Source organism: Bos taurus, chromosome 28 (assembly GCF_002263795.3).
Source record: "Bos taurus isolate L1 Dominette 01449 registration number 42190680 breed Hereford chromosome 28, ARS-UCD2.0, whole genome shotgun sequence".
NCBI classification, from domain to species: domain Eukaryota; kingdom Metazoa; phylum Chordata; class Mammalia; order Artiodactyla; family Bovidae; genus Bos; species Bos taurus.
The window spans coordinates 27,090,672-27,220,590 of record NC_037355.1 but is presented as its reverse complement, the minus strand read 5'-3'; the positions used below and the strand labels follow the sequence as shown (position 1 = coordinate 27,220,590).

Genomic DNA, 129,919 nt, shown 5'->3' with positions numbered 1-129,919 from the left:
AGGTCTGGCTGGAGCAGGGAAATGTTAGGAGCTTTGGGACCACAGGACCTGGGCTGGTTGGAGCCTGCCCCTGCCCCATGGATTCTTCAAGTTGGGCAATCCTGGTATGATGTTAGCAGCACATGGAGCAGTGGAAAGCAGATGGGTTTAGGAGATCCTTGGGGGTAGAGCTGGCCTGGGACACCCAGGCTGCCCCTGGATATTACCCATCTCCCTGGTCTGGCGGTCTGAAAGCCTGGGCTAGCCATGACCTTACCGGATGACCCAGGCTAATCTCTTCTTCCTCTGGGCCTGCATCAAGTTGGGGGTTGGGGGATGGCGCAAACGATCACACTGCTTCTCAGTCTTGCTCTGATGCCAGTCCTGAGCCTGCGGGCCAGCCTGGCACAGCAGCCATCCCCAGTAAATGGAGGTGGAGAGTGTGAGGGAGCAGCAGATCCTGGTTTATCCCAGAGGGTCCCCTCCCAGCCAATACTAAAGCCAACTTCCTCCCTGAAGTGGGAGTTGAGGGGTGGGGTGTTGTGGGAGCTCTCACATGCTCAACACCCTTGCTCCCAGGCTCCCAGCAGTGAAAGGGCTGTCAGGATGCATCAGCACCAGCCCCAGGACTGTCACTATCAGACACATCAGCCCAACATAGGAAGATGCCCTGCCTTCATTCCCTGTGCTGCATCACGTGCTCTTGTGAACATAAGCAACCTGCCTGTGGTGGCAGGGAGAGCCTCTCCTTGCTCTGCCTACCCTCCCCAGGACCCGCACTGCCCCTCTGTGTGAGGCATCCAGGACAGTTCTGCTGTCCTCACGGTGAGGCCACATGCTTGACCCACCCAGCTGCTGGGAGGAAAGGAGTCCGCCAGGCTGAGATGAGATGGGAGGCCAAGGGCCAGCGGCAGTGTTTCCCTGGCTGGCCACGCAGGTGGCCTGGGCCAAGAAAGTGATGCTTATCATATTTGCCATTAACCAGGCCCTATTGTGTGCTGACACGATACCAGAGGACCTGGGTCACCTCACTTAATCCTCACAAGCACCCCTAAAGAACCTTATCTGGCCCATCTTCTATGAGGCAATGGAGACTCTGAGACTCTGAGAGGTCAACTTGTCCAAGTTGGTAAGGGAGGGGGCCAGGATCTGTCCAGTGGGATACCCTGTCTGTCTGGTCCTAGGGCTTGTGTTCTTAAATACTAGATTGGCTGCCTCTTTCACACTCTCATTCAACATACATTCATTCATACAGGTTGGCTCTTGGGATTGTCCTAACCTGGGTGGGGCACAGTTTGTGTGCTTCCTCCTCCCCTATCAGATGGAGCCTCAGTTCCTCTGACTCCAGAGGGTCCACTGAGTGTTCTTACTGGCCCTGTGAGAATGCAGAGTGAAACTGAGTCCAGGGCTGCCATGGATTTCCCAGAGGAAGACATGTCCGGCAGAGAGGTCAGCCAGAAGGAAGACCAGGGATGATACAAACCCAGTGCTTGGTGGTACCAATATCTCCCTGGATTTGAGTGCTAGGATTATTTTGTTGCAGTCATTGACCAGGGCTGGTACCCCTAATTCACTGTTGTGAATAAGCCCAGAGACCACCCTAGAAGGTGGGCCAAGTCAGCTTGTGGACAGTTGCTTGGAGAGCCTGCAGCAGAACTGCCCATGCCTGCCCCAGAGGTCCTGGCAGTCAGGTCCCACAGTGCTGTTTGCAGGGTTCTGCCTCACCCGTGCCCAGAGCAGACACCTCAAGAGTGGCCCTGGGATAAACATACAGGCTCCCTCCCTCTCCTGTGAGAAAACTCCAGGACCATTCCACACCATCCCTCAGAGGGACCCTGTGGGGCAGCTCCTTCACCCACTTTTTCATGGTACTCTCCCACTCCTTCCTGTCTCCCCTTTATCCTTTCAGATGGTGCTTCCTGGGGTCGTATCCTAAACAAACAATTTGCATTCAAACCTTTATCCCGGAGTCTATGCTGGGGAGACCTTGCAGTTGGACAGGGTCTGACCTTCACGCCTGTGCAGAGCCACTGAGGTGCCCCCCTGCACCCCTGCCTGCCAAGATGCCTTGTGCCTATTGCCTCTGCCCCCGCTTTTGCTTTCCTTCCTGTTCCTTGAAATTGCTCAGTGTAGGGTGCTTCAGGAGTCCCTGGAAATAAGAACAAGAATTTGGGGCCAGGGGAAGAGGGGAGGCTTGGAGAAGCTTGTCATTGGCTGAGCCTGGGAGCTGGGCTGGGTAGAATCGCAGAGTCGCTGTGGCAGTTAATGCTGGCTGATTGCAGAGGCCTGAGTAGGGCCGGAGGAGGAGTAGCAATTAGCTGCTGTGATAACAGCCAGACAGGGCTGCTAAATGGGCCCATTAGAGGGCATTAGTGAAACGCTGGGATGGTGGCCTGAGCAGTGACATGACACCCTCCCTCAATGGCTCACAGGGGCCTGGGGCAGGGGGGTGGTTTACCTGAGACACATCCAGGAAGCATGCCCCAAGGTGAGAGCCACTTTAAAAGGAGAGGGTGGCCTTCTCCACACAGCTCCTGGAGGTGAGGTGCCTGTCTGTGGTCCACTTTGGAGTCCACTTGCCCAGTGACACCCAGCCAGCAGATAATGGCTTTAATGGGGCCAGGGACGTAGAGCACTTAACACGCTTCCCAGAGCCGTCCCAGGTCCCAGCCATTAGCTCATTAGCTGCAGGCTCTGAGGCCCATTTCACAGATAAGGGAGGGGAGAGACAGACGAAATGACATGTTACAGGTTAACTGCATGGTTCTTCTATATCTAAAACCCTGCCTGTCTGACCTCACCCCTGGGACTCCTATGCCCCTTGAGGCTTGGGACTGGGTTTTATTCGTCAGTGTATCTTCAAGACCTGGTGTTGGGCCTGGCACAGAGCAGGAACTTATAAGTGATTATTGAGGGAAAAGATGAGCACCCAGCAGCAGCTGCGGCCCCTAACCCAGGCTCTCCAATGCCCCAGCCACATGAGGTGGGGGTAATGAAGTCCAGAAGACATGAGCTGAAATCCCGATTGCATCACTTACTCTGTAGCCTCCACCAAATTATGTAACCTCCCAAAGCCTCGATTTGTTCATCTATAGAATGGGATTAATAATGGGATCTGCTCACAGAGCATCGTGAGGGATAAACAAGACATCCTATGCAAAGAACATAGAAGGTACTTGGCTAAAGGTATGCTGGAAATCATGCAATGGTCCCCTTCGCTTTCATCATTACCTATTTATTTGGTGAGTGACATCAGGACCCTGGTCTAAACAACAGCAGCTGTGGCTGCCAGAAGATGACCGAGGGGTGATTTCAGTAGCAGCAGGAAAAAGACGGGGAAAAAAAATCCCAGTGGAAAACCCAGACCAGCCCTATAACAAATTTCCTGGGCCTAGGGTCCTCCAGATATGCCAGGGGTGGGGCTCAATAACCTCTGAGGCTCTTGGGGCTCTCAGAGCCTCGTGGCTGTTCAGGGAAGGTCTATCATGTGATACGGATGGGGCTGACGCTGCTGGGGAGTGAGCCTAGGAGGGGGACAGTCCAGAGTAACAAGTCTGCTCAAGGCGGGGCCTAAGCCTGGACTGATAGAAGTTTCTGGCTTTACAAACATCCCCCGCTGACACCCTGTGCCCTGCCCATCCATCAGCAGGTGGAGCAGTGGGGGTTTGGGGATGGGGCACTGGTTCAGAGAGAGGGCACTGCCTTGTCCTCAGCTGTACTCACTGGAAGGCTGCTGCTTGGCTGGGGAGGTGGGGAGGGTGTGGAGGGTGTGCATTCTTGCTGCATTTGGGCTGGGGTTACAGCCAGAGCATCCCTCTCTCTGGGAGCCCAGCCTCAGCACTGCCACCTTGCCCAACTCCAGGGGAGCCACTCATGCTCTGAACACAGAGGGCACCCTCCATCCCCTTATAATCTCTAATTGTCTTCTTCCTCTGCACCCATCATTGAATGCTGCCTACATCTGGGGAAATAGAGACGGGAACTCTCTCCAGTGCCCAGAAGGGGAAACCGAGGCTGAGGAGGGCTGAGCAACCTGCATTCAGCTGATAGTCACTGTGGTGCTGCGAGCTGGGGTGGGAAGGCACACAGATGAACAAGCTGTGTCCTGAAGAACGGAGTTGAGCGCACCTCGCCCCACGCTTACACTCACAGTCTGCCTTTCTGCGTCTCTTCTCATCTGACCCTTTCAGTGGTCCTGGGGAGAAGGCAGGCCAGGAGAATTAATAGGCCCGTTTTATAGATGAGGAAATTGAGGTCTACGGAGGCGCCACACTGCACTGAATGCTCTCATTGGACAATGTTTATTTCTAATGAAAATCAAGAACAGAAAACCACGAAGATAATATCTCAAATGCCCTGGGGCTCAAGGAGGGAGTTGTTTTTTTATTGATATTTGACTGCCTTCCAAGCTTGTGGAGTTTCCAGAATTTGTCAGCACAGGGTCAGGCCCTGGGTGGGGCTTTGGTGGCTCGTCTGCTATGACTCTGGCAGCCACAGGCCTGTTTAGGAGCCGACAGTGGGATGAGGGGGCTGGGGCAGCCTGCTGGGTTGGCCCCTCGTGACTCCAACCCGCCTTCCTGCTGTTGGACCCCTAACACCAAGGGGCAGGTACTGAAGCTCCCCAGTCATTGTGGGGTGCTACCCCCTTCCTCTGCCAAAGCCGGTTCACCTTGCCTGCTGTGGGGCAGTTCCACCTCATCCCCCAAAGCCCCTCCCCACCTCCCTCTGGGCAGGTTGTGATCGCACCTTGCACTTGTCCAGGGCAGGCCACTGTTCCCACTGCTTTGATGCCATTTGAGTAAAGGAGTTCACTGTGCTTGAGGCAACCCTGCCCCCCTCCACTCTCAGATTACTCATCTGCCTCCTAGTCCCAAGGTCTGGCTGTCTCCTATTCCTGGGCACCTCATCCCCCATCCCCTCTAAGGGAAAGGTGGGATGCAATCGCCCTTACTCCTAGGGTTGCTCTGAGATTTGGAAGAAGAAAGGCAGATAAAGTTCTATGCAGGTGCTATTCTAGGGGGCGCTCTGAGGGAAGGGTGGCCATGTGTACTGTTCCTTGTCATTAGCATTATCACACTGGGCCAGGGCACCAGAAAGCCCCCTCACCCCAGCCCCCAGCCGCCCTTTCCAGCCTGCAGACTGAAGCATCTGCCTGCTCCTCTAGGTGCTGAGGCCCATAACCCAGGGGCAAGGCATGGCTTTTGGAGTGTCCCCAGCCCATAGCCCAGAACAGGAGCTGAAGAAGTGCGTGTGGAATGAATGAACACTGAGCTTCCTCCAGCACCCACTTGCACTGCTCTGCATATGTCAGGCTCAGTGCTACATGTTTTTAGTCATTATCTCATTTATTCCTCATGGTAGCTCTGCTTTTTACTGGTGAAGAAACAAGCTCAAAGAAGCCAAGCCACTTGCTATAGCAGTCAGGCTCTAATGAGGAAAAGAGAAGGGCCCTCAAGTGTTTACAGCAGGAGATTAAGTGCAGGGAATCCATTTCATAGGTGATAGAGGAGCCGAGAGTCCAAACGGGATGTTCAGCAATGCAGCAATTAGCGATGCCATGAGGCTGCTGCCATCCTAGGCTGCAGGGACACAGGAGGAGGCTGGAGGCCCACAGGCGTGTCCCACAGGAGTTGGAGTCACAGAGAGGGAAGGAGCAATACCCAGGGTTTTCCTTCCTCCTACCGTCAGCTTCCACCAGCACCACCCATCTGCCCCTCGGGACTGAAGTCTGCTGAGCCAGGGTCTTGAAGACACAGCCCACAGGGTTCAGATCCCCTGAGACACAGAGCAAAGCCAGGAGAGGCTAGGGATGGTCCTCAGGACAAATAAGCCCAGTGCATTTCGCATCAGTTGCACGGTAAGAAGTGGGGCTGGGGCTCCCTCTTCTCCAGGCCAGTCCCCCTCCCGTGGGGGCTCTGGACCACCTGCTGTCCCCCACCTAGACTGCCTTTCCTGAGTGCCCCCACTTTCCCAAACCCCCTGTCCCTAGAGGAGTAGTCCTGTGCCCACCACTAGCCCTGTGGCTTTTGGATCCAGAGTCCCAGTGAGCCCACTCTCAGTCCCCCTGTAAGCCCCTCCAGCCCTGGGTCGGCCACTCCACAGTCAGTGCAGCCCCAAAAGGATGCTACTCTCCACCCCTCATGGCCACAGTGCTTCACAGCTGGCTCCCTGACTTCCCCAATTCCCCTGGTCCTCCCAGCACCCTGTCCTCCCCGGAAATTGAGGCCTCAGGCACCTCTCATGATGGGATCATTGGCTCTATTCTCATTCTCCTGCCTGGCCCGCTGCCCGCTCCCTCCAGCTATTGGAATGGCAGAGTGGGTCACACATTTGTCTCCAGCCTCTGACTCCACTGCCCCCTTCCATTCTCCCCTCTCCATCTCCACTGACCCCCTTTCCATTCTCTCCTCTCCGTCTCCACTGCCCCCGTCCATTCTCCCCTCTCCATCTCCACAGACCCCCTTCCATTCTCCCCTCTCCATCTCCACTGACCCCTTCCATTCTCTCCTCTCCATTTCCACTGACCCTCTTTCCATTCTCCCCTCTCCATCTCCACTGACCCCCTTTCCATTCTCCCCTCTCCATCTCCACTGACCCTCTTTCCATTCTCTCCTCTCCATCTCCACTGCCCCCTTCCATTCTCCCCTCTCCATCTCCACTGACCCCCTTCCATTCTCTCCTCTCCATCTCCACTGACCCCCTTTCCATTCTCTCCTCTCCATCTCCACTGCCCCCTTCCATTCTCCCCTCTCCATCTCCACTGACCCCTTCCATTCTCCCCTCTCCATCTCCACTGACCCCATTCCATTCTCCCCTCTCCATCTCCACTGACCCCTTCCATTCTCTCCTCTCCATCTCCACTGACCCTCTTTCCATTCTCCCCTCTCCATCTCCACTGACCCCTTCCATTCTCTCCTCTCCATCTCCACTGACCCTCTTTCCATTCTCCCCTCTCCATCTCCACTGACCCCTCCCATTCTCTCCTCTCCATCTCCACTGACCCTCTTTCCATTCTCCCCTCTCCATCTCCACTGACCCCTTCCATTCTCTCCTCTCCATCTCCACTGACCATCTTTCCATTCTCTCCTCTCCGTCTCCACTGACCCCTTCCATTCTCCTCTCTCTGCTGGCACGGAACATTGGCTCTTGTCAAGATCCTCAATGACTCTGAGTGACCCAACCAGCCTCCCTGTGTTGTCCTCATCCTCCTCTACATTTGGCAGCATCTGGCCCAGTTGGGACAGTCTCTCCTTTTGGAGAATCTCTTCCCTTGGCCCCTCCTACTTCACTGCCTTCTCCATCCCTTTCAAGGACTCCACAACTGCCCAACCTCTGATTTTCAGTCAAGGAACCCCTGGCTTCAGTCTGAGACCCTCTTCTCTTTTCTATCCACGCTCTCTTTCCAGATCTCCTAACCCAGGTCAGTGATTTTAGAGACCAACCCCTCGCTGATGGCATCCACATTTCTACCAGCAGCCCAACCATTCCACTTAGCTCCACACTTGTCCCATAATACCTGCCTGGTATATTCACGTGGATACAGAACCATGCAGGCATCTCAATTCATCATGGTTAAAACAGAACTCTCAATGTACCCATTACTACCCAAAATCTTATCAGCAATTCTTCCCCACTGCATCCAATCTGTAGCTCAACTCTTGAATTTATCCCTAAATCATCTTCTTATCTCCATTGTCATTGCCTTCATCCCAGGCCAGGCCATTGTTATCTCCCCTCTCGATTGTTGGAATAGCTTACTTATGGGCCCTCCACTTCTATCTGTTCACGTGGTGGCCAGAATGATCTTTGTAAGACTCAAGTCAGGGTATGTCACTCCATCCTTACCCGTCCTCCGCTGGTTTCTCACACCATTTAGAACAAAATCTGAACCCCTCACCAGGACCTGCCAGGCTCCCCTGGATCTGGGCACTGCCCGCCTCTGCTAACTGGTCCCCTCACCCCCTTGCTTATGGGCTCCAGACACAGAGGCCTTCTTGTGTCCCCTGAGCATGTCCTGCTCATTTCTACTCAGGGCTTTCCCCTGCCAGGAATGCTCTGCCCAGGTCCTCAGGCCTGCCCTGGCCCCTGTCTAAAGGAGTTTCTCATCCCCGAGGAAGTAACTCTACTTCCCACGTGACAAATGTGCATCCCATGAGGATGGATTTGCCTGTCTTGTTTCCAGTTGTATCTCCAGCTCACAGTAGGTATTCAATCCCTACTTGTTGAGTGAATGAAAAGTACCGTTGTGAGAAAACTGAGTCTCCCAGGAAGGCTGCTGTTTGGTGATGGTTACAGAGCTGAGGGCGGCTGACCCACCCAGGACCCACCCGCATGGCCTGCCCTGTCTCCATCTAGTCCAAAGGGGCTAGGGACGATGGCTCACTAGGTGAGCTTAGAGGAAGGGCTGGGGGGCAAGAGACACGAGAGGCCCACTGATGTACCCATAGACCCTCCCTCCTCTTGCCTTTTGCCTGTGATGGATACTCAGCTCTGAGATTCTTTTCCCTTTATTCCTCCTCTCTCTCTCTTTCTCCCCACTGGGTCTTTTTAGGCGGTAATTACAGCCGAAGTGGACAATCTGTCTTTTTATTTTTAGGCTTTGACGCTCAGACACCAGGCCCTGGATGGCAAGTGCTGCCCAGAAATAGGTATCTGAGGCCCAAGCAGGGCTCTGCTGGGGCTGCTGTGAGCAGAGGTGGGGGTGCGGTGGGGGGGGGGGCGGGATGTTGGTGTGCACACCCCTACCACAGGCTTGGGCATGGGAAGAGCCTTACTCAGGGAACTGCGAAGCCTAGGGTCTAGCTGCTCTGTGACCCTGGGTAAGTCCCTGGCCGTCTCTGGGCCTCACCTTCCGGCCTTGCACAATGAAGGGAGGACCTGGTGAGTTCCACTGGCCCTGAGGTTTCCAGGGTGGAGGGCCCCGGGCTGGCCGGGAGGGTCTTTCCTGGCGTCACTGTGCTGAGAGAGAACAGGAAGGATGAGCCAGCCCCGGAGAGAGACACCTGGACGGGGACTGTCCTGTCAATGAGTGATGGTCCTGTGTACCGCTGAGCTTTCCTCTCCTCTCTGTTTCTTCCTGCAGCCCTCCTTTCTCATTGTCCCTTGGTTACATCTGTCTCATCCTTCCTCCTCAGGCTGCCCTCCCTCTGCTTCCCTTTTCATTTAGGGCTCAGGGGACCAGACCGTTGCCTGCATGGGCCGACAAACAGGAGGCGCCAGCCTCAGGGCCTCTGGCTCCAACAGGCCCAGCTGTTTCCTCTGGGTGCCCCGGCCTCAGCCCAGTTGGCCTGACCTCCTCTTCCCCTGGGAGTGACCATCTGCATTGGTGACCATCCCCTCAGGGATTCACCCAGATCTCTGCTCACTCAGTCACTTACTTACTCATCTAAAAAATGTTCAGTGGAGGCCAGGTACTGGAGATGTGCCATGAAAAGACAAGGAGCTTTCTACCTAGTTGAAAGAAACAGACCACAGACTTCTAACCAAAGAGAATACCATGTCTTCATGAATACCATGAAGACAAGATAAGAAAGCAAATGGCATGAAAGATGGACAGGGAGTGGCTGCTCCTGACCATGTGGTCAGAGAATGGGATATTTGAGCTGAGACCACTGGACAGAAGGATGATGTCTTTGTAACTTGGTAACTCTGTCTGGCTTCTGGAGAGTAGCTTGGGCCCCTGGGGGCTGGGTTCTGGTGAAAGGGACAAGCCACCCACTCTGGCCATCAGGAACTCGGCCTCCATCATTCTTCCCTAGCGGGCATGAGGAAGCTCTGGGGGCTTTAGAAGAAATCCGAGCTCAAGTCCAAGACCTCACACAGCTGAGTCTTCCCAGAACTAGTTGGCTTTTCTGGACAAAGAGATACCAGCCTGTGATGATGTTTTTTCCCTCTTTGCTCTTTAGGGGCCATGTTTGGAATCCTGGAGGGCTGAGCTAGGAAGCTGCCTATGAACATGAGTCCAGACTGTGTGGACAGGACTGGATATGGCTCAGGTCACACAGCCCATCAGTAACAGAGCAGGAACCTGCAGGTCTCCAGCCCCACAGGCTCTCTGCCTTCTGCAGACATAGGCTTGGGAATGTGGACAGGGAGGGGTTGTGAGGGATAAAATTTCAGGCTACCTTTGCCTCCATGAGGAATCAGTGGCCTATTTTCCCAGCTTGGCCCAAGGACAGTGGTGATATTAGAGCTCTTTGAGGCCAGAATGGTGGAAAAGAGGCTGGGAGATAGGATGGGGGCACAATCCAACAGCCCCAGGCCTGGTGCGTCCTGGGGAGCTGCAGCCTTTCCGAAATCCCAGCTGCAGAGCCGAGTCAGAAATCTCTCAGGCAGGTCCTCTGGCCTCAGGCAGGGATTGGGGCAGCTGCTTCTTAACAAGAGGAAAGAGTCCATCCTGGGGGCTCAGCTAGGGGGATCCTTGGGGGAGGGGGTGGCTCCCGAATCTCCAGTCTGGAGTGTGTTGGGAGGCCCAGCTCGGCAGCCAATAAGCTGGTACTGCCCAGAAATCTGGGAAGGTCAGGGAAGGAAGCTGTTTTGCTCGTGGCAAGCACACCTCTCTGGGCACCACAACCACAGGGACCATACATTCAGTGCCTTCATTCTGCCAGACAAACAATAATAGAGCGAAGAGTTATGGGGCCCTCACCCAGTGCCAAGCACTACTCTAAGCAATTTACATGTGATAACCCTATTAATCTGAAAAACCTATGATGCTCCCAGTTTATAGATGAGTAAACTGAGGCACAGAGCTGTAAAATTGCACAGCTGTAAGGAGCAGAGCCAGGATTTGAGCCAAGGTAGCAGGTCACTCATCCTTGCCCCTGTTTCCCCACTTCCTCAAGACTCAGTTTTGCAACCACATACCTGAGGGTAAGAGAAGGTGCCTGTGTGGCATCACAGCGCAAAACACAAAGTGAAGCAGCTTTTGCCAGCACACTCATTCCTGGGGCCCCGGAGCATGCCCTGGAGGAGGGTGGGAGTGGGTCACATGGCCCTGCCTGCTGGGCCAGGAGAGGGATTGGCTGGACCCTCTGGCCTCCTTTGCTGCTGCAGGTTCTGGCTTTGGCTCACAGCACCCAGCTTTTGGTCGGCTCCCTTCCAAGTTCTTTTATTAATTCCCTCACTCTCCAGCAAGAGAACTTTAATTAGCCAGGCCGATTTATCTATATAAATACAAACGGATGGCACTCACGGTGGGGCGGGGAAGTAAAAGGGGAGCTGGGCCAGCGGGTTGCCTAGGGCAGAGGAAGTGACAACTGCGCCTTCCCAGCAACCAAAAATATGACTTTAATATCGTGTGCATGTGCATGTGTGTGTGTGCGTGTTCCTGGCAGACGGGTGGCCCACAGAGCCCTGGCTGGGCACGCTCTGTATGCCCAGGACAGGTCTACAGAGCTGGGCTGCTTCTACTTTCCCAGGGAAAGTCTACATCACCCTTATCTAGGTGCCCACTCCTCAGCACTGCCCTGCCTGCCATGCTGCCCCAGGAAGACAGGGAATGCATGACAAAATCACCTTGTTCAAGAGACTCACTTTAAACTTCAAGGACTTCTACCAGGGACGGGAGCAGGGGGATGAGCCAATGGCAGCTGAACTCCTGGTGCAGCCCTGGGAGTCTCAGTATTGGAGCACAAGTCCCTAGGATGCACCTCTCTGTCTTACTTACATGTGGGCCCCCCAAAGGTCAAACCTTTCTCACTAAGTCTTGTGGTGGCAGAGAGACAGGCAGTAGGGAGAATGGACTCTGGTGACAGCAGGTTGAGGCTTAAATTCTGGCTCTGCTACTTAGAGCTGTGTAACCCTGGGTGAACAGTTTTATGGCACAGTGCCTCAGTTTACTCCTCTGTAAAACGGAAGCATTATAGGCTGCCAGGATGAATGGGTTATCACACTTAAAATGCTTAGGAAAGTACCTAGCACTATGGGGTGAGGGCCCCATAACCCTTCAATCTATTTCCGCTTGCCTGGCAGGATGAGGGTGTAGGATGTAAGATCCACATGTGGTCGATTCATTTATGTCATAGACGGTGATGGTGAGGGAGAGTGTGATGATGATGATAAGAAGAATGATAATATTTCTTGTTATGATGACTGACATTTACTGATCATGGGCCGGGCAGTCTTCTAAGCACCTTCTGTCAGCTTGTTCAGATCTGCGGTGTGTCTAGCTGGGGAGACAAGACCCATATGATGAGAGGCCTGATGATAAGCAGATGTTGTGAATGGAGGAGACGCACAGAGGAGGGGACAGCTCAGTGGGCTGGGGTGATCTGGGACAGGTTCCCAGGAGAGGGAGGGGACTGCTCTGTTCTTTACAGAAAGTTTATATTGTCTTGGGGCCTCCTGAGTGAAGGGAGGAGGAGAAAGCATAGGGATGTTGCTTTTAATAGGCAGCGCTTCTCGCAAGGTGACAGGCTGCCTTTGGAGGAAGGCATTTCTTGCCATGGGAAGCAGGTGAGCAAAGCCTAAGAGAACATAGGTGAGAGATGCTGTGGAGGGGGTTTCTGAACTGCGTGTGGCAGAGTGAAAGGGATAGGATGTGAGATAAGTCTCTTCTCATTCTTGGAGTTCACCTGTCCAACTGTGCTTAGACAGACACACACACACACGCACACATATACAGGCTAGGGCTGCCCTAGTGTACAGGAAGCTCAGGGAAGGTGGCTTCTCTGGCTCATGGCAAGGCCCTCTCTCTGCACATCACAACCACACAGGGATTTCACGTCCTGCAAGGCAAGCAGTAATAAAGATTTATGGGGCCTTCACCATGTTCTAAGCATTTTAAAGATGATAATAATTTAATGCTTATAAACTGTGATGTTCCCATTTTACAGATGAGTATGTGCTGTGCTGTGCTTAGTAACTCAGTCATGTCCGACTCTCTGTGACCCCATGGACTGTAGCCAGTCAGGTGCCTCTGTCCATGGGGATTCTCTAGGAAATAAAACTGGAATGGGTTGACAGATGAGTATACTGAATGGTTAAAATAAATTGCCCAAGGTCAGACAGCTGTAAGTAGTGGAGCCAGAATTCAAACCCAGGCAGCCTCTCACTAGAATCTGTGCTTGTAACTGCCTCTAACACACATCACCGCCACCACCACCATCATCAGCATCTTACATGACGTTTCTTTGCTCTGGGTGTCCGTCAAATGTACCCTTCATCATGGGAGGCAAAGGCTGGGCCTAGGATGGGAAAGTTAGTAAGAAGTCAGCAACTGGGTAGGTGAAGGAGGGTCAAGAGACCTGTGTCATCCTGGGGATGTTGCACCCAGGACAGGAACAGGTCATGGGGTCAAATCCTCGCATTTAGCAGCCATGGGACCTTAGGCAGGCCACTTTCCTTGTCTGTCTCAGTTGCCCAGCTGTGAAATGATGAAGATCTGATGCATGGGGTATCAGACAGGCCAACAGAGTGTGAGTCACCGGCTTTTCTGGGGAAGTGAGTTCCCCTTGGCTCATCTTCTTGCACAGATAGGGGCCAGCAGAGTACTAGCCCTCAGCCACCCAGCCTGGTGGTGCCCAGGAAGAGGCCCCCAGGTTTTGAGCCTAGAGTATAGTAGCCCCACAGACACATAAAACTCTTATGTTGTGGCAGATTTTCCGAGCAGAGCCCAAGAGTGGCAAACTCTATTCTTAGCCATCGTCCCATCATGTGGAGAGAAACATGTCATTAGTGGGGAGGGAGGGAGGAGCTGCCAGATTTAACCCTGGAAGAACCAGAGTGCCACAAATACTGGAGGAGAGACCCCTTGTAGCCGGGGAGGGAAGCAGACCGGAGATCTGAGTTGGACTCAAGGAAGCATCCTGTAAGGGGCATCCTGGGTGGACACTCACTGGACAGATGCTGTAAGCTTGGACCCAAGGAGAACTCTCAGGGGAGGTGGGTGACCCTAAAAGGAAAGGGCAGAGAATTGCATCCGCTGTTATGGCTTCCCAAAGCAGACAGTGTAATAGATTGTGTGAAGAGCCCTGCAGGAGTCAGGAGACCAAATCTATTCCCATCTCTACCACGGATGTGTGTGGCTGGGGACATGTCACAGTCCTTCTCTGGCCCTTAGCCTACATCCAAAACTTGATGATCCCTGTGCTCTAGCATTTTGTGGCACGGACCCAAGTGGGGTCAGAGCTGAGAATGTCACCCAAGTCTCTGGGCAAACCTCTCACAGGGCCTGCAGCCAGCCATGTCTTTTTTTTTTCTTCAGAACCCAGTGGTTCTAACAGGGCATTTATCGCAGGCTCTTAGCTCTTCCCAACGTGCCATATGTACACTATTCTCTTAATATAATTTGTCAGCAGATCTAGCCCCAAGGGACTGGGACACGGGTTAGACTAACTTGAAGGTGTCGAATGGAGCAAAGCCAGATGTGAAAGGAAGAGAATGTCTCAGAGGAGGGGCAGGTGGCCTAAGACCTGGGTGGGGAGCAAGGGGACATCCTGGAAGGGGGACTCATGCTTTGGGGGGAGACAGGCATCCAAAATCTCTGGCTCCCTGTGCCCCCACCTCTTTTTTCCAACCTCCCTCCTCTGTACCCTGGCTCAGTCTCCCCTCCCCAGCCAAGATGTAAGCTCCAGGACACCAGGCAGCCTGCCCTCTCCCCTTCCACCTGGGGGCCATCACGGCCACAGCTAGTGCTTGCTCAGGTCTGGGCTCCTTGTCCTTCTGAGTCTGCCCTGAGCCCACCCTCCACCTGCTAGGCCCCTCTGCCTTCACCACCCACTGTGGTCTGTGCAGACCACTCATTTCCTTTCTAATTAATCACTGCTGGTCTCCAGCCATGTCCTTCCCTCTCCAGCTCATTTGCCTAAAGAAATGAGTTACTTTGTTGAGCAGAGGCAAATGCCTCCCCCCTCTATTTCCTCTCTCCCCTTCCCAGGCTGCAGAGACATGGGGGTTGGAGGCCTTTCTGGGGCTCTCCAGGGCCAAGAGGAGGGGACACTCCTGTAAGGAGAGCAGCCTCAGTTTCCCCACGCAGATCAGAATACACAGTTCCTGTGGGCCCTGCAGGAAGAGACGGCTTCAAGACCCTGGTTGGGGTGGGAGGGAAAAGGCGGTGAAGACCAGGCCTTCACCAGGCCTACCCCCGCCCCACCGGACTGAAGCTAGGATGAGGCCGTTCTGTTTTGTAAAGCTAATGAAAGAATAGAACTTGTCAGCTGGCCTCTCATGGGGAGCAGATACGGAAACCCCACGGTGCAGGACATGACTCATCATGTCATGAGGGGAGAAGTGGGAAGGAGACAGTACTAGAGGGCTCTCAGAGGGACAGGCTACAGGGAGGCGGGCTCCACCACGGAGGGGCTCCTGGGCCTTTGACAGTGCCCAGAGAACTTTAGTGGGAGTTAGGCTTCTGGTTCTCACTCTCCCTTCTATCCAGACCCACTGGACCCCCTCCAAGTACAGCACTTGCCCATGAGGACCAGGTCAGGGGTGGTTCCTAGGAGGGGCCTGACTGTGCTCAGCCACTGATGGGGCCTGAGGTCAGACAGGCATGCTTTCAAGCCTGTATCAGCTGCACAAGCACAGGATAGGCCAATGCCTCTGAGCCTCAGTTTTCCCACCTGAAGAATGGGGGTAACAGTAGCCCCTACCTCTCAGCGTTGTTAGAGAAATAGCAAAGGTCCTGTGGGCAGAGCACACAGCATAGTGCCTGGCATATAGCAAGTGCCCTTCTAAGTATTAGCTGTGATTTATTTTCATTATTATCAGAATCGCCTGCTTTAGTGTTGTGTGTGTTTTAGTTGCTCAGTTGTGTCTGACTGTGACACATGGACTGTAACCCACCAGGCTCCTCTGTCTGTGGAATTCTCCAGACAAGAGTACTGGAATAGGTGGCCATTCCCTTCTCCAGGGGATCTTCCTCACCCAGGAATTGAACCTGGGACTCCAGATTTACAGGCAGATTTGTTACCACCATACAATCTCACTTTAGTATTGGGATGTAAGCACTTTAGTATTAGAACGTAGGTAATTGAGAGAGGCAGAATTACTGGCAAGCCTTGAATTGACTCACTTATTTTTCAAAAGTAAATTATGTACAAACTGCTATTTCTGTTATTGCTGGGGAGTATGCAGTAAAACCCCGCCTGGCTGATAAAGACCCACTGTGGAGCTCAGCACCAGGGCTGAGGACCCGGCCAGCTGTCTCAGGCCACCAGAGATACAGGGGTCATGAGCTGTGGAGAGGAAACTCCATCTGTCAGTCCTGGAATTCAGTCTTGTGAAAACCAAGGCCTCACCAGGGGCCTGTGTCATATTGGCCATCCCAGCTGGGCCTGTGATAGAGCAAGCTGTGCTGAAAGACCCTAGTCTTGAGCTGGGGTGGGACTAGCCACATTTCTTGTTCTAACCCCAAGGCATTCCTTCTGTGCTCCCCCGCCCCATTTATTGCCCAAGTTTGAATCTCAGGGAGCAGTCTGGGGCCCCAGTGGCTCACGGCTGAGCTAAGTAAGGTAAGCAGAGAATCTCAGAGGCTCTGGACTTGGACCAGAAGACTTTCAAGCAGACTGATACCTGCTGAGGAAAGTCACATCTCCCTGGCCACTGCCTGTGAGGAGGTTCTGAAGCTGCAGAAAGAGCAGTGCTTGGGGCCAGGGCCCTGTGGCAGAACTGGCATGCTCCCTCCTCTGCTCTTCTCTTCATTATCTTCACCCTGAAGAGAAGGATTGGACTGGAGCTCCCCTGCGATTTAAGAATCCTTCCAGCTGAAACAGCTGGGGAGCTATAGCAGCAAGAGCTGGGAGAGGAAGGGCATCAGGTTTGAGGTGGAGACAGCTGGCCTGACAAGACTCAGCCTTCCTGTCTGTAAAATGGAAATGTTCTCTTCCTTTCCCCAGTGTGCTCAAGGTAGGGGATGACGTGGGGACTTCAGAAACTCTGCCAGCCCTGCTTCTATGTATTAGTCGACCCTGGGGTGCTGAGTGGTGAGGCCCTGGCTGGGCTGCGACCTCTGGGGAGAAACCTGGGGTGCAGTAGGTACAGGACTGTGAAGGAGAATGTAGGTGACCAGTTCCACGAAGCAACCTTACGAAAAGCCAAAATTAAGATTTACTTAGCACTTGAGAGTTCACAAAACACGGTAACATCTAGTGTTTCATTAAATCAATCTAACTACTTCACAGGCTCTTGTCACATCTTGTTTACAGGTGAGAAAACTGACACTCAGAGGTTAAACTCGTTCCCCAGAATAGGGAGGACCTTCTTGGGTTTTCCATTTTGCCAGAGGTCTAGCTGAGAGAGACCTCAGGACCACCCTAGGCACTTAGACTCATAGCAGGGCTGCCGCACACAGCTGGACAGGTTGTTTACTGCACAAGGGTGCCCAGCTGAAGGGGTGATTGTGGGGTGGGATCCAGCCTCACTCTGCTCACCAAACCACACTCTCCGACATGGAGTTGTATCTGCCCGGAGCACAAAGACACCACGTGGGCCAGTGGCACAACGCGCGGGCTGCTCCCAGCCTCAGTTTCCTAAATCGAAACCCAAGGATAATCCTCCGTCTTAAAAGCTCCCCATCTCTTAAGGGAAGTGGAGTCCGTGAGTGGTTGAGAAAATCCATGCACTACAAGTGCTTGAGCGCCTTGGAGATAAGCTTCCTGACAAAGAGGGAGCTGATTAAAGGCAGGAGCACTTTCTCTGTGGCACTGATAGGGATCTCTGCAGAGTGAGTCAGGGTGTCGGGGATGGGTGTGACGGACGCAGGCCTGTGGACACCAGCTTCCGCAGCCGTGCCTCCTGCTGGCCTGGGGGCCGTGTCCTGTGTCTCCCTGGTTTCTGAGCTCATGGTGTCTCTCCCAGTGACTTACACATTGTGGGAGATCAATACACATTTGTTCTCACTGAACTGAATTGTCTGTATGTTCCTATTGTCATTTCTCTACTCTGCTTCCTCGACAAAAGCGCAGTAACGCACTAAACACACCCAACATTGGGCTGGGAGTCTGAAAATCTGGGTTCAAAGCGTCCTCTGCCACCAGTACACTGCTACCTGACCTCTGCCCCTGCCGGGATCTCAGTTTCCCACGAGCAAAGCAAGGCATTGGATATGGTGGCCCGTGGGGCCCCTCCCTCACAACGCAGTCTGGAGCTGTGACTGCACACGCATCTACACAGAGCACCCCCCACCCCACCGCCCTTTTGTCTCTAAAGGCAGCCAAGATAAAACAGAGCCTAATCCACACCAGAGAGACGGGTCCTCTGCCCGAGGGGCCGCGGGCACAAATTGGGCCGTCGTGTTCCATTACTTCCGCCAAGCTGGGCCTCACCATCTCACCTCCAGCCGCTTCTGAACAGCGACAGCGACAGGCAGACAGTGCGGTGGGGGCAGGGGGCCCATGCTGCCACCAGACCCCCTGACTCCAACCTTCAAAGGCGACAGGCAAGGGAGGGGGCCCAGCCAGCGAGGATTTTTAATGACCCCAAATCCTGGCAACTCATTATGTCTCTGATAAGGCAATGGGAGCTGTCACTCTGAGATGCAGCCAAGGAGGCTCCCTAGAGAAATTTTGCCGCCTTCTCGCTAATCTTCTTATAAACATTGTTATTTATTTTTTCTTATTTTATCCGACATGTGTCAAGCAGCCCCTGCTAAGCCTGTGACATCTCCAGGGAGGCTGGAGGAGGCTTGAGGATGGTGGGTCGCTCCCCCTCCTCCCCTGGCTTTCTCCCCACCCCAACCCTCAGCAGCACGGCCCCTGTAGGCCTAGTTCTCTGGCCAGCCAAGGTTCTGCCCCAGGCGGGCGGCTTTGCGACGCCCTCAGGAGCTGGTTCTCGGGCTAGGAGACCCTGGACGTTTGGGAGCCAGCCACTGGAATTAGGAGATTGCAGGCTATGCCAACTGGGGCCGCTTCCAAGGAGAGGGCTGCACGCCACCGTGGGCATCTGGGGCACCACACAGGTGCACTAGGAAGCCCCCAGGCTCCCTCTGAGTGTATCTGGTTTACACCCAAGTAGCAACCTCTGCATCTGCTGCCAATTGCGGCTCTGTACCAGACACCGTGCTCAGCGTCCTTCTCACATTGACGCTAACGCTCTCCTTCACTCCTCACAGTGACTACATGAGGTTGGTACTAACAACAGTCCCATTTTTAAGGGAGGAAACTGAGGCCCAGGGAAGCTAAGCCACTTGCCCAAGGTTGCTCAGGCAGGAGGGGACAGGCTAGATATTTGAACCCTGGTGCTCAGATGCAGGGCTAGTATAGCACTCACCCAGCACTTTCCATGGGCGGCTTCTTTTGGATGCTCCTGAGATCCTGGGAAAGGAACAAAGCCAGGCATTTCCCCCACATTTAATTGATAAAGAAACAGGCTCAGAGAGGGTGCATAACTTGCCTACGGCCCCAGGACAAGGACGAGAACCCCGGTCTCTTGGCTTCTAGTTCAGAGTTCTTTCTGTAAGATCTTGGGAGAGCTTCTCCTGGCTTTCGTCCTGTGTTCTAGGGTTCTGATATCCAGGGGGGCTGGAGCAACGCTAGGAGTGTGGCAAGAAGATCTTAGAACTTCAGCAGGGCATGAGGAAGAGTCAAGAAGGTCTGGGATGCCTGTCTCAACTGTAGTTCCTGGCACACATTTGTGATAAGCCTTTTGGATCACTCAGATGGATTACTATGAAGCAGGCTATAAACAATGCATACAGCATGGTCTCGTTTTATGACTATATAGTTATACCTATTCACATGTATGCAGTGTATCTACAACAGGTTGAATTTTCTGCTTTTAAAACAGCCTAATTTAAGGCCAGTGTTTTAACTTTCCATGTTTGAGTTATCCTGAATCTAGAACAAGGTACTTGTTTTTTTTTTATTTTAATTATTTTTAAATAATTTAGGTAGCACAGAGTAGCTCCCACAACACTCCGCCCACCTCTGTCTTATGCTAACAATGTCAGCATCTTGCTTAACTTCGAATGTCACCTGGTTTTCTCGGGGTAAATGCTGGGACTTCATCACATTACATCAGGATACACACCATGTGCCATTCACAGGACTTCTCATTGGTGATGTTAACCTTGACCCGTTCAGGTGGTATCTGCCAGTTTTCTCCACTGCTGTGTTATTTTTCCCTCTCCATATTCTATTCTTAGAAGCAAGTCTCTAAGTGCAGCCCTCACTCGAGAGGAATTAACACCCACCCCCTCAATATCAATGAATTTGTGGACATATGTTAAAACCACCATAGTACTTAATAAATTGGAGTGAGGGGAACTACTTTGAGGCCACGCACATGTCCTATTTCTCCTTAAAGTTCCCACTAATTTTAACAGCTGTGACTGGATCCGGCCTGCAGAAATTCCTACCTTGATGTTCTAATGGTGATTTTCTACTTCCCTCATTTCTTCTACTTATTAGTTGGAATTCAATATTTTTGCTGTTATTTCCCATGTTGCTCAAATTGTTCCAGATTTAGCCACTGGAAACTCTTGCAGTTTGACTTTTCTCTTCTCTTGACATGGCCCTTTGGGTTTTTGTTTTGTTCTATGGTGGACTCATTAAAAAAAGATAAGCCTATTGTGACATTTTGGTTTGGGCGGGTCTTGCTGTTGTTTTTAACACTATCTTAATTTCTGGCATTACAAAATGATCCAGGATGATCTTAATTTCCTTGGCCCAGCCCTAGAATCAGCCATTTCTTCAAAATCTCAGTCCCTTTTATTGGCAATTATTAGAGGTAACTAAGAACTCATTTCTAGGAAAGCACACATGTTTGAAGTCAAGTTTTACATGAATAAAGCATCTGGACCTTGATAGCTGGAAATGAATTGACATCCAGTATAACTCAGGGGTGTAACATGTATGTAACATGCCTGGATGTCCATGTCTCACTCGAGCCTCACATATAGAATAACCTTGAAATGACCCTGTGAGGATGAGGGATGTTACTCTGGGTTCAAATCCATACCATTGGTATGGATAGTCCATAGCCCAATCTCCAGCCAGCATCTCTACAGACACTCACTTTTCATCCACACAGTCAGGATATACAAGCCAAAGAGTTTGACATGTCTCCAAAATGTCAATGAACCATCTGGGAAATATTAAACCATGATTTAATGATTCTTTTCAGGTTTTACTCAATTATGAATTTAATATTCTTGACATTTTCCTTCATTCCTTTGGAGCCTCTGAGACTCCAGAGACAGGGGAGAGAGCCCCAGAAACAACAATGTGATTGCAAGGGAGCTGAGGCAGGCAAAGTGCATCACCCCTCTGACTAGCTTCCCGCCATCAAGCAGGAATAACGACAACAAATCAGAGTGATGAGAAAATGCAATAGGAAGAGTTCTGAATCATTACTGTACTGTTTGTATGACAGGAAGGGTTCATGCTCAGGATCCAGACGGACCTGGGTTCAAAACCTGGCTCCATCTCCATCACTTGTGTGATGGGCAAGAGGGTTCACTTTTCTGGGCCTCAGTTGGTTTGTCCATAAAAATTGGTTACCAGTCTCTACCTCAGGGAGTTGTCATGGGGTCAAACGGGATCATCACAGTTCAGTGCTTAGCACGGTGCCTGGTTTGGTTTAGTTGCTGAGTCACGTCAAACTCTTGCGACCCCATGGGCTGTATCTCTGCAGGCTCCTCTGTCCGAGTGATTTCCCAGGCAAGAAAACTGGAGTGGGTTGCCATTTCCTTTTCCAGGGGTTCTTACCGACACAGGGATCAAACCCTGGTCTCCTGCACTGCAGGTGAATTCTTTACTGACTGAGCTACCAGGGAAGCCCCCCAGTGACCTTTAGTAATAATAGTAATAAGCAACTTAACAGTAAGAACAGAATCCAAATGACCAGTCAGTGGAAATATGATCAGGGTCATGTTACATGAATTTAAGATCGAAACAGGTGTCAAATTTAAGTATTTTTCATATTTTTTTAAAATGACTTTATTTTTAGAGCACTTTTTCAGTTCACAGCAAAACTGAGTAGTGACTTTTCACATACCCCTGCCCACTCCCCAGCCTCCCCTCTTATCAAAATCCTTCACCAGAGTGGCACATTTGTTAGAACTGATGAACATATATTGACACATCACCACCCAAAGTTCATAATTTACATTAGGGTTCACTCTTGGTGATGTGAATACTAGTTTTGACAAATGTATAATGACATGTATCCACTGTTGCAGGGTCATACAGAATCTTTTCATTGCCCTAAAAATCTGTGCTCTGCCTATTCATCTCCCCCGCTCCACCCTCCCTGAATCCCTGGCAGCCACTGATCATTTTACTATCTCCATAGTTTTGCTTTTTCTAGAATGTCACGTAGTTGGAATCATTCAGTCTATAGCCTTTTCAGACTGGCTTCTTTCACTTTGAAATATGCATTTAAGTTTGCTCCATGTCTTTTTATGGCTTGATAGATTTCTTTTTGTATTCCAAATTGAATGTACCAGGGTTTATTTATCCACATAATTACTGAAGACAGCTTGGTTGCTTCCAAGTTTTGGTAATTATGAATAAAGCTGCTGTAAACATCTGTGTGCAGATTTTCACGTGGACCTATGTATTCAGCCCCTTTGGGTAAATACCGAGGAGTGCGATTGCTGGGTGGTATGTGGTAAAATTGTTCATTTTTGTAAGAAACTACCACACAGTCTTCCAAAATGACTGTACCATTTTGCATTCCACCAGCAATGAATGAGAGTTGCTGTTGCTCTTCATCATCACCAGCATTTGCTGTCATCAGTGTTCTGGATTTTGGTCATTGTAATAGGTTTATAGTGATATCTGCCTTTTGTTTTAATTTGCGGTTTCCTTATGACATATGATGTGGAGCATCTTTTCATATGGTTATTTGCCATCAGTATATCTTCTTTGGTGAATGGTCTGTTCTGGTCTTTGGCCCCCCTTTTAAAATCAGGTGGTTTGTTTTCTGATTGTTGAGTTTTAAGAGTTATTTGTATATTTTGGGAAAATCAGATGTATCTTTTGCAAATATTTTCTCTCACTCTGTGGCTTTTCTTCTCATTCTCTTGACAGTGTCTTGCATAGAGCCGAAGCTTTTAATTTTAATGAAATCCAGCTTATCAATTATTTCTTTCATAGTATGTAAAAAGTCATCGCCATGCCCAAGGTCATCCAGATTTTCTCCTGTTATCTTCTAAGTTTTATAGTTTTGCATTTTATATTTAGATCTATGATTCATGATGTGTTAATTTTTGTGAATGGTGTAAGGTCTGTGTCTAGATTCATTTTTTTGCATGTGGATGTCGTGGTGTTGCAGCTCCATTTGTTGAAAAGCCAACTTTGCTCCATTCCCATGTATTTTTGCCTTGAGTTTTTCAAAGGACATCCCTGCAGGGAGTCCCCCACATGCCCTTAACACTCCCCTTTATCCACGGCACTGTTCTAGTAGGGAAGGCCCCTTTGGGAAGAGACTTTGGACCTGATCGCCAGACTCTGATGGGGGAGTACCCTTCAGCCAGGCATCCACTCAAGGTCAGGGATAGGCGCTTTGCGCTGGGCCAGGAGACTGTGTTGGGGTAGGTGGTTATCAGTGCAGGGTTCCTGAGGGGTGACTAGTCTCCAGGTTGGAAGGAGGAAGTCTGACCATGGGGGGCCTCATGGTAGGGGAGAGAGCAGCCTCGGACCTCTGTGGAGATTAGGAACAGAGCCCAGGGGTGGGTGACTCCACAATCAAGCCTACAAAGGCATTGGTACATGCTCACCTTCCAGTAACCTGGATAGCTGCTTATCAGCTATACCAGACCCAATCAATTAAACTCTCCCACTGCCACCTCCCTTCCCGGGTTTAACTTGGGGCATCCAACTCATCAGCAGGCTGGAAGTGAGGATTTCTGCTCTGTGCAGGTCTCAAGAGTTTGGTGAGGAAGCAGGTTCTGTGGACACGGGGCTGCATCCTCCCACCCTGGGCCAGCACTGCGGGCTGATGCCTGCCATGGGGCTTTGTTCCTGAGGCCCAGGTGCCTGCTTCCCCATCAGAGGGCTCGGTGTCTTGGTCCTTCGAGAATGAAGTGGGGACCCCAGCACGCTCCCTGCCCCCACTCAAATGCTGGGGGCTAGAAGCAATAGCTCCTGGAGACCCAGGCCTCCCTCCTCTCTCCCAGGGCCTGTCTTCTGTATGGAGGAGCTGGGTCCAGTCACAGCGTGTTCACCATCATGAGCTGGGCACACTGCTGGTCCCTTCCCACTCATGGTGCCTCATTTCATCCCAAAACAAGCCCACAGAGCTGGCATCACCAGTCTCATTCTATAGATGTGAAGCCCTCAGCAGGGTGGACAGGGCCACTTGCCAGCTCAGAACATGTCAACAGGGCTTTCTGAGACTCAGTTTCCTCACCTGTAAAATGGAACCATTCACATCTCCCTCACTGGGCTGCTGCGAGATATACATTAATCAATAGAGATGAAGAACACAGTTGTAGCTTGGATTAAATGGTGGCTTGAATTACTGTCACCATAAGAGGCCACCTTGGGATCTGATCCAGGAATGTCTGGCTCTGATGCTCAGGTTCTTTCTTCTGTACATGCTCCTGGCCCCCCATCAATGGCTAGAGCAGGTCCTAGAGATGGGCTCCCAGGCACCCTCCAGGAGATGTGTGAGTGTTGTGTGCCTTTCAGGAAAGAGCAGAAAGCTGAGAGAGGAGCGGAGCTCCTATGGAACTGTGCTCCTGTCAGGCATGTTTCTCTGTGCCATTCTCTCACGGGTAAGGGCCACGCCCAGAGATGGCCAGGGACCATGCCTCAACCACACAGCAGTCTTCTAGGGCCCAGCTGGGCCCTTCCAGGGGTGCCACCTTCCAGACGAGCAGAAGTCTCATGTCTGCTGCTCCATAACCACTGGCCACGCCATGTGCTTGTCCATCTGGGTTGGACACAAAGTCCGCAGGGCATGAAATTCATTTTCTTTATGTCTGATGGAGTATTGACTGCTTGGATGAAATCCAACAAATCATAGTGATTGCAGAAACAAGCACAGCCGCAGCCCTGGTGTCTGTGTGACACACACTTACACACAGTCACACACAGCCTCGCACACTCACATACATACACTGACATATACACATACCGATGCAGTCTTACCTGCTCATGCATACTCACACTAGCTCGTACTCACACACAGTCTCATTCATTCACCTTCATTTATAGTCTCTCACACTCACATGCATATGCACTCACTATCTTGCACACTTGCACTTACTCTTGCTCACACATTCACAGTTTCATACTTGTGTACACATCTTTGTTCCCTTATGTTATTGTTGTTTTACTCGCTAAGTTGTGTCTGAATGTGACCCCATGGACAGTAGCCCACCAGTCTCCTCTGTCCATGGGATTCTCAAGGCAAGAATACGGGAGTGGGTTGCCATTTCCTTCTCCAGGGGATCTTCCCACCCCAGGGATCAAACCCATGTCTCCTGCTTGACAGGCAGATTTTCTACCACTGAACTATCAGGGAAGCCTTTATACCCTTACACACTGAAATAAATCATACATTTCCATACTCTCACACCTCACATGGCTCTTGGATGCCCAGTTCTGAAACATCAGTGATGCTCTCCTAAACATAGGGAAGAAGCAGACGCAACTTCCCAGTCCCCTGCCCAGATCTCATCATTGCTTGAATCCTTCCAGGCCAGCTGAGACTTGCCTTCCCCAGGAAAGCTCCTGACTTTACCCCTTCCCACCAGCCTTCTGGGTTCTATTCTTCCTGGACCCACCATAAAGCTATCGTGGGTTACTGTAAAGCTAACAGCAGCTTATTTCTCTGCTTTTGTCTGCAGCCAGTGTTCACTGAGCACCTGTTATGTGCCAGCCCCGGTGGGTCCCATGGCCTCCACTGAAAGGAGAGAGCCCCTTGAGGGCAGGGAGTGTGTCAAAACATCTGTGCCTCAGCACTTAGGACGGCCTGGGCACATGGGACCTACTCCATGTGTAGAGTAGATGAAGGCATGCCTCCCAGGGGCCTGTTGGTCAATATGTTTCCAGTAACAAAGTCTTTCCCAAAGCTAGCCCTTCCCCTACACACCCATCTCTCCTGCACATCTGTGCAGATCTGGCCCAAGTGCCATTTCCCCTGGGAGGACTTTGGTCAGTCGACTCTCAGAGACAGTTCTTCTAAGCTGGCTCATGCCTTCTACCCAGGGGAACGCTGGCCCCTCAAGAGCAGGACTAGGTGTCCACAGAGCCCGACACTGAACAGCTTCAATTAGCTTTTCAGTTATGTTCTCCAAGATGTGCTTTCTCAGTGGAAAAGGCTTTCTCTCCAATGATGAGAGCCAATGACAGCCTCAGTCTTCTCTCTTTACTGAAACCTAGGTCCCCCAAAATGCTGTAGTTTGCAGAGACTGAACAATCTCTTGCTCATGGCTTGAGGCTCCGCCTCAATAAATAAAAAAAATTTATTTATTTTTAATTGCAGGATAATTGCTTTACAGTATTGCATTGGTTTCTACCAAATTCAACATGAATCAGCCATAGGTTGACCCATGTGCCATCCCACCCCTCTAGGTGGTTACCAAGCCCCAGTCTGTGTTCCCTGAGTCATACAGCAAATTCCCACTGTCTATTTATTTTACATATGGTAATGCATGTTTCCATGTTACTCTCTCCATACCTCCCGCCCTCTCCTTCCTCCCTGCCCAGCCGTGTCCGTAAGTCTTTTCTCAACGTCTGTTTCTCCACTGCTGCTCTGCAAATAGGTTCCTCAGTACCATCTTTCTAGCTCTCATATATATGCATTAGTATGTGACACTTTCTTTTATCTTTCTGTCTTACTTCACTCTGTATAATAGGGTCTGGGTTCACCCACCTCATTAGAACTGACTCAAATGTGTTCTTTTTTATGGCTGAGTAATATTCCATTATATATACATACCACAGCTTCTTTATCCATTCATCTGTCAATGGACATCTAGGTTGCTTCCATGGCCAGCTATTGTAAATAGAGCTGCAATGAACCCTCTTGCACTGTGGTGGGAATGCAAATTGATACAGGAGAACACTATGGAGATTCCTTAAACACTAGAAATAAAACCACCATATGACCCAGAAATCCCACTACTAGGAGTATATCCCGAGAAAACCAAAACTGAAAAAGACACACGTACCTTCTTATCTCTTTAAATGCCACTTTCCCCAGGAGACCGTGTCTGTTACCCAGAATCCTTTAGGTGCTCTGGTCTGGGTCCCACCCCCTCTCTTGGCACTGTCCTGCTCTATCATAATTTTCCGTTTCCCCAGGAGACCGTCTCTGTTACGCAGAATCCTTTAGGTGCTCTGGTCTGGGCCCCACCCCCTCTCTTGGCACTGTCCTGCTCTATTATAATTTTCCCTTTGCCTCTGTCATCCTAGCCTGTGTGCACCCCAGAGACAGATGTTTCTTCTGTCCTCATTGCATCTCCAGGGCCCCAGCATGTGCTCAGTACACAGTAGGCATTCAGTACATGCTGCAGGAAAGGACAGAGGAGCAAAACATCCTTTGCTTTGTCCTCCCCTCCATGGTCTTACAGAGAATGAAGCTGGAGGCAATCTGATTTTCCCTTTCTACGATGTAAGCCTTCCTGGGTAAGGGTCCACCTTGAGCCCATGTGTCTCGTCCCTTCTCTGGAACCTTCATTCCCTCCTCAGAGAGCCCCTGCCTCCAGCACTTTCTGTGATGCCTGAGTGTCCCCAACTTGGTTATCTGTGCTGTAGGTTACATTTCCCAGAGGCTATGCCCAGGGGTAGGGAGGACAGACCAAGCCCAGGCCTGGGAGACCCCTGAGCTTGGAAAGCAGGCTCCAGCTAATTCTGTGATTCCCAGGTCGCTGCCGCCCAGTGACAGTGCTGCAGTTGCTTCCTTTGATAACCTGGACTCTTGGCAGAGACAGTTGGAGCCTCTTTAAGAACCGTCCAGGGAAAGGAAGGCAGAGTCTCTGGGTACTGGGGGCTGGGAGGCCGGAGAAGACAGCTCACACCCCCTCCTGGATCTGCAGACCTGCCAAAGGGGATGATGAGAACTGGGGAGGTAAGAGGCCACTGTGTTCTGATGGCACACTGGGGCAACTTTGGCCCACGGTCAGAGTCGTGGCTTAGAATCTCCCTCAAGGTGTGACCATGACTGAGTCAGATAACTGTGCATCTCTTTGGTGGGTAGTTTAAGGGCCTCAACCCTCTGGCCAGAAATCGTCTTTCCACAACTATTATTACTTTCTTTGGCAATCTCAGACAACCAAACTCCCCAATGTGCTCTGCAGCTAATTACTTGCCTTTGGGACTTCGCCCATTGCAGTGTCCTCTGTTGAAATATCTCCCCTGCCTTCCCAATTCAAAAGGTGAAAATTCTCTCTGTTGTTTGATCCTGAGAGCAAACACCACTTCCTTCAGGGAGCCATCTCTGATTGTCCTGATTGCTGTAATTGCCTCCTCCACTGAGCTCTCAGAAGCTCCTCTCTGAGGCTTATGTAGGGCTCTGCCCATACTCTGGTCTTACAAAGAGGCATGGGTGGCGGGAAGATTGTAGCTGGACTCTAGGTGGTCCCTTTCACTTTGCAGCTTATGTAGGTGGCATCCCAGGAGCTGTGCAGTGTCTAATCTGTGACTGTACATGGCAGGCCTCCTGGGTCCAGCCTCTGAGAACTGTGCCAAGAATCCCATGGGGTTCTGAGCCCAGGCTCAGAAGGACAGATGAAGGCACTCCTTGTCTTCTGCCCAACCTGTTCTCCTTCTCCATACTCACTCACCCAGGCGCCCAATCAGGCCCATGTCTTAAAATACCGTTTCTAAGCTGGCTGTCAAATTGATGTCTGTAGCCCTTACCTCGGCCCCAGGCTCCAGATTCATAGCTTCAAGTGCCTGTGGGATCTACACTTAGACGTGTCACAGGCATTGCGAATTTAATCCAGCGGAGCTGACCTCTTAATTCCTGCCACATACCTGTCCTCTCATTCTCCTCGTTCTCAGTAAACCATCAATCCGCAAGCTGAAATTCCAAGAGTCATCCTTGATTCCTCCCTTTCTTTCACCCTCTACAGATAATCCATCAGTTTGTTCTGTCACCCAGCTTACAAAATATGTCCTGGATCTGTCTCCAGGTCTCTATCACCTCTGCCATCACCAACTCCAAGCCACCATCCTCTCTCCCCTGTCTTACATGGGGTTCCCTCGAGAACAGAGTGCAAGAGAAGGATTTGGGTACAAGCAGGCCATACATTTAGGAGCTGAGACAGGAAAGAGGAAAAGCCAATCCAGGGTGTCTTGCTACTGCTGCTGCAAACCCCTGTGGCCAACCCTACCCTCGGAAAAGTCTCTCCTAAGGACAGCAGCCTGAAATATTTGATTATTGACTTTCGTCCCCATTGATAGACAGTTGCCTCCTGAGTCCTGAATTGCCTGCTCCCTCCTCTCAGGCTGTCTTGTGCAGGTCGAGTGAGCTCTTCACAGGAGAAAATCAGAGAGGAGCTGCAAGCATTTGGAGGTTTTGAACTCAGTTCATTAGCTGCAGCTGGAATCACCAGTGGGCAGCGGGGGTGGTGAGGGGCAACAGAATCATCTGTTACAGCTTTCATAGCCACCCCCACACTTGTCCATCTGTATAGGACCACCAGAGCAATCTTGTAAAAGTACAAATGGATTCTACCTCTTCACTGCCTAAGACTTTTCAAAGGTCTCCATTGTCTTGAGAATAAAACCTTGGCTGTGACTGATCAGGTCACCCTCAGCCTCCCTGCTTCCCTGCCCTCATCCCCAATCTCTCACTAAACTCCAGGCATTCTGGTCTTTTAGGGCCTTAAGCCCTCGCCCCAAGCTTATTCCAGCCTTAGGGCCTATGCACTCACCTGCCCTCTCCGTGGACCCCCTTTCCCCACAGTATGCACACAGCTGGCTCCAGGTCCTTCAAGTCCACACTCACAGGTCACCTCCTTAGAGAGAGCTCTTCCCCAGCTCCATAGTACCCCACCCCCAAGATCTCTAGAACTTCACTCCTTTCCTTTCCTCAGATCACTCACATCTAACTCAGTTACTTATTTATCTACCTGTTTCTTCTCTCTCCCACTAGAAGCTGATTAATCAGTCATGGTCACGTATTTATCTCCAGGTCCCAGCCTAGTGCCCGGCATGTAGGAGATGTTCAATGAATGAATGAATGAACTGAATGGGTCAGGTTCTCCCAGAAGCAAGCAGAGCCTGAGTTGGGGATTCTTGTGTATCTGCTAGAATAGAGAATGTTCTCTAGTGAGCCGTGTCACAGAGTTAGGGAAGCAGATTTGGGCAGGAAGAAAATCTAGGCAAGGGTGTGGGTGCAGTTGGAGTCTAGCCTCAGACTTCCCCCGCCAGGGCTCTGGCACCACCTTTAGACAGACAAGGATGACTCTTTTGTACCCTGTGTCAGTCTTGGCTGAGCGCTGCCCCAGGAGGAAATGTGGGGTCAGGAGGACGCTATTAGCAGCTGACACTTGCAGCACCTGAGGGAGGGGTGCACGGACCTGATGAGGGGTCAGGGAGGGGCACCAACAACACTCATGTTCTGGAAGGGACTGCTCTCCTGCTGCTCACAGATCCCATGGCTAAAGGGGCCGCTTATCTTATCTTATCAGGCTAGGGTTTGATAGCAGGGGAATGGACCAGATGACCTCTGTAAGCCTCTTTTAGCACAAGAAGACTATGATTCCTACAGTGTCAGGAGAATAGATGCCCACTGGTCTAAGTGGAGGCACCTCAGCCAGGACATCTCAGAGAGAAGAAATCCCCCATGAGTACCAAATCAGGCTCCTATTGGCCCATCCCATCTCCAGTTGCCTCCTTGTAACTGACCTATATCCCGCTTGCTGCCTCCTGAGCCCATTTTCTCTTTGTGCTTTCTCACTGGCTGTGAGAACAGGGGAACTTCCCAGGTGGCTTCCTGAACCCTCCTGCCAATGCAGGAGACATAAGAGACATGGGATCAATCCCTATGTTGGGAAGATCCCCTGGAGGAGGGCATGGCAACCTATTCCAGTATTCTTGCCTGGAGAATCTCATGGACAGAGGAGCCTGATGGGCTACTCGTGGGGTTGTAAAGAGTCGGACACAACAGAAGTGACTTAGCACACACGCATGCATGAGAGCAGTGGGTCGGCATTTTCCCTGAAACAACCCCCAGAGTTCACCCCACATGTAGGCCTCTGAAGCTGTTTGCTCATAACAGTGGATGGCCATCCCATTGACCCATCGCCAACTATAGTTAGTTTCTCACTGCAGCGCCAGTTCAATCCTGCTTATTTCCTGAAAAATTAAGGCCCAGGAGATGGTGTTCCCACAGCCAAAAAGTCTTAAGGATGCTTAGGGAAGATGCTCTGCTCCTGATCCCTCTCCTGGGTGTGTCTAGGTGATGCAGAGAGCAGGTCAGGAGGGCACAACTTGGCATTGACAAATGTCCCAGCCTCCCCCCAGCCCTGCAATTTCCCTTGGTCCAATAGCTATTGACAGCTGGGGCACTTGAGTTTTTCTCTTTTCTCTGTCGGCTCTTTTAATTGAAAAATATAAAGAAAACGCCTATTGATTCCATGTAACTGATAAGCTGTTCACTCTCTGGCCTTTTTAATCAGGAGCCAAACCTGGCTTAGAGCCCAGGGGAAGAGAAGGGCTGGGAAAGGAGGAGCATGATTCACACTCTGGGGGCTCTCCACCCCTCCCAAAATCTCATGCAGAGCCCCCTGGACTGGGGATAAAGGAACAATTTAGGAATGTTTTCCTTCCTAAGGATGTTTGCTGCTCCTAATTTTTGAAGCATATAATTATCCCTAACATTTACACAGCACTTTGCATTTACAAAGCAATTTCCATTTGTAAAGCCCTTCCACATCTATTGTCTTCTTTGATCAGTCTGTGGACTGCAGGGGACACCTGGTCCAGGAGTACCCCCTCCACTTACCAAGCTGTGCATCCGGGCCATGGAAGCCCCGCTCCCCACAGTCCTGGGAAGCAGTCTGAGCAAAGGTTCCTGCTCCATTTTACAGATGAGGTCATTGCAGTTCAGAGACATTGTAATTTCCAAGGTTGCACAGCAAGTAAGCAGTCAGAAATTGGTCAGGGTGAGAACACTGAGCTCCTCCAGGTGCTCTGCTCCTTAGAAATGAGCAGTTACCTGGTCAAGATATGGGAATCATCTGTCAGACTCTTGCTGACTGTGGATCTCAGTTAGACTTGAAGAACTTCCTTAAAAAAAGAGTAGTTAATCATTATAATATGCTAAGCAGAAGACTTCTCCTTCCTCAGAGAATGCTCATCTCAGGTTAGGGCCCAGCAACAGAGGAATGGACCAGATGACCTCAGTAAGCCCCTTTTTAGCACAAGGAGGCTACGACTCCCAGAGTGCCAGGAGGATGGATGCCCATCAGCCTAAATGGAGGCACCTTAGCCTCCTTGTCTTCTTTTTGGCACACATCAAGACATGAGTCATAGAAGGTGCAGGGAAAATTTATTGCATTATCAATATTTAATATCTCTGGGGAGGTGACATCAGCAGAATTGCCTGGCCTGGCAGAGCCATGTAGGTGGACAGTGGGACAGGCCCTTCATCTCCTGGACACCCCATCCTTCCCACATGGGGAACAGGTGAAATTTATGGGCTCCTGGAAGAGGCATGTACACGGCCAAGGCTGACACATTCCTCTAGCACCTGTGTGCTGACCTGGGGGACCTCCCTCCCTGTGATTCTTCACTTGGCCCAGGGTCTGGCAGAGCTGGGAGCCAGTGATTATTCCCTGGGCCTGGGCCTCAGGATCATCAGCTGTCCTTAAATGTCAGATTGAGTGTGGTCTGATTGACAGTGCTGTGTGACAGGCTAGGGTCCCAGACCTACATGGCAGTCTGTCACTTGCCAGACAGATAATCTCAAGACTCAGGTGCCACCAAAGTTAGTCTGAGCCCAGGAGAAACTTGACAGGCAGTGGGAAGACATAAACTAGTCAGGGGATTGATGTTCTGTGTCCACCCTGCCTGGCCACACTGCTTCTCGTTATTAGCCATGTGAGCGAGCTTCTCTGAGCCTCAGTTTCCTTCCCTGTAAAATGACAGCTGCGGTCTCTACCTCACAGATTTGTTGTAAAGATTGCACAGGAATTCCATTTGATGTGTGCCTGGCCCCCACCTGACCCGGGAGGGGCCCAGTCCACCTTGGGTTCCAGCCTCTCCCCTCTGCCCTGGGTGGAGGGGACCCAAGACATGCTGGGAGCAGGTGGGAGCACAGGGCTGCTGTACAAGAAAGGGATGTGGGTTGACCTGGAGGTTTCTGGTTCTCTGGGTGCCTCATTTAATCCCCATCATAGATAGTTGGTTTCACATGTCTTGGCAGTAATGGCTGGGACTGAGGACCGGATCTTTGCTGAGCCTGCGGGGCCCACTTTTAGCAGGTAGATTGCCTGTCTGTGTAGCTTTTGATGAGTGTAGCAGAATCTGAGCAATGGGCCACGTGTGCCAGAGAAGTATGAAATTCTATATGCAGAGCAGGGTGGTGAGAGGCAAAAACAGCATCCAGGAGCTCTTGTTCTAATCCTGCCCTCATCTGCTTCCCTGTATGACCCTGGGGAAGTGGCTTTCCCTCTCGGAGACCGATGAGACCCAAGGGCTGGGCCTGGGTGACCTCTGCAGGTTCTTACAAGTGAGGAAATTTGTATTCTAAATCTGATGCTCCCCAGGATAAAGGAGTCAACCCCAGGGATGCTGGGGAAGCCCCTGAGGCCAACCCTAGGAGATGGGTTCCGCTCACTTTGGAAAAAGCTGGCCACTTAGCCCCTGACATGGGTAGAAATTCCTCCTCCCCCCACCCCACTGCATGGCACACAGCCAAGGTCACTGTTTCATATTTAGAGAGAAATCAGGGTGTCCGCTGTGGCTGAGTGATGCAGATGTGAGGGGAGGGGTGGGCATGAAAGGCAGCCACAGGGATGTAAATTGCGCTTCTCCTAGCAACCTGGGTCTGCAGCTCCTGGGCTGGGGCATCCCCAGTCAGCACAACTTTATACCTGACTTGGCCTGCATACACTGAAGGCAGAGCAAGGAGCCACAGGACAGTTCAGGCACTCTGCGACACCCAACATTCGTGTCCACCCAGGAGGCTACCCAGTCTCCACCTTGAGGCATGCCCTACTGTGCTGCTGGCCACCACTGGGGTCTGTGGGTAGCCAGCAGGGCAGGGCCAATTGGTCAGACTCCCAAAGCCAGAAGCCCCTTGATTCTAGCAGTATCAATATGTAGACACACGTGCATGCGTGCACACACACGCATGCCTGGGTACAGGGTCACATGCAACATCACATGTTTACAACATACAGATACGCCCCCATCTACCCACATTCTCAGGTGTCTACACTAATATGTGGATATGCACCCAGTCCCAGGCCCATTCCCAGATCAGTGCAGGCACAGCTGAATATGACCCCGAGTACGTGCCCAGGAGATGAGGCTCTCACCGCTCTACATTCTGCTAGGACGTGGAGCTTGGCTGTGATCCCTCTGTGTTCAGGAAAGGTATGCAGATTGTTCCTGGGCCCTTCCCTGCTTCTCACCCTGCACCAGGCACGCCACTTGGACCCAACATGCCCCCATTGCCACTGTGGTACTCAAACAAGCAACCCTGAGTTAAGAATTTGAGGACAGGTTGTTTATTTGGAAAGTGATCCCAGGAAAACTGGTGAGGAAGTGAGGGGTGAGGCAGGGAGGAAAGGATATGAAGGACATGTTCATGATGGGTTTGTGATGAGAGCTCGATCCCACCCAGATTCTTCTGGAAGACCGAATAGCACACACTAGGTAACTGCTCCCCTCCTCAAGGAGCAAGGGTGCCCAGGTATTTATCCATTAGTTCCCTTCCCTCTTTGCCTGAGGATGGTCAACTCCACGACTATCTGTCCTGCTTCCCTCAAGGGCCAAGCATGCTCCTCAACCAAAGAGCCTCTCCTAGAAGAGATACTGTGCATGAGCAACCCTGCAGGGCGGGAGTGACCACCAGGGAGGACTGAGGGGCATCCAGCAGCCACCTGCTCCATCCCACCCTGGCATATGCGATTATCCCTGTGTAAGCTATGCCCACACACACACACACACACACACTCTCCCACACACTCATATGCACACACCCTAGCCAGTCACCCTCCTCTCCCCACCATGGTCCTCTCTGCTCCAGGCTACTTGGAGAAGTAGGGAACCCATCACCCAGGCTGCCCCCATCCTCCTGACTCTGGGAACCCCCATCCCCAAAGCCCCTCTCCACTGCTGTTCCTCCACCAGGCTCTCGGGTTTCAGCACCTGGCATCAGCCCAATCTATCTGCTGCAATCTGGGCTTTGAAGTGGGAGACTCCCCAGACAGACAAAGGGGTGACTGCAAGGGGTGGGGGGACCTGGGGTGCCATCCCAGGTGTGTGGCGATTATCTTGGGGGCCCAATCAAGGTGCCTTGTCACCAGCTCAGCTGGTGAATGACGGCTGCCTGAGCCCCTCCCACCACTCCCCGCTCTGGCTGCCAGGACAGCGGCAGACACCTGCTAGGCCCCAGACCCCTCCCCTCCCTGGCCCAGCTTCCTTTTGAATCAGCACAAAGTGGGACAAAGCCAGGCCCCACCTGGAGAGGGGGAGACCCCAGGGCTCCCACTTCTCAGCTGTGGCCATCTCTGCCTGTGAATGCCAGAATTTTGCATTGAGCAGGGGGGTGTCCACAGAGAGACTGACAGACAGATGGCAGCCCAGGATGAGTAGCAGGCCAGGAGAAGAGCCATCCTGGACAGCTGCCCGGATGAGGTTCCCCCAGGGGTGCAGGTGTACAAGACAAAGATGCAGAGCTGGGTACAGTTCCACTCTCCCCAGGGACCCTGTTAAGCTCTCCTTTGTCCCCAGAGCCCATTTGGGGAGCAGAACCAGCTCCATTTTTTACAGGAGTTGAAGAGAAAGAAAGCTCAGAGAAGTTGAGGGAGTATTCACACCACATTAGCCCAGTGCCTGGCTGGGAAACTACCCTCCCAACCCCCACCCCCACCCCCGTCCTTGGACACCTGTCTTGGAGTCTAAGGCAGGCTGCCCTCTGCAGGGCATGTACATGGATGTGATGGGGAGGGGGCAAGTTTAGCAGGAACCAGAGCAGACTGGCCCAAGCTGACCTCAAACTGCCTCCTGTCTCCTGGCCAGTCTCCTTCCCTCAAGGGTCAGGGCAGTCAGTCCATCACCTCGCTTCCCTTTCTTCTTCCCTCTTCCTAACTGTTTCTGAACCTGCTACATGGCAGGACTGTGCCTCCCACATATAATGTGTGCAGTGGGGTTGTGAACATGCTGGCCCTCAGTTTCTCCTTGGAGGCTGAAGTGTAGAGCAGGTGCAGAGAGAGGCAGAGGTCGCTGTGGCCCCAGAGCCCTTCTGGAAAAGAGTTAGAGGAACATGAGTAGGACTGAAACAGAGAGAAACCCAAGGAGAAAGTGACAAATCCTGGAGAGAGACTAGCCTGCTAGGCTTCTCAGCATCCAGGCCATTAAGATGAGCCATAGGCTTCCCTGGGACCATCCTTCAGAGTTGGGGGCTGGGGGGCTATGATGGGAGGGAATACATTATTCACAGCTAAAGAAAGACTCATTACTTTGCACCAACCTTTGGCTGATATTGAATATACCATCGCTCCCCTCTTAACAAATGGCTTCTTGAGGGTTTAATTAACTTAGTACCCTCAGGCACGCAGCCTGGCCACCACCATTGGGTGAAGCCTGAGTCGGCCACTTTGAGAGCCACTGAAGCCTTCAGGAGAGGCAGCTCCTGCCAAAGTGGAGGGGACAGAGGGAGGGGCAGTTCCTGCTTGACCCACAAGCCTGCCCATGTTCCAGATGGGAAGACTGAGACCTTAAGGGGGGAAGGCAACTGCTCAAGTTTACACAGTAAAATGTAGGCATAACCAGGCCTAGCATTCACTCCCTGAGCAAACAGGAGGATACTTACCTCTAGAAACTTAACCATGCCTCCTCCCCACAGGGTGATTAGCTTCAGTGAATATACAGCACAGGGGCTTCCCAGGGGGCTCGGTGGTAAAGAATCTGCCTGCCAAAGCAGGAGACATGGGTTCTTTCCCTGGGTCAGTATGATCTCCTGGAGAAGGAAATGGCATTCTTGTATTCTTGCCTGGGAAATCCCATGGACAGAGGAGCCTGGGGGCTATAGTCCGTGGGGTTGCAAAAGAGTCAGACACAACTTAGAGACCGAAGAACAACATACTTAGCACAGAGTGATTCTGTAATTACTGGTTTAACTTGATCAAACCTCAAGACAAGTTGGTCTGAGACTAAGTCCTTTTAACTTATCACTCTCAACTTTGTAAACAATGATCAAGCCCTTGTGATGTGTCAGATACTGTACTAAGCCTTTTCATGTATTATCTGATTTAATTTTTACAACAATTCCTAAGGAATTTGCAACAATTCCTAAGAAATGAGGAAACTGAGGCTCAGAAAGGTAACACCGAAAGATCACCTTGTCTGAACCTCTAGGCTATATCGCCTCTCTAGAGAAGAACCCAGGTCACTGGATGCAATCTTTCTATTGAAGAGGAAGCTGAGGACCTGCCCAAGGTCACTCAGGTCAGAAGTGAACTCATGTCTTCTGATCCTGAGCCCAGCGAAGTTGTCTGCAAGCATGTCGTGGAGCCCATTATTTCTGCTTCACTCCACGCTTCCCCTGGACTTAGCCTCCTTTCCCTCTGGAGGGCCTGGGCCCCCAGCTTCATGAGCCACACTGAGAAGCCCCAGTGAGCAAAGGGTGAACCTGGCTTGGGAGCCAGACCCAAGGCTGAAATCCTGCTCTGCATGGCTGTGCTGTGGTCCTTGAGCACGTCTCTCCCTCTTAGCAGAGCCTCAGTTTCTTCACCTGGCAAATTAAATTGTACGTCGTAAGAATTAAATATGTGCTTAAAGCAGTTACACCAGTGTCTGACACATCATAGAATGCACTCACAGAAGAATTATTGGGATAAGAGAATCCCTACCTCCCTCTGGCACTCAGAAACTGCACCCTCACCCCCAGAGCTGTCACTAGCCGCCCCCCTCCATTAGAATTGGGGCAGAGAAGCCCTGGAGGACACTAGATGCCAGAACAGCCCTCCCTGCCCAGGGGGAGCAGGAAGACCGCCTTGGCTATGGGCTAATTAATTGTACTGGGCTGACAGCAGAGAGGGGCTGAGCATTTTGCCGAGGAGTCCAGAGCAATGATGGAATAATGGGCTCTAATGCACTGGTCTTCTCCAGGGACCTGTCTTTCATCCCCAACAAAACTAATTAATGACAGCAATAAATAAACCAATCCAGCCGGCACTGCCCGGAGCAGCCAGGGCTCTTCGAGAAAAGCCTGTTGCTGGCCAGCCCAGGAAGTGCTGAGGCCCGGATTCCTCTGTGTAGGTGGGGTGAGCGCCTTATGATGTCGTGTGGGGTAGAGCAAGAGGGATCAGGACCAGGAGATCCATTCCATCCCAGGCTCAAAATCAGGCGGTTGTGAGTTCTAATCTCAGACTAGCTGCCTTGTCACTGTGTGACCTTGTCAGGCTGTTCTACTTCTCTGAGCTTGGGGCAGTAACCCCTTTTGGATAAAATGTGTGTACCTATAAGCCAGGGAGGGTCACATTTCCTTTTATTTAGAAAGTGAGATAAGGCCACATGTCACAGAAAGAATGTCCCACCCATAGGCCTCAAATCAGTTAATGTTGTAATACAAAAAGCACTAATGTCGGTGATTTTAAACTTGCATTGGAATAATCCCCTGCAAGAACAGAGATAACAGACTGGACACAGTGGGGGAAGGAGAGGGTGGGATGAATGGAGAGAGCAGCACTGAAACATATATTACCATGTGTAAAACAGACAGCCAGCGGGAATTTGCTGTATGATGCAGAGAGCTCACGCCAGTGCTCTGTGAGCTCACCCCAAGCTCACCCCATCCCACAACCTAGAGGGGATGTTCAAGAGTGAGGGGACATATGTATACCTGCGGCTGATTCATGTTGATGTATGGCACAACACTGTAAAGCAATTATCCTCCAATTAAAAATAAATAAACTAAATGCTAAATCCCCTGCAACGCTTGACAAAACCCAGACTATGGCTCACCCCCAGAGTTTTGGAGTCAGTGAGGCCTAAGAATTTGTCTTTTCAACAAGGGGATGCTGAGGGTGCTGATCAAGGGACCCCCACAGTGTGAACCCATACTCCAGACTGAATGCCAAAGGCTTGGCTTCTCACCCTGTCTCTACTTCTGTCCAGCTTGGGGTCCTTCACTTCCCCTCTCAGGGCCTCAGTTTCTCCATCTGTGCACGTGAGTGTATGTGTGTAGGGAGACAGACTCCTCACGACCCTGGGGTCTCTGCTCTGCCTTTGGAGACAGCTCAGGACCTCCCACGTGGCCTGTGACATCAGAGCCACCCTCTGTGCATGTCTCAGTCCTCTTGGGCTGAACTGACTCAAAGGAGAGAAAGATCACGAAAGAACCTGCATCATTTCAGAACCCCCCCCCATTTATAGTGAACCACATGCCCCAGGAGATGGCAGCCCCCCAGTCAGTGTGGGGTCCTTGCTTCTCCGCACAGACTCACCTAGTGGTCCCTACCTCTTCTTGCATACCTCCACTAACAGGGAGCTCACTCCCTCCCACGGCAGGGCACTCCATCCTAAGGTCATAAGAAAGTCTTTTTTGTTTGTTTCTAGTACAAGTTCAAATCTGCTTCCCCATGATAGATTCTCTTGACCACCCCCTCCTGGGTCTCAGTTTCCCCAAAGGTCCCTTTCATCTTTTATATTATAATACCTACATTGGAAGTCTCTACTACTCGTTGTTGGGGGACCTTATGTAAGCTCTGAGCCAGTGTTTCCCCCTCTGTAGAATGAGCAAAAATGAGATAAAGAGGTGAGAATCCAGAGTTCAGTGTAATGTAAAATGCTCTAATTACCATTGTTGGCCATGTGGCTCTGCCTGGAGTTTGGCTGGGAATCCCATTTCTGAGTGAGTTGACTTTTGCTGAGGCCTTTCTGTCTGCAGGAGAGAATGACCAGCCCCCTTCCTGATTATAGGGCATTTTAAATCATAAGCACCCTCCTCTCTGTGGGGACTTGCACCTGACTCCCTTGGAGTCTGTGGCCAGTGCTTTGGAGGAGCCCTCCATCAGGTCTTCCTCCAGAAGTGTTGGAGGCAAAGGCCTGGGGTGTCCACTGATGGGAGGTTGCACACAGTGGCATGCGTGGTAGCTCCACTTCCCTGAGAAGCAGGTTAGTACCTTGGGCCTGGCCCAGGATCTCACCAGTGTCTCAGCCCGGCAGCAGGTCCAACAGAAACTCCACTTTCCTCTATGTACTGTCAGGATCCTACCTACAAGCAGCAGAGATACACACTGACTGAGCAGAAATAGGATCTACTGAATGGACACTGGGCATCACAGAATCTCTGGGAAGAACTAGAAAACAGACTGTAGGCCAAGCCACCATGCCACCAAACCAGTCTGGGGAGCACATTGCCACAGAGCACAAGAGGCCACCCAGCGCTCTGCCCCCAGGCCCATAGGACTGAGCGTCCTTGCCTACTGCCCACGCCACCCTAGACGTTCATGTAACTGCCCTGTGGCTCCTGCCCACCACCAGAATGGCGTTCCTGGAGTCTTGCTAATGTGCCTCGTGGCCCACCTCAAAGGCAGACCTCAGCTAATGGGTCTGTGCTTGAGCTGCAAGGGAGGATAGGAAAGTGACAAGCTGGGATTTTTAGCTTCTATAATAGTGGATAGGCTCTGCCTTCTACCAAGAGTGGGAAGTCTTCCAAATACAGAAAGAGGGTTCAGATCTGGGTCAGGAAAAACATGTTAGTGGCCACTCCCATTGAGTGCAACCCACCTTTGGCAAGCATTAACGTGCAGCAAGGTCACAGGCAGGATGCAGATAAAAATAACAGCTCATCCTGAGCACGTGCTATCTGCCAGTTGTTCTTCGGAGGGCTTGTCGTGGATCATCTCATCAAGGCCTCTCAGTATCCTAAAAGAAAAATATTATTATTATAACCTTTCCCCCATATCACCAACAGAACAGAACCAGAAAGGTTGCCCAGCTAGTGAAAAGCAGATTCCAAGCATGAGCTCCGATGCTTGGCTCCTGGGCTTGTGTTGCAGGTGCTCAATGCTCTTCCCCTCCGTCTCACACATGGGAGACTCAGCCACCATCCTCAGGGCACAGGAAAGGCACATTGCTGAATACAAGGCAATGGACAGGAACCGTTGAACAGCCAGGGACTTAAGGAGAGAGAATGTTGGGTTACTGTGCAGATTTAATAACGTGGGGGATGTACAATGACTAGTGCAGGTCACGGCACACAGAAAGTCTTTCTGCAAGTGCCAACTGCTATCATCACCATCGTCATCAGCGTCATCTTCCTCATCACTGCCACCATCATAACCCTCATCACCACCACTGATGCCTTTGTTTATTCTGGCCCTTCCTCCTGGACGGCTCTTTGCTTCTTTCTCATTTACAAAGCGGTGTAAGTGAGCATGAGTCCTGCTTGCCCTCCACGGCCCGGCTCAGATGCAGCCTCCTCTGCATAGTCTCCCTGGCGCCCATGGTCAAGGACTGCAGGAAGCCTACCGGTGCCCCTACCTGCCGTGTGTATGTCCTCTTCTCTCTTGCACCAAACTACAAAACTCTCCGTTTCACCAGCCCCTGCTTCCCTCTCACACTGTCTTTACTCCCCTTCATCTACCCCCAACTCCTCTGAGCCACTTTCTGGGTAACCTGGCCTATAGCACAAATGATCAAACAGGAAACACTCGGGCCCCTGAAAAAGTGCTGGGGTTACCCTCTCCTGTCTCCCTGGCCCCCTTCAGCTGCCTCATAACCTGCGTCCCTTCCCAAAGTCACCATCTACCGAGTTTAATGCACACAGCCATTCCTCTCCTATCCTAGATGAAGGCACAGACCAGAGGCCTCACATCTGATCTCGAGTCCAGGGTTCTGTCACTTTTGGGGCACGTGGTTCCTGAATGAGTCACTGTCTCTGTGGGAGCCTGAGTTGTCCCTCCATCCACAGGTTGTGTAGACGCAGGGATGGAAGGGTTCCCTGTCCTCCTCTGAGTCTCAGTGTAGGTAGGAGAGGGGTCTGGGCCTTGCTCACACAGAAGGCTCCTCCCTTCTAAACTATAGGTGTTGTGTGGTGGGAAGAGGGTCCTTTAAGGCGGCTTTGCACAGACCAGGCCTTCTTCTTGCCCACAACACTAGCAACAGTCTCTCCTCTGTTTGGCAGTGGCTAGTGGGGCTGGGGGCTGAGGCAGACCCCATGCAAGGGGCACTTGGCCCTCTCTTACCTGAAAGGCTCAGAGCGAGGGGCTCCCAGCTCTGTTGCCTTCAGCTGAGAGCCTCAGAACTCTTGGCCCAAGACCCAAGGGGAGGGATATTTACGGTTTAATAACTGGCCTATTGATTCTCATTTATTTGCCGCCAACGGGGCTTTACTGAGGAAGTGAAGGCGAAAGGGCTGTGTTTGTAAATAAGTCTCCAGTTGGCCCCATCACTCAGCCTGCCGGGCTTGCTTCTGGTCATAAAGGTGAGCTGGGTTAATATGGCACAGTGCTCTCTGCTTAGCCAAGCCCTGACATGTAGCCTCAGGGACACCAGCCCATCCAGGCCAGCCCGTGGGGCCCTCCGAGCCCACGTCCCTTCCCTGTACTCTTCACAGTTAGCAGTGTACTTCCACATCTGTCACCTTTTTTAACTGTCTCCTTTGAAGGAGGAAGAGAAGGCTTAGTAACCCATTTTACAGATGAGAACACTGAGACTGACAGAGATTACAGACTGTATTTGAGGACCCTGCTAGGAAAGGGCGGGTGAGGCAGGATTGCAGCTTGAGCAGTGTTGGCTGACTGACTTTCCTGGTTAGCTGTTTCTGTGTAACAAAATAGCCCGATGTTTAGTAGCTTAAAATAAGAACTGTTATTTCTCATGAGTCCCTGGGTCTCAGGAGTCTCTGAGTTTGGCTGATCTAAACTAGGCTTGACCGACGTGGCTGGGCTCAGACTGTGGTGAGTAGGAGGATGCTCTTGGACCACTTCTGTAGGACGACCTCAGCCCGGTCACCTGGGCTCCACGTGTCTCTCACGTCCCTCCTGAAGGCTGGCCTGGGATTGTTCTCACATGGGTGGCAGGAGTCCAGGAGAGAGGAGGCAGGGCCAAATGAACATTTTAACCAACCGTGGCTTGTATCAAGTTTGCTACTACCCCACTGACCAGAACAGATCACTGTTGGAGAGAACTACTCAAAGCCGTGGAGATAGCACGGTATGACAATCTCAGGCCACTGACACCATCAGTCTGCCACACTGGCCCAAGAAGGTGCACTCTTCACAATTTTCCAGCATTTTGCCCTTTCCCTTGCAAAGAACTGAAGCCCTGAACAAGGAGGGAATCTTGTCTTTTTCCAAGTCTGGGTAACAGGGTCAACTCTCTTGAGAAGCATGAGCTTGGTCTGGGTGACACCAGAGTGCAGAACTGAGACCTAAAGATTTGGGCTTAAAACACAGGGCAGGGGGGCGGTTGCCAAGAACTGAGGCTGTCCCACAATAGAAAAGGCGCCTTAGAGTGGTACTCCCCATCACCCAGAGTATGTAAGCACAGATCAGACGCTGACTGTGTGGTTGCAGGAGGGATTCTGCCTCTAATTAGACTGGATGCAGGCCAGGAAAGCTCCAAGCTTCCATCTTCACAAATCCAAAAGTTTATAAAAGAATGGGCCAATCGCTGCTGACCCAGAGCTGCGGAATGCTGCTCTCCAACCTCTACTGTCTCTGCCAGTCTGGCCCCAGGCACTGCTGCTGCTGCTGCTAAGTCGCTTCAGTCATGTCCGACTCTGTGCCACCCCACAGACGGCAGCCCACCAGGCTCCGCCGTCCCTGGGATTCTCCAGGCAAGAACACTGGACTGGGTTGCCATTTCCTTCTCCAATGGCCCCAAGCACGGGGGATCCCAAATGCAAGTCCAGGACAGAGCTTCCCACAGAGAGTGAAAAAATCACAAGAAACTGAGAAATCTCCCCTCCAGCTCCATGGAAAAGACGGGAGAGGGGAGCCTGGAACAGAAAGTCCCCAGCAAGCCCCAAGGAGTTGGTCTGGCAAAGGAAGAATGTGGATTCTGGCATCAGACACACCTGGTCAGAATCGACCTCAGGTCAATCTTATTTCTTCCAGCCTCATGCCCGCATCTATAAAGGGATAATGCTGCCGTGCGGGATGGTTGAGAGGGTTACATGAGACAATGCACATGACACTTCCATGAAAGTGAAACGAGATTCAGAGACGATATTTTTTCTTTTCTTTTTGGGCCACAGCAGATAACAGCAAAAGCTGACATGAAGTCTGTGGTCCCTCAGGCCTACTGTGACCCTTGCCCCTGCACCTCCCTGCTCATCCAGAGGGGCAGCTCCGACTTCTGGGTCTGGGTGGGAGGATGTGGAATCCTCAGGGGAAGGGCAGGGCCAGGTCAAGGGAAGAGGTCCGCTGGTTAGGACACCCCCCTCACACTTTCCACCCCTCATCGGGTGATCATAACAGGAATGACTGAGCAGCAGGCCCAGAGCTGACTGGAACAGCTCACCAACCGCCTGCCCCCTCCTCCAATTCCGGCCTCCGGGAAGCGCCCCTTCTCTGTGGCAGGAACCTCATTAATGGAGAGAGAGGAGGGGAGGGGAAGGAGAGGGTAGGCAATTGACGGCCTTTTCCACTTTCCGGAGCCTTGGGAGGTTTCTCGGATAATAATAGTAACAAAAACTCGCCTTTGGGCAGAGCCTCCGAGTTCTTCCCAAGCCTGCATGGCTTTTCATGCAGCTGGCTTGAGGCAGAGAGGGGCAGCTGTCCTGCTGTGGCCTTGCTGGCCTGCCGCCTGTCCACAGTGACCCCACCCGCCCACCAACACGGGCAGTGATGGGCAGACACAGTGAGTGTCCGGCTGGCAGACTCGAGGGTTAGCTGATAGTGAATGAAGGACACACATCCCGACTGACTGATGGAAGCCTGTCTCAGGGACTCACTGACTGGGTGGCTGAGCAGTTAATTGACTGACTGATACGACCTCTAACTGATACACTCATGGGTTGCCTGACTGACTCTCTGCACTGACAAACTGACCACCTGACTCATCTGCCTGACAGACTCGGGGATTCCCTGACTAAACACTGTCTCCCCAGCTAACTGGCTGACAAAGAATGCCTATCTGACAGACTGTTTGCCGGGCTGATCATCTTATCACTGACTAACTCTCACTCATTGATATTATGATTGACCAACTAAACCGATTTAACAATCGACTTGCTGGTGCCTGGCCACTCCATGCCCCTACGGGCCTTTCACACTAACCTTCACAGCAACAGGCAGCAGACAACGGACTGATGGACAGTCAGGCTGACCAAGTCATGACTGACTGACTGCCTGACGGGATGACAATGACTAACGCTCGATTCGCTGGCTGACTTTAAAGCAGGCAGACTCACTCAGTGACAGCCAGCCTGACTCGCTGCCCTGATGGCCTGACCCCCAGCTTGACAACTGTGCTGCTGCCTGGTAGAGCCCAGCTCTGACAGCAAGCTGGCTGGTTGATCATCAACACGGTCCTGGCCCTCTGTGCTAACTGACAGCTGACAGGCTTCCTGGCTATTGGGGTAGGGCATTTTTAGGAATCCTTCTGGGTTCCTTGCTCTTTCTCCTCTCTGGCCCCTTATCTCCCAGCTCAGCTTTTTCACCTCACATTCTTTTTAAATTTTATTTTGTAGGCTATTTTTTTATGCTATTTTATTCCATACAGAGGAATGAAAAGAAAATGAATATCTGTGTGTCACAGGGTTGGAATAGTGGCCCTCCACCTGCTGCAAAACACAGCTACTGGGGAGCTTTTGACAAATGTCCATGCCTGGGCTGCTCCCCCAGAGACGCTCAGCTAACTGGCCTAGCATCCCTGCTTTTTTTCCCCTCAGCTTTACTGAGGTATAATTGACAAATAAGAATTGTAACTATTTAAGGTGTATATTTTAAGCTACCCATTAGAGATGTGGATCACCCCTACTTTTCTCCTGCACAGAACTTACCAATAACAAAGCCTTGATGGTGTACACTGTTCAGACTTACGGTTGAAATGCATTCCTCGTAGGTTCCTAACTGGCAGGTTTTGTGTAGAAGCTAACGCGGGAGACCTGGGTTTGATTCCTGGGTGGGGAAGATCCCCCTGGAGAAGGAAATGGCAACCCACTCCAGTGTTCTTGCCTGGAGAATCCCGGGGACGGGGGAGCCTGGTGGGCTGCCGTCCATGGGGTCGCACAGAGTGGGACACGACTGAGCGACTAAGCAGCAGCACAGGGTGTACATGATGCACATATACATCGTGAAATAATTATCGTAATCAGTCCAGTTAACATCTCTACCTCTTTACACAGCTGCCACTTGTGTGTGTGGTGAGCACGCGTGAGATTCACTCTCTAAGCAGATTTCAAGTGTACAGTACAGTAATACTAACCATAATCACCATGCAATATATACTTCCGAACTTGTCCATCCTGCACGACTGAACTTTGTAGCCCTGACAAATGTCTCCCTGTTCCCCGCTCCTCCTAGCCTTTGGTAACCATCCTTCTACTCTGCTTTTCTGAGTTGAACTTTTTTAGATTCCACACATAAACAAGATCATACATTATTCTGTCTTTCTGTGTTTGGCTTATTTTACTTAGTATGACGTTCTTCAAGTTCATCCTTGTTGTCTCAAATGGCAAGATTTCCTTTTTTAAAAAAGCTGAATAATGTTCCACCATATAGGTATACTATAGATTGCACTTGCTTTATCCATTTACCTGTCAATAGACACTTCACCTGTTTGCATGCCTGGGCTATTGTGGACAATGCTGCAATGAACATGGGGGTGCAGTTATCTCTTGGAGACCCTGATAGTATTTTCTCTGGATACATAATCAGAAGCAGGATTGCTGGATCATATGGTAGCTCTATCTTTACTGTTTTGAGGTAACTCCATGCCATTTTCTATAATGGCTATGCCAACTTACATCAGTGCTTTGGAGAAGCACCCCCGTCCCCAGAGTGAGTCTGGTACTGTGGCAGGGTCATGTATGCCTGGGTTAGACCATCATGGTTACTTGGCTTAGCTTCCCTACCTGCAGTGTTAGCGTCCCCTGGGAGCTTGTAGGAAATGCAGACCCTCAGCCCCCACCAGAAGCCCTCTGAATGAGAATCCGCTTGTTAGTAAGACTTCTGGGTGACCCTGTGTGCACATCAACATGTGAGAATCCCTGCCTTAGATGGTTCCTGCCTCCTCTTCCCCAACTGTTCTCCCCTCCCCCCACCAGAGGTAACCTTGTCTCCAGTCTGCTTCATGACCCACTGAACTTGTTGCGGTTTCACCTGAACCATCATGTTTAATTTGCCTGCTTCGGTGCTTCGTATCAGTGAGATCACTCTGTGTATATCCTTCTGCAATGCCTTTTTTGCCTCACATTCTGTTTTAGATTTGTCCACATTGTGTGTCGCTCCGGGCACCTTCATTGTGCACAGCTCTCTGCTGCTCCAGTGTGTGCACATACCACAGTACACTGTACACATACTGAGAACGGACACTCAGATCGTTTCCTGTTGCTGTTATTTGGAGTTGTTGTTGGATGGCTTGTGGCTTGCTCCTACACTCATGCTTAGCCATTTTTTCCAGTGCACTTGTGCCAGATTTTCTCTGTGGGATTGGTAGCCAGTGGGAATGCTGGATATCCAGTAGGATATGCAGCTGCCTGGCTTCTTCAGTAATGTCAGATGCCCTGCTTACCCTCTCCCTCTGCCCACAGCCTTCTCCTCCTCTAGGCCTGCCTCCTTCCTCCCCAGGGAGCAGAACAGCAGAACCTCTTTGGTAGCTGCTGCTTCCTACACTGGGGCCACCCTGTTCCCCTGAGGTCAGGCATCTGGGATGTCTTTTACCCCCTGCCTCTTCTCTTCCCTTCTGTTCTGTCTTGGCAGCCCAGGTAGCTCGGGGCAAGGCAAGTCTGGATTTTCCTGACTCCAGCCTGGCCTCAGGCAGAGGAACTGCCAGAAGTTTGAGGGACTTGGGAGCTGAAAAGAGGAAAAAATCAGGCTTTCCTGATGGCTCAGTGTTAAAGAATCCACCTACAATGCAGGAGCTGAAGGAGACATGGGTTGATCCCCGGGTCGGGAAGATCCCCTGGAGGAGGAAATGGCAACACATTCCAGTATTCTTGCCTGGGGAATCCCATGGAAAGAAGAGCCTGGCGGGCTACAGTCCAAAGGGTCACCAGGAGTCAGACATGACTGAGCAACTGAGCATGCGCGCAAGAGAGAAAGTCAGGTCAGTGTTCTCCAGAGAAACTGAACCTATAGGACATATAGATACAGTTACAAAAAGAGAGGAAGTGGCTCATGTGGTTATGGAGACCGAGAAGCTCCACAATCTGCTGCCTGAAAATTAGGAAACCAGGAGAGCTGGTGGTGTGATCCTGAGGTCTGAGAAGGGGGAATGCTAGTGTAAGTCCCAAAGTCTGAAGGCCTGGGAACCAGGAACTCTTGATATCCAAGGGCAGGAAAGATGGACACCCCAGCTTAAGGAAAGAGAGACAAAATTCGTAATTTCTCCACGGTTTTTTTTGTTCTATGTGTGCCCTCAACAGTTTGGATGATGTCTGCTCATATTAGAGGGTGATCTTCTTTACACAGTCTCCTGATTCAAATGCTGATCTCCTCTGTAAACACACTGAGGGATGCCCCAGAAACACTGTTTCACCAGCTATTCTGAGCATCTCTTAGCCAGTCAGGTTGACATAAAATTAAGTATCACAAGTGCATAACCACGAAAGGCAGTAACACAAGTTTATTGAAGGTACTTGAACAGGGCTGCTAGAGAAGGGAAGCCCTTCACAGCCTGAGACCATCGAAAGTTTGTGGCAAGGGGAGCGGGAGAGAACAAGGGAACTCCAGGGGAGAAAGGGAGACAAGAGAGGGGCTTATGTGTCTGGGTGTGTCACTCTGTAGCATAAGAGAGTCTCTGGGTCAGAGAGCTCTGTTCTACCAAGGATCAACAGCTGTGGGGTGAGGTTTTGTGAGGACAAAGCTAGTTAGATAGAGCCTAAATAGTTAAATATCTGATCATTTGGGCTATTCTTTAAACTATTGGATGTGTAACAATTTGAGATCAGGGCTGGAAGGCTTTTGAGTTAACAGGTCTCAGCCTGCAGTGAAGAGATAGATAACCTAGGGGCCAATCCACAGAGGTCATCTTTGGCTCATTTATATATATATATAACAAGGACACCAGGAGACAGCCAAATGAAGGCCTCTTTTAGTCTAGAACCACAGGCCCGACCAAGTTCAGGGTGAGTCGGAGATGAGTCACACAGCCTGACAAGCCTCTATTTGCATTGCTATAAAAATAGTTTATAAGAAGCAGCATGTACAGTATTCCCTCCTTTTGCTGCAAACGCCTCCTAGGCACCCGGCCCTGTGCTGGTTCCCGTGTCTGCCTCCTGAGGCCCTGGGACCACTGGGCACTATCCAGGGTTGCAGCCAGAGCCTGAAAGGGCTTGACCAGCCTCAGCCCATCCACAGCCCCTCAAAACCTCTACTGGCCTCCTCTCACTTACAAACCGCAATCTTCCCAAGTGTTGTCCATGCAAATGCCCTTTCCAGAGAGGCATCCAGGCAGAAAGGGAAGGAAATTTGGGGTCAGTTGTGCAATGTTAGCAACAGCAAACACGAATGGAGCATTTCCCACATAACAGACACCCCATCAAGCATTTCCTCCACACATTGTCTCCCTTTGTCTCCGCAACAGACTTCAGTTGAATTAGGTCCTATGCTATGCATGTACCGGAGAAGGTGATGGCACCCCACTCCAGTACTCTTGCCTGGAAAATCCCATAGATGGAGGAGCCTGTAGGCTGCAGTCCATGGGGTCGAGAAGAGTCCGGACACGACTGAGAGACTTCACTTTCACTTTTCACTTTCATGCATTGGAGATGGAAATGGCAACCCACTCCAGTGTTCTTGCCTGGAGAATCCCAGGGACGGAGGAGCCTGGTGGACTGCTGTCTATGGGGTCACACAGAGTCAGACACGACTGAAGCAACTTAGCAGCAGCAGCAGCAGCAGCTGTGCATGTACAGGGACACGTGTGTGTTCATATACAGAAGGTAGCATGCTGTGTGTGCAATTGTGCACTTTGATTTTTTTTCTCAACAATATACCATGTAGATTATTCCATTTCATTACATATAGAGCATTCCAGTGTATGGCTGTACCATAATTTCGCAAACAAACCTCTCTTGATGGAGATTTAGACTTCTTCCAATATTCATTTTACTCAGTTCATTTTTTTTTTTTTTTTTTTGCAAAAATCTCTAGAAGTTGAACCTCAGCATCACTTTACGTATCTCAAGGAATGGAAGCCACTGGGGTAGGATCCAGGTGGGAGGGAAATTCAGATTGTGATTCTTGGAGGAGGAGGGATGAGAAAGAGAGGGGGCTGGGAGGGCAGAGAGGAGGGAGAGCTGGTGAAGCAGTCCCATTTCTGGAGGCACCAGGGAGGAGCCAGGGCTGGGCAGAGCTGTGGGCTGCATCCGCAGGGATGTTCTTGGGCTGTGCAGGTAGCGGCATCGAGGAAGCAGTGGTGGAAGGCATTTGTCCTGCGTGTGTTTCCATCTCCCCAATGTCTGCTCCAAATTGCCCTGCTTTGCCTCTCACTGTACCGTCTCCCCCTGCCCCTGCTGCCCTCAGCCTGGGAAAATCCAGTCAGAATTAATAAAAGCAGCAGATTGCTTAGAGACAAAGGGCGAGGGATGGAGAAGGTTTGGGGGCCTGATATTTCCCTCGTGTGCAATAATCTGGTGGCGAGATCTTTTCTTCTTTTCTGGAGCCTTTATTAGTATTAGCTCCTAATGCATAATTACCTGACAAGCCTAGGGGTCTAATACTCAGGCCTCCGCCCCCTCTCCTCTCCCCTGGGCCAGACTACCTGCTCCCCAGGGTCCTAGGAGGGCAGAGACGCAGGTGGAGGAGGCAGAGCTGGCTCTACTCACACAAGTGGGGCCATTCTGGTTGACTTTGTTCCTAAGCTTCTAGCCTCCCACTGACCTTGAGCATTTCACTACTGCCCACAACCCCAGAGGGCTGGAGTCTGCTGGGATCCATGGGGTCCAGGCTCGGCTGGGGTGCTGCGGGAGAAGTCAGCGTCAGACTCAGCTGGGCTGCCCATCCCTTTCAGTCCTCTTGGCTGCTGAAGTGGTCATCATGTGGTCATGGGGTTGTGACCAGCCCAGCTTGGGGGTGGCTATGAGCTCTGACTGGCCCACCTCCCTGCAGGGAAACTGCTACCACATCCTCCTGACTCTGACCACTAGAAGCCTCTCAGACCTAGGAAAGGGCTGGGGAACAGGTGGGTACTGTCCTCTCCTCTGGTGATAGAAAGCTTGTCCCTCTAGACCAGAGCTTCAGCTCTGCTGAGGAGTTGTTCTGAGGTGATGGGCTTGGTTGATTTTGGCAACTGACTTGCCAACTCTGGCCTCAGTTTCCCCAGGGGGACAATAAGGATGCCACCTGGAGCTCCTCACCTGCTGCTTTATATTCTGAGTCTGGTGCAGGTATCAGGAGTGCCAGAGTTGGGGGAAACATGAAAGACCATGGACAGGAGGGTTTTGAGAACCCCACTCCCCTGGATCCCAACATTAATTGCCAGGAGCTACACTGGCTGATGGAGAAGGCAATGGCACCCCACTCCAGTACTCTTGCCTGGAAAATCCCATGGACGGAGGAGCCTGGTGGGCTGCAGTCCATGGGGTCGCTGAGGGTCGGACACGACTAAGCGACTTCACTTTCACTTTTCACTTTCATGCATTGGAGAAGGAAATGGCAACCCACTCCAGTGTTCTTGCCTGGAGAATTCCAGGGACGGGGGAGCCTGGTGGGCTGCCGTCTATGGGGTCGCACAGAGTCAGACACGACTGAAGCGACTTAGCAGCAGCACACTAGCTGAGTTCTGGCTTGAAGCAGGGTAAATCAAAAGTTTGCACCTCATTATTTCCTCCCTCCCAACAAGTTCCCTCCTGCCACAGGGCTTTTGCACATGCTGCTCTCCCCACTAGGACTGATCTTCTCTTCACCCTTTTTTCCCACTCCTCCTTTAGAACTCAGCCCAGAAATCGTTTCCTCCAGGAAGCCTTCCCTGACTTCCCCATTGAAGTCAGATTAATGGTGGCCCATATGTCTCTTTTCACAGTGATTCTGAGTCAATAAAATCAAGGGCACAAAAAGATGACTGTATTTTTCTGTAGCTAAACCTAATTCCCACTACAAATGCCCATCCTACCAGGAGTCTGAAATGTAGCATGGAAGTTCAGGGTGATTTGTTTGCCCTTCTGTTCTGTCAAAATCCAGCAAGGGCTTGGGATGGGGGAATGGAGGGTGGGTCCCCCAATGCTCCAAGGTCAGAGAAGGACTGTCATCTGTCCACCTGTCACATCCTCGTTCCGGTGCCATCTCAGCCTCTGCCACCCCAACCATGGTTATTACATCACAGCAGCCAGACCCCATGACCCTTGCAAGGCCCCTGCCACTCCCCACACTGCCCTGTCCCATGCAATGCCAGGCAGAGGAAGATTCAGGGGTCCCACCAGGAGGCTGGGGGTGGGGAGGGCAGGTACAGGTCCTCTCTGCCCTGTGAGTTCCCACATGGGGTGGGGGTAGGAGAGACAGGAAAGCAGAAGCAGGACCTGTCTCAGGGACCCACCAATTCCTGTCCTGCCCTTTCACTCTCCTCCCCTCCTCCTTACCAGGCGTGGAGACCCTTGGTGGAATCCAGGGAGAGGGTGGGGCGCCGTCTAGCAAAGGTCTCCAGCTACACCTATAATTTTCTGCTTCTGCCCCAAGTTTTTCAGGAATTGACTTTGTTCTGCTGCATCATCTTGGTGGTCAAAGGTGGGGAGGGAAGGGGAAACCAGAAACACGAGAGAGAGATCAGCCATATTAAGCACATGAGAGGCAGAACAAACAGCTTAGTGATTACAGTAAGTGGGGGTTCTGGAGTCAGATGGCCTGGGTGCAAATCCCGCTCAGCTGCCTGCCAGCTGTGCAACCTCAGGCAAGTTACTTCACCTCTCTGGTCTTCTGTTTCCTCTTCCATAGACAGAGACATGGACAGTGATTGCCATGCTATGCTATGCTATGCTAAGTCACTTCAGTCGTGTCCAACTCTGTGTGACCCCAGAGATGGCAGCACACCAGGCTCCCCGGTCCCTGGGATTCTCCAGGCAAGAACACTGGAGTGGGTTGCCATTTCCTTCTCCAATGCATGAAAGTGAAAAGAGAAAGTGAAGTCGCTCAGTCGTGTCCGACTCCTAGCGACCCCATGGACTGCAGCCCACCAGGCTCCTCCGTCCGTGGGATTTTCCAGGCAAGTGTGCTGGAGTGGGGTGCCATTGCCATAGGCATGATTAAACAAGGCTTGGCACAGTGTCTGGCATGTAGGAAACCCTCAGAAATCATTGTTATTCCCTCAAAAACTGTCCCCAGACCCCGTAGATAAAACTCCAGTGTTTGATGAGTATTTGATTAATGTCTGTCTCTCCTGTATCTTGTCACACTGCAGGCTCCAACAGGGCAGGGACAGTGTTGCTTGTTGGATTGCTTGCTGGTCCAGGGGTCATAGCTGTGCAGCTTCAGTGCCAACAGTCTGTGGATCCTGCTGTTCCTATTTGCATCCCTGCCAGCTCTGCACATGCCTGACCATGACCTTGCCCATCCGTCCTGCTCATGCCTCTTACAGGAAGCTTTCCCTGATGCTCTCATTTAGATAACTCTTCCCTGACTAACACCCACCCCAGGTCCCCATAGCCCCCATTGAGAGCATGGCTCCACCTTCCACACCCAGAAAGAGTCCCTTGAGATCAGGAACCCTGTCCAGATCACCACTGTCTCCCAGACTGAGCCCAGCTGAGGGGCTCCAGGTAAAGCTGACCTCATGTCTCTTTAGTTTATTTGAGCCCCACAGCAGCTCAGAGAAGACGACAAAGCGGGTCCTATCCCCATGTTGTTGTTGGAACTAATGTCAGGGAGATTAAGTGACTTTCTCAATATCACACAGGTGGGGCAGGGGTGGTGATGGGGATTGGGTCTGGGGGTTGGGCTGAATTCCTGCGGGCCTACCTTGTGCACCAGAGAAGGCAATGGCACCCCACTCCAGTACTCTTGCCTGGAAAATCCCATGGACGGAGGAGCCTGGTAGGCTGCAGTCCCTGGGGTTGCTAAGAATCAGACACGACTGAGTGACTTCACTTTCTCTTTTCACTTTTATGCGTTGGAGAAGGAAATGGCAACCCACTCTGGTGTTCTTGGCTGGAGAATCCCAGGGATGGCAGAGCCTGGCGGGCTGCCATCTATGGGGTCGCAGAGTCGGACACGACTGAAGCGACTTAGCAGCTTAGCAGCAGCAGCACCTCATGCACATCTCCCTCACCCCTCGCCTTCCTCAGCCTTCACCATGATGGCAATCAGACGCTGAAGGCCCAGGGAGGAGAAGGGATTCATCAAGGCCACACAGCAAGCCCTGGGCCAAGCCCTGGGCTTGGGGCCACCAGGAGTCAGGAGTCCCAAAGGCTCTTGTCTCTGAGACCATGATCTCAGGGTCCTGTGTGGACCTTCCCTCTTTGGGCAACCAGGAGCCAGGATGCAAAGTTTCAAGCCAGAACCTCAGTCCCACGAGGGTCCAGGCCGCCTGCTGCTTGCCGCTGGACTGAAAGATAGCTCATGCTGCCCCTGGCTGGGCTGACCTAGATCAGCAGACCATAACTCACCCCAATAAAAATTACCTAAACTCACCAGCCGCTGCCTGCCCAGTCCCCTAAGCACAGCCACTGAGCCCCACTCGGGCCCAGGCCCTCAACTCAGCAGGAGCTGGGGACACAAAGAGAACCAAGCGCCTTGGGCGGGGACCATGGCCTGAAACGGGAGGCACACCTTTCCTGTCCGTCCTGGAGCCAGGAAGCTGTCATCTGTCTCATTTCATCCTCCCAGTAACCAGAAGGTGTACATTATTGGTCTTATTTTTCTGAGAACAAACTTAATGCTCAGAGAGGTAAAGTGATTCACCTCAGCTCACATAGCAAGCAAAGGGCAAGAACGATGCTTGTGTGTCTGACCCCACAGTGGGTGCTGCTTTCATGGTCTGCACTGTGCCTCTGAATGTTCTGGAAGTCCTGCTTAGACCCCCTTCCCCCAGGTCTGATAAGGGAGCTCCCACGTGTGCTGGCTATTTGTCGAGTAAGGAATGCACAAACGAACGAGCAGATGGTGGGAACTCTGGGCCCAGTGGTGGGTGGTGTGATTCTAGGAAATAGACTGTAGTCAGCTGGGCTGCTTCCCAGTGAAGGTCACCCAGTAAACTCTCTGGACAAACCATCTACAGATGTCAAGGCAGAGGCTGTGCCCAACACTCCCAGCAGATGGCTGGCAATTACTTACTTGCATACCTCCCGTGATGGGGAATTCCTTCCCAACTCCCTCACAAGCAGCCCATTTTATCCTGGACACACAGACAGTATGGGAGGTCTTATTTAGCTCAAGCTGAAACTAGCCTCCTTGTCAATTCCATCCCATGCCCTCAGCTTTGCCCTTGGAGCCACCCTGAACATAGCTGTCCCTTCTCCCACACATCGTCCTTCAGTTAGGTGAAGAGCTTGTGATCTGGGCCCGAGTGCGTGAGTATGATTTCTGTATCGAATACTTCCTAGAAGAGTGGCCTTAAGTCAGTTATCTTTCCTCGATAAGCCTCAGTTTCATCTCCCACAAAATGCATATTTTTACAAAAGGATCTTCAAAGAATGTTCCAGGCCCAGGAGCTCCTCAATACCAGATTTCTAGACTTCCCTAGTGGCACAGCAGATGGGAAACCACCTGCCAGGGCAGGGGACACGAGTTTTATCCCTAGACCAGGAAGACTCCACATGCTGCAGAATAATAACTCCTGAAGCCTGTGCACCCAGCGCCTATGCTCTGCCGCAGGAGAAGCCACCACAGTGAAAAGCCCATGCACTGCAGTGAAGAGCAGCCGCCACTCGTGGCAACTAGAGAAAGCCCACACAAAGCAATGAAGACCCAGCACAGCCAAAAGTAAAAAGTGTAACTCAAAAAAAAATACCAGATTTCCTTCGCTATATGTAAGAGGGCATGGCAGAAGCTGGCCCCAACCCATCAGTATCCTGCTACCCTTTTTTAGAGGGCAGTGGGGAGCCACGGAAGGCTTTAGAGCAGGGGCACGGGCTGACTTGATCTCCATCTGTTAGACTCTCACTCAGGGATAGAGGAGCTCAGATGGGGCAAAAGCTCTGTGATCAGGAGCCAGAAGAGACTTCCCTGAAAGTCTGAGGAGACCCAGAGCTCACTGACGTTGGCATGGCTCCTGAATGGTTGCCCTGGCAATGCCTCATGCTCCAAGGCAGCTCTGTCTTTAGTATCAGATTCTGTCTGCATTTGCTTTCTGGTGAAAGACCGAGTCATACTAGCCACACCAGTATGTCCAGAATGTGTCTAGCCAGCAGCCCATGAGCCACCTCCTCCCAAGAGCCTGGAGCGGACAGGCCAAGAGCCCAGCAGTAGGCAGGGCAAGGCAGGGCAGAAACCCCTTTCTAGACGCCCAGAGAGATGCAAGACTCAGCTCCCAAGGGGATCTATCCCAGACAATCAGAGAGAGACCCCTTTTGTTCACAGGGGATCAGAAGGAAAGAGAGAGGGACAGAGGTATACATCTCCTGGCTGAAGCCAGAGTCCGGATAGCTTGGTCTCAGTCCTAGCTTTCAGTAGCTTTCAGCAGGTTGCTTAATTTCTGTGCGCTTCAGTTCCTGTATCTATGTTATTTCATCTATCATCTATATTTATCTATCTACCTATCTGATTAAAAGCCCTTATTGATCTCAAGGGATTGTCATTATCATCAAATAGGAGAATAGATTGAAACTGTCAAGTCCTTTACCTGAAAATGGTGTTGTAATCACTGTGCATTTGTATTTGGAGAGAGTCCCAGATAGCGTTTCAGTGAGATGTGGGGTCTTGGGGAATGCCCTCCCCTGTCTGAGCCTCAATTTCCCTGCCTCCACAGATGCTCTCTGAGGCTCCTCCAGCTCCGAAACACCAGGCAGTGGGCTCTTCTGTGGGAAAATGAACGTGCTGACAGGCCCTCTGAGTCTGCAACATGATCTCCTGTCTCGGGGGATGCAGGCTCCCTGCCGGCGCAGCCGGTGATTAACACACCCTGAGTGGGGCTCCTGACCCGCTGTCACGGACATCAGGGTAAGTGCCCGTCCACAGGCTGAGGGCCCCGCTGATGAATAAATAATAACAGCAGTGAAGTAATGGGATCCGGGGGGGCCTCTTAGGATAATGGAGCAACAGACAACGTGGCGTCGAGCCCCTGGGACCAGAGCTGCCGGATGAGCTGGCAGGACGGGTGGCAGGAACACGGCTGTATGCACGTCCTAGCAATTGTCTGCTGACCATGAGAGTGACAACCCCCTGGCCAGTCCCAGGTGACTCTGTGGCACTGTGGTTCACGTCACAGCCGTGAGTGCAGGCTTTGGGAGCACGCAGACCTGGTGTCCCTCTGCCTAGCTGAGCCTTGGCTGTTTCCACATTTGCACAATGGGATAAGGAGGGGTGGGACTGAGAAGGATTGTGAGGAGTTCACACGCACCAGTGCATCGTGAGCTCCCACTAGCGCTGGAGCCACTGTCCTGGGAATGATCACGCTCCATTCGGCTCACTGAATCCTTAACTCAAAACTACCCTGCGGACCAGGCAGGGCAGGGAAGGGGTGCGTCCTGCTTTCGGCTCAGCTGCCTGCTGGGCTCTTCGGTGACACTGGGGAGTCAGTTTGTGTCCTGGAGGATCTCACAATCAAGAGGGAGGTGAGGCAAAGAGTGGGCCTAAGTGATAAACACAATGAGACATCACTATTCACTACAACGTGGGCTTCCCAGACGGTGCTAGTGGTAAAGAACCCGCCTGCCAACGCAAGAGACGTAGAGATGCGGGTTCAATCCCTGGGTTGGGAAGATCCCCTGGAAGGAGGGCATGGCTACCCACTCCAGTACTCTTGCCTGGAGGATCCCATGGACAGAGGAGCCTGGCGGGCTACAGTCCATGGGGTCACAAAGAGTTGAAGACAACTGAAGATATGTAGCATGTGCGCATACGCTACAACAACCCAATGGAAAAGGCTGAAAAACCTTTTGTGTTGGTAAGGATATGGGTCACCTGGAAATCACACACTGCTAGTGAAAATATAAGATGGTACAATCACTGCAGAAAAGGTGTGACAATTTCTCCTAAGTACAAACATATAAACTGTCCTTGACCCAGCAGTTCCACCCCTAAGCGTTAGCCAAGAAAAAAGCAGGCACATGTCTACACAGAGACTTGTACACAAACATTTATCATAACTTTCCTTAAAATGGCCAAAGCCTAAAAACACTGCAAATGCCTATTGACAGGTGAAGGGATCAATGCATTGAAGTGTATCTATGCACTGGGATACTACAAAGCTACCGATACATGAAACAACACCGATTAACCTCAGAGATGTTATGCCAAGCGAAAGGATTCAGATACAAAAGAATATATATGCATGATGTTACTTCCATGGAATCCTAAAAAAGCGAAATCTAGTCACTAGTGACAGAAAGTAGATCAGAGGTTGCTTTCTGGGGCCGGGTTAGGGTGAGAAGGCTGCAAAGGGCAAGAGAGGACTCTCTGGGGAAATAGAAATATTCTCTATCTGGACTGTAGTATGGTTACATGAGTACATACATTTGTCAAAATTCATAGAACTCCACCATTTTCTGGGTGTATTTTATTATAGATAAATTTCACTTCCCAAAAATACTGATCAGAAGCCAAATCAAAACACAACACAAGCACCAAAACACAAAATCACCAACCAGAGTAATTCAAACAGCTGCTGCTGCTGCCGCCAAGTCGCTTCAGTCGTGTCCAACGCTGTGCGACCCCATAGACGGCAGCCCACCAGGCTCCCCCGTCCCTGGGATTCTCCAGGCAAGAACACTGGAGTGGGTTAAAGTTTCCTTCTCCAATGCATGAAAGTGAAAAGTCAAAGTGAAGTCACTCAGTCGTGTCCGACTCTTGGTGACCCCATGGACTGCAGCCTACCAGGCCCCTCCGTCCATGGGATTTTCCAGGCAAGAGTATCGGAGGGGGTGCCATTGCCTTCTCCGAATTCAAACAGCTGGCATTCCCCAAAGAAAATATGACCAAAGAGTGGCCAACTAGAAACCCCCATACAAGCAAACCATTGGGCGTAAGGTTGGAGGCTGGCTTAGAGGCAGGGAGGGGCTGTGCCCTCTCTGAGCTGGCTAAGCCATGGTGGTGGAGAGAAAGCCCTCCTCATGGGTCAGTCTTCTGTCCCCTCCTCTCCAGGAGTGCTCATCCAGACACAGACCAGTGAGCTTGGGGCTGACAATAGTCCACACAACTTGTTTATGAAAATTCAAAAAGGCTCCTCAGCCGAGGTCTGAGCTTGGCAAGATGATGGTGCCTTTGTGCAAAGAAAAAGATTCCCCTTCCTCCAAGTAGACACAGTTCCTTCCCACTTAGTGCTCAGAGTGTGGACTGGATTTCAGCCCTCATTTGCCCCTTGGTCCAGGCCTTTGTATGCAACTCTTCCTGGAGACTTTGGACTGAGCTGCCATCCTGGAAACTACTCTGTTCTGTCTGCCCTTGAGCAAGCCACTGCCTCTCTTTGGCCTCAGCTTCCGCATTTGGCAAATGGGACTAAACAGTTGTGAAGACTTAATGAAATGAGAGAAAGGAAGTCGCTTTGAAAAGTATGGTATGCGTGATGAATGCCAGTGCCTCTCTAGTTCACTGGATGGATGGATGGATGGACTGAACAGATGGATGGATTGCTGAATAGGTGGGTGGATGGATAGATGGATAGACAGATGGCAGTTCAGTTCAGTTCAGTCACTCAGTTGTGTCCGACTCTTTGTGACCCCATGGATGGCAGCACGCCAGGCTTCCCTGTCCTCCACCAACTCCCAGAGTTTGCTCAAACTGACCCATTGGAAAAGACCCTGATGCTGGGAAAGATTGAAGGCAGGAGGAGAAGGGGACAACAGAGGATGAGATGGTTGGGTGGCATCACCGACTCGATGGACATAGGTTTGGACATGGACATGAGACAGATGACAAGATAATCTTTAAATTCTATTTCCAGGTCTCTATACTATCTGGGGCAATGAAAGGCAGAGAGAGAGATTTGGGGCCCACACACCAGTGTCTTCTGACTTCTCTTTTGGCACTTCCACCCCACCTCACTGCAACCATTCCCAAATATGTCAATCCCTGGCTTATGGCCATTTGGACTGCCATGGGCAGTCCTCCTATTCAGGCAGGTGGAGTTTGGCATGTGAATTGTAGGAATTGAAGAAATAAGCCTGCTCCTCCCCTGGCTGGGGCCCCTCTTCCATGGGTAGAGGGTCCTGGCTAAGGAGTTTCCTTTTCTAGGCCCTGATCTATAATGAGATACTGATTATTCTTGCCTCTTAGTCTCTTTCTTGGATGGACAGAGATGAGACAATTAAAAGTCATGTTCCCAGCCGCCCTGGAGAGATTCAATGAATAATAACAGACTTCCAGCTGCAGTCTGGCTCAAACCTTGGGAACAGCCAGCTCCGAAAAGGCTTACAAGGACCCAGTGGAATGACTTAATTTTCTGGAGAACAATGGCCAGGAAGGAGCAGAGGGCTGGCCCTCCCCTTAACAGGCAGGGTGCTGAGTGCCTCCTAAGGCGGCGGTGGCTACTGTTCTCCAGCTCTCCCAGCCTGCTGTCTGGTGCCGGGCTGGACGAGCAGGAGCAGGGGATGCAGGCAGCAGGGACTCTATAGGCAGAGCAGGGCCACATCCCAGCTCTGGCGCTGCCTGAGCTGTGCAGCCTCAGGATGAGTCTGAGCCTCTCTGACCTGCTTTTCTGCATGTGTGAGTTGGGGTGAAGATGAAGTGACCCTCCCAGGCCCACTCCACCTAGGCATAGGTGAGATGCCCTGATCTATCTGGAAGAAGCCCGTTTCATGCTTCTCAGTGTCACAGGAGTGAAATCAGAGGGGAGAAGTAGCTCACCCAAGGTCCCTGGGCCCTGGAACTTAGGTCTCAGGACTCCCCTAGCTGGAATCTCAGCCTGGTAGAGCTCCGTTGCCCTTGTAGGCTCCACCCATGTGCCTGTCCTTGGGGAGCTTTCCTGAGACCCTAGACTAGATGAAGTGCCTCTGCCCCATCCTCCACGGATGCTGGGACACATCTCACATGAACTAAATCTTCCCTTGAACATCTGTGCTCCAGGAAATGGGGCATCCCCCAAGGGCATTTTGCAGGTACCCCAGTGCCTGTGCCTACTAAATACTAACTGAACTAAACTGAACTGCTCTTTATAATACCCCCACCCCCAGCCTTTCAGCTCCCAAGGTGGGGCAGGAGCTCCTGCCCTAGAGAGTAGGGCAGAGGAGTGGTCAGAAGTGCCTGCAGGCAGGCTATGGAAGGATCACCTTCCAGGTGGAGGCGATCACAGCCCAGCCCTAACTCTAGCTCTGCCCAGGCTGCACTGGTCCCCACTGACCAGCCAGCTGGTGTGCTTACTGGGAAGTACAAAAATAACTGCGTGCTAGAGCCCATGGCAGCAAGGTGAAGATGGATGGAGAGCTGGGAGAGTGATGAGCTAATTAGGGGAGGTGAGTAATGAGCTGACTCCAGGTGTTTACTTAGTGAGCTGGAGTCTGGGGGCTGAGGACAGGCCTGTGCATCAGTCTCAGCGTGGCACGTGGCTGAGGCACCAGACTCCCCTGCCCCTGTCTCTGCCCTGAGCTAGGGGACCACCTTCCCGAGGCCCCTCTGGCTCGGGAAACATGTCAGGGAACCGCGCCACCTCCTGTGGAGGCCAAGTGTCCGGGCCTCATCTCCCATCAACTCCTATCTCCTCCTTCCTTACCCCATTCCTCATTCCCCTGGACCTGGGCCTCCAGGGTAGGGGAGAATTTTCTGAACATCCAGAGTCCTTGATTTCAGGCCCTCTGTCAGAATTCAGCCAGCAGAGCACTTGAAGGCTTGCCAAGACATACAAGCAAAACCACATCAGACCCCAGACACCCCTCATGTCAGGCAGATCAGAGACGGTGATATCCACTCCAGAGACAGGAGAAGTTGAAGCCCAGACAGCACGTGAAGAGACTGGGATACAAACCTGGATCTCCTGACTCCCAGGCCCAAGATTTTTCCTCCTCTGAGCTCTGCTGCCACATTACCTGCCCATGTAGGGGCAGCAGTCTCCCCATTTGCACAATAGAGGGTCTCCTCACCCTTCCTGTCACCCACTCCTCAATGATGTGGCCTAGGAGAGGACTGTCAAGAAGGACAGGGTCACACTCATTACATAGGTCCATCCAGAGCCTTTTCCCCAGACGTCCTGGTACCCAGTCATCCAATCTTGCACCTTCCACGACCTTGATCAACCAGCTGAGCTATTTGCCACTGCCCAAGAATCCATGTTTATGTGTATCACAGCCTGTCTCCCTCCCACAAGTAGATGGGCACCTGCACCACACACAGATTTGCCCACACAACACTGTCCCTCAGGCCCGTTGAGTGGGGCTGTAGTGCAGGGCCAGCACTGACTTATGGCATTGATCCGGATTTCTTCTCATCGATCAACTGGTCTTAGAAATCGCCATTTGCAAACAAGTCTGAGTTGAGCGAAGCACATTTTTAGTGCAGTGGAAGTGTGGGCCACCTTGTTGTGCAATTTCTTGGGCATCTTAGTACGTGTGATGCTCCTGCAAGCCAGAGGATTCACCACCCCACTGACTAGCCACGAGCTCCTGTGGCTGGCTGACTGACGAGTGTTTAGCTTTGTTTAGCTTTCTAAGGCCAGTCTGGCATTTTGGGTTCTCCTGGAAACAGAACCCAGGGAAAGTCTTTCTTAGAGGTGGTTTGGGGGAAGGTGGTCCCAGGGAGCAGGTGGAAGGAACAGAATGAGCAAATCAGGAAAGGATGGAGCTGATAAATTGTATGTGATCAAATTGGCAACTGCTACACATAACTGGGGCTCCATCTGAGAAGCCTTATGAAATGGTTCACAGTTGTCCCAGAGTGCAATAAACACAAGGAATGTTTATCCATCAGCTCCCAACTCCCACTGGCCATAGGTTTCCCTACATGTGTTAACTTCCCCTTAAACACACACATGCAATTGCATATGCAGGAGGGCCATGTGGGTTTCTGCAGGCGTCCTATGCGTGGTGAGTGGCATTGCTCATACCTGGAGTAAGGGGATCATTCTTCAGCTTGCACCTGAGGGAAGCTGGCCAAACCTCTGCAAAACAGATCAGCCCAACAGTGACCGGAGTGAGAAATGTGGCTGAGTGAATTAAAGTGTGTACATAAATGCCTGTTTCAAGGTATGGAGGCAGAACTCAAACTAGACACTTTCGATGTAAACAAAGGCTGAGGGGCTGACATCAACCTCAGTCAAACCCCAGGCCTTCCTTGGGCCAGCCACCCACTGTGACCATGCCACCTCCATGCAAAGAAGCCCCAAGAGTTACTCAAGATTAGAGGAGGATAACCAGAGGCTGACCAGAGGGTCTGCACTCACCCTGGGGTAGGCACAGGGAGCAGTAGTGAAGCCCACGGGGAGGGACCCCTGTCTGCCTTTGAAAAATGGTCCTCTTGTACTTGTCTCACAGTAATGAATGGAACCTGGTCAGGAGCCGCTGGTGAGGCCTGCACACATCAGCTATGACTCCAGGAGACGCCCAGAAAGGCTTTTCCATCTGCCAAGCAGACTTGTTCTATTGGCATAATTAACCTACTCTAATGGAGCGAGCCCACAGTTCACTGTGAGGAGGGATCCCAGGGCTGCTGGGGCCCAGGGAGGATGCCTGGACTGCACCTTGCTCTCCCCACACCAGTATCCCCCTGACTCATGGCCTCTGTCCAGCCTGGGCCACACTAGGAGTTCCTGGTGGGGAGGGGAGCAGCGAGCATCCTAGGGCATCTTGGGCATGGCCCAGAAATCCCATTCACCCCTTTCCTCAACTCTGACGAACATTGGATGGGAAATTCTTTCTCATTCTAGCCTAAATGTGCTCATGACATCTCTGGCTCAGAACCCAGAGAATTTTATATTTTCTGGAGTATTAGGGTAGAATGAATCTTAGCCCCACATCCTTCCCTCCTGACCCTCCTGGAAATGAAGGCACTGGGGCACAGTGTGGCTCTTGGAGTTCACGATAAAAGCCAGCTCTCGCAGACATCCAGAACTGACCACACACTCAGCTACTCAGGCTTCTTGGAGCACAGACCCAGAGGCAACAGACCAGGGTACAAGTCTGGGTTCTAAGTAGCCCTGATCAAGTTCCTGCACCTCCCTGAGTCTCCATCTTCTTAGCTGTGTTGGGAGATGAACACGATTATCTCACAGGGTTGTCACCAAAAGGAGAGCTTAGATATGAAAAGTGCTGGGAACTCAGTGAATGATGCCTATTACCATGATAACAGGATGGAGACAGCCGATGGGGCTATCCTGCTGGCCACAGAATGGTACCCAAGGCCCACAGCTGAGAAGAGAGATCAGAAAAGGCCCACGTTCTGAGGCCAGAACCTGCAGCAGGGAACCTGCTCCCAAAGGGCCCTTCACAACATGGCTGGACAGTAGACCCTCCACCGCTAAACCACCACCCACGTCAGAGGAGAGGGGGATCTAAAAAGAAGGGGTGTGTTTTCCCTCCCAGATGCCAAAGATGAGGCAGACAAGACTAATACTGAATTAAATGGGAGCTACAGGTTTCAAATGAACAGAACTGGCTTTTAAATAACAGGAGTGAGACTATTTAATAATCAAGTCAGGAGGGTGCGGTTAATGGAGCTCGCTACTCTGGGCTGGGGTGTAAGAGAGCACAGTCAGTTATTGCAGAAAAAGATTAAACCATTTCGTGTTCCTATCCCCATGAGCTGAGACTCCTCACTTAACATCATTATCATTTATCAATTAATGAATCTGTATATTCATCGAGTCCCTGCTAGGGACCATCGCTTTATCAGGTGAGCTGGGGGTTCATAGTCCTTTGCCCTAACACCTCCCAGCTCCCGTCTACCTGGACAGGGATCTAGCCCCATGCCCCCTGATAGAGGCCCGGCAGGCTGGGTGCCTGAGTGCCCCCAAAGAGTGACAGGGCAAGGGCCTCCGCCAGAGTGGCTTCCTATGATACTAAAGGCCAGAGATCATCTGAGGAGTGAAGCGGGGAGAGAAGGGTCAGAACTGTAGCCGCTTGCAGCTTGGTGGTGAGAGGTGCAGCTGAGCTGTACTGGTTCCCAGATCAGCCATCTTGGGGGAAACTGGTGACAGCAGGCTTAGTCCTCCCCTTCCCTCTCTCAGCTTCCGGAAGTAGGATGGTGGTGGGCATCTCTCCATGGAAGCCAGGGCCTACCTCTGTCCTTCTCCTTCATTCCTGCCTCACAACCCCTCCAGAACAGGGACATTCCCTCATCTCTAGCCACTGCCAGCTGACCATCTATCACTCCCTGCCAAGGTCAGTGGGTGTCAGGTGGTTTAATTCATAACGATGCTCTTACCTTCCTATAGGAGAATGATGCCTGGGAGCTACTCTTGGCCTAAATTGACCTCAACTCCAGTTCTTTCTGTTCTACTGACTGGCTCTGTGACCTTGGAAAGTGACTTTGTCACTGGGCCTCAGTTTTCCCATATGGCTAATGAGATTGACCTAAGTAACTTCTAAATGCCTTTCCAGAGTTGAGCCGTCCTCACCCAGGGCCCCTCAGAAATCAGCAGCAGGCACATTTCTCTCCCTTCTCTACAGTGTCAGCTCCACCAGAGGACAGAGACTTGTTTCTGTCTTGTATTCCCTGGTCCTAAGGACCTAGAACAATGCCTGGCACATACCTGTCACTCAGGAAATATTTGTTCTGTGAATGAAGACTAAATGGCTATTGTTTACTAAGTGCATGTTATGAGCCAGGGGCTAAATGTTCTACACATACAATCTAAATACAGGCCATTGCTGGTGGTGAAAACAGGGGTGAGGGAGCCTGGGAGCCCTGACCTGACTTCCTCCTGCCTCTCACCATCCCTAACTTAATGAATCCAGAGAGAGAACATGAATGGCCCAGGGTCACTCCCTTTAGAGTTTGGAAAGTCCTGTAATTGAAAAGTCTGTCCTGCTGCTAACTCACTTCAGTCGTGTCCGACTCTGTGTGACCCCATAGACGGCAGCCCACCAGGCTCCCCCGTCCCTGGGATTCTCCAGGCAAGAACACTGGAGTGGGTTGCCATTTCCTTCTCCAACGCATGGAAGTGAAAAGTGAAAGTGAAGTCGCTCAGTCGTGTCGCACTTAGTGACCGCATGGACTGCAGCCTACCAGGCTCCTCCATCCATGGGGTTTTCCAGGCAAGAATACTGGAGTGGGGTGATCAGCATTAAATCTTCTTTGTCTCCCTTCAGTTTCATTTTCCTTGTTTAATCCTCAGCAAAAGGAAAAAGTATCACTTTATATCCAATATTATATACCTAGAAATCCTATTATATTCTCCCAAGAACATAATAACAAAGTCTTGAGGTGGATGACAAACTGGGAAAAACATTTGCAGTAAATATGAGAAACAAAGAGTTAATAGTCTTACTTACAAACAGCTCTTCAAATCAACGGGGGAAAAAGCAAACCAAGAATTCGAAGATTGATGGCCAAGAGACTAAAAGGAAATTTAAAGAAATCATCAGCTTCACTAATAATCCAAGAAATGCAAATTTAAAAAATAATAAGATGCAATTTATCACGTAGCAAACTGGCAAAGAGTCTCTAAACCCGATGGTGGTTGCATGACAGAAAAAGGGCACCGTGGTGGGACGCTGTGGGTATGAGTGAAACCTGGCACATCCTTCTGGAAGACAACTGAGCAGGAAGATCTGAAAATCTTTAAAAGGTGCACAGTTTGTAACCTAGTGATCCTATTTCTAAGTATTTATCCAAAGAGATGCCTTAAGGATGCTTATGTAAATGCTGTCGAAGAGTTATTAATAAATGCCTGGTAGTATGACAATAAAGGATTAGTCAAATGAATCACAGTACCTCCCTACTCTGGAATACGATGACCCATGAAGAATGATGTATAGACGTGTTCACATCTTTAGGCCATCTTTAACAAGACTCAAGAAATTGGTAACAATGGGGGGCCCCTTTGAAGGAGAATGAGGGCTGGGGGGGACAGGAAATTTATTTTTCATTCAATCTTCTTTTGTATTGCTTGAATTATTTATCATGTGCATGTATTAACCATTAAAAATAAAATCAATTAAGATTTAAAAGACAAAATCATGTAGAAATGTATTTTTTTGTCAGGAAAATAATTAAAATAGACTTTGAACAGCTATCCACAATAACCATGGCAATTGCTGGGAAGGGAAATCCCACCCTTTCCCATGCTTTGGCCCTTCCTCCCACTGTCTTCTCTCTCTTTCATCCCATAAGGGAAGAGGAGTTTCTGCTAGGAATGGTCCAAGCCCAGGATTTAAAGTGCCATCCTCAGTAGAGGGCAAGTTCATTGCCTTGAAAAGCCACAAGTGTGTGAATCCTCCTTTGTTCTGCTTCCTCCACCCCTGACCTGGCGCGGAAGGTGGGCTGGTCCTGACCTGTAGTGACACCTATCTCAGAAATTTGGAAGGAAGGAGCAGAAAGCCCCTCTAAGTCATCTAGGCCTGAGTTTTTCATTCTAACCCTTACCAGAGTCTCAGACCTAGTAATACATTTATGAATGGAGTGGTAGTTGGAGTCCCATCCAGCTGTTGTTTCTCAGACATGACTTTCTTGGTCGGGAACTCTGCATGGAGCATGGGTGAGGGGATCATGACCTCAGAATTTCTGCATGCCTGGCTCTACCTAGTATCATAATAGACCAGAAACTTCACTTGGAACTCAGAATAATTCTCTCTGGGTAGTGGGACTATAGAATGTTTTAATTTTCATGTTTACGCTAATCTGAATTTCTTAATCTCTCCATTATTTAGTAATTTTAAAATACTTTTCGTAAAAGAAAAAAGGGGATAAAAAAAAAAATCCCTCTTGGACAGCCTTACTGAGGACAGGGCCTTGGGAATGTTTTTTACAAGATAGACGCCTGCCCCCACAACTTCCTTTTTAATCAGGTCATCGAATTCTCCTAAGAAGTCTTTTGTGGACATCAAATTGCCTCTGTGCTTGCAGGGGATTAGGAAATGCCAGTTTTGATCCCAGGGGATTGGTTTTTGGAAGAACCATGGTTCTGAAGTGCAGAGGGACTGTGAGAGAGGGCGTTCGAGTCAACACATATTAATGCCTGACATTTGTACAGCATCCTGTGATTTACAGAGAGCATCCACATCCATTATCCCCTTTGATCCTCCCAGAAACCCTGGGAGAGGCAGGACTTCCTCTGGGAGTGGGAAAGGAATTATTAGTAGTCCCATTTGACTTATAGGGAAACTGAGGCACGGGGAGGTTAATTGCCCAAGACAGTAAAGCCAGACTGTAAATGCAAGTCATCTGGCTTTACATCCCACACCCTTATACTAGATTTTTTCCCCAAGTTTGAACCAAAGCTTCCCCGTCTGACAAATGGCAAAAAAATAGTACCCACTGCCCTAGGTACTTAGGGTCACCGTACTCTGACAAACCTTGTGTGTACATGCTCAGTCATGTCTGACTCTTTGAGATCCCATGGACTGTAGCTCTCCAGGCTTCCTCTGTCCATGGAATTCTTCAGGCAAAAATACTGGAGTGGGTTGCTATTTCCTTCTCCAGCGGATCTTCTGGACTCAGAGACTGAACCTTCATCTTGTGTCTCCTACATTGGCAGGTGGGTTCTTTACCAACTGAGCCACCAGGGAAGCCAAACCTACAGTCATAGTGAGGATTAATTGAATTAATACATGGCATGTCTGAGGGCCACTGGGATTCCCTGGTAGCTCAGATGGTAAAGAGTCTGCCTGTAATGCAGGAGACCAGGGTTCAATCCCTGGGTCAGGAAGATCCCTTGGAGAAGAAAATGGCAACCCACTCCAGTATTCTTGCCTGGAAAATCCCATGGACAGAGAAGCCTGGCCAACTACAGTTCATGGGTCACAAAGAGTCAGACACGACTGAGTGACTTCACTTCTTTCTTTCATGTCTGAGGGCCATGTCTGGCATATAGTAAGTGTTGAATAGATTAACTGTTATGAAAAGTGGCAGATAACAGGTCTGTGTCACACCGAGTCTAGGCTCCTCTCCCAGTCTGACTCCTGCACACCTTGCTGAAAGCCTCCTCTGCACAGGGCTCTTGGAAGAAAGAGCATTAAGTGAGATAGACAGGCTGCCTGCATAGGGGTTTGCCCTCTAGCAGAAGACAAGAGGCAAGGACACACTCCAGCCCAGTAACAAGGCGAAACCATGGCTTTGAGATCTCAGGGCTTTACTCTTCCTCCAGGGGAGGCGCTGGACTCCTGGCTAATGAGTTCCTGCAAGATGAGGACTGGGTTCCAAACTGGGATGGGCAGAGTGACCTGACAGAGATGGTCTTTTCTTTCCTGTCCTTATATAAGGACACCCCACCCTCCCCACCCCGCACAAAGCAGGAGGCAAATATGGCTTGGTAGCGACTGCTTTCTGGGGCAGCTTCCCCCATTGCAAACCAGGCGGCAGGCTGAGTGTAGTGACAGAGCGTCCATGGGGCTGGAATAGAGAGACCAGGAAAGGCACAAGCAACCTCTCCCTGCCCCCTCCCACCCCAACCTCTGCCTCCCAGCAAGCTTCCCAAAGTCGGGGCTTGCATTTGGGGGCCAGATTTTGTGGGTGAAACCGCTCAGTGCAGAGAAAGGGCAACGAGCTGGTAGAGTTCTGAAGGAGTCTCCTTCCTAAGCCCTCTATACCCCGATGCTACCAGCCTCATCACAGGCTCTCTGTGCCATGGCCCCTCAGGACTGGCTCTCAGGAAAGGCTCCAAAGATCAGAGTGCCCACACCCCTTGTGAGTGTCTGCTGAGGCGTCTTAGATCTGGGGAGACACCCAAGCTTGTGAAGCCTCTGTGAGGCCCGGGTGGCACCCTATCCTTCCTGCTGGGTGACCTTGAGAAAGTCAGCCCAACTCACCTGCAGGACGATGGGCAGGAGCCACTTCGCTCCTGCTGTCCTGGCATAATCAGTACCCCCTGGCTGTCTCAACACTCTCCTAGTTTGGATGGTAAAGAATATGGTCTTCCTATGTTACCTGCGAAGTGGGACTAGTCAGGCTACAGTGCTTCGCTGGGGATCCAACAAGATTATTCACGTGAAAGTGCTTTGTCGACTGTGATATATTCCGTCATATAAGGGATTAAAGACCTTTTTTGAAACAAACAAACAAAAAAATCACTGTCTTAATGCCTGAAAAGACATGCTTATAATAGGATGAGCGCTAAGGTTCCTTTGGCTTTCTAATTCTGCTGGCACTTTTTCTTAACAAGCATATTCCACGCTCTCAGTTCAGTCCTACTGGCAACTCCTCTGTACTTGAGGCAAAACTAGCGAAAATGCCCTGGAAGCAAAGGGGCCACCAACTGCCCTGGGACCTGAGAGGCTGTCATCCTGCCGCAGCTGCATGCTTTCTGATGGCCCTGTAGACAAAGTCCCAGACCTACTAGTGCGTGGAGTGTTAAAGGCCCAGTTCCCCTCACCAGGACTTCCTGCAGGAGCCAGCTCCCCTAATTGTTAAATTTTCAGAAATTTTGGGAGCCAGTTGACCTTAGGTTGATAGTGAAAAATGGACCATGGTGAAAAATTTACACCGTGGAAATTGACAAATACTGCAAAGCAGGGCTTTTTCTTCTTCTTCTTTTTCCTTTTCTCCCCGCCCCCCCCACCACCCCGGCCCCACAAGAGTCAGTTAAACATTTAGCAGCACACCACTGCTGAAGGCTCACAGAATTTAGCAATCAGTAATGAGAGGCTAAGAAAAAGGTCCCATGTTAATCCCAAGGCTAATATGTGTACTGCCTAAGTTCATTTCCTTTCTTGATCTCTTTCCAGCCCTGGACTAGTGAGGCCCCGGGAGACCCCCATTTGCTGTAGGATCAGGAGGAGGAAGGAGAGACTGGGGTTTGATGTAAACATGATGTCTGCTGGCAGTTTGGGAACTTTCCAGGGCTTAGAAGTCTGAATTACTGGGCCAGGCATCCGGGGTGCCCCATGTCTGGCTCGCTGTCCTTTCCTCAGCGCTCCTCTCCACCCGTGTGTCCACACTATCTGAGATTTGCAGCATATATGTCTGCAGATACAGCCCCTCAAACAAATGGGCCCGGGGTGGAGGGCACTGGGGCATTTCCTCCCTGTATGCAAAGTCTGGGCAGCCACAGCTGCAGCCCACACCCCATTATTGTCCCACCCAGGATCCCTGTCCTGGAGAGATGGAGCTCTGGGTGGAGGGTGAGGTGACCCTGGCTCTGGCCCCATTTCTATCAGCACAGAGGCCTCAGCTTCTCGGGGCCTGTGTCTGCCCTTCTGTAAAACAAGAGGAATGAGGAGACACTTTTACGGTCTTGGAAGTCACCCTGGGAATTCCTCTTGAAGACTTCATTGTATTTAGTATGAAAAAAATATGTTGGTCTGCCCCTTAGGGTGAGGAATGAGACCCCGAGGAACAGGTTAATTGGTAGAAGGTGTCACAGAACTGCCTTCCGAGCAACCCGTGTCCTGTCCGTGAGCCCCCCATCCATGAGTGCCCCCCTGGTGTGTTCACCTGTTGGCTGAGTTGGTTAGGGATGCTTGGGTGAAGCTAAAAGCTATCCACAATTAGGGCAGGAAATGCCAGGTACTGGGGGAAATGCCGGGGGCGAGGCAGGCTTGTGGGGAAGAAGTCAAGGGGGCTGACTCTATGTGGAGAAAAGAGGAGGGAAAAGCAAACTGTGGGACCCAGGGGTGCCAAGATAGAGGAGGGGCTCTGGGGAGAGAGAATTTAGCTAATGTGACTTTCCTTTCAAATTTCTATTGAACTGTAACATATGAAGAGAAAGCTCACAAATCACATGGTTATAGGTTGATGGATCTTTACATGGTTCAGACACTACAGAGCTAATTCCAGATCAAGATACAGATCATGTCAAGGACCCAGAAGGCACCCCCACCCCCACCCAGCCCCTTCCGTTAACTCCCGCTCACTGAGGAGCCACAATCCTGATGTCTAGCGCCCTTGGTTTTGCCTGTTTTCAGCATCACATACGATGTGCTCTTATGTCTGGCTTCTTTCACCCCAGGCTTCCCTTGTGGCTCAGCTGGTAAAAAATCCGCCTGCAATGCAGGAGACCTGGGTTCGATCCCTGGTTTGGGAAGATTCCTTGGAGAAGGGAAAGGCTACCCACTCCAGCATTCCAGCCTGGAGAATCCCATGGACTATACAGTCTGTGGGGTCACAAAGAGTCAGACACGACTGAGCGACTCTCACTTTCTTTCACCCCATGTTTTGTCTGAGAGATTCAGCCTTGGTGTGCATAGCTGTGGCTTTTTCATTGCACTGCTGTAGAATATCCCATGGAGTGAGCAGTCCACAGTTCACTTACCCATTCTACATGGAAGGACATTTGGGTAGCTTCTGTTTTTGACAGCCAAGCATAGTGCTGCTCTGAAGAATCTTCATGTGAACACACATACACATTTATGTGGGTTATACACCAGGAGTGGAATTCCTGGATTCATGCGTGCCCACGGTCAGCTCCTGTAGGTACTGCAGAACAGTTTTCGAATGTAGTTGTTCAAGTTCACAGCCTACCAGCTGAGAGGGAGAGACCCACTTGCTCCACATTCCAACTCACATTGGCATTGCCTGTCTCTTTGGTTAGAGTCACACTGCTGGGTCCAAGGGAGTGACTACAGTGTCCCCTCTGTAACATCTCCAGGCAAGTCCATGTTGCTCGCTACTGCAACACTTGGACAAGCAATCTGGGGTGGGAGGCGAGTCAAAGGGATGCCAGGCTCAGCCCTAAGTGGTCTATTGAGGGAAGAAAGAGTCTGTTCTCAAGAGCAGAGGCATAGGAGAGAGCTGACCTCTGCAGTCCAGAAGGGAGCTAGTTCCCTGAATCCTCCTCCCACTCTCAAAGGGCCCAGAACTTCCTGTGCAGCATGTAGGTTGACTCTCAGGAAACTGTCCCCTATCCCCCTTAACTCCCTCCCAGTCTGTGAGCTGACCTCCCCTCTGTATCTCCTGCCCCCTCCTTATTACCCCTCAATCCCCTCGGGGGTTCCCAGCCCACTTCCCACCCACTGGACTGCACTCACCCTCTCTCCACTATCAATCTCCCACATAATTTATGGGAACCATCAAAGTTAATTAATGCTATAGTTACAGAGCCATCCCAATGTAATTATTGTGTAATTGGATTATAACTTAGGTAATTTCCCACAAAGCATCTATGCTTATGCACGAAAGCCAGGGATTTCTCCCCAGTGATGGATGTGGGTGTCAGGGCCAGATGGGGAGATGGGGAGACTAGGTGAGGATGGGGGGTTCCACTCTAAGGAGGGCAGTCTGTGGGCCTCAGGACCCTGACCAAGCCTGGGGGTGAGAAAGGCAGGGCTCCAAGGTCCATGCCTGCCCTCTGAGTCTCGGGCTTCCAGCTGCACAATGGGCTGGGGCCACGTCACAGCCTCATCCCCACTCCTTGGTGCTTCTGCCTCCACCTCACAACTAATTTCCAGCTAGCCCCACCCAGCACCATTGTGAGCTCTCTGTTCACTCAGTCTGAACTGCCCAAGTCTCCCCACCCCAGCCCCATGAGCAGGGGGTCGTATTTCTTACCACAAGCCTCTGCTCCCTAGCCACTGGGTCACCATGGATTGGATGGCCAGTTAGCGATGGGGTCAGCCAGCCACAGAGGGAAGCGAACAGTGTGGTACAACCAGATCACCCCCTCACACTCCTACTGAGGGAGTGATGAGACCACTCAGGCCCCCCACTGCCTGGGGCCCCTGTAGCCTTCCGGATCAGGGGGAGGCCAGCTTCACTGTGCTGCAGGGCTCAGAGCTTTAAGCACAGCCAGACCAGCATTCATAACTTGACTCATCAGCCACTTCTGCCTGTGCGGTGTGACCACAAGCCAAAACTCTTTGGAGCCTCAGCTTACTCATCTGTTGAAAGGGAATCACAGTGGCATTGTGTCTTTGAGCTTGTAGTTGTGAGCAGCAGAACCAGCTCTAGAAAACTTAAGCCAGACAGGATTTTCTAGAAGGTTATTTGGGGACGTAGAGCACCAACAGGACACCAGAGGCCAAGCCTGGGGACGGATTTCCACGGCACACAAGAAACAAGCTGGCAAACAGCGACGGCTTCCACTCACCCCTGGGAGGGTCAGAAAAAGTGGGAGAGAGAGGTGAGAGTGTGTGCCCCCCAGGCGGTCCCCCTACTGAGATCATGACTCCCGGGGCTGCTGCAGCCGCAGCTTCTCTCTGCAGGTGTGTGACCTCCTCCCTCTGCCCCTCAGGCTGCCGTTTCAACCCCTGTGAACTTCCCCTGGCCCAAACCATTTGCACTAAACTCCTCTCAAAAAGCTCCTAGGCATGCGCTGTCTGTATCCTGCAGGAACCCCAATTCAGAGGGGCTCCACACGACTGCCCTGAGAACATCAACCCTTCCCACTCCTCCATCCCAGCTTCACCCACTGAGGATCTGAAGCTGGGAGGGTGTCTCATTGATGGCCTGGATCTCAGCTCCCCTCCTGACCGCCCCTACCTAAGGCAGGAAGAATAAAGATTTACCCGCTCATTGCCTGACAGTGAGTGCCTGGAATTACCCTTCTTCCAAGACTTGGAAAAAGGGGCCACTGGGAAGGGGACGGACGTGAGCACTAACCCTGCTTCCTCTTATTCTCTACAAATGTAGTAGCAGTAGTGTTAGTCGTACAGTCGTGTCCAACTCTGTGCGACCCCATGGACTGTAGTCCGCCAGGCTCCTCTGTCCGTGGGATTCTCCAGGCAATACTGGAGTGGGCTGCCATTCCCGTCCCCACTACAAATGTAAGAGTGCAGATAAAACGCTCAGCCTGGTGCCGGGTGCATGGTAAGCCACAGCTAGTGCTATTGGGCTTATTCAGGTGGAATCCTGGACTCTGTCATGGCCACAGATAGCCTCAAACAGACCTCGTTCTTTGGGGCAGCCTAAGTGAGCCTCTGCTGCTGGTCCCTGGGATCCTGACTACGCTAGGGGCAGGCTCACTTTGACGGCCTCTTCTCACTGCGTGCTGCACATGTGCAAGAAAGGCGCAGGACCTGCCTGCATGGAGCATCTACCCTTGAACTCAGCTCGGCCACTTCTCCAGAGACTCTTTCTTTCCATAGGCATTTATGGAGCAACTTCTTTGTGCCAAGCTGTGTACCGAGCACTTGGACAGAGCAGGGAGCAAGACTGACAGTCCCAGCCTTCAAAGCAACAGAGGCTGCAAATGCGGAGGTCACAGGGTGGTGACTGATACATGCTGGCATCTACACTGTGACCTGGAGGGTGAATAGGGGGTGGAGAGCTATCCTAGCCTGCCTACCCTGAAGGTATTTATTTCTCCAGTATCTTCTATATACTGTGTGCCCATCCTGTGTACTCAGGTGGATTCAGAAATTGTCCTCTCCTCCAGGCTGTTACCAGCCTCTCATAACTGAGCCAGCTGAAGCCTGCTGACAGGGCTAGAGATGCTCAGAGAAGGGAACACTCCCTGTGGACTTCCTGGAGGAGGCTGAGATTTGAAAGGCGATGGAAAGTAAGCAGGCCAAAAGGATTCTTTTTCACACTCCCTGATCCACCAGAGGGATTCCCGGTGGGTCTATGAGCACAGTCTGGGAGGACCCTCTAGGGTGCTGGCTGGGCAAGGGGCCACCAGAAGCTGGACACGGGCTTGGCCAGCAATCCCTGTTTCACAGTCCAGTAGGGGCCGCGTGGACCTTCCATGCCAGAGTTCGGTTGGTGTTCTCCGTACACGCACTACACCACCGTCAGAACTAGCCCTCCTGATGTGGGCATCTGCTGTGAATGTGTTCTATCCAGCCAGGAGTGTTCAACCAGTGAATTTCTAGGTTCTGCTTCCAATCCAGGCTGTCTGGTACATTCAAGTTATTTTCTCTTTTCAAAAACAACATGCCTGGAGATTGTTCTATGCAAGTGCAGAGCCTCCACCAGTAGTGTTTACAAGGTTATATTTGGATATATTTAGATACACTGTGTCCCATTTCCCATCTGTCTCATGTCAGCTTCCCACCAAGCAGAGCCTGAGGCAGGGATTCAGGGGCACAAGATTAGAGACGGTGCTTCTTCAGGAAAACCCACATGAGGGAGTGGAGCAGGATAGGCAGGGGGAGAGGCATCGCAGGGAAAGTCTGATCTGGCCTGATGTGGAGGCTCTGGAGAGTAAATCATCTCTCAGCAAAGTTTCCTGCCTGAGGCAAAGGCCAGGATCCTGTCCTCCCATCAGGAAAACCCTGGAAAGAGGCCCTGGAAGGAAGAGGGGCTACTGCCTTCCTGGCTCTGTTGCCAGCAGCTCTAACTGGCTCTCGGAAGTCTCTGGAGTTGTAAGCACTGGGCACCAAACAGCAGCTGGGGAAGGAGGTGGGTCTTCGGACAAGGGGGTCCTGGGTCGGCCCAGCCACACTTCCTACAGCATCTTCTCACCACACCGGCCCCCTTAATCATTTTCTTCCCATAAGCCTGCGAGATTGTAACTGTCCCTCTCTCTCTACTAAAAAAACAAAGCAAAATACTCAATTCCAATCTCTCGTCTGGAGCCTGCACAAAGTAGAAACATGTCAACTCTGTGTAGAAAGAGAATGAGTACAGAAAGAAAATATGAATACACCATCTCTGTCTTCTGAGTGCCCCAAAGAACCCCTGGTTTCTAACAGAATTGCCTGAAAGTCCCTCCTCTACTGAGGGGCTGGGGGCCAGGGGGAAGAGTCAGGCCTGAGGTCTGCTGTTCAGTCGGCAACTGCATGATTCAGGGCAGGTCACATCCCCTCTCTGGGACAAAACTCAGAGGAGAGATATGGTTGGCCCACCGTGCACTGCGGGGGTCAGGATGGGGTAGGCCAATCTGGGCCTGACCCAAGATCCCCACAGGTGGCAGGCAGGGGCTCCTGCAGCCCGGCAACACCCACAGCACTCACAGCCCAAGGAGACAGATAACGGCGCCAAAGTGCTCGGGGGTACTGAGAGCCGTGGTCTCCTGGCTGGACCCTAGCTTCTGAGCCACTCCTGTTACGCACTCTGTGCCAGGCAGTGGCTACCCCCTCATTCCTGCAAGGGCTGGGGAGAGGGGGTTGCTGGGAACACCCCCGAACGGCCCCCAGCACTCGGTGCACCCACAGCTGCACTCTCGCTCCCCATAGGTGATGCCAATCCCAGTCCTGGGGCTCACAGGGATGTCCAGAGGGTGTGGAGGGGTGAGCTTGGGGTTTCAGCGGGTGCTTCCGCCCACATTCCTGTGCACATCGGTGTGTAAGGCTCTGTGGTGGCTGCCGAGTGACAGGGAAGAATGCTACCTCGTGTGGCCTTCGTGGAGTCCTCAGTTTAATTAGGGAATGTGTGTTCAGTCACTCAGTCATGTCCGACTCTTTGTGACCCCATGAACTGTAGCCTGCCAGGCTCCTCTGTCCATGGGATTTTCCATGCACGAATACTGGAGCGGGTTGCCATTTCCTTCTCCAGGGTAATTAGGGAATAATGTACCATTATTCTCAATATCAATCCAGCTCCGTACGGTTTACCAAGGCCTTTCACACACACACACACACACACACACACACACACTGTCTTTGAAATACTTTCCACATCATTCCAATGGAGGACTCTTATCCCCATTTTATAGATGAGGAAAAATGAGGCCTGCAGCTCCAAGGTCACCCGGTGAAGAAATAGCCTAGACTAGATTCAACATCAGACCTCCAGACACTAAATGCGCATGCTTTCCGCTGAGCCCACACTGAAATAGGAATTAATGAGGCTGGTGTCTTGGAGGCAGCGAAACAATATCATAAATAACCTCAGGGGCCCTGGGCTTTCTTTTTTAATAATTGTTTTAGCAAAGTCAGAGGCATATGGAGCTTGCTGTTTTGCAACCTGCTTTTTTTTTTTTTCTCCTGTCCTTAACAGTATCTTGTGAACATTTCCCCATGTCGTTAAATATTCTTTTACTGGGCCATCATTTTTAATGGCTGTATGGTATTCCATCACATGAATGCACCATAATTTATTTAACCAATCTCTCTGTCGGACCTTTAAGCTATTTTCAGTTTTTCGCCCTCATAAACAAGGCTGTGATGAGCATCCTGGTACATAAATCTTTGCACCCATTTCAAATTGCATCCTTAGGCCTGAAAGGATACATTCTTTTTAAAAAGGTTTTTGATGTCTATGACCACATTTCCTGAGGTTGTTCATTTTCCCTCATCCTCAAAGACAGTTAGAAAAAAACTAACAGAATGAAACTTTAATAACCACAAAATTTTAAAATTTGCCTCGTTGTCCCAAATCAGCAGTTTTGTGACTTTGGCAGATTACTTCCCCTGTCTGGTCACCCAAAAATCTATATATGAAACAAGGGGTTACACTTTCTTCTGATTCTTTCATTCTCATAAGGCATAGGGAGAACCCCAGCTTGCTCAGTGTCGTGGTCCACGCCTGGGTTGGAAAAGAATTTCCAGACATGAGGCAGAATGAAAGGAGAATAGAGTTTATTAGAGCAAGAGACGCTGTTAGAACAGAGATCTGGCTCAAAGGAGAGCTGATCCCTTTCATGAACTAGTAGCCAATTTTTATAGCCTTACGACAAAGAAAATTCCTACTGGAAGGGTGGCATTAGGTGATTGGTTAGGATGTTATAGGGTGGATATTTTACCATATTAATATGAGAGTCAGAAAATGGCCAGTTTAGGTCAGAGGATGGGGGCTCATGGCAACAGTTGCTATGGGGCTCAATCAGTTCTGGAGGCTTTTGTCCTGTGGCCTTGGTATGAGGCTGTATACATATGACCTTGGTGTAGAGCTCCACACTGTCACAGGAGAGAGAAGGCCCTGTGGGCTTCCTGGAAGAAGCAAGGCCTGAACCAGCCCTGAACGATGAATAGGGATTAAGAAGAGGGCATGGAGGGAAGAGCGAGTCCAAGTGGGGTCCCAGCATCCTCTGTTCTGTTGAGCTTGGAGATGGACTCATGGAATCTTGTGTCCATCTCAGGTCAGCCAGGATGCGAGCTGCACAGTCTTCTTGGACAGCAGGTCCCAATTGTCCAGCCTAAAGGACAGGAGAGACTCTAGGGATTTCTGGACCTCACGGACTGATGCAGTAACAACGCAGGACCTCTACCGCCTTCCTCTGTTCCCCTTCAAGGGAGTGAAACTCCTGTCTTTGGAAGTAGGTAAAAAGAGATTGACACCTGTGAGCAGGGATCCTGTCCCCAGGAAGGGAGTGGAACCAGGTGGCACCAAACACTGTGACTTTCTGGTTCTAATAAGTGAGATTTTGGCACCAATATCACCTCATTATGCTCTGATTTGGAAGCTGAAGAGATTCATTCATTGACTCACACACCAGTTGACCAAATGGATCCCTGCTTGGTGCTGGGCACTGTGCTGGATGCCAGACATTCAACAGTGAGCAGATAGTAATGTCTCCTGGAGCTGACACTCTAGGGGGAGACAGGAACTAGAAAAATGATCACTAAATAAATAAACAGATATGTACAAATTTGGACAAGGGCTCTAAAGAAGTACAAGAGCTCTAAGAACAGGAAATGTTTCAACCTTTGGACGTGGCTGGGGAGAAAGTTTGCCAGAAGAAGTGACGTTTGTGATGAGATATAAAAAATCAAGGGCTTCCCTGGTGGCTTGGTAGTAAAGAACCCACCTGCCAATGCAGGAGACACAAGTCTGATCCCCAAGTCAGGAAGATCCTCTGGAGAAGGAAATGACAACCTGCTCCAGTGTTCTTGGCTGGGAAATCCCGTGGGCAAAGGAGCCTGGTGCAGTTGCAAAGTCCATGGGGTTGCAAAGAGTCAGATACAACTTATGACTAAACAAAAACAATCAGAGGTAAGCAGATGAAATTAGGCGAGAAGGGAAAGGCATTCCAGGCAGAAAGTGAAAGTCGCTCAGTCGTGTCCGACTCTTTGTGACCCAATGGACTGTCCATAGAATTCTCTAGGCCAGAATATTGGATTGGGTAGCCTTTCCCTTCTCCAGGGAATCTTCCCAACTCAGGGATCAAACTGAGGTCTCCCACACTGCAGGCGGATTCTTTACCAGCTGAGCCACAAGGGAAGCCTGAGAATATTGGAGTGGGTAACCTATCCATTCTGCAGGGGGTCTTCCCAACCCAGGAATCAAACCAGGGTCTCCAGCATTGCAGGTGGATTCTTTACCAACTGAGCTATCAGGGAAGCCCCCATTCCAGGCAGAGGGAACAACATATAAAAGGCCCCATGGCGGAAAGGAACATGGAACCACTGAGGCCCTCCCAAGCCAGTGGCTGGTGCACAGAGCACGAAGGGAGAGAGGAAGTGCGTGTGTTGAGAGGCTGCCAGGGCCTACGGGGAGGTTGTCATGAGAGGGCTGTAAGCAGGGACAGGCACCCTAACCAGCCAAGCTCAGGGCAGAAAAAGGATGGGAGGACAGGAGATTGGGGAGCAGAGGCTGGGAGCATATCTGTGGTTCTCCCTGGCTCAGCTGGGCAGCCAGGGGGTTGAGTCTGAGCAGGTACCACTGTGGGGCCTTGCCTCCTACTTCTTCCTAGAGACCCAAGGAGACCCTGGTGCCTCAACATGCAGGCGGGGGACTGAGGGTGTGTGGAGGAGAGAGCCAGCCTTTGCTATCCTCATCACAGCTTGTGACAGGCAGTCAGGGGCAGGCCAGGGCCCCCAACATGGGCCGACTGTCATTCTGTTGTCACATGGGGACCTTTCACATAGAATAAGATTTCTACTGACCTTGGCCAGACAGTACACACACACACACACACACACACACACTTGCTTGCTTCTCTTGTTTGCACATGCAAAGGGAGCTTTTGGAAAATTGTCACCGGAGGCCATGGCTGACTTTTCATCCCAGTTCAAGTGAAAAAACAATCCTCCACCACTACGTGCTGAGTTCTGACCTGAGGGAGAGATGCACGGGTAGAGAGATTCAGGAGCCTAGAAAATGTCCAGCCCTCCGAGCTGGTACTTCCACCAAAGTTCTTAACCCTCACTATGACTCCGCCAGGATTAGGTGTCTTGGTGTGGCAGATGGGAAAACTGAGGCCTGCGGATGGGTGGACACAACTTGCCCAAGGCCACACTGCCAGAAGGTGGAGAAGATGGCTTTAGCCCACGCCTGTCAACTGTGCCGTCCAGGGCTCACTTAGATTAAGCCCAGCCGCTGACGGGAACTCACAGGAAAGGACTACGGGACTGGAATTACATGAGACAGAGAGAGCAGATAGCTGGTTTGGGAGTGAAAACCCTGGGCAGAGAATGGACAGAGCTGGGCTCCCTCCCTGACTGACACCCTGGCCTTGGCTAATCAGTCACATAGCAGTCTATGCCTCGGTTTACCCGTTTGCGCATCAGGACCCACAAGGAGGGGTGAGGATCACGGAGGGAGTGCATTTCCAATGAAAACAAAAGCCTGGTACAAAGCGGTAGATGGTATTGTCAGCGTCATTATTCCTGTCATTAATAATAATGCCTGTAATAAATCGCCAGGCTGCCAGACCACGTGCTAAATAAAACGGTGGCCACTAATTTCCCCTCACACTTGTCTGGTGCTCTGGGCTCCTCCAGGCTTCTCCCATCCATCATCCCTCTTTAATCATCCCACAGCCCACCCTCCGAAGGAGGCCTGGGGTAGGGGCTCCAGGAGCCCAGGCCTCGGGGATCAGCCAGTGCCACCTTCTGTAATAGATGGAGACCTGAGGCCAGGGAGGGAGGGACTCACCCAGGATCACCCCAAAAGGGGGAGGAGGAGCTGGGACTTGGGCCAGCTTCCTGATTCTAAATGCAAGCTGCCCACCCCCCACCCCCACCCCCACCCTCACCCTACCCCCACCCCAGTCCATCCAAAAGAATCAGCTCACTGTGCAGGCCTCCCTCCAATCACTCTTACTTCTCCTCTCCCCACTTCCTCCATTCCCATTCACACTTTGTTAGTGTCCATCCCTGAATTTGGCATTCCCCACACAGACATAACCCCCCCACACACATAGTCCCTCCCCCACAGGCTGCCCTGTGGGAGGCTTTCAGTGGTTTCCCAAAGCCCAAACTCTTAAGCCTTCGTGATCAGTGATCAGACCCTAACTGGTAACCACTGTGCTCCACCCAGACCCAGCTTCCCAGCCAGAGGAGAACAATCCATTTTCTCCAAGTTCGCTGTTTACCTGCCTCCACACCTTTCCCTTCAAGTCCCCTGCCTGGAAGCCAGCCCCCCATCTCTGTGGGGTAAAATTTTCCCAAGCCTTCCAACTCCCCTTCCTCCAGAATTGCCCATTTCCTGACACACATCTCCACATAGACGGTGGCCCTTGCGTTGGGAACCCCCAGAGTTCTTGTTTTTTCCTCTCTGCTGGCTTTTGCTGAATGTGTCTGCTTTCCACCCCACCCCTCTACATACGCCCCCTCCACCAGACTGGGAACTTTCTGAGAGAAGAGTTTCATCTAGTCCAAGGAGTCTCATTCAGGAACTCACACACCAAAGGGCTCAACCACTATCTGTTGCATCAAAACTGCATCCAGTAATGCCCATGCCCAGCAGTGTCACTCCTAGGCACACACCTAGCAGAAATGCGTGCGTACAGTCTCCAGAATCTATGTCCTTGTATGTTCCAAGCAATCGTATGCAATAGCCTAAAACTGGAAACAGGTCATGTATCCATGAACAGAGAGTGGGTACTTTGTAGAATAGTATATAGTAGGGAAGATGAATTAAATACTGCCATAGACATCGGGCACATGTGAGTCTCACAGACATGATGCTGGGAAAGAGGAGATACATAGATGAGAACACATTGTACGATTCCAGTTACATAAAGTTCTATATCAGACTAAACTAAGAGGACAGAAGCCACTACTCTGGCCACAGAGTGAGCCACTTCATGGGGAAAGAAATGTCAAGGAAGAGGCAGAAGGGGAAATTTGGGGGTGGTGGAAACGAACACTTTCTTCAACTGTGTGGTGGCTTTTAAAAATTGATTAAATGATGTCAAGCAAATTACCTGACCTCTGAGGCTTTTGTTTTTCCAAATGTTAAAGAGACACAGTGCCGACCCCAGCTTCCTCCAGCTAGCCCAATGCTGTGTGAGAATGCCTTGGGACTAGGAATGGGGAGTCTCCCTAAACCTGAGAAAGGTCCTGGAAAACCTCCATCATTCCATGGACCTGAGACCCTCAGAGGGCTCCCAACACAAACCAGTCAAACTTGAAATTGTTTGTTCCATGCAGGCACCGGGTATATTTCCATCCGGGCCCAGATGAGCAGATGTTTGCCTGGCAAATGACCTGGTGGTGGAAATACAGCACAGCTCCTCCCACTCTCTGGTTCAGGGGTATGCTGATGTTTTAACATCCTGCAGTCAGAGGGAGGGGATGGAAATGCCCTGATTTGTAGAGTCTGCCAACTTCCGTGGTGTAAATACTCCCACCATGGCTGATTTCAAGCTGCCAACATGACACTGGACAGGCATGGTAAAGACATAGGCAGGGCTGGTTCTGTGCTGGGCACCATGTAAGGCATTGTACACGTGTGATTCCATCTACGACTCGCCACAGTGCCACGACACAGCTACTACTAGCCCCAGGTTACAGACACAGAGACTGCAGTGCAGAGTGGTGAGTGCTTGCCTGAGGCCCCACCACTGAGAAGGGCAGGCCTACTTTCTAAGAAGAGCGGGGATTCTTATCGCTGCCCCCACCACCCTCCAGAGCCTGGGCTCTCCCCCTGCATCAGGCTGGCTCACCCGGTTGCCTCCTTGCCAAGGCTGCTGTCCCAGGGGTCTGGGACCCGGTTCCTCTAGGGCCACTTTCCCTCAAGCTTACTCTCCGCCTCCCAGCTCCAGGATTTTGCTCTCCTGGAAAGAGGTTTGGAAACCAGGAGGGGCCATCCCTGAGAGTCTCTGATTGTGACCCCTCTCAATTAGCCCTGCCCCCAAGTAGTACCCCTGAGGAGCCCCCGCCCATCCTTAATCCCCCGGTGACCAACCTGGTTAGTTCCGGCCCCTGCACTCACACCTCGGGTGGACCACAGGTCACAGGCCTGTTCTGCCTCCTTCTCCTCTCACCCTAGACCCCCAGGGAGGGGAGCTGTGAGAGCCTGAGAACTATCAGAGCTCAGTGCTGAGAGCTGAATGCATCTCCTGGGGAAATTCCCAGGCTCTCAAGAATTCCTAGAGAGCCACTGCCCCCAGAAACTGAAACTTGGTTCCAGTTGCAAGCAACAAAGAAAATACTCACCGACAGGGTAGTCAACTCGCTCAGCTTACCTGCCTAGTCCTGGATCTGGGGCCGGTCGCCTGAGAAAAGTATTCTCGGGTTGCAGAAGGAAACATGAGGCCAAGGGCTGACTATGAGCTCCCCTCCTGCCTTGTCTCCATGGCCTCACCGCCTGAATCCAAACCCCTTCCCGCCAAGCGGGGGCCAGGGAGGCGGGACGTGTTGAGGGTGCTTAAGGGGCAAAGCCGGGTTTAGACCCCCAGGAGTTCTGTGCTTCTAAACCAGGGCACCAACCAATCAGTGGGTGCACACAGCTGATTGTAAAATAAAAATGGCATCCCTCATTTGGGTGGTGTTTTAACCTTATCAGTGTGAAAAGCAACAACAGCCATAGCCACACTTTACAAGTCCTACTGTGAGCCCGGCGCTTCCCAGCCTTCTAGTCATAGCTACTAATCCTCACAGCCTGCAGGGTGGCTATTCAGTGCCATTTGGCCGAAGAGGAGCCTGAGGTGCAGAGGGTCAGGTCCCAGCATTGGGAAAGAGTACCTGCTTATGTTCCTTGCTGGTCTCGGCTGTGCCCACAGGCAACCCTGGCCTTTGCCCAGCTACTCGCAGGAACCTTGAGAGAGGCAGAGGGGAGACTGAGTCACCGGCCCAGGGTCTCCCAGCAGTCCCGGAGCAGAGCCAAGACCGCTACCTCAGCTTCCTGAACCTCAAGAATGACCTCTCTGCCCACACACAGGAGTGGGTGGAGTTTAGTTGTTCGTATGGAGACTTGACCTTCATTACAGAATCCCAGCGTTTAAAAAGAAACCAGCATAATCTCAGGGCTGGCTTCACAAGGCAACTGCTTCGGGAATCACTCAGTGGGACTGCATCTCACAGGAGCACGGGGCTCTTGAGCACTCAAAGCCCCTTTTCATGCATTGTTAAGTCTGATCCAACAACCAGCAAGCCAGCGATTGTTTCCTCATTTTACCCATCGGGAGCCTGAGGCTCTGAATGGTGATATGTGGTCCTCTGGACATGAAGCATCTCACACGCAGCCCTAAGAAAAGGCATATTTGCAGGCAGCCAGAGGACGACTGCCACAGGGCTGCGTGCATCTGAATGCCCTTAGTCCAAAAGGCACTAATGAGCTGGAGGGAAGGGCGGGGACTTGGACACAACTGGGCCCTCCAGGTCAGGGCTGATGCCAGCACCTGAATGGACTGTGGTGTGCAGGGAGCCCCAGGAAGCTGTGGCTGGGAGGCCACCACCAGGCTTCTCTCCCAGTGCACTAATTGGAGCTTAGCTGGGTCAGAGGGGCCACGGGGCCCAACCAGAGCTGGTGTTTGGAGCCAGGCAGGGGGCAAACAGCCTTTGTCTCGCCTTTAGGCCCTTTGTCTCTGACCTCAGAGCAGAGGCCTGCACGAGGTTGCCCCTGGGGGCCTGGAATCTGAGCTAATGAGGCAACTTCTGGGCCCCACTAGCCCACTGTGAATAGTGTGCCGAGGTGACAGGTGCAAACCAGGACTGTCCCAGCAAAATGAGAGGCACAGTCATCCGCCTGTACAGTCAGCATCGTCCCCATTTAAAAGACCAGCCAAGGGTCAGAGAGATTGCCACTTGCCCAGAGACACAGAGGGTCAGCCAGAAATGAGACATGAACCCAAATCAGATCTGATTCCAATTTTGTTCCTGCCCCTGGCAGACCCTCAGCCCCCACTTGCATAGTAATATCTCTCATTGATCACCACTCACCCCAGGCCACTGTGTGAGCACTTTACATTCATTATCTCATTAAATTCTCATAACCAGCTTAAGAAGTGGGACACCGAGCATCCCTTTAAAGATGGGGAAATGGGGCAGAGAAGGGCTAAGTAATTCGCCTAGAGTCACACAGCTTGGATGTTAGAGTGCAGAGGACAAACCCAGACAGTGCTAGAGGTACGTGAAGGAGGCTGATGTGGGAGCCCCAGAACCAGGCTGCCTGGGAAACAAGCTACTGTGAAGCACAGTGGGGGCAGGGGAAGAGCGGGTGGCACGTGGAAAAGAGGTAATCTTGGAGGACTTTCTAAAGGAGGCAGCCACCATCTAAATCAGGAGGGGCTGGTTTGGAAGACCGCAGCACAACATCCAAGCTCAGCCACCTCTCTCCTCTCAGCACTCCCGGGCCCCCAGAAGCTCACAGGAAAATGCATGTTCCAGGTTTGACATCCAAACCCGGAGGGTCGAGAGCTTGTGTTTCCACAGCAACCGTGTCCTTAACAGGATCCGATAAAGACATTATTTGGCTGCAGGAAGCACACACGATCTTCTGATTACCGCCGAAGTTATCAAGAGGCAGCCCTCTCCAAGGGGCCCCACCCCTCCTTAGGAAAACGGACGCTGCTCCCCCCAAAAGTGGGAGGATGATAAGGGAGGAAGAGTCCTCACACAAGAGAGGGAGAAATAGGTTGGGGAAAGATCAATGTTTGCCTTAATGGAGTTGCCTGTTCAGCGTTTCTCCTCTTTTATAGATTGAGATAGCATGCTCGTCAGGGATATCTTCATTTCCCAGAGCAAAGAAATTAATTATACACTAATGGTGCGATTCAGAAATTAATTTGTACTACCGTCTAAAATATGTCATTATTAATCAATTGACGGTGTGGAGCTGGCAGGGAGAGGTGTCCGTTAGGGTCTGGGGTGCCCTGGCTGACCTGGAGCTAGACTCACAGGCTGGCGTTGGAGGTTGCAGGTCAGAAAGGCAGGCCTGGGTGTGGTGTAGGAAGAGCACTCAGCCAGGACAGAGGGTGGCTCTGGGCAAGTCCTCGGGGTTTCAGGTCTCCAGTCTGCATACCAGGAGGGTAGGACTCAAGCAGTACTTCTCAGACCTCTCATAGCTGCAGAGCTTCTTCAGTATAACAGTAAGCAGAACCCAGCACCCAAGACACACGGGCTGGGGCCCAAGCCCCTCAGCCCCTGGTTATGGTCCCCAAACTCTGTGGAGCAGTTTGAAAGCCCTGAGGGGAGGGGAGGGCAGAGCTGAGTTCTGGGCCTCCCACACCTGCCTCAGCCCATGTGTCTTGGAAGGCTGGTTCTATGGGGTGGGGGCCTCAGGGTTTGCATCCTTCAGGGAGGCATCCCTGGATCTGTCATGCTCACGACTGCACCTTCAATGTCTGGGACAGGGCCCGGCACACAGTAAGTGCTCAATACGTGTTTGTTATGTGAATAATGGCTTGGCTAAAGTACCCAGCTGAGAGAGGAGAGCCACCTTGGGACGCAGAGATAGTGGCTCCAGCGTTTATTATATGAATAATGGTTTGGCTAAAGTACCCAGCTGAGAGAGGAGAGCCACCTTGGGACGCAGAGATAGTGGCTCCAGCGCCCGTAATCTTACCCGTCACCACCCTTCTCCCAACAATACTGGTTAATATCAACTGTTTCTCATACTTGTGCTGTGCTCAGTCACTAAGATGTGTCCAATTCTTTGCGACCCCATGGACTGTAGCCCACGAGGCTCCTCTGTCCATGGGAATTCTCCAGGCAAGAATCCTGGAGTGGGTTGTCATACCCTCCTCCAGGGGATCTTCCCAACCCAGGGATCGAACCCAGGTCTCCTGCACTGCAGGCAGATTCTTTACTGTCTGAGCCACCAGGGAAGCCATGTCTCATGCTTACCAGTCACCAACAGGATTTACTCCTCTTCTGTGGCTTGATCTATGGTGGTGGGCAGCGTGCACATCATTATTCCCATTTAGGAGATAAGGAAGTGAGGCTCCAAGAGGCCAAACTAGCACAAGGGCGGCCAGCTGGGGTGCAGGCGAGGGAGCACTGGCATGACAGGGCAGGAGTCCCACTCAGCCCACCTCCCACTGAAGGGAAAGGCCAGAGGATTCAGCCTGCATGCAGAACAATTCACTAGTCTGGTGGTGCTCCAGAAGAACCACAGGGACATGTGGGACATGAGAATTAAAAGGAGCAACCACATCATTTTTCAGAGGGGGAAATTGAGTCCCAAAGAGAGGAAGACTTGATAAAGACCTCCCAGCAAAGGAACGCAGGGAATCCCTGGCGATTTACCTGCTGAGGACGGTGCCTCCCTGTCCTTGGTGACTCGGGTATTGGTCTCACTAGAACCCGGAGGCTGGACAGGATGACCCTCAGCGCTGTAAGGCTGGAAGATGAGTGAGTCAGAAGTGAACAGTAAGTGAACTGGCCGGGAAATAGCAGAATCAAAGATGCTTTCCCAGGTGATCTGTGGGCTTCGTGAGAAGCAGTGAAAAGAGCTTCATGATGGAGGAGCTGCTTCCCCTGCCCTAGCCTCAACCCTGCAAGTGGGAAAGAGCCTTCTTGTGCTCTTTTAATAAATCAACATTTATTGAGAATCTACCAGCCATCTCCCACTTGACATTCTGCTAGTCTTCAGCACTATCCCATTCATGGGGGAAGAAACTGAAGCCCTGAGAGTGAAGAGACTCCTCAGAGTCACCCAGTCTGGTGCAGGGCCCAGGATGCCTGGGAAGCAAGGGAGCTGTGAAGCAGGTGTGAAGAGGGATGGGGAGGAGAAGGAAAATGTTCAGCGTGGTTTCCCTGGAGACGCTGACTGCCCATAGCCACTCTCACCCAAGACAAATAATAATTATAATCCACAACATCGACAGACACTTGAAGTGGCTCTCCATCTCCAGGGCAGGGGGAGGGACCAGGCAGTCTGCTCAGGCTTTGGAGCCAGCAGTGCTGTGTCCTGGCCTTAACTCTGCCCACTGTGGAATGTTGGACAAATGGTCCCCCTGTTTCCTCATCAGTAAAGTGAGTTAAGTCCCTCAGGTTTGGCATTGGGTTGGTTCGGGTAGAGGTGGGTGGGTTTGAGAATAAAAGATATGTGTGTACTTTGTCGCTCAGTAGTGTCCAACTCTGCAACCCCATGGACCGTAGGCAGATTCTTTACCACCTGAGCCACCAGGGAAGCCCATGAATACTGGAGCGGGTAGCCTATCCCTTCTCCAGGGGATCTTCCCAACTGAGGAATCGAACCAAGGTCTCCTGTGCTGCAGGCAGATTCTTTACCAGCTGAGCTACCAGGGAAGTGTACAGGTATGGGTACGGGTTAGTCGCTTAGTCCTGCCCAGCTCTTTGCAACCGCATGGACTGCAGCCCACCAGGCTCCTCTGTCTATGGGATTTTCCAGGCAAGAATGTTGGAGTGGGTTGCCATTTCTTTCTCCAGGAGATATTCCTGGCCCAGGGCTGGAACCTGGGTCTCCTGCACTGCAGGCAGATTCGTTACCAGCTGAGCTACCAGGGAAGTGTACAGGTATGGGTACGGGTTAGTCTCTCAGCCCTGCCCAACTCTTTGCAATCCCATGGACTGCAGCCCACCAGGCTCCTCTGTCCATGGACTGCAGCCCACCAGGCTCCTCTATCCATGGGATTTTCCAGGCAAGAATGTTGGAGTGGGTTGCCATTTCCTTCTCCAAGGGATATTCCTGGCCCAGGGATGGAACCTGGGTCTCCTGCACTGCAGGCAGATTCTTTACCGTCTGAGCTACAAGGGAAGCCAGCATAGTTAAGCTATTAATACAATGAATGCCACTGGAAGGCAGTAAGCTTGTTGGGTTGGGTTGAGTTTGGACTGAATTGGACAGGAGAGCTGACCCTGAGGGAGAAGTCTTGGGGGCTCAGTTGATGCTCATGGACCCATAGCAACACACATGCCTGGTTCCCTGTTCCTTCCTCAGTGCTTATTACAATAGAACTAGGCTCAACCCCAGAGAAAGTAAGACATGCTTAAATGTGTATTGCTCCAGCTGCCTTAGGAAACCTCTCAGTAATCCTCCCAGAGAAGCCCCCTTTTAAACTGCACAAGGCTTGGCTCCTCTCTCCGTCCAGTCATGTCCCCCCTGCTTCCTAAGGTCCCCCTTAGGGATCTTCTTAAGGTCTGCCTTAAGCAATCACACCTGGCAGCTAAGGGGCCAATACGTGCGTGCTAAATCACTTCAGTCATGTCTGACTCTTTGTGACCCCATGGACTGTAGCCTGCCAGGCTCCTCTGTCCATGGACTGTAGCCCGCCAGGCTCCTCTGTCCATGGACTGTAGCCCGCCAGGCTCCTCTGTCCATGGATTCTCCAGGCAAAAACACTGGAGTGGGTTGCCATGCCCTCCTCCAAGGGATCTTCCCAACCCAGGGATTGAACCTGTGTCTCCTGTGGCTCCTGCATTGCAGGCAGAATCTTTACCACTGAGCCACCAGGGGTACTAGGTATTTCAGGGACGTTGGGGCTGGGAGAGGGCAACAATAAGATAAGTGTGTGAAAACCGTTATGGGCTGAGGCATTCTCTCTTCTGTGTGTTCCAACACATTCCTGTCCTAGGGGGCAAGTATTTAGAACCTTGGGGAAATCTACCTAATCCATTCATTAGCTCCTTTTGCATCTGGTCCTACTCATGACAATGTTGCCTTTCCAGAGAAGCCTTCTGAACATGATGCTCTAAAGCCAAAATATGAGCTCTCTAGGGATCTCTGTCTCCTTGGTAGTATAGGGAAGGGGGGATACATTTTGAAAATTCAAGGACTTTTCATTCACATCAAGCCACAAAATGAAGGGGACTATTCACTTCCTCTAAGTCAAAGCCAGTCTCAAGTTTGGAGATGTGCCCCCAACATCATGCCATGGTTATGAGAAGTTACCCCAGGGAAGGGATCTCTCTAGAACCCACTTCCTTCATATGTACCACGTAACTTCTCCGCGTGGCTAGCATGGGCTTGCTCACAACATGGCAGTCTCGGCATATTCAAATTGCTTACATGGCAGCTCGTGAAACCAAGGTAGGAGTTGCCAGTGCTTTTAAAGGCTTAGCCTGGATCTGGCACAGCTTCACTTCTGCTGCTGTTTACAGTCAAAGCAGTCACAGGCCAGTCAGGATTCAAGGAAAGAAGACACAGATCCACTGTTGAGTGGGAAGAGGGTCTAAGACGCTGTGGTCTTATTTACCCCACCGTAGGCATATTAGTTTTCTATTGCTGCTATAACAAATTATCACACATTTAGTGACTTAAAATTCACAGCCATCCAGTAGGTCAGAAGCCTAGGCACAGCATGGCTGAGCTGGTTCTTTGTGATTCAGAAAATTAAGGTTTTCTCAAGGATCTGGGGATAAAAACCCACTTTGAAGCTCATTCAGGTGGTGGGCAGAGTTCAGTTCCATGGAGTGGTAGGGTTGAGTTTCCTGTTCCTTTGTCAGCTATTTCCACCTTCTACAGGCTTCCTGCACCCTTTGGTTCACAGTCTCCTTCCCCCATCTTGAAGCCCGCAATGGAGACTCAAATTCTTCTCAAGGTTTGCATCTCCCTGGCCTTCCCTTCCGATTCATCTCCCCACTGACTTTTCTGATTTCAAGGGCTCCTGTGATTATGCAGCGTTCATCCAGATAATCCAGGTTAGCCTCTCTATTTTAAGGTAAGCTCATTAATAACTTTAATTCCAGCTGCAAAGTCCTTTCACACCAGGAAGTGGATCTGTATTTAATTGAATAGCCAGAAACAGGAAACTTGGGGGAATATCATCAGAATTCTGCCAGCTCAGATCATCATCCTTTCCTAGAAAGGATGAAGAGTAGTACACTGAGCAGCAGTAAGATCTGGAAGGATACAGAGAAAGAGGTGTCCCTGGCAGGAGGTGCGATAGAGGCAAACACCTCCAGACAAGACTGTCAGCGCACGCTGGGGAAAAGTTCACCCATTCGGATGTTGTCAGGGGGTCTGAAGAGGCAGTGGAGGGCAGGACGTGGTCCCCAAAGGGGTCCACACTGAAAAATCAGAACTGCAGAAGGAACCACACTTTGGTTCAGAGGTAATTAACTGGGATCTCAAGCACCCCTCTGGAAGTGGTAAAGGCACACAGTGGTATTCAGAATGCCCTAAAATTTGAAAAATACTATCTATACATGGATACATGCATTTTCTTTCTAGACAGAAGCTTTTATCATAGTCTCCAAGGAGTCCAAGACCTACAAAAGATAAAGACCATTGATTGTTTATTTTTTCATTCTACTCATTCTTATCAGAACCCATCTATGAGCTAGGCTCTGTGCTGGGCACTGGAGAAGCCAATACAAACAAGAAAGTCTCAGTTCTCACCCTTCATGGATTTACAGTCACGTGGGTTATGGACAAGTGATTGGACATTGACAACTCAGAATGACGTGGGCTGAGACAGGCAAGCACAGAGCATCCTGGGAACATGTGTAAGACATGCAAAACTCAGGCTCAGAGGTTAGCCAGGGCTTTCTGGAGGAAGTGACACCTGAAGAAGTCAACCAAGGTAGCAGGTGGAAGGCATCAGAAGAGGATTCCAGGCAAAGGGGTCTCAAAAGCCTAGAGATGCCAAAAATATAGTGTGCATGCCTGCTGAGTCACTTCAACTATGTCTGACTGTGCGACCCTGTGGACTGCAGCCCACCAGACTCCTCTGTCGGTGGGATTCTCCAGGCAAGAATACTGGAGTGGGTTGCCATTTCCTTCTCCAGGGGATCTTCCTGACCCAGGGATTGAACCCAGGTCTCCTGCATTGCAGGCAGATTCTTTACCGTCTGAGCCACTAGGGACGTCCAAAAAAACACGGCACCTTTGTGGAAATGCAGCCGTCCTGCTCTTCTCCTAGGCCATCTTGAGCCCTTCCTCCCACTCCTCTGGATGCAGATAGGTCTTGTCTGCGTGCACTTCCGTTTTGTCCACCCTCACCTCTAAGGCTGGCAGATTAAGAAACGTGGCGCATTGCACTTGTGCTACGTGACTTTGGGCAAGTCGGTAACCCCTCTGGGCCTCAGTTCCCACCAGTTGAATAAGGCAGTCAGAAAGTTCTTGAAAACCCTGGAGCTCAATCTACGACCCTGTCTGTCCTGTTTGGGGAACATCCTTACTCTATTCAAATCTCACCCAAACAACAGAGCAAAGAGAGCTGGACCTGCAGGGGGAGAGGGGAGACAGGCTGTGACCTGGTGTGCTGGGAGAGGTGAGAGAGGGAGCCTGCTCCCCACCTTCCAGCACAAGCCCGCCACTAATGAGGCCTGTCTTTGGAGTAATTAGCCTCAATCACAGCGCGGTGCATTAGGCAGACACGGCCTTGGTGCGGTTGTGACTCCCAGGACACAGGGACCCAGGGCTTTGAACAGTGCATTACAGCAGGGGATGTGTCCTAATGTTACTTAATTACCCCAGACAGCCTCAGACGTAATCGAGCCTGGATGGGCTGGCAGGAACGGGTGCAGACGTCCAGAGGAGGCTGATGCGTTTATAATGATGCTACTTTGCAAGACAAATCCGGCCTTAGTGGGCTGACAGTGAGGAGGCCAGGGTCGGGGTGGGAGGGAAGAGGCTGCAGTGGCATCTAAACAAGGGCCACTTCATGCCCCAAACCCTGGGAAATCTTGATCCTAGATTGACTGGATGTCTCCATTCATCTGTCTGAGGCAGCAGGAGTTTGGGGGGATGGGAGGCATCTTTACTTTTCATCCTTCATCCGAGAGGCTGTAGGCCATCAACGTTTCCCTCTTTGTTTTTTCATTTCCAGCCGGTGGTCAGTGATGGATAAAGGAGGATGCACTGGCGGGGAGTAGTCAGTGGACACTTCAGAGAGAGTGGAAGGCAGGGTAGTACCCTCAAGGATGCAGTAGACAAGTTTGAAAGAAAGCCCCAGGGCAGGCAGATGAGCTCTAAAACACAAATCTAGACACTGAGCTTTGAAGGCACACTCTCAGGACAGTGCTCCTGTCAATATGTGTCTCCCCAGAGGCCAGAGAGATCTAGTGATGTGGCCCCTGAAAGGTCCTTGAAAGCAGGGACCGTGTCTGCCTTGCTCACCGTCATTCCCAGCAGCTAGCACAGTGCCTGGCCATAGGAAGTGCTCAATAAGTACATGTCAGTATGAATAAGGAAATGAATGCCACTCACCCACCTGTCCACTCGGGCTAGTTATTTCCCTCAGTGGACCTTGGTGTCCTCATTCAGGAAGTAGAGCTAATGATTCCCAGATCACCTCCTAAGGGCTCCAATGGCACCTGTCAGATTAGCTGATGGCCATCATAGCACTTTGAATATGTGGGACCCCCTAACAGAGGTGACAGAAGCCATCACACGTGGGGCCTGCTCTCTCTCCTATCTCCTCTGCCAAATTCCATAGGCCATACTGACCACCTGGACCAGTGGGAAGAGGAGATCTCAGTAGATAAGACTATGATGAAGCTGCTCTAGGCTTGGAGAGGCCAAGGACTAACTTGTGCTTTTCTCCTTCAGTCCCTCTCTCCCTCTTGGGCTGGTCTTGATCCCCACACACCCAGGAAATTGGGTTTCTGGCACCTTGAGTAGTGATGCTTCCAATAATTTCAGGAATGCCTTCCATGGAAGAGAAAGTTCTTTGAGGAAGTTCTTCCTGAATATTAGTAGAGAGATAATGCCACTCAGGTGGGGGCTTGTTCAGGGGTTAGTTTCAAATGCCAAGTAGAGATGTTACTATAAAAGGCATTTGGGCTAGTGCTTCCCATCGATTGTTAGATAGGCAGGCAGGAGGGACTTGGAAGACAACCTGCCTGCATGGGATCTGATCTAAGACTCAGAGTTTGGGTGGGGGGAGTGGAGGTAGACTGAAGACTTGGGGTCTAGAGCAAGGAGGAAGAGAAGGGGCAGACAAATCATCAAGGCATCCAGTGCTGGGCAAGAAGTTGCGACCGTACCCTCCCACCCACCCTCAACAGGTGAGGACAGGGATACAGTGAAGCATCATCTTCTCTTCTCCCCCTCTGGACCACCTGGGACATTTTTAAGAATCTCTGCCCCCAGCTTGCTGCGTGAATTTAATTCCTGGGCTTGAGCATCTCCACTTGGACCATGAGCGGGCTGGACTATATTGGTGCTCTGTCCCTCCTAACTTTGACATTCATCTGCCAGTCACACAAAGGGGGCTATGGGAGGCACTGGCTCTTCTGGGGATCAGGATCCCTGTCGCTGCACCCCAGAACCCACACATCTCCTCCCTTGGGACCCAGCAGTCACTGTGACCTACAATGACTTTGAGGGATGCTGCTCTGTACCCTGCCCAATGGGCCATGTGCCAACACCTGCCTTCTCCCCATGCGCCATCCGTCACTGTCTCTGTGTGTCGCTGGGAAGACAGCTTCATTAGCTCCTCCAGAGCCATCCATCCCCTGGTGCAGAGACAATGAAGCCCTCCCACCCACATCAGGCTGGGAGGGCCCGGAACCCTAAAAGCAGTTTCTGCAGGGCCATCCTGCTGTCCCTCCTCCCTGTATAGCTGTCCCGCCAGAGGTCATAGGTGGTTTCCACAAGGCAGGAGGCCCCAGTGCCTCAGAATGTGTTCCCAACAACTCCCTCACCACCTGTCGTCTTGCCTGGAGTCCCACCATTAGAGGGGTCACTGAGGGACTTCCGCCTGCACAAGTCTATTACAAGACATGCACCTCCCACAGGAGAAGGGAGAGCACTGGACTAAGTGGTGAAGGTGCTCCTTTCTCTGCTCTGTGACTTTGGCAACTGGTTTCCCTTTCCCAGGCCTCAGTTTTCCCATCTTAAAATGAGAAAGTTGACCTAGGATCTAGATAATCTCCAAGCCTCCCTCTTCATATCCAGTATTATGAAGTTCCGTGCAGGAACTGTGTGTGTGTGTGTGTGTATGTGTGTGCACCCACTCAGTCGTGTCTGACTCTTTGCAACACCATGGACTGTAGCAAACCAGGCTCCTCTGTCCGTGGAATTTTCCAGGCAAGAATACTAGAGAGACTTTCCATTTCCTACTCCAGGGGATCTTCCTGACCCAGGGATCAAACCCTAGTCTCCAGCATCTCCTTCATTGGCAGGTGAGTTTTTTTCCACTGGCACCATCTGAGAAGCCCTATAGGGGAATTCTAGGGTCCTGAAAAGAGGTCAGTATATCTGAGGGGAAGGAAGTATTCTAGCCCCTCTGCAGGAACCGGGGCCATGAAGCACATGGCTCAGGTTTGTGAGACAAAATCGAGTCAGTTAATGAGCATGGTTCTCCCCTTTAAGCTGCTTCTTAACAAGTGATCCCCAAATGGCACTTTCAGTGACCAGACCTGGCCTCAGGGGCTCTACCAAGTAGTGAGCAGTGGGCAGAGTTTCCCACACCAGTGCCTTGGTGTCTGGGCTGATAATAGATGCAGGAAGGAGAATGATTTCTTCCAAAGGGTCAGGAGATGATTCTGCTATCCCTACTGAAATGGAGAGGGAATGCATACTTCCAGGCTATCTTGAGTTCTTCATGGGTTTAATGGAGAAAAGAGAGTCATACCTTCCCACCTACTTGCTCACCTCAACAGATGGAAACCCCTTGGTTTTCAGAGGACCAAGGGGAGGCGGCAACTCACCTGTATTGCAACAGTGTACAAGGAAACCTCCATCTCCATGAACAAAATCACATTGTATCCTCCAAAGTTGAGCTCCAAAGAAACAGCCTCTCTCCATGGGGCAGTCTGGGTTGTAGTTGGGTGGGTGGATGGGAAGCTCTCTGAAAGGTCCCTAAAACTGAACCTCATGCAGCCATGATAACTGTGAGGGTGCTACCCCTAACTGATAACAGTGAGGATGCTGGGTCAACCCCCAAAGGCTCTGAGCAAACAGAGATGGAGTCTTATGTGTATGATCTGGCATGTCTCAGCCACCCCACTGGCAGGGTCCCATGTCTACATGAATGCAGCCTTACACATTAAAGCCAGCATGGAGTGGGAGCCCCAGAGGGATTCTGTCTCAAAGAAGGGGCCACAAGCCTCAGCTAACTCTTCCTTCACCAATAATCTTGAGAGAGCAATTATGGTTTTAAAAGTGCTTGGTCTGCCAAAATACCACACGTACTCACCCATGCCCCATTCACAGTCATGAGAAACTCCAGTAAGACACTGATTGCTGACTCAGAGCACAACCCTGCTTGCCCCTGCAGAGCCATATAACACGTAGGTCTGCTCTCAAGCCTTTGACACAAAATGTTGGAATCACATTAAGCATAAGGCTATTATTGCCTGATAAAGGGCCCAGAGAGTCAACTCTCCCAGAGATTAGAAATGGAGAGAGGCAGAGGAGGGAGTTGAGCAGTGGGGAAGGGATGAAAAGGGAGATTGTGGGAGATTGTGTCTGGGACTGGAAAGAATGCTCTTCTGGCTGGTATGAGGATAATGTAAAGAAGTGGAAAGGGATCAGAGAGGACCTTCAGGGCCTGGTTAAGAAATTTGCAACTTGATCCTATGTGCATAGGGAATCTATTAAAGGCTTTGGTAGCAGAAAGGGCTAGAACCTGGAGGGCCCTGAAGGGACACCTAATCCAGCTCTTCATGCTACAGTAGGAAGCCCGAGACCCAGAGAGGAGAAGGACGTGCTTCAGGTCACCCAGGGTATTTAGAACCAGGGCTAGACATGGAAAGTTTAAGTCACTTCTGTGCCAGAAGTAATTGTGTTCCAGGCAAAGAAGGGACATTCCTGCCCCTCCAGCCCTGAGATCTCTGCCCCATCTAGGGCTAGTACACAACTGGAGTTGTATACAACCTGTATACTGAAAGCAGTATACAGGTCACAACCTATATCCCAAAAGCTGTGTACAGGTTGTGTACAACTCCCAGCTACCCAGCTTCCCCCTGGAGCCACAGGGCGCAGTGGGTTTTCAGCACCACTCACACTGTGGACAGTTCCCACCCACATACTTCCTACAGGGTGTTTTGCAGGTGCTCTCAGCACCCCACAAGCCTCAGGGTGCTCCTGGCCACTCCGTTTCCCTGCCAAGAAGCCCTAGAAAAGGGGCGAGGAGGCTGTGAGGAGAGGGGCTGGTTCTATTATCAGGGGTCCAGATGTAAAGTGAATGGCTGTGATATTTATCCCTGTCGTCGCTAATAATAAATGGCCTGATTTGTCAAGTGAGGACCGATTCAAAGATGTCAATTAAGAAGAGAAAAAAGCCCTGCTGTACTGTATTTATCTGCTGTGCAGATGCTTGGTGGAGAAAAGGACTCCAGAGCTGGGGCCTCTTTGCCCCACCACTGCCCTGCTTCTGCTTTCCTTCCACTCCCCTCCCCTGCCTCACCTTCTTCATCCCCCTCTCTTCTGCCTCTCTTTTCCTTCATGCTTTGTCCCCTCATTTACTGCACTCTTTTCTCCCTTTCTCCTCTCCTTTTTATTTCCCTTCTCAATTATCACCTTTCCCTCTTCTAGTCCACTGGATGGTTTCACCTTTCACTGTTACTCTTTTGCTCATTAATACCTTCTCTTTGTCTCCCCCACTACATTCCTGAATCTCTTCTCCCAGGTCCCCCTCTCCTGAACCTCTGGCTGCTATGGCCCTCATCTTTCCGAACTGGCCTCCTTCATGACCTCAGTTCACTTGGATGTAAACCTTAGGAGAAAAACAGGAAATGCCACAGATCTGAAGCTTTTTAACAACCATACAGAGGTTGAAAAATAAAAACATTTCAGGGAATCAGTTTGACTGGGTCCCTGAATATAGATTAAAACTGAAAACCCACATCTAAGCAAAAACTTCTTAATAATGTATTCCCTGGCCCTGGACCAATCATGTCTGAGACCTGGGATTCCATGATACAAGACTTTCTCAGGTGGCTGAGGGGTTCTAAGTAGCACTATGAATCCTCCTTTTGTATCTTGGATCTGATTAAGAAGTCACAGAGAAATGCCCCCAGAATGGAAACCAACCCTGATGATGCCTTAGCCTGGTATTCTCTACCCTGTGGCATTGTGGGAGACTGTTGGCCTCTTCTAGAGAATACATCCCACACAGACACCCCCAAGCTGGGGTATAGGCTTTCTCCTGTCTCTGCCCCACTAGGAACATGACCACCTTCTTCGAGCAAAAGTAAAAATGGTTCCCTGATTGGTTCTCTGGAAATGGGTCTAGAACTACTTGTGTAAGCAGAAACCCATCTTTGTAGGCCTCCATTCCCAGTCCTACATCCTCTCTAGCCCATTGTGATTTTTCAGAATGCCCAGACTGACCTGGGGCCAGAGTTGGGTTTACTCTGGCTGTGATCAAAGGCTAGCTCCCAGCCAATCCCTGACCAATCTATGGTCAGAGAGAAGGGGAAGCCACATGGCTTCCAACAGACCACTAGTGTTGCCCACCTGGCCAGCACCAGCTTCTCTGGCTCTTCGCTGACTGGGTGTGGACAGGAGGCCCTTTAGCCACATCCTGAGGTGTCTCTGCATCCATAAGGAAATGAGGAAACCTGTCCCTAGTTGGTTATAACTCTTCTCCAATGACCACACTGCCTCTTGGTTTAACAACTGCCAGTGTCCTTCTTCCCACCCTCTAAAAGCTGTCCAAGAGCGTCCCCCACCACTATCCCCAAGCAAGAACCTCAAGCCTCTCTTCCAAGGACCAGGGTTTCCCAGGTACCCTTCTTCTTCCCAGGCTGCCTACCCCAGAGGCCCAGCTGAGCCATCCGTGGTGTGGTATTGACGACACCTGTGGCTTCTCCAGTGGCTGTGATTACTAAGATCCTTTGAGAAAGCCTTTGATCAGAAGTTAAGTCATCTGGCTCTAGTCCCAGCTCTCTGCCACTGGTAGACTTTGGATGCTGATTTTTAGTTTTCAAAGCAGTTTCATAATTTTACCTTTTTTCCCCTCATAATATTATTTACTTCTTAGACAGCCTTAGTTGGAGACACTAGATGATGTGGTTTTAGTACCACATTCTGGATGAGGAATCTGAAATTCATTCTAGAGTTTGACTTAGAATCCAGACTCCTTGCCCAGTGTTCCTTCCTCTGCTCCACATCTTGGAAGTCAGTTTCATGATAAAATGATGACAAGATAATGTCTGCAGCTGATCTTTGAGTTCTTGAGAAGATGGGCATCAGAGACAAAGAAGTGATTGTCACAGCTGATATCTACATTAATAGATATATATAAAGTCACTTGCTAATGGCTTTTTAGCTCACAAAGTCCAGAAGTACTATGAGAATCTACTGTTTAACACCCAAGAAGAATGTAGGCAACTAAAAATTGCTCTGGGCTGCTAATATGGCAGTGTTCTTCTGCAAGTCTTTATCTTGCCCCTCTCTTCTTTATGTATCACTGGGATAATAATAATATAAGAATAATCTTGATAAACATTTGATTGCACACACAATATATTCAAGTCATTGGGCGAAATATATCCCAATATATTCAAGGCACTGGGCTAAATATAAGCATTATCTTGCTTATTGATCACAATAATTCCATAGTGCAGGTACTATTATCTCCCCTTTTTCAGAGAAGACTGAAGTTTAAGAGTGTTAAGAAATTTGCCTAAGCACACAACTTATAAGTAGCACTTGAACTCAGATCAACTTCTCCAAAGCTGAAGCTTAGGACCAAATTTTCCCCTCCCTCCTGTCTTCAGATCAAGTCCCCAGGCTGATGTCTTGGTGAAAGTGAATGTGGAGGTGATTCTCCCGTCAGTGGCTAACCCCAGGATCTGTTTAACCGTAGTCTCTCATCCTCACCATTTCAGAGCACGCTGGCCTAACTGCCAGCTGCCAGCATCCTTATTTCTTTTCCTGAGGGTTTCTCTAACAGCTGGGGTCCTCTGTGTTGACTATATAGAGAAGACCAGATATACTAGGGAATTGAGGTCTCCTGGGAGCAGCCCTCAACCAGTGACTAATGGGAGCTGGTGGATAAACACCCTGGCCCCCTTGCTCCCTGGGTGGTCCAACCCTGGAGCATGTTCTGTCCCAGCTCTCAGCAGAGTTGGGCTCCACCCACCCGCCATGGTAACCGGCTCAGAAATGGTCCTTCGGCCTTTCTTGCCCTACAAGTGTTCGTTCCTGCACTTAAAAACATGTTTCAGCCTCGGCCTCTGGAGGATCCCAAACTAACCCCCGCATCCCTACTCTCAGCAGTGCCCTCAGGACCTGGAATAGAAAAGTAGCAGGGTGGCCCAAACAGTACAGATGACATTTTTCTACTCAAATCCCACAGCGGCTCCCTAGTGCCCTTCAGATGAGGTCAGGGGTCCATAAGCTAGCATGCCGTGTCCCACGTGCTCTGAGCCCAGTCACCCCACCATTGGATACTCTTCTACCCACTAGGTTTCAGCCATAAAAGTAGTTCCAGAATTCGACCCACACAGCTCCGTCCACATGGCAGGCCCATCTCACAGCCCTGCCCCTCCACCTGGTGAATATCTATTCAAGACTCTATTGAAGGGTCAGTTCCTCTAAGGAAGTCATCTCTGACTGTGTCCCTCAGGAGGGTGACCCATCCTGCCAGGGAGCCTCCAACAGACCTGAGCCTACCTCTGTCCCAGCCCACCATGGAATTATCTGTCTAGGGGACCACCTCCCCCCTAAATGTGGAGCTCCTTGAGGGCAGCAACAAGTCCGGATTCATCTTTAGTTGTCAGGCCAGCCCCCAAATAAATGTTGAATGAATGACCGTCTGCCTGTGAGATGAGAGGGGGAAGGGCAGAGAAGGGGCTTAGGTGGGCGGCTGCTCGACCAATGGTGCAGCCTGTGTTTGGTTCTCTGATGGTCTCAGAACCTGTCCCTGCCAGGCTCCAGCAGCCCGACAGCTGTGTCCAATGAGTCACACAGGGTGCTCTGTCTTCCTTTCCCTTAACCCTAAGCGGCCCTGGCCAAGCAGCCAGTGTCTAAACTGGGGTCTCCTCTGTATCCATCCCACCCCAGGTGATCAACGAAGATGGTCTGATATTCTAGAAAGAGCACTGACCTAGTTTGAAGCTCACTTCGGAGCTTGAATTACTTAGCCTCTGTCCTCCCAACTTAAACTCAATTTTCCCAACTGTGATGGGAGTTAATATTAGTACAGCATCTCCCTCCCAGTGCTCTGTAAGCATTCGAGATGATAACCACAAAAGGGTCAGGCACATCTCCTAGAATGTGGGTGGTACCCTCCAGAAGTGATTATATGGGGGAAAAGAGATGCGGAATGCATCAGGCATTGGAAGGGACCTTTGCCAATTTTCGCCCAATCATTCTGTTTCACAGGTGAGCAAACTAAGGCCCAGAGAGTGGGCATCCCCTCAAGGTCACAGAGCCTGTCATGGACAGACCCGGGACTCTGAGTTCCTGGGCTGTTTTCTCTCCATTGCACCAACTGGCTTCCTTACACCCATCACTGTTTACCTAAAGCAGTGTAAAATTCCTTCTTTTCCTACCTATTCCCATGGAAAGGAGAGGGAGGTCCTTGCACAGAGTTTACTGAAGGCTCCCAACCACTTAAGTACCTTAACCCTGACAGGCCTTCCCTACACCTGGCTGCCCACATCTGCAATACAGCCCACCTTCATCAGCAAAGATCTATTCACACTCTCCAAGTGTGGAACTCTGGGGCTCCAAGTTTGAGGGGTCTAAGAGGAGGGGGGTCTCTCACCCACAATTCCCTCCCCAGACCTCAGGGTCTCTCAGCAAGAAGACCAGACCTGGAGACCAACCACCAATAAGGATGGCCCCTTACTCATCCTACGAATGCTTGCACACCTGCCTTGGTGCCATAAGCTCTGTGTTAGGCTTTGGGGATCCAGTCACTATCTGCCCCCTCCCCATCTTGAATCGTCCTATTAATAACCTGTGATACCATTAGCTTTTGCTGTCACCAGCACTGACAACTCAGAAGCCCCCAAGCGCTGTCTGCAAAGACACAATAAATGTGAACTCTTAATTAACACCTTCCTTAACTAAATAAATTAATTTTATGCGGTCGTGATGTCAGGGATATGACTTGCTGATGACTGAGGTGACTTGGACAGCCTTGGCAAGGGCTGCAGGGCAGTCGCAACTTGTTAATCTCTGCAGGGCATCAGTGGGCAGCGGGGCCATGGATGTGAGTGCCTTGCCATGGTATCCTGTGCAGGGAACCCAGGACCAGGCAGCAATCATGGAGGTAGGAAGTCGGAGACTTTTCCTGCTTTGCCTCTTTGCTTCTACCTCCTGAATGGCCTTGGGCAAACCTCTTAGTTTCTCTGGGCCTTTATTTTCCTCATCTGAAAATGGGCATCGTCTCTTGTCATGTCCATTTCTCAGGAGTGTGAACTATGCTGGAAAGGAAGGTTTATAAACTGTAATGTGCTGCGCACATGTGGAAATCATGATGCCATCCCTTCAGCTGCTGGACAGTCAGTGTTAGTGGGGCACTTCCAGTGACGGGAATCACTGGTCCTGGGTCCCTGGGCAGCCGTAAGTTTCCCTCAGGACACCTCGAGGACAAAGAGGACACCTCCAAGGCTAGTGCCCTCAGCAAGCCCCTAGTACCCAACCACTCAACTGACTGCTGCTTAGAGTGAGCGAGGCCAGGGCAGCGGGGCTGCTCCCAGTGGCTCTCATCAGAAAAAAATCTGCTGTGACCCCAGGCTGACCCCTGCCGCTACCTGAGGGAGTGTCTGATCCAGCCTTGGGCTGAAGTCTTAAATTCAGCCCCAGGTCCTGACGTCTGCTCTGACTGTGTCTGAGAACTCAGCCCAGCCCTGCCCAGGCCCTGACCGAGTTCTTCACCGAGGATCCAGTGTGAACCACCAGCCATTGCTGGAGTCAGCCCCTGACTCCACGCCCTAACCCAGCCCCCAGTCCAGCCCACTTTGGCACCCCTCAGCCCCAGTGGCAGCCCGTGCGCTGGCCCTGTGCCAGGCCTGGGATTTCCTCCTTCCCCACCCCTCAGTTAGTGCTGTGCTCTAACCTGTGTCAGCCTCGCCCTGGAGGAGGGGGAGAGGCCCCCACTGCTCCTGTGGCTCATGCTACAGGCACCTTCTATAAAAGGCAGTGCCCTCTTGCCCACTCTATCCCCCCAGCACTTGTATGTCATTAGCCACTCTCCCCAGTTAATACCATTCCCAGGGATCTTAGCACAGGGACATCAAGCAATTCCCCTAGGGCCACACAGCATAGCCATAACCGAGCAAGGACTGAGATGGTCACCCAGAGATTTCCCTCCGAGAGGGAAGAAGGGCACACTGTCCTCACTTTCTGGAGCTGGGGGATCCAGAGTTCTAATTCATTCATTCAACCATCCATTCACTCCAAAATATTTACTGAATACCCACCATACGCCAGGCACACTGTGGGGGAGAGGGGTCAAAACATACATGGCCCTTCTCTCAAGGGGCTCACAGGCTGGGCAAAGACCCTTGGGATTGCACCAAACTTTTCACAGTTGCTGCTTCACTTATGTACCCACCCACCCCCCCGCAACACACACACCCCCCAGGCTGGCAGTGAGAACACACCTCGACAGGAGCATGCGGGCTCACCTCAAGGAGCCCCTCCAGCCATTTATCGGGCACAGGGACTGGGAGAGGACGTCTCTATCCATCTGTGATGCTACCAGGATGAAACCCTTGTTGGAGGCTGTGGAAACACAGAGCGCTATATTAGTAATCAGGTCCACGCAGAGGGGATGAGCAATGATGTCTTGTCCCCAAATACAAGGGCTGACCCGCAGTGGTCCTGCCCAGAGCCTGCATCTCTAAGGCTATGAAGGAATAGCTGTGAGCAGAAGCTGAGCTGGAGCCGCAGAAAAACTGCCCAAAGCCCCTCCCACCTGGGGGACTCTGAGCCCCGGCAGGATGTCAGAGAGGTTGAGGCCAGGTGCCCAGGGCTTGGCATGCCTGACTTGTAATATCGATGGACTGAAGAGCCTCACTGTCTTGGTTTCTTGGCATCATGGAATGCTTGAGTTCAGGCCCCCTTTTCAGCATGTCCCCCTCAATCCAGCTCTCTTGACTCCCTAGAAGCCTCCTCAAACATGCAGTAGTTCCTGGAAGGCAGTAGATCCACGCTGGAGTCTTGGTTGTTTGTGAGAGCCACGTGACCTTGGATGAGTCACCTAATCTCAGGTCCCTGTGTAGGAGATGGGGCCAAGAGTGCCCTTCTCACAAGGCTGTGCCGACATCAGATACTGTCAGTGGCTGCCCAGCCATTGAAATGTGCCTACTAAGTTGGGACATACCTCCTTGGGGAACAATAACGTGCCTGCAGAGACTGACCCGACCTGGCTCCTGGTGGCCCCTTCACCTGCAACCATCACTAGGGTCTGGCCTGAGTTCAGGCTTCTCTGCTCCTTCTCCCGGGCCTCCACGTTTTGGACTCCTGAACTGTTGGTCTAATTCGTCTGAAAGTATGACTTCCTAATGGTAGAATTATAGACATCAGGGCATCTCAGTAAGATGGGGAATTGAGTAAAAGGGCCTTCTTAACACCCCTCCAGTCACACCCTATGAGTTGCCATGCTTCCCTTCAGGATAAGACTTTTCCTACACAGAACCCTGGGCCTGCTTTGGAGCTCAAAGCCTGCTCTTCTACAGGGGCTTAAACAAAGTAGCTGGGACAGCTGTGGCTTTAAAGATAACTCCTGAGCCCAGAGAAGGGAGGAGAGGAGGGATTGATTTTGGGGCCTTCCTGGAGACTGGGATCTGAAATCAATCTAGCAATCAACAAGCCAGGTGTGAAGTGGCTGCTGGATCCCAGGCTCCCCCATATCTCCAGGCTCAATCCCTTCCTGCCTCCACCCGATGCCTCCCGGGGGCAGCTGTTGCCAGGACTGAAGAGTCCAGCTGGTTGTACCTCTTTCAGGGCCTTGTCACCTATGCAGGGCCACGGGAGGCAGCTGGGGAGGGAGTAGAAGGACCCTCCCAATGCCCACAGTGCAGCAACGGGGGCAGCCTGGGCTTCTGGGCATCACCCTGGCCCAGTGAAGGGCAGCCTCTAAGGGCCCTTTCGAGTCCCACCCCCTCTATCTCCACATCTAGACAGGGAGGAGGATGCAGCAGGGGCTTCCAGGGACGCTGGGCTTCCTGAGGGCCAGTGCGGCGTGAGCGGAGAGCCGTCCTGCATTCTCCTCCTGCTCTGCCGACCGAGCCTGGGGGACTCTGGCATTGAGATGATTTAGTTCAGCATCCCCCAACCACCTCCACTTCAGCCCTCCTATACCTGGAGAAGGGAGCGGCTCATGGGGATTGCCTAAAGGGAAAAGGGATGGGATTTCAGGGAAATGGGCTGTCCCAGGGTAGCTGTGGCGCTGTCTTAGGAAAGCTCAGGGACTCTGTTTTCCTTCTGCCCTTCTCCTGCGCTGTGTGACCTTGGATGATGCTCCTCCCCTCTCTGGGCCTCCAGGCCTGTCAATTCTTAATTAACTCCCTCTCCTGGGCCCTGATCCTAGAGTTCAGACACCTTCTGGCAGAGGCCAATGGCAGGAGCTATGGGGCCCTGCCCTGGGAAGAGGCAGGAAGGGCACCTTCCTCTTCTTCAGGGACCCAGTAGTTCTGGTTTGAACTAGATTATCCAACTCCTCCTTCCTTACTTCCTCCCTGCTTTCTCCTCCTCCACCCTTCTCTCCCTCCACCCTCCCACCCAGTGAAGGATAGAATCCTTCTAACGCAACTAACTATGCTATTTGCCAGATGCATACAGGTAGTCAGACTGAATTGATCCGTCCATCTATCCAGCCAGCCAGCCAGCCAGCCACCCTCCCCTCTCTGCCTCCACCACCATCTATCCAGCTATCCATTCAGCACAACCTCTGCCCTGGGTGCCAGACTAGGGGCTGGGCAGACCAGAGAGAATCCAGTAGAGCCTCTATCTCCAGGGAGCCACAGACCAACTACCCTGGGACAGAGTAGGGTAGGCAACGTCCCAAGTCACCAAAAGAGTCTACTCTTCCCAAAGAGGCAAGGGTGAAGGCAACCAGTGACCTGGGCAGCCCCTATACCCACCATGCAAGAGGCCAAGCAGAAGGACCCTTGGAGGCCATTTAGAACAAGCCCCTCTTGGCCAAGGGTAAAATAGCATACCAAGTGAAGACGTAGCATGAGCAGAGGTTGGGATGGGAGAAGTCGTCAGTGCATGGTGCCTGAGGGCAGGCAGGGGACAGGACAGTATGGAGCCTTGCCGGGGTGGGCAGGAGGTGGCTGCTGCCCATTGCTGTCCCCGGCCTCCCATCGCCAGCTCCTCTCTACCTTGCATGGCGTGCAGGAATCACCCCAGTCCCCCTGATCTGCACCTCGTCCTTGCTCTCCAGGAGGCCCCTCTCTGGCCAGTTGGCTAGAGGTTGACAGATGCATTCACCATCTCCATTACATCTTCATTGCCCAAATTCCTTTCCCTCATTTTTCAAGCTAAAAGACAGTTCTTAAAAATGAGTCCCTGAGCTCAGCCCTTTCCAGCCTCGTTAATTTCGTGCCCCACCTCATTTGTTCGGGGGACCTACTTTCCCCTCGCCCGCTGCCGCCTTCCTCCCGCCGGCTATATTGGGATCTCTGCTCCGTCCTCAGTAACCTTGTGTGCCGCTTAGAGTTCTGCGGGTGTTTTTTGCTGCCAAGGAACTCTGGACTCAAGGAACCGCAGAGGTCATCTGTTTGCATCCAACCCCCTCCTCATGCCGGAAACTGGAACCCCTTTCCTGCACCCCCTGCCCAAGATTACCCCAATTCCAACTGTATTCTTCCTTACTGTCCACCAGCCAGCCTGTGCCAGTGCAGGGCAGCTCTATTTGCGCCCAAGTTCTTCCAGAAACGTGGAGCGGACCTGACAGTCCTTCGTATTCCCCCAGCTCACTCCGTGTTTTGTCCGAATCAAGTTTCCCAGATGATCCCATCAGCCCCCAAGAGCAGAGATCATATCATGCAGTTCTTGGGTGTCCCTCGGATCCCTTGTTCTTCGGGTACCTTGGATGTGTAAGACATCCAAGGTATGACAAAGCGGCATCCTTTGCCCCATTACTGCCAGCGACAGGACTCACACCTGTCCCTGTGCCTCCAGCAGACGCACGGGGACACTACTGACCTAGAGACTTGCTCATTTGAGCTGAAAATTACCTCTTGACCCTTCCCAGCTCTGAAGCTAGCTCTGCCTTCAGGAGTTACCCTGGCCAAGTAGAATTCCTCTTGCCTGAACAGACTTTCAGAGACATTGAGAGCAATGATCATGCTCTCCCTAACTCCAACTCCAGAACTTCTTCAGCACCCGGCGCCCAGCTCAGTGTTTGTGGCCCAGGCACCGCCACTTCCTTTCCTGGAGACATACAGCAGTTTGTTCCTGCCCATCCAAGGGTGAAGGCCCTGGGGCTGCTGTCTGGGCAGAGCAGGACTGATGTCACCTGTTAATGCAGCATGAGCTCGTCCTAGAGCTTTGGAAGCTACTATTGGCTCCTGTGCCCTCTCCTGCCTCCTGCAGGAGAGCCAGGGGCTGAGAAGCACTCCCCACTATCCATCTCAGGGGTACATAGCAGGCTGGGCTCAAGGCCCTCTCTCCCCCATGAACCCACAAAGAAACCTATGGCTGCTGTCTGCACACCTCACTTTCCCCTCACTCCTCACCCCTGCAGCCCGGCCATGCCCACAAAGCATGGAGCTGCTCTGACCAGGGTCACCACCAGCCTCCTGATGGTCACCCTAGGCCACTTCACAGCAGGTGACATGGCTGGCCCCCCTCTTTGGTCTGGGAAGGCACAGCCCTGTTCCAGTCCTCCCCCAGCTCCTAAGCAACCCTGGTTCTTCTCATCTGCTTTAGCTCCCTCTCCACCCCTTCAGTGCAGACCTCCACCATCTGTACCCTCAGCCCACCCTTCTCACCCTGTACTCGCTCTGACTCATTTTGCGGCTGCAATGGCCCTCCAGGCAGGCCATTCCCCAGTCGACATTTCTAGCATCCCCTGAACTAGAACTTCCACCACTCTGAAATCTTGCTTCTCCTTCAAGATTGGGCCCCAACTCCCTCTTCCAGGAAGAGTTACCCCATGTCTCCTTGGAGCTGGGATGGCCCTGCCCACACCTACCAGATGGCACTGTTTGGACCGGGGTGACTGTGGCAGCCTAGGACGGATCACATGGCCTGGCACCGGTGCTGGCCCAGGGAGGAGGCAACCACAGGCAAGGCTCTTTGGGATGTGGACTGAGGCTGTGACCAGAACTAGAGCAAGAGTCTAGAACAAGGCAGATGGACAGGTAAGCAGATCAGGAGATGGGGGCAGGGAGGGAGGCAGAGAGACCCCCGAGGGAGAAGCAGCCAGAGCTGCTGGCCCCTGGCTCCACCCCGCCTTCCTCCCAAAGGGCCCCTGAATCCATGGCCCCTTGGAGGAGCCTCTGGCCTTTGGGGGTCAAGTGTTCCGGGGGCCCGGGGAGATGAAAGCCCCTCCTCCCGCAGGCTCCTCCGCAGCCTCTGTGTCGCATTTCTAGTGCATCTCAGAGCCTCTCGGGAGAGATCTGGTTTCCTTCCTGGTTTCTGCACAACCTTGGGCCAGTCACCTCCACTCTCCCCACCACGCTTCCTCCTGCACTTGAAAGAAGGCTAAAGCTCAGGGTCAGGGATGTGAGGCTGGGCTTGCCCAGCCACGTCCAGGAGCCAGGCTGTGAGAGGGGAGCAGGGCCCCTTGGCACCCCTGCAGGACCCAGCACCCGGGGCCTAGGCTGGAGGAGTCTACTCAGGACTCCCCCTTTGCAGGCTGTGGGTGACCTGCCTCTCCACCCCGCTGTTTTCCAGTCCCTGAGTCCCATCTGTGCTGCAGAGCAAGGCTCTCCCACAGTTCTTCATCCTGACACGCCATGTTTCTGCAGCTCCGTCACCTTCCCTGGGAAGGCAGTGCTAGGGGTGGGAGATGGATGATATGTGTGCTTGAGGGTGTTCAGGCATGGGTAGATATGAAGGTGTATGGGGCTGTCTGAAGGTGTGTCTGTGTGGGTGAGAGGGGTGTGGCTATGTGGAGGTGGGTGGGTGTACACAGATTCAGGTGTGGAAGCCATGAGGGAATTTGCACATTACTCAGCATGTGTGTGATGAAGAGCAAGACTGGGATCCACCCCCTGATAGTCTGAGCAAGAATTAGGCCTGTGTTCATGTTAAGAATCACCCCCCTGCACCCCCTGAAGTGTCAGAGCTACGGATGCTGCCATCCGGGCCACACAGTGAATGGCAGGAACAGGGGACTCTCTTCCACCCCCGTGAGGACAGAGGCTCAGAGAGGGCAGTGGTGTACCCCGGGTCAGTGGTGAGGTCAGCCCAGGGCCTGAGTTTCCCTGTTCCACTGTCCCTTCCCGGGACCGTCTGCTCCTACTCTGCCCCGCCCCACCTGTGCCGAGTGCCAGCCGCATGGAGGGGCCGAAGCCCAGCCACAGTGAGCCTCAGGGCCCAGCCCAGCCCTGCTGAGGACTGACACGGGACCAGCTCTGCTTCCCTGAAGGGGCCTGGGGTCCTCCACACTCTGGGTCTGCCCTCCAGCTGTGAGGAGCATTCTTGAGCAGAGGGAGGCTCCCCACCTCAGCCCACTCCAGTCTCCACCCTCTCCACCTCCACCATGCAGGGAGCAGGGAAGCCGGGGCAGGAGGAAGCAGGTGAGGTGCCAGACGGAGGCCAGGGGCTGGGCTGCGGACAGCCTGACAGACAGCTGGGGCAGGTCGCACCAGGGCAACCCATGGAGGGCAGGCCCCTCCTTCCTCTGCCCACCTGCCAGAAAAAGAGGAAGGGAAAGAGACTTTCCTAGTTTTAGCTCTGAGTCCCACATCCCTGGAAACTCCTTAGTATTAAGCAAACCAAGTTGGTCACCTCACTCTAGCTTCCTGGCAGACCCTTCCAGTGGCTTCCATGAATGCCAGGGCCAGACTAGAATCAAAGAGGATGAGAAAGAGTCTTAGAGGCCATCCAGCTTAATTGCCTCACCCCAACTCATTCTCACAGCCTCTGCTTGAATGTCCCCAGCTCTGGGGAGCTCACCACCACACCAGGCAGCTTGTTAGTTATGGAGCACCTCTGATGTGCTGGATAAAACAGAGGGGCCTGGAAGGCACTGACTGGAGAAGCCACGTCCCAGATACCCCCTGGGAGAGGGCATGAGCACAGCCTTAAGTGTCTGAAGGGTGGTGACCTAAAAGAAGAGGGAGGCATGCATTTTCTCAGTGCTTTAGAGGATGGGGTTGAGACAGGGAAAGGGGAGGGGGAGAAATAACCTCAGAAATGCCTCTGTCAGCCTGCTCTCCAAAGAACTTTCTAGCACCCTGCCAGGCTTCACCTGCCAGCCTGTCACATTCCTGCCTGAGCCCTAGACAGAGGCAGCCTTCTGCCTCTTGCCCTGCATTCCTGGTCTCCTCCGGGCCGCCATAAACCTGTCTTGTACAAGTCGATGGAAGGCCTGGCTGTTGGCCACAAAAGCCTTCTTGGGTCTCCTCTCTGGTCGTGTGTGGCTCCTGGAGAAAGCAGGAGGGGCTAAAATGCTGGCATTCGGCTGCCCCGTAAATCTATCGAAGATATTTTTTTTATCACTTCCCGACATTCCTCTGTAAAAGCCACTCAGCTGCGTTTACAAATTATAGAATTCATTTGATGTCAGGGACCTGGCTAATGGCCTGAGTAAATCCAGCAGGAACAGATGGGAGTTTAGAGCTCAGCTCCTGTCTGGAGGTGCAACCTTAGCGACCAAGTCCCCATGTTTTAGCCTCTGCCTCTCTGTCTATAAAACGGGGATGAGTGCGGCTTTGAGGATTAGTGAAGTCACAGACCCATGTGCCCGGCTGAAGACCTGGCTCAGAGTAAGCCCTTAGTAAATGATGGTGGCGATGACATGCATTGGAGCCTGTTTGGAGCCAACCGTTGGGAAAGGACACGTACTGAACCCCGGATCTGGGGTTCTCAGCCTCCAACCTGTACCTCTTTGCCAGGCAGGCCCTCCTGTGTCTCAGGGAACCCTCTGGAAGCAACAGGTCTTATGCATATAGAGGGATTATCATCTTCCTCCTTCTCCCATCCTCCTCTTCTTCCTCCTGTTCTCACACAGCGAGTTTTAAATCCACCCTCCCCCGATGTAGAATCCTTGAGCCTTCCCATACCAGGACTGTTCCCGTCCTTAGAAGTTCAGACTCTGTGTGAACTGATTGGTTGAAGTTCCCTGGATCCTTGGTTAAGAGGGATTCTGAGGCTGATTCCAGTTGATTAGTGGTGTCTGCCTACCCCTTGGAGAGTGTGGGGTAGTCCCAAGAATAGCCTCATGCTTGGCCATCCTTTCAAGTTCCAACCCCCTCATCTTGTAGATAAAGTTTATATTCAAGAAGGGGAAGACGTAGGACTGAGAAGTCAAGAAAGGAGGGCCTAATATGTCTTAAGCACCCACCGTGTGCTACACGCATGTCCATACGCCACCTCACTGGACCCTCCCAACAACCCAAACCATTTGACAAAAGTCCTGAGATTAGAGCAGTCACCCAGCAAGCCGGTGGCATCACGGCTTCCAGGAGCCATTGCGCCGGATCCCAGGGTCTCAAACAGACCACCAAGATCAGACCCCTGGAGCAGAGAGGGCTGGGGGTGCAGGGTGCAGATGGAATGGTGCCTCAGGAGGCTGCAGGGACTCACGGGGAGGGAAGGAATCATCTCGGGCTAGAAGCTTCTCGGGCAGGAGTCTTTTCTTTGTCATTTGAGAGGTAAAACAGGAAATGATTGATAGTACTGGAAATGCCTATTGTTCTCTGATTTAAGCAATGCCAGAAATTTTCCTGAGATCTTTCACATCTGTGATATGGTTTGAGCTGCCGGATGGCCCTGGGAAAGCAGACAGGTGGCTCACTCCCATTTCATAAAGGTAGAAAGAGAGGCTCAGGGAGGTGGTCTCACCCCACATCCCTAGCTCCTGGCCAAGCACACGGTAACATCAGCCTCCTCCCTCTGGCTGGGAAAGCCTGCCTGCCCATGAGCTGCCAGGGACATTTTCCCATATTTCTTAGCTTAGATTCTGCAGCAAGGGCGTGACTGTCTCGCCCCCTTTCCACTCTTCTCCTCCTCATCACCTTTCATCCTGACCTACTCTGTGCCAGCACTGTACCAACAGGGTTACACACACAGCATCTCACTTAATCCCAAAAGAGTCACGTAAAAGGTGGTGGGGGTGGGGGGAGGTGCTCTCATTAGCCCCATTGTACAGATGAGGAAACTGAGGCCCAGAGTACTGGAGGCTTCAACGCCAAGATTGTGACTGCAGAGTTTTCTCTTTCAGGTACAAACCTCTGCTGCCTTTGGCTTTACTGCCCCCACCCAGTACCAAGTGAAGGGAGCTTTGGCCAAACCTTGGCACAGAGGCACCCACAGGGCAGAGAAAGTCCATACCCAGTGTCCTCAGCTGAAAATGGGGGTGATGATAAAGGCACCTCCCTCCTTTGGCCACTGAACAAAATGAGACCAGGGATATGAAACCAAGCCTGATGCAAATAAGGAGCTTTATTATTTTATCAGCCTTGCTGCGGCTGCTTCTGCTGTGTTGATATAACAAGACAAACAGGTCTTGAGAACCTCAACCGTGCTGTATCCAAGGCAAGCACCGAGGCGGGCTGGGCTGCTGGACTCAGGAGAGGCAGAAAGATAAAGGACTGTTGAGGTTTTCCATTTTTAGCCAAGATTTTGTAACAGTGAAGCACACAGGTGTGGCTCCAAGCTTGGACCAGACCAGGGATGGATTCCAAGCATCCCTGGGCAGCGCAAAGTGGCCCTGCCTTCCAGCGGTGACAGCCCAGCCCCCATCAGGACCCCGTCTCCCTTCACTGTCATCCTTGGTTTGTGAACCCAGCCAGTCCTCAGGCTTCTTCTATCAAGCTCCTTCGAGGCACTTCCTTCTGAGCAGGCGTGGTGCCAGGAAAGGCCCGCAATAGAGCAAAAGATCAGGTCCAATCCTAGCTGGGCTGAGTTTCAGCCAGCTCCCTCACTTCCCATCAAGGACCCAGCACACAGTGGATCTACTGCAAAGACCCTTATGAACACGTGCATGCGTGAATGAATGGGTGAATGAACGAATGGAGCACCCTAGCCTCTCTGTTCCTTCATCTGTAAAATGGGACAGTAACAATTACACCACAAGGCTGTGGCAGGGTCCAGAAACGCTACACATATAACACTTCGCACAGAGGGCTTGCTGAGTGCCCAGTAAGCAGGAGCTATCACTATAAGGAGAGACCTTTGCCCTTCCAGCAATCACGAGCTAATTGCCTCTCAGTGGTCAGCCTTCACCCTCAACTTTCGGATGAACTACAGGTCAGCCCACAACCCCTGAAACTCAATCACTGTCTAATAAAATGGTAGGGCTTCATGCACACACACACACACACACACACACAACTGGGAGCAGATGTTACAGAAAATCGAGACGGCCTGGATTTGACTGCATACATTTCTGCATACATTCCTGAGTTTTGTTTCAGAAAATGAAGTCACCATGTGTGACACAAATCAATATGAATATAAATGTCTACCAGCCTGGCCAGCCTACAACGTGAAGGAGGTCACAGTAGTGTCCGCCCCCAGATCGTGCCAGCTCATTGTCTTCATCTACAGTTCCCACCCCAACCCAGGAAAGGCTGAGGAGGCTGGGAAAAGAAGGGGGCTTTCCCATGTGCCCGAGCCCCTGCCACACCTGTGGCCCCAGGAGAAGAGAGCCAGGCCTACAGATCCGATCCCTTCTTGGGGCCAGCCTGGCTGGTTCTCAGCATCACAAAGACCCTCGGTGTTCTGGGCAGAAGTGGACCGAGAATGCTTCTGTTCTGGGCCATGTTGCAACACCAGGGACCTGCAGCAGCCCCTCTTGGGAACTCCACATCTCCAAATCCCTCCCCTCAATTCATCTTCTCCTTGGCAGACTTTTGCCAGGCAGAGGGGCCCAGCCATGAGCCAACAGCTACAGTCCTGCCCTGTGGGGCTGACAGCCCCCAAAGGGAGCCTGTCCCACCAAGTCGCTGTACAAATCAACTCCAGGGCTGCTCAGGACTCGGGCCTTGCACAGTGTGAGGGGGGCGGAACAGGGACCTGGCTTCATCTGGGCCATGTGGCATGAGATGGGTGGATGATCCCTGGTGAAGTGGGCGTGGAGATGTGTGGGAACAGCCCATGCAAAAGCCTGGAAGTGGAAGAGAATGGAAGTAAAGTCATGGGCTGGGGGCTGGGCTGCATCCCACCCCAGATTCCCGGCTCCCGTGTTCCCTTGAGCCATCTCGGTCCACCACATCCACACATGGAATTTCTTCTTCACATACACACTTTTGCAGACCAACTCGTGCCAATGGTACCTGCGACTGCTCCCAGCCCCAGCAAGTGCAGGGCAATTCCGAGTCCCAGTGTAGACCCACCTGGAAGCTCTACGGGAGACTTCCTGGGCTCCCATCTGCCCCCATGCACACAGCCATCGCAGGCTGGGGGAGACTGCTCTCCCTGCCAGCACCTGTGACTCCAACCAACATTGCACAAAGTAACATCTCCAAAGCTATGACACTTGTGGTGTGACTAACAACTCACAGAACTTGGCAATGGCCAAGGGCTAGAGTGGGAAGTCTGTCGAAAGCTGAGTCTCAGCACCTCATAGTTCACCCTCAAAAGAGATGAGACAGGCACTAGGGGTCTAGGAATTAGAGAGTGAGAGCCAGAGCAGCTTATGCTCCAGACCCAAGTTCTTTGCAGCCTACCCGAGTCCTCATTACCACCTCCTCCAGGAAGGCCACCCTCCTCTCCCCATGCCCCCGATTGCCTTGTTCCTGTTAGAGGCTGAACCAGGGACTTCATTCATCCTCAAGGGCCTGGGGACCTGGATTGAGATCATCCTGCCCCCGAGGAAGCTGGCCCAGGGGAGAGTCATTGTGAGCAGTTCAAGATAAGTCCAAGGTCACTACCTCCAGTAAGAAGTCCTGCCTCTCACTGGAAAAGAAAGCCTTGCTTCTCCAGTTTCAAAGACAGAGACAGAGAAAGATGGGGTAAAGGGGACCGGGAGGCAAAGAGTCGAAGAGAGGGAGAGAGAAATAAATGTGGTGTCATCACTCACTACTTGTCTGTATCCCTAAAAGGCATCTCATCCGTCTTGCCCGGCTGAGCACCCAGAACAGACAGTGACCCAGAGCAGGACCAGTGGATGTTTGTTAAGTGAAGGAAGGAGAAGAGTCATCAAGCAAAGAAGGAAGAGTAAGAGGAAAATGTGAGCTGCAGGTCGAGAGAGGAGCTAGGTCCATCTCTCGGTCTCTCCCTTTCCTTTGCATTTTGTTGGTGAGGGTAGAAGGTGATGAGTGACAGGCCTGGCCTTTCTCACCCAGGACATCAGGGGAAACCCAGTGCTAAATTTCTTCCTCTCCCACTTCCCACCCACCCAGGCTACCCCAGCACCCACAACTCCAGCCAAACCTCTGTCCAGCCAGAGGGCCACACCCCCTTGCTCCTCCCCGAGCCAGGGCAGCAGAGGGTCCCTGAGGGACGGAGAAGACCAGGGCAGTGTGTGGCCCAGTCCTCTGGGTGGCTCCACACCACCATGTGCAGAAAAAAAGAAAGCAACCACGTGTGCATGTATGACTTATAGCTTTAATCTTCCTGATAGAAGGCCTTTAAAGATTATTTCAGGGATGAAAAAAATAATCCTGGGTAATGAATCACAGCCTTAAGAAGCTGATAAGCAGCAGGGAAGCTGGCGGGGCCTGAGTTCCTGATTTAATTAAAGTCTTACAGATATTCCCTGAAACAAAATCCACTGTAGCCATCAAGGTGATAAAAGACTGCAGGTTCCTTTAAAGTAACTCACCTGCCTCATGAATCTTCTTCCCTGTGAAGAGGGTGGCTGAGGGCAGGTCTTCAGGCCCCAGGCTGTGACACTGCAGACGGCCCAGCCTAGGGCCTGCGGGGGACCCCTGGGGGACAGAAGGTGCCTCACAGTGCCTGAGAGCTAGAGCAGATCAGAGCCTGGAGGACACAGGGCAATACACTCAGACGAGGAGCAGGACATTGTGTGGCCTTGAGTCACTCACTACCCCTCTCTGGGACTCCGCTTTCACATCTATCATCATGGGAGTGGGATTGTGGGAGCAGGGGATGAGGTCAACAGGCCTCCAGGAGGCATCCCTTATCTGGCCTTCCGAGTCCTGAGCCACCTGTGCCCCAGGGCGTCAAGGGAAGGCAGGTGCTGTCTCCACATGAAGGCCCACCCTCGGGGCCTGTCCGAAGAGTGGCCCTCCCTCCACCCTTGCTTCCCCTTTCCCTCCTCTGCTCTTCCTAGTCCCACCCATGTGGATGACTACCTGGTGAAGGTGTAACTGTCAACACTTGAGCCCCCCCGGCCCTCTGAACATCCCAGTCCAGTGACAGGAAAAGTGGAGCGTGTGTGTCCAGCCGGAATGGTGAGCACAACTCTCAGAGCAGGCAGGAGTCGCGGATTCCATGTGGTTCTACCACCAGGCTCTGCCAAGCTCCAGAGAGAAGCTGGATGGGCTGGAACTGGAAAGACAGAAATAGAGCCCATGAGAATGTGAGGACAGTGGTCCATGGGTCTCTCTGCTCTCAGAGCCTAGCCAGTCCTCAAGGAGTGACTCAGACAGGCAGGTGGATGGATGGATGGGGGGATGGATTGTTGTTCAGTCACTCAGTCATGTCTGACTCTTTTCCATGCCATGGACTGCAGAACACCAGACTTCCCTGTCCTTTACTATCTCCCAGAGTTTGCTCAAACTCATGTCTACTGAGTCGATGATGTCATCCGACCACGTCATCCTCTGTTGTCTCCTTCTCTTCCTGCCTTCAATCTTCCCCATCATCAGGGTCTTTTCCAATGAGTCAGCTCTTCGCATCAGGTGGCCACAGTATTAGAACTTCCGCTTCAGCATCAGTCACTCCAATGAACATTTAGGGTTGGTTTCCCTTAGGATTGACTGCTTTGATCTCTTTGCAGTCCACGAGACTCTCAAGAGTCTTCTCCAGCACCACAGTTCAAAAATATCAATTCTTTGGCTTTCTTTATGGTCCAACTTTCACATCCGTACGTGACTAGTGGGAAAAACCATAGCTTTGAGCAGACAGACCTTTGTTGGCAAAGTGATGTCTCTGCTTTTTAATATGCTGTCTAGGTTTGTCGTTGTTTTTCATCCAAGGAACAAGCATCTTTTAATTTTGTGACTGCAGTAACCATCCACTGTAATTTTAGAGCCCAAGAAAATAAAATCTGCCACTGTTTCCACTTTTTCCCATGAATGAATGGATGGATGAATAGGCATCCAGGGGAAGTGACTGAACTGAAGCTGGGTCTACCCACCCTGTGCCAGCTCCCTTTCTGACAGCCCTCAGCCCCAGCAACCAGAGCCCACGCCCTGCGTGCAGTGCAGATATGTGAGCGATGGGCCTTGTCCCTCATGATGGCCAGTGCTTCAGAGTCAGAGTTGCCAGATAAATTTGAATTTCAGATTAATGATGAATAATATTTAGTATAATTATATCCCATATATTGTATTTATTTGCTACATCTGGCAACCCTACACAAATTGTCCCCTGGCACAGACCTGCCCCAGAGAGAGGCCCCCATATCAGGCACGTGGACCTGGAGTTTCTCATTCATGGCCTCCCCTCTGTGCCCCAAGTCCCCTGAGGCCTCTGTCTGGACTGGAACTGGTGGGTGGGTAAGGAGAGAAGATTCCACCTACAAAGTGCAGACTGGATGAGGCAGCTCTGAGACTGATCCTCTCAGGGGAAAAGTCCTCCGCGGCTTGGGGCTGCAGATGGGGCTCCTGGGGGCTGGCTGCCACCTAGTGGCCAGTGTCAGAATTGCAGGCCATGTTGCCCAGAGACGACGAGGCAGATCACTGCCCACATAATGTGGTCTCCTTACACTAGTTTAGGATTATTACCCACCTGACAGAAAAGGAAACTGAAGCCCAAGGTTACCCCAATACCTAAATCCATGTTCAGATCCCAGAATGGATATAACCTAGTCCTCACCTCCAGGCCCCCTTCTCTCCTATTCATAGCCGCTAAGTGGCCCCCAAGGCCTGCCCTTCATGTCCATCTCCCGCTCGTCAACCTTCGATGGTTCCCCATGGAATAAAGCAGCCCTTCTCTATGCTGACCCTCAAGGCAGCCCAAACCTCATTTCCTGGACTTTTTTCTCTGCCTTTCCAAACCCTCCTCTGCTCTGCTCCCTCCCAGCCCTCCTCTCCCTCTTGCCCACCAAGCCCCTAGAGCTCAGAAGTCATTGTGCCCCCTTCCCTTCAAACATAAGACTGTGTTTTCTGGAGGAATAGAGGAAAGGAGAGGTAAAAGGAAAGAAGACTTGGGGAGAGGGGAGCACGGGGAGGAAGGAGGAGTGGGCCCAGAAGCAGAGGTGTTTGCTGCCAAAAGTGGAGAGTCAGGCAAGAACTTGCTGGCCTTCAGGCCTTTGGAGGTGGTCACTGTTTTATACAGAGGGCCACCAGGAGCCCGTCTTCTGGAGGAACTGGAGGTAAAGATGGGCAGGCCCATCCTTCAGGACCTTCAACCCCTTCATAGAGGATTGCCCACCCATTCCTAACTCTGGCCAAACAGGGGCAATGATGGGTGAATGAGAACAGAAACACTAGGTGAGGCTGGTGATTTCGGAGCAAAATTCCCACCATATACACAAGGCTCAGACAGCCTGCCTGTCCACAGACCCCAGGTGCCACCCTGCTCTGCACAATTGGTAAGTGCAGAGACCCCCGGCCAGCCCCAGCCAGCCCAGACAACATGAGAAAAGGGCCTTGCTGTGACCTTGATAGCAGTGCTGGCCTTATCGGAGGCAAAGGATGGATTGAAGGACCTCAGCCAGGAATGGGCCTGTCTCTCACATGGACTGGAGTGTTTCGAGGCCCACCCATCCCGGGAAGTGACCTGGGGTTGCCAAAAGGGCACCCAGTGAGTGAGGGAGCAGTTTGCAAGGAACTGAAAAGGAAGAAAGGCATTGTGAGGAATCAGGGATAGCTTCCTGGAGGAGGGGACGGGGAGAGAGTCTTGCACATAGAGGGAGTGGCAGGAGCAAGCTGCAATAGGTTCAGGAATTGCAAGTTGCAAGAGGACAGGGGAGGCATGTCTGCTGTGCACAGCACCCACCCTCCGGAGGGACTCAGGAACTAGGTGTTAACGGAGGGTCGGAAGGAGTGGGCTTGATTGGAGGGAGGCAGGAGACAGATGTGCCCAATGGGGAAGATGGCTGAGGGGTGTCCCTAGCTCGGGGTGTCCCTAGCTTGGGGTGTCCCTAGTTCGGGGTGTCCTTAGCTTGGAGTGTCCCTAACTCGGGGTGTCCCTAGCTCGAGGTGTGGGCAGCACTCTGGGGTCAGCACTGGCCTTCTCAGTGGTACGGGGGGCACTGATGCCATTGTCACTGTATCTGTCCGGCATGATATAGTTGCATCCAGAGGGCACACATGCTGGAAGAAACTCTCCCAGCAGGCCCAGCAGACCCCCAGAAAGCAGTCCTTCAGTCTGGGGCAGAAGGGAGGTCACCAGGGGCTGGGGGTGCCGGGGGATATAGTAGCTCTCACCTCAGCGCCCGGGGGAAGCCGCAGAAGATGGACCGAGGGCTAGAGGGAGGTCACGTGGACAGGGGTTCTGAGAGGCGTCACAGAGTCTGGGTTGATGATCCTCCATCCTCGAAAACCATGGGCGGCCAGGGATGCGTTGGCTGACGCAGAGCTGTGCATGAATGCCCCTTGAAGGAGGGGTTCCCGGTGAGGCTGGGAATGGAGCCAGGTCTGTTTATTTATTTATTGGTTGCACTAGCTCTTCATTGCTTTGCACAGGCTCTCTCCAGTTGTGGCGAGATGGGGCTACTCTTCATTGCGGCGCACAGGCTTCTCGTGGCGGCTTCCCTTGTGCGGAGCACAGGCTCTAGCGCCCGGGCTTCAGCGGTTACAGCGCACGGGCTTCAGCAGTTACAGCGCACGGGCTCCAGCGGTTACAGCGCCCGGGCTTCAGTAGTTACAGCGCACGGGCTTCAGCGGTTACAGCGCCCGGGCTCAGTTGCCTCACGGCATGTGGGATCCTCCCAGACCAGGGATCTGCCCCGTGCACTGACAGGCGGATTCCTAGCCACTGCACCACCAGGGAAGTCCCTGGAGTCTTAAATGAGGACCCCGCCTTTCTTCTTCAGGAAGAGTCAGCGGGGGCAGGGAGCCCTTCTCTTGTCTGGCTTCCTCCCCAGAACCCACAGTGGCCCCATTGTCCCTCACCCGGCCAGCCCAGTCTTGCCTGCCCTACGCAGGAGCTGGTTGTGCCTCCCTTTCACCCACAAGTCCAGGAGGAGAGGCTGGTTCTGGGCCTCCTGAGCCCCTTTTAGTTGCTCACTCACAATGGAGTTCCAAGTTCATTGCTAACCTCTGGTTGTTCTCATTTATAAGAAGGAAAACTGAGGGCCTGTTTCCCACCCCTGAAAAAATAAGAGGGCATCGGGACCAGAGCTCCGGACTTTACCCTTGTCTCCAGCAGAGGAGCAGGGACTCCCCCAGGTCCTGAAGATTAGTCTGGAACAATTCCCCACGGTAGCCCAGAACCTACAACTTCTCTCAGAATACGTGTGTCAGCCCAGGCTAGCCTAGAACTCGCTCCCAGCTTAGCCCAGACTCACCCATTAACCCAGAACACACACATTAGCCTGGGTTAGCCCAGAAACGGATGGTTAGCCCAGAGCACTTGGGTTGGCTTGGAACACCGGTTAGCCCAGGACAGCCCAGAATCAGGGGTCAGTTCAGGACATACAAGTTAGCCCAGGTTAGTCCACAACACACAGACTTCCTTGGCACTTGCAGGGTAGATTTAAAAAATTGAATGGTCCAACAGAATGATTTTTCTTTTTTATTTTTTTAAACCTTTCTTCTAATCATAAAGTGGAGCTGTGTGGCTGAGGGGGATGGGGCCAGGCAGTGGTATGCTGGTAAATGGGAAACTTGGCATCCAGGGAACCACTCTGCCTTGAGGCATTTCCCTGTTTCCATCAATACTCCCCCCGTGGCCAATTTCAGGCCACCAACACCTAAGCACTAACTGTGGAGCTGAGAAAAGATGTCAGGATGCCAACAGTTGTCTCCACAAGCCAGACGAGCAGCCTCAGCACCATAGCTTCCCACTCAGCATCCCCATCTTCTCTGGGAACCCCCAGGACCCTAAGGATCTCCTTGCGGGGCACCCAGGGCCAAGACACAGAGGACATCTTCTATTTAGGGATTCACAAGGTGATATCAGGCCTCTGAAACCTGAGCGGAACCTAGAAAAATGCCTCCTGGCCCCTGGCGAGCATGAGGCAGGTGGGAAGTGGAGTCAATGGGGAGATCTGGCCTAGGATTTCCCACGTGACAAGGGCCAAGTCCTGTCTGCCCTCTGGGTCTCAGTGTCCCACCCGTACGAAGAAGCTGTAGCCTCTAAGAAGCGCCACCTGACTCTGACTCTGGAAGCCAGCCAAGCTCGCCTCTGCCACTTCCCACCTCACCCCCTCCCCAGGCCTGGCACCTGGCCCTCGGCAGGTCACGGCCCAGCACTGAGTCACTCTTCCCCAACTCCGAGCACACCTGTCCTCAGCCAGCTCCATCCGAGGGAGTATGTGCCCCACACAGCAGCCCTGCACCGTGCCCGGCCCCATCAATGGTGATGCTCCAGACAGGAGAGGCTCCTCACAAGCACCCAGAGGGCTGAAAGGGCCCAACCTATGTTTTTATCTTTTAATTCCTTTAATTGAAATTATGAAATGTTTTCAACATTCAGAAAAGGACATTTAGCCACCACCCGGATGTAACCAGTGTCAGCATCCAGCCAGGTTGCCCCTGTCGGGACCTGCCTCTGCTCAGTGTCCCCTCCCAGGGCCCCTCCCTTCTCATACTGACTGCAGTTGGCGGGGGGTGGGGGGGGCGGGGGGGGTGCCTGACATCTCCCCTCCCAGGTAGAACCTCCCTGGGGGCAGGAGCGGCTTCTCTATGCCTCTGCATTGCGCTCCTGCCACAGGCTCATCTGACATCTCATCTACCCTATAACCACCCTGTGAGACATAGGCGACGAAAGATTTATTTATTCTCCCCATTTCACAGAAGAGGAAGCTGAGGCATAGAAGAGATTTACCTGATAGCACACAGCATGTTGGCACCAGGTGAGCACTAAACCCAAGTCTGTTCCTGAAACAAATATTCTCTTCCCCTTGGCACCCTCTCCTGTTCCCATCCCCTCAGGGCCTCGAGGAGGGGCCATTCATAACCATACTGTATCCGCAAGTGTAAACTGGGACCTTTGCAGGCAAACTGGGCTCTGCCTCCCTCCTATCACTGAAAACCCACCACAAGAGTTGATTGAGAACCAGCCTCGTGTGAGGTATGGGGCAACTGTGACACAGAAGACACCATCCTGCCCCAGAGGTGCAGAGAGAAGCCAGGTGCCCCTTGGCTTGCTTTTATTGCATCCAATGGGTTATGTGCTCTGATGCATACAAAACACAGGGGTTAACTATGGAGCAGGAAGAGCCACTTCCCAGAGCTGGCGGAGTTTGCTTTAGCTCTTGAAAGAGCAAGCCCCAGTAAGGCAGAGAAGAGGGGGAGATTCCACCTGGCAGAGGGCACCCCATATTCAAAGGCTCAATGGTGACAAAGTGAGGGGTTCTGAGAGGATGGAAAAGGGAGTGACAAAGATAGAAAAGCACATTTCCTGCTCATATATCCAACAGATTAATCAAATCCACTATATATTTTAAAAGGAGCAAGAAAAAAAATCTAGATCAAGAAAAAAGAGATAAACCAATTTAGAAAACACTAGCAAAAGACTTACACAGTATACAAAAGATGATCTCTGGCTGCACGACAAGCATATGAAAAGGTTTTAACTTCATCAATCATTAGGGAAATGCAAATCAAAGTCGCAATGAGATACCATTATTTTCCCACCAAAAGGTCTAAAATTAAAAAGAAATGATAACTCCCAAGGATGACAAGAATGCGGGTTACCAAAAGGCTCATATGTTAGTGGTGGGAGTGTTAATTGGTTCAACCACTTGGGAAATTGTTCGGCAATGTTTATTGAGACTAAACACATGCCTGTGCGATGATCTAACTTCCACTCACAGGTATTTACCCAAGAGAAATGAAAGCCAATGACCACCAAGAATGTGCACAAGAATGGTTGTCACAGCTAAAGACTGAAAACAACTCTAACATCCAACTACTGAAGAGAGGAGAATTAACTGATGGCGCCTTACTTCAATGAAATACTACACAGCAGTGAAAAAGAAGAACTTCCCAATACAGGCAACTGGATGCACGGCTCTCACAAATGATGCTGAAAGAAAGGGAGACAGAATGAGTATCTGCTATGTGGTCCCATTTAAATAAAACTCAAGAGTAGGTGAAATTAACTTTGGGGATTAAAGTCTGAATACTGGTTACCTCTGGGGAGATTATGGATTGGAAAGGGGCACAGGTGAACCTGCTGGGCTGTTCTGTATCTCAATCAATGAGACATTTACATGGTGTATACATATGCAGAAATACACCCAGCTACGCATAGCTGGGTGGTGTCACCGAGGCAATGGACGTGAACTTGGGCAAACTCCAGGAGATGGTGAGGGACAGGGAGGCCTGGTGTGCTGCAGTCCATGGGGTCCCAAAGAGTCAGACACGACTGAGCAACTGAACAATAACACACATTTGAGATTGGAGCACTTTACATTAACTTTATACTAAGAAGTATACTCCAATAAAATGCTCTCTTTTAATCCTTCTAAGTGCAGATGGAGAATGGAGCGCAGAGTGCAGAGGAGAACCGGGACAACCATTTGGGAGGCTTTTGCAACACCCTGGGTGAGAAAGAATGAGCAAATCAGCAGGAAACAGGTGCCAGGTGTGGGCTTACCCAGTCATGCTGCAAGAGGTCAGAGGAAGAAGTCAGTGGTGTGGGCAGGTGGGGGAGGCTTTGTAGGCAGAGGCATGGATTCCTTGGGGCACTGAAGCATTTCAACATAGCAAGGCATCATGTGGAACAGGCAGCCCTGCTCTCCCGTCCCAACACTCTGAGCAGCCCAAGCAGGTGAACTCCCACCCCTGGCAGGGTTCAACAAGAATAGCCAGCCCCGTTTGTTGAACCCAGTGATGTCCACAGAAGGCCCTGTGCTGAGGGCTTTGCAGGACCTCTTGCATCAAAGCTATGAAGAAAGCCTTATTCTTCCTATTTTGCAGACATGTACTAAGTCTGGGTGAGCTGAGTGGTGGCTCCAGGACCCCAATCTATTAGCCCTTCCTGTTAATGCACCAGAGGCGGGTAACAGCTTTCCAGGGACATCTTGGCAGGGATACGGCATGATGGATCCAGCTGGGCAGAAAAGATCTGGGAGGACGGGGCTTGGGAATCTGTACCTTCTCAGGGCTGCCCAGGATCCCTGGGCACGCCCAGGTTGGGGAATGGGCAGGTTGGATGACTGTGGCAGTAAGTCTAGACCTAGGGGTGGAGCAGAAGGAGCCTTGGAAAGTGCCAGGCACTGTCCTCAGCCCTCATCCCTGCAATGGCCCTCCAAGGTGAGAACCGTTCTCCCCATTTTAGAGATGAGGAGATGGAAGCTCAGGGCCATCAGTCAGGGAATGGCAGAGCTCCCAGCCCTGAAGTCCCCAAGCCTGGCCTGTCACACTTGACTCTACACCCCACCCCCGCCCGCCGCCGGGTCCTGGGCATTGGACAATTTGGCCTTGCCCAGTGGACAAGGCAGAGATGACCAATTCTAAGACACTCAGAGAAGGAGCAAGGGAGGAGAGAGGAAGATGCAGAGACACAGAGAAGTTGAGAAAGCTATATAGAGAGGCTGAGCAGGCGGGGTGGCAGATGGTGCCAGGGTGGGAGACGGAGCAGATGTTTGCCAGCAGCTGTGAACTCATGAGACAGACACTGCTGACACAGGCTTGTGGGGCGGGCGCCCGCACCTGCTCAGTGCCCACCTTGCTCCAGGTGGCTGGGGCTATAAATGGGGAGAGGGTCAGCAGAGGGCCAGGCTGGACTCTCCCTGGGAGATCCCCACCCAGATGGTGTGACCTTGGGCCTCAGTGTTCTCATCTGGGCAATGGGCCCCAAGGACCCTGCCAGGTCCATCAGACTCTGAGCCAGCAAAGCCTGTCCACGCATCCAGCCCCAGTCCTGCAAAGAAGCTACTCTGCAGAGCCCCAGCCCCCTTACCCAGGTTCCTGGCTCCCTGTGGGAAATGCGGCCAACTTGGCACCACCAACCCAGGGCCTCCATCTTTCTCCCTAAAGCGGGACCAAAGGGTGCCTGTAGCATTTCTGTCCCCCCGGGGTCCTTCCTGCTCCCCTGAGGCCAACCTTTTCTTCCAGCTCTGGGGAAGAGGGGAGAGTCTTGTGACTGACTGGAAGGGCCGACGTGGCAGTAGGGTGGGGTGGGGAAATACATCAACATCATTGTCCCCCCTCTTAAGGCTGGCTGGGCTCAAACCAAGCTCTGCCACTAAGGGCTGTGTGGCCTGAGGCAGGTCACTCAACCTCTCTGAGTTGCTTGTCTCTAAGGTAGGGGTGAGGTTGCCTACTTTCCAAAGCTGGAGTGAGGATTGGCTGACCCCAGAAATGTGAGAATCCCCCAGCCCAGGGCCTAGCACTCCATGGCATAAGAACGGCTCCCCAGGCACAAGAAGAAGGATGGCCGAGGAATCAGCAGGGCCCTCAGATGCTGCTGCCTTCAGCTTTTACTTACATCTAGAAAGATGGAGGCCCGAAGAGGGCAGCTGGTAGGCAGGCCGCACGGTTCCCCAGGCCTGTGCTCCCTGGCCAGGGAGGGGCGGGGAGCGTGGAGGTCATTTCCAGTCACTCCTGCCTTTTCTGCAGACGCAGCAAATGCCTGCCCCATGATGGCATCTGGAGATGCCAGGCAAGAGTGGGCACAGGGAGCATGCCACAGGCCTCCAAAACTGCAGCTCTGTTTAGAGGACAAAAGGACAGCCTTTCCAGGGCACTGGGCAAGGCATCTGCAGGAGGAGGGGCTGCTGAAGGGGGACCAGGGCTCCCTTTGCCCGCTGTCCACTGAGGCCCCCTCTCCCTGGCAGAAGCTTCGGGCTTGACTAAGCTGTCACTGCCACTTGCAATGTCACTTCTGATAGAGTCCAAAAGGGACAGAAGGACAAAGGTCACAGGAAGCACAGGTCCCTGAATCAGACTGCCCTGATGTCAGCGGCCTCCCTGTCTTTAATGCCTGTCAGCCGCCCTACGGGTGCCCGGTCCAGCCCCTGCCTGGCTCACACCATGGAGGGGGACACTGCTTACAGTCCCCGCTTAATTAAATCAATAAACCACCAATGCAAATCTGGCTGAAGGCCAGCTCTTCACGGAGCTCCATGCGGAGGGGAGGACTGAATTAACAGCTGCAGTAGGAGAACAGAGGAGGTGAGAAAGAGGGAAGGAGGGAGAGGAGGAAGGCAGGCCTGGGAGGGAGTGTCTGGCCCAGACCTGCTCTCTGGACCACATCGTGACCCACATCTCAGAACCCCCAGCATCCTGTTCCCGCCTCCAACCTCTCCTTTCCCCTTCCTGCCAGCGTGACTTCAGGAAAGGTTCTACCATCAGCCATTTGTACCATAGTGAGAACGTGAAGATGGACTGTGGAAATGCTTGATCCTGCTTCATCTGGGGATGAGGCAGCAAGGCTCAGAGGCCGTGTGCCCCAAGCATCCCTCCTAAGCCCCAGGCCTGTGGCCTGGCCTGCATGCTGCCCCCCAGGCCTAGGAGTTGCTTTCCTTACCCTAACAGGATGGGGAAGATGTCCAAGTATCTAAGTTGGTAGGAAAGCAAGGCATGGCCTAGTGTCACAGCACCCAGAGCAGGCTGCCAAGGCAGGAGTCCTGCGGGTTCCTCTCTTTAATGTTCTGGGGCCTGGGCAGAGGGGGACCCCAGCAAAGGACCAGGTGTACAACCTGGCCCACCCTCTATTCTGCATTCCTTGGGAGACCAGGTTGTCAAGGAGCCTGTTCACTAGGGCAGGCTGTGTGGCCTGGGATCAGGCCCCAGCCTTTTCTGGGCCTCATTTTCTCCGTCTGGATCACAAGGGGTTCAGAACTAATGGCCTGTAAGTGACTTCCTAACTCACACACTCTACATCAGCATCCATAAAAGGAGACCTGCCTCGTCGACCAGCCTGGAGACGGGCCTGAGCTGAGACAGCCTATGTTTGGAACCAGAGCCACTCCAGCTGTGGACCTGCTGGAGAGGCTGGGCCCTGGGGTCCAGCCATAAACCCGGTGCTCTTTCCGTTTTCCCATCAGTAAAATGGGGATAATGACAGATGTGGCTCCCATATGTGGGAGGATGTTGCACTAATGAAAGCTCTCCAAGCCTCAGATGAGAAAAAGAGGAGCATCTACAAGGGCCAGGGAGGCAGCCTAGGACCCCAGTGCCTGGCTGGATGCTGGGCCCTGCCCCCACTGGTCTGAGAAACACCCCTCAGCAATCCGGCAACCTCTTGTGCCCAACAGAGACCTTCCCAGAGCTCATTCCCTCTGGGATCTTGAGGAAACACTTTCCGCTTTGCACCCCCCAGATCTCTCCTCTGTAAATGGCTCTGATACCCTATGAATTACTTCCCAACTCCAGATAAAGTGCCAGCATTTTACACTCTGCCTTTCCATCTGACTAGGGTTTGGGGGGTCTTCATGAGTGCCTAGCAGTTTGAGGGATACAGAGAAAGTGTGGGCAGTGTGCCTGCCACCAGGAGCTTGTATCACTCCTAGGCAGATAGAGGATAAAGAAATGAGAGAAGTTTAGCATCAACATGTGCACAGACCTTAAGATAAATGGCCACATGGCCCAGACGCCTCCACAGGGAAACCAAACAGGAGGGGCTACTGTCTTCCTTCCCCTGACACTGGCAGACATCGCTAATCACATTTCTCTTTCCAGCTGAGCCTGGATGCAGCCTCCCGAGTCTTTCTGTTCTCCTGCTTCAGACAACACCCCAGCCTGGTTACTGGAGTTAGAAAGTAAATGGGGACCACCTCCCCAGGGATCTAAGGGTTACAGCTGGGCTGGCCACAGGAGGCTTCCTGAAGGCAGAGGCCTTCACCTAGGCCTTGAAAGAAGAATCTGGATAATCGAAAAGAAAAGAGAGGTGTTCCCGGTGTCAGGAGCAGTGTGAGTGGAGATCTGGAGAGGAAAATCCGCTCGGCATATTCAAGGGCAGTGGGAGCAGCTGTCAAAGAGGAGAGAGGCCTGGGGAGCGGGGGTGCCCAAAGTCAAGCCAGTCCCAGGTCTGGTTAGCTGGACCCCACGTCCCGTTTTCTTCCTCACACACTCCCTGGCGGGGCCTGGGACAAGCAAGGTGTTGATGGCCATGCCTGTCAACCTCCTGGGTGACAAGGAAATTTGCAGTCTCATTAAGATGACATGTTACTGCCTGTTCTGAGTTGCAGGGTAGGTGCCTGAGACGCATAAACCATCCCCCTCAGCCCAGTTCCATGGGCGATTTACAGCTGAGTCCGGCCTAGTCCAGCTGCTGGCCCAGGGACAGAATAGCACCAGGAGTGGGGTCTTCCATCACTCACACAGAGACCAAGTGCAGAACGCCAGCTCAGACACCAGCCACTGCCCAGGCTTCTAGAATCCCAGAATGCAGCGGGTGCACGGGCCAAGGGCAAGGTACACAATCTAACCCTTTCCCCTCTCCTTGGAGCCTCTCCCTGGAAGACAACGCTCCACTCACACTTTCCTGCGGAGCCTGTCTCAGCTTTCACCTCCACCA

At 51.8% G+C, this 129,919-nt stretch overlaps 1 protein-coding gene and 1 long non-coding RNA gene across 2 annotated transcripts; one reads left to right on the top strand and one right to left on the bottom strand.

The window, feature by feature from the left end:
- Nucleotides 1–78,718: 78,718 nt before the first annotated feature.
- On the bottom strand, nt 78,719–117,579 carry LOC132344141 (uncharacterized). The gene is made up of 4 exons (XM_059882670.1): nt 117,469–117,579; nt 104,710–104,806; nt 88,513–88,606; nt 78,719–79,292 (listed from the first exon to the last, which is right to left on the bottom strand). Exons 2-4 carry the CDS (start codon nt 104,769–104,771, stop codon nt 78,843–78,845), a joined length of 606 nt encoding a protein of 201 aa, XP_059738653.1. The 5' UTR covers nt 104,772–104,806; nt 117,469–117,579; the 3' UTR covers nt 78,719–78,842.
- Nucleotides 117,580–120,013: 2,434 nt separating this feature from the next.
- On the top strand, nt 120,014–124,553 carry LOC101904191 (uncharacterized). The gene is made up of 3 exons (XR_003033093.2): nt 120,014–121,936; nt 123,244–123,302; nt 124,266–124,553. It is a non-coding gene; the product is annotated as an uncharacterized lncRNA (long non-coding RNA).
- Nucleotides 124,554–129,919: the final 5,366 nt, after the last annotated feature.

Excerpts from the sequence above, each read along its gene's own strand:
- LOC132344141 (XM_059882670.1), bottom strand. The coding sequence starts at position 104,771 with ATGGATAGAGACGTCCTCTCCCAGTCCCTGTGCCCGATAAATGGCTGG. Across the intron at positions 88,607-104,709 it reads GGCTGGAGGGGCTCCTTGAG|CCTTACAGCGCTGAGGGTCA; the intron begins GTGAGCCCGCAT and ends CTCATCTTCCAG. Across the intron at positions 79,293-88,512 it reads GGAGGCACCGTCCTCAGCAG|GCTGGACAATTGGGACCTGC; the intron begins GTAAATCGCCAG and ends CCTGTCCTTTAG.